This window comes from Salmo salar, chromosome ssa06, assembly GCF_905237065.1.
Source record: "Salmo salar chromosome ssa06, Ssal_v3.1, whole genome shotgun sequence".
NCBI classification, from domain to species: Eukaryota; Metazoa; Chordata; class Actinopteri; order Salmoniformes; family Salmonidae; genus Salmo; species Salmo salar.
Genome location: NC_059447.1, coordinates 42894067 through 43037843, shown reverse-complemented (window position 1 = coordinate 43037843; position 143777 = coordinate 42894067). Strand labels below are relative to the sequence as shown.

General features: G+C 44.8%; 5 protein-coding genes, 1 long non-coding RNA gene and 3 other non-coding genes across 20 annotated transcripts in view; 6 read left to right on the top strand and 3 right to left on the bottom strand.

The window, feature by feature from the left end:
• Positions 1 to 6565, top strand: part of kpnb1 (karyopherin (importin) beta 1) — a 19995-nt gene extending 13430 nt beyond the window's left edge. For both annotated transcript variants that reach the window (XM_014204519.2, XM_014204518.2), the window contains exons 13-22: positions 122 to 269; positions 587 to 658; positions 1083 to 1227; positions 2161 to 2243; positions 2579 to 2686; positions 3005 to 3148; positions 3521 to 3626; positions 4118 to 4232; positions 4490 to 4651; positions 5034 to 6565. In XM_014204519.2, the coding sequence (XP_014059994.1) occupies positions 122 to 269; positions 587 to 658; positions 1083 to 1227; positions 2161 to 2243; positions 2579 to 2686; positions 3005 to 3148; positions 3521 to 3626; positions 4118 to 4232; positions 4490 to 4651; position 5034 (1084 nt within the window). In that variant the 3' untranslated portion in view covers positions 5035 to 6565. The remainder of the gene's footprint in view (positions 1 to 121; positions 270 to 586; positions 659 to 1082; positions 1228 to 2160; positions 2244 to 2578; positions 2687 to 3004; positions 3149 to 3520; positions 3627 to 4117; positions 4233 to 4489; positions 4652 to 5033) is intronic.
• On the top strand, positions 2320 to 2463 carry LOC123743631 (small nucleolar RNA SNORA79). Its single transcript, XR_006770487.1, has one exon. It is a non-coding gene; the product is annotated as a small nucleolar RNA SNORA79 (small nucleolar RNA).
• LOC123743630 (small nucleolar RNA SNORA79) lies at positions 3206 to 3349 on the top strand. The gene has a single exon (XR_006770486.1). It is a non-coding gene; the product is annotated as a small nucleolar RNA SNORA79 (small nucleolar RNA).
• On the top strand, positions 3788 to 3931 carry LOC123743629 (small nucleolar RNA SNORA79). The gene has a single exon (XR_006770485.1). It is a non-coding gene; the product is annotated as a small nucleolar RNA SNORA79 (small nucleolar RNA).
• A 2019-nt stretch (positions 6566 to 8584) lies between the features above and the next one.
• LOC106607510 (suppressor of cytokine signaling 7) lies at positions 8585 to 22693 on the top strand. Of its 4 annotated transcripts, none has more exons than XM_014204521.2 (9): positions 8585 to 10402; positions 13352 to 13416; positions 13638 to 13742; positions 16738 to 16883; positions 19707 to 19875; positions 20733 to 20861; positions 21168 to 21303; positions 21647 to 21799; positions 21985 to 22693. In XM_014204521.2, exons 1-8 carry the CDS (start codon positions 8850 to 8852, stop codon positions 21774 to 21776), a joined length of 2433 nt encoding a protein of 810 aa, XP_014059996.2. In that variant the 5' UTR covers positions 8585 to 8849; the 3' UTR covers positions 21777 to 21799; positions 21985 to 22693. The 4 variants fall into 4 exon arrangements, with proteins under 4 accessions (XP_014059996.2, XP_014059995.2, XP_014059997.2 ...); XM_014204520.2 differs by having other exon boundaries at positions 13352 to 13422; XM_014204522.2 differs by lacking the exon at positions 13638 to 13742 and having other exon boundaries at positions 8586 to 10402; positions 13352 to 13422.
• A 4346-nt stretch (positions 22694 to 27039) lies between these two features.
• LOC106607513 (sterile alpha motif domain-containing protein 14) lies at positions 27040 to 64229 on the top strand. Of its 2 annotated transcripts, none has more exons than XM_014204536.2 (10): positions 27040 to 27308; positions 33201 to 33253; positions 45280 to 45437; positions 47813 to 48146; positions 48464 to 48557; positions 48678 to 48746; positions 48895 to 49051; positions 52670 to 52798; positions 55182 to 55337; positions 62492 to 64229. In XM_014204536.2, exons 2-10 carry the CDS (start codon positions 33214 to 33216, stop codon positions 62654 to 62656), a joined length of 1302 nt encoding a protein of 433 aa, XP_014060011.1. In that variant the 5' UTR covers positions 27040 to 27308; positions 33201 to 33213; the 3' UTR covers positions 62657 to 64229. The 2 variants fall into 2 exon arrangements, with proteins under 2 accessions (XP_014060011.1, XP_014060009.1); XM_014204534.2 differs by having other exon boundaries at positions 48458 to 48557.
• On the bottom strand, positions 50140 to 53378 carry LOC106607514 (uncharacterized). The gene is made up of 2 exons (XR_001329217.2): positions 52945 to 53378; positions 50140 to 50390 (listed from the first exon to the last, which is right to left on the bottom strand). It is a non-coding gene; the product is annotated as an uncharacterized lncRNA (long non-coding RNA).
• A 225-nt stretch (positions 64230 to 64454) lies between the features above and the next one.
• On the bottom strand, positions 64455 to 92760 carry LOC106607511 (MAGUK p55 subfamily member 3). 4 transcript variants are annotated; one of them, XM_014204526.2, is made up of 20 exons: positions 92598 to 92760; positions 85056 to 85113; positions 84705 to 84823; positions 82241 to 82318; positions 81587 to 81667; positions 80448 to 80585; positions 80091 to 80172; positions 77958 to 78043; positions 77688 to 77762; positions 74632 to 74828; positions 73751 to 73815; positions 72255 to 72275; positions 70495 to 70536; positions 69172 to 69237; positions 67929 to 68090; positions 67486 to 67566; positions 67257 to 67350; positions 67060 to 67168; positions 66578 to 66706; positions 64455 to 66339 (listed from the first exon to the last, which is right to left on the bottom strand). In XM_014204526.2, the coding sequence occupies exons 2-20, from the start codon at positions 85090 to 85092 to the stop codon at positions 66160 to 66162; spliced, it is 1842 nt and encodes a 613-aa protein (XP_014060001.1). In that variant the 5' UTR covers positions 85093 to 85113; positions 92598 to 92760; the 3' UTR covers positions 64455 to 66159. The 4 variants fall into 4 exon arrangements, with proteins under 4 accessions (XP_014060001.1, XP_014060004.1, XP_014060007.1 ...); XM_014204529.2 differs by lacking the exon at positions 69172 to 69237; XM_014204532.2 differs by lacking the exons at positions 69172 to 69237; positions 70495 to 70536 and having other exon boundaries at positions 92598 to 92759.
• A 17113-nt stretch (positions 92761 to 109873) lies between these two features.
• LOC106607515 (mucin-2) lies at positions 109874 to 139165 on the bottom strand. 4 transcript variants are annotated; one of them, XM_045720617.1, is made up of 14 exons: positions 138898 to 139165; positions 123773 to 124339; positions 119108 to 123652; positions 118662 to 118904; positions 118431 to 118537; positions 118278 to 118336; positions 117885 to 118030; positions 117376 to 117513; positions 113805 to 113847; positions 113551 to 113588; positions 113339 to 113426; positions 112433 to 112637; positions 111985 to 112017; positions 109874 to 111431 (listed from the first exon to the last, which is right to left on the bottom strand). In XM_045720617.1, the coding sequence occupies exons 1-14, from the start codon at positions 138947 to 138949 to the stop codon at positions 111300 to 111302; spliced, it is 6396 nt and encodes a 2131-aa protein (XP_045576573.1). In that variant the 5' UTR covers positions 138950 to 139165; the 3' UTR covers positions 109874 to 111299. The 4 variants fall into 4 exon arrangements, with proteins under 4 accessions (XP_045576573.1, XP_045576574.1, XP_045576575.1 ...); XM_045720618.1 differs by having other exon boundaries at positions 123773 to 124321; positions 138898 to 139098; XM_045720619.1 differs by lacking the exon at positions 111985 to 112017.
• Positions 139166 to 143777: the final 4612 nt, after the last annotated feature.

Below are 143777 nucleotides of genomic sequence, written 5' to 3'. Positions count from 1 at the left end.
ATTATTTGCTAAGAATTGCACACCTTTCTGTATAATATAAAATGCAAGTAATTTTGTTTTCCTGCTGCATAGTAATGATTTGAAGTGAAATAAATCAATATTCTCCCTCTTTGTTCATCAGGCCGGACGGTCACCAGAACAACTTGCGCAGCGCGGCCTACGAGGCCCTGATGGAGATTGTGAAGAACAGCGCCAAGGACTGCTACCCAGCCGTGCAGAAGACCACCCTGGTCATCATGGAGCGCCTGCAGCAGGTCCTGCAGATGGAGGTGGGTCCCAACAGAGAGGAGGGATGGGAGAGAGCGATGGATTGGGGGCTGGGGCAAAAAAGGGGGTAACCTTTTTGGTCTGTGATGAGAAATCATGTACTCACTACTCTGAAAAGCTCTGATGTTTACTTAAGGATTTATCTGAGACCTACTTTCAATTATTAGACATTTTGCTTGGAGTCTTTTCTGTATTGAATAAACTCCCATTGAAGGAACTGTTGATTTCATGTGCTCTCTCTCTCTCTCTCTCTCTCTCTCTCTCTCTCTCTCTCTCTCTCTCTCTCTCTCTCTCTCTCTCTCTCTCTCTCTGTCCTCAGTCTCACATCCAGAGCACATCGGACAGAATTCAGTTCAACGACCTCCAGTCTCTACTGTGTGCCACCCTGCAGGTGAGACGAGCTGACTTTATTCAGTTTGACCCTCAAACTATTTCAACCTCCCCAAACTAGAGGTAGAAGAAGAATACCTAGGGGGTTCCATGAATATATTTAGCTGTCTTGAGTATTTTTAAAGCCTTAGGAAAAAAAGTGATACACATTTTTAGTACCTGTCTGATCTGTGACGAGAGATCGTGTACTGAATACCCTGACGACACTAATAGGAAGAATCTGAGATCTGCACAGACATGATCTAAAATGTACTAGGAAAGGAGAAGGCTTTATGAGGAAAGGTACCGTAGACGGCCACCCAGCAAGGAAACAACTTCTGGGTTGGAGTTCTCCTCTTTCCCGCTTCTCCTTACAGTAGCTAAACAACGTTCAAGTTAGCCTGTGCTATGTTAGGTTAACCCTTTCCCTCCCCACTTCTCTATAGAATGTGCTGAGGAAGGTGCAGCACCAGGACGCGTTGCAGATCTCAGACGTGGTGATGGCCTCCCTGCTCAGAATGTTCCAGAACACCGCCGGCTCCGGGGGCGTACAGGAGGATGCACTCATGGCCGTCTCAACCTTGGTGGAAGGTGAGCCATTTAAAACGGTCACACTGTGGTAGATGGGTACATTTTTAAAGTGTTTTTAAAATAAAATAAAAAATGTTTTAGATAGGTCACACACAGGGTTTTCTACTCACACCCTCCACCCACTTTAGTAGGATGAATTATGTTTATGTGAATCCAAGCGGTTAAACCTCGTATCTGGTCTGTGATGAGAAATCTTGTACTCAAAACCCTGATGTCTCAGATAAATCCAATTAAACCTGTTTCCAGCCGCTTGGTTAATGTGAAACTGATTTCCACGCTTCTTACAGTATGTAAATGGTGTGTTGCATGTCCAGTGTCACATGCCTCACTGAGCATTTTTACATGCACACCAAAAATTCAGTGTTATGGCAATGGGCAGAGTATGGCATTAGTCATGTAAACATGTTACTCTGCTTATCTTAATTGCTGTAAGGTCACAATCAAAGTAAACATAAGCCAATTAAAACAGCTCTGAAAACCAGGTATCTTTCGAAAGATTAGGATGTATATAAACGGCTTAATCGGTGTTCCAGCGGCGTATTCGATCGGTGCATGTGCTAGCACCAGCAATTCAAGCCTCCATCTTATGCGCGAGTGAAGTGAGTTTGGGCCAACTGAAAGTATGAATCTTAGAAACAGTTTTCACATACAAACTTTATATGTCTGAACTCAATCAAATAGGCTTCCCAAAAATGACATGGTCGCAATGGTCATTTTGATTGAAGAATTTCTGCATTTATCAAAGTGCCAACCAGGTAGACTGATTTTAGATATGTCCATATAAACAGGATTATTAGTGGAAATTGTTGTTTTTGCAAAGCATGTAAACATTTAAATCGAATTGTCATATTTAATTTTGACTATTCACAATAATTGTGTGCATGTAACCATATTCAATGTTGTTCTGTGATGTCTTCTATGTTTCTTCCTCAGTTTTGGGTGCTGACTTTCAGAAATACATGGATGCCTTTAAACCCTTCCTGGGAATTGGACTGAAGAATTATGCAGAATATCAAGTGGGTTCTGTGATTTCTCAAGGATTATAATCATATTAATCTCGTGAAGTAAAAAAACAAGATTTCTCCCTTCCACTGACACCTGTTCCTCTCGCTGCTCTGAGCTGTGGCAGCTGGGATTTTAGGTGGTCACAGAGTAAAGCAGGGTCTATTTCACCCAGTGTTCATGAGGTAGCAGGGCTGCCATTATCTACACTGGACTTTGCGGGACCCCACACTTGAAATGCACTGATTTAGTAGCTAAGTATCTTCTAGTAATGCTTGCTGTGAGAGTCAACACTCAATTATTTGACCTAGCTACACTACTCGCCCTCCCTCCCTCCCTCCCTTGTCAGGTCTGTCTGGCCGCGGTGGGCCTGGTGTGTGACCTGTGCCGAGCCCTGATGTCCAACATCCTGCCTTACTGCGACGAGATCATGCAGCTCCTGCTGGAGAACCTGGGGGTGAGTTGTACTTTACTTTCTGCCATCTGTGTTGGTAATGACATGGCTACCATTATCAATACTGGAATGTGCAGGACCATACATTTTGAGTCTTATTGCAGATTTACAGCCTCTGTTTTGTTGATCGGTTACTGTGTAGAAGCGTGTAAATGCCTTCGCGTCAAGCTGACCGTAGACACCAACAACAACAAAAAATTATCGGGAAGAAAGGGGTTATGATTCCAGCTGTCTTTGTTCATATGGGTTAGGTTAAGTCTTGTAGATACTCATGCAGTTTTTCATCAGTACTGACTAAAGGCGTGTGTGTCGCCCCTGCAGAATGAGAATGTGCACCGGTCAGTGAAGCCCCAGATCCTGTCAGCATTTGGAGACATTGCCCTGGCCATCGGAGGGGAGTTCAAGAAGTACCTGGAGATCGTCCTGGACACGCTGCAGCAGGCGTCGCAGGCACAAGTCGACAAGGTAGAACAGATGGACACGCACTGTACCACATTGGCATCCCCATTTTTCGTTTGACCCTGACGCCTGTTCCTCTCGCTGCTCTGAGCTGTGGCAGCTGGGATTTTAGGTGGTCACAGAGTAACATAGGGTCTCTTTCACCCAGTGTTCATGAGGTAGCAGGGCTGCCATTGTCTACACTGGACTTTGCGGGACCCCACAAGTTTCTTCCCTGAGCATTTGTGTTGAACCTTGTTAAGCTTGCCTCTTCCGGAGTTTGTTAGGGATATTAGTATTATAGTGGTCAATAGATAACAATGACAGTTGCCCTCCTCGACGCTGTGTGTCCTCCGTCCCTCTAACCTGCTGTGTGTGTTGGTTCCTTCCCCCTGGCAGACGGACTATGACATGGTGGACTATCTGAACGAGCTGCGAGAAGGCTGCCTGGAGGCCTACACTGGCATCATCCAGGGCCTGAAGGGAGACCAGGAGAACGTGCACCGTGAGTCCGCCATCCTCCCACTGTCATAACTAATCTACAGATTTTGTGGCTCTAGTATTTTGCTGTTTTGCCGACTATGTTATTGATATTGTGTCTTGAGATGCCAAATGTACGATTTTCCTGCACTAGTGTTTACAGTAGAGACTGAGGAGTTCTTCCACTGACGCCTGTTCCTCTCGCTGCTCTGAGCTGTGGCAGCTGGGATTTTAGGTGGTCACAGAGTAACATAGGGTCTCTTTCACCCAGTGTTCATGAGGTAGCAGGGCTGCCATTGTCTACACTGGACTTTGCGGGACCCAGCACTTGCACATTGTGGCACACTGAGAAGTCAGAAAATCGGCAAATGCCACTTCCTAACACGCATCCTTAATCACCTCTTCGTCAGAATTATGGCAACTTTGAGTGAATACTGGGCATCTGTCACCTCTTGTCTTAATTCTCATGATTGCGCTGAACATTGTCTTCATTGCATCGTTCTGTCCTACCTGTAGCTGACGTGATGCTGGTGCAGCCCAGAGTGGAGTTCATCCTGTCCTTCATCCATCACATCGCTGAAGACGAGGACCACTCTGACGGCGTGGTGGCAAACGCCGCTGGACTTATAGGGTAAGGCAACTAGGATCATCTCAGTGGTAGTGACGCTTGCTTTGTGGATCACAATAATACTGAAGATGCTTTTGGGATGACATAGCATAAAAATGTTAGGGGCAGCTTGGGCTAAGATGCATGGAGGAGGGCAGGTGATCTCAAGGCATGAAAGACACTTCATAATGAATTCTGATTTTGCTTAGTTAACCCTTTCCCTCCCCTGTGACGTAAAATGTACTGCATGTGGTCCGACTCTCCCTCTTTCCTCTCCTCAGAGACCTGTGCACGGCCTTTGGGAAGGACGTGATGAAGCTGGTGGAGCTGCGGCCCCTCATCAACGACCTGCTGACGGAGGGTCGGAGGTCCAAGACCACCAAGACCAAGACGCTGGCCACATGGGCCACCAAGGAGCTGCGCAAGCTCAAGAGCCAGGCCTGGTGAGTTACTGACTGAACGTCACCCCTACAGCACCTCTAGGGCGTCACAAAACCGCAAGGGAATAGCTAGGGATAAAAAATAAAACGGTGTACAGTTTGAAAGTTAATGTTGCATTGGGAGATACTTATTCAGGAAGTGCTAGTCTTGTCCATTTTTTTTTTATTTCATTATGGCGATGGCGTGAAATTGTAACCATTAGTGATTTCATGAAAGAGCATTTATAGAGCGTGTGACTTGGTGACCAATTCTGATATCTATAAAGTCACCAGAATTTCACTGGAGCAGCCTAATTTGAGGGATCACTCTGTGCATGGAGCACATGAACACAGGACTTTGGCTCCTTCAGCTAATAAGCTTTTCTTCCTCTTTTCCCCTCTACAGATTTCATGCTGGTTGGGGATAAGATGGACAACAATGAAAACGCCCCACTGGAATTTCTTCTGTCTTTTGCGTCGTGTCCGAGTTAAAGCAGAAGTGAAGCGTGCGCTGAGATGAGTGTCTGAGAATGTGTGAGTGAGAGCGAGAGTGAGCGAGGATCGACGTCACACCACCTTCTGAGTACAATTCCAGCAGTTGCCGGCAGACCAGCAGCGCCCCACCCCTGAACCCCCACCACCACTTCCTTAGCCCCCCCCCCCCCGCCACCCTCTTCTTCTTCGGCCACCTGTGGACTGATTCTGACTTGACAAGGACTCCACACAAAAACGTGGATCGCTGTAGCCGGCTAGTTCTAGAACTCTTCTGAAAAAAACGAATATTAGTCTACAACAGGATCACCAGAGCAGAGAAATAAAACTGCCAAAATGTGGTTTCTTTTGAGGGAAAATACAAACAAAACATGATACGAATGAACGCGACTATTTTGCTCTTTGACCGATCTGTGGAAGACTTACTTTTTCCCTTGTCATTTTTTTTGGGGGTTCCTTCAAGCACTATATGGTTGTGGACTTGGTCAATTTTACGCAAACGTGAACTGAACCGGAATCTTAAAAATACAAACTTTTGGGGTGTTAGAAATGCGCCTAAAGGATCACTGCTGGAGTTGAAGGAAGATGAAACGAGGGGGACGAGCAGGCGGTCTCCACCCCCCTCGTCTCCTACTTCTAGCCCTCTCTGATATCCCCCAGCCTGCCCCTGCACGGAGCCCCCACAGCGATGCAGGGGTGGAGCTAGCTGACCAGCCTGGATGATGAAGTGTGTGTCTGTGAGGGAAGGGATTCACTGTCTCTACCCCCCCCCCCCCCCCGGTTATTTCAAATAAATAATAAAGCTTGATGCAAATTCAGTAAGATATATTTCTGATGCTGTTTGGGAGAGGGCAGTGGGGGCTCGGTAGATTACTTACTGGCAGCACTTGAGTGAATTGGCAAGAAGGTGTTTATTTCCTGCAAGAGAATCACTGACAAATGCTCACCGTTTCATTTTTTTTTATTTTAATGGCATCAGTTGTTTCTCTTCATCTTCAGTGTGGGCTTCTAGATAAACAGACCCTTTCTTGCCAGCCCTGTTAACAAGAATTGGTGAGGATTTATGCGTTGAGTGCACCAGGATCAATCAAGGCTAGGGGAACACTTCCAAAATAACTACATTTGACATGTAACACTTTGACATCTTCTTAGTGTTAAGATGAGCAAGGAGTAGAAAACGAGTGCCAAATTTAGACTACTCGTCATAGGGTAAAATACAACAAGCAAACACACACTTGCCTACAGCATGTAGTTCAGAAAGAAATCTATTGAACTACATGAACTAGTGAATTGGGCTTGTTTCAGTTCCCATTTGTTGGTTTCTCGCTGCACTTAGTTGGAAAAGGGTCACTCACCAAGCTGTTAAAATGAGAATCGACTACGTTTGTACAAGGTTATATTTTTCCATTGCTATGAAAAGAAACAATAAAATGATATCAAACATTCCCCAAGCAGTTCTGCTACTTTGGTCTGTATTTTCTTTTGTTTCTTGCAAATGTTTGTAATGCACTGTGATGACTTCAGTTTCCATGGCAACACTAGGTTGGTCGAGAGATCCCCAGAAACTTCCAGAAAATGTATCTTTCTATATTGGCATAATCAATCGGGTTCAATTTAACTTGTCTTCACTGTTTTGTACTGTTTACGTTCTCCAATGCATAAGTGTTGGATATGAGGCGTTTTCCATTTTGATTTGAGATTGGATATTTTTTGCAGTGACTTTGGTCCTCACACCACTTTGGATTGTGTAACATTGTCCTCATGGGCTTGGCTATTTACACCATGTCATGTGTTGAAATGATATTAAGAATTGCAACTTGAATATAGAATTGTGAACATTAAGACAACCTGCTTTTTTTTTTCTTAATTTCCAACCTAGTAAACTAATAAAAATCTATATTGTACTTAATACTGTAACCTTTCGATGTTCTTCTGTAAATGGCTGTCACTTGTGCCTGCTGACCCTTATACCCTTGCATTGAGTGTGCGTGTGTAGAATAATGATCTATCTTGCTTAAAAGGAAAGTCAGCGAACCATAATTACTCTTGTCCCTCCAGAAATGAATGTGACAGGTTGATCAATTTTTCAAGTGCCAGTCATGCACAATTTTGGCATTTTATTCACCATATAGTGCACTACTTCTGAGTCCAATTTGTCAGTCGCTCTGGATAAGAGCGTCTGCTAAATGACGTAAATGTAAATGCAGGGACCATAGACAAAGTACATTTGATCTGAGCAGAATTTAGAATTGCTGCTATGTTAGAAGTTGATCCAAACCACAGATGTGTGTTATTACCTGATGTCCAATCCTAAGGATAATGGGAAAGAAACATGGAAGTGCAGTACACTGTCAACTACCATATACAATATATTATCAGGTATCGGGTCACCTCTAGTGCACAGCTGCCTGAACTGCAAGTGTTGGTTTTATTTCCCCACAACTCAATTTAAATGTTGAAACGGTACAGTGCTGTCTCATAAACCTGCCATGCTGATTTAGACAGAAATGTGACTCCTTATAAATGGGTGAAATGCAGGCTCATTGTGAAGGCTACATTTGCTAAGAGAGATACAATGCATCTAAATAGCACATAGTGAAATAAACTGGGTGGTTAATTTACACTTGACCATGAAGAGAGGGATGACACCTGGGATGAGCAGAGCAGCATCTGATGACGTTGTACAGTCACCTAAAAGGCCCGAGGACCACGGTCACAAAGAGCACACAACTAAGTAAAAATTCGATGAAAGTGATAAAATTCCATCTTGAAGTAGTGCTTTATTCCAAAGGGGAGAGAGAGAGAGAGAGAGCAGGCAAGCGTTTTACGGAAGTGGAAGAGCGAGGAGGAGGGTGGGTTTTATGTGACTGAACCAGAATCTAGGGGCTTTGGGGGTCCTTTCTACTTCAGGAAGCGTTCAGGGGCATGGGCAGAGACATATATTATCTATTATATGGACCAGATACTCATGTGGCCGTTCTAAAAAAAAAAAAGGAATGCCCTCAAAAATGGAAGGCAGAGGAGGCAAGCTCAGGTGGGACCATTCTAGCCAACGAGAGGGGAGATACGCGTGTGAACAACAGGCACAACTCATAGAAAGTGTTTTTTTTCCTTCTCAAAGTTGCCGGGATGTCACGTATCCTACTTATATCAGTACTCTCGTTAACAACCGAAGCATTAAGAAACGTATATTCGAACAAATATGCCTCACGTGGCAAATAAGCCATTACATTTTTGGTTGACCAAATTCGATACTTATTGACCTCCATCCAAAAACCCCTCGCTTGGTGAGCAAAACAAATAAACCGCCACCTGCTGGAGAATACATATTTTGGCCCCAGTCATCCCTCGCTTCGAGGCATAAATGGGCCGAAAATCTGTATTTTCCAGCAGGTGGCGGTTTTTCGTTTTTGTATGGGTATGGACCTCCTTTATTACCAGAAGAAGTAGATTATTGATGTCGCCTCTGCGCAGACGCCCATTACATCCATGTTGTCTCCGAAGAGGGAATCGGCGTCAGCAATACTGACGGAACGATTTAGATGTGTTTTTGTTTATTAGCATACATTTATTTTTAAAAAAAATCCCACGAGGAATATGGAACTTCAAATGGCTGTCGTTAGGTAGAATGATGTGTTTGCAGTCAGCAACCGTGCTATTTATTTTTCTTAATGTTATGTAAGAACAGAGTCGGTACGCGGCGCCTCTTGTACGGAATTGAGGCGTAATAATGAATAACGCGCAAGATATGTCTCCTGATTTTGTCTTGATGCGCTTGGTTTCTGCGGCTGAATATGACCGATTGGACGATGAGAATTTGACGTTGGGCGGTGGAGTGGTTTCCGGATTCGGGAAAGCTGTCTTGGGTAATCATGGCAACAATATCAACAATGGGTTTGAATTTGATCCGAACAACCCCACAGCAGGCCCGGCGATTCCGAGCAATCCCTCCCCGCACTATAGTTCACAGGTCGAGAGCCGGACGGGAGCCCTTGACAGCGGCTTGATGCTGACTCGACCCTCAGCTTCTGATGCGCCTCAACCACCAGACTTCGCCGTGGCTCACCGCTTCGATTTCCCTCATGGCGCGGGCAGAGGGTCGCGGGCTCAGCTCATGGTGTTTCAGAACCTCCTTAGGACAAGCGACGGTGTTTTTGAATGCGGCCTCCAGCAACCACCTGGCTTCCAGGTAAGTGAGGTTGATAAACAGGAAGCCAGTTCTGTCTGTGTCATGATGACCAGTGACAACAACATGGATGTGCAACACCAGAGGCTTCAGTGGCACCCCATTATGAAGCTGTCCAAGGTGGTCACAGATGCTGGAGAGGGAGATGGGCTCTGCCACCGGCACCGCCTGGTCACTGATGCCATGGACTGGCCTCCGCTCCTGGACAAGTCCCCCCGCTTCGACATCCTGGACCCCAGGAAGACCTGTTCAACAGGGGACACGAACTACCACCACCTGGACGATACGGTGCTCAACCTGGCCCGGAGGCTGGGGGAGCTGGGCCAGGCCTCAGAGATGCTGCTGAAGGAGAGGGGAGAGATGACTCGCTGTTCCTGTCAGAGCATCCTGGTTTCGGCAACTGGGGGCATGGGCCCCGGAGAGGACCCTAGTGAAACCAGTGACGCCCTCCTTGTGCTGGAGGGCCTGGACTCGGAGGAAGTGGGGGAGCTAGGGATGGGCGGGGAGGATTTTAAAGGTGGTGTCCCCGGGCAGGAGGGCGAGACGGACACGGGGCAGGACGGGCGGGGGGCTTTCTCCAGCGGTTCCCTCACGGGACTAATGAGGCAGGTACACAGGCTGGCCGGGGAGGCCCGTACCTGTGACCCCCAGGTGTGTCCCTCCCCGTTGGATTCCCTGGGCTCTGCTGCAGCCTTAACATCTTCGTCCCTGTCTCTGGCCTCTAACACCACAGGCCAGCAGGCGGTGGAAGCCTCCGCCACCCTACCTGGCACCTTACCCTCACAGGACCCTCCCAGCCAAACCTCCCAGTCCCAGCACCAAAGCAGGGCCACAACGCCGGAGTTAGGGGTGATGTTGCGAGCCGCCTCACCCTTGGTAGTAGAGGGGGCAGCAGGGGGCGAGAAGACGACCAGAGGGAAGTCTAGGAAAGGCTCTCTGAAGATCCGTCTGAGCAAACTATTCCGGACCAAGAGCAGCAGCGGCTCCAGTCACCTACTGGACAAGAGGCCCTCGCTGGCCTCCTCCACCTCCTCCGGGGGCAGCCAGATGGATGTGTGGGGCTCCGGATCCACCAGCACAGACCAGGACACAGGGAGGTGAGGTTAAGGAGAGGGAAGGGGACAGCCCTGGGTCTCTGACTGGGTCTTAAATAGTGTTGGTCTAGCTGGGGGGACTGGGAGAGGAGAGGGTGGTGAAGCTGAGGGTACGCGACAGCTCTGCGGTCTCGGCTAGTGTTGGTCTAGTACAGTTATCATTATAAGCTATTAGTGGCTTTACAGGGGATTATTGTATTGCTGGAGGCACTAAAACAATGTGGGCGTAGTAGAGTTATTATTATGGAAGTTAAGCTGTTAGTAGCCGAATGAAGGATGGTTATAGTGCCACAGGCACTAAAGGTAGACTAGTGGTTAGTGGAACTGCAGTCAATTTTCCCAGTGAGAGACAAACATTTACATATATAATATAGCTTTTAGCTCACCTTGTCAACAAAATCACATGTTACTCTTTTTCAGCTGTTTTATGATTAGCGCTGAAAACAGTACAAGAAAGGTGATTTAACTTATCATGTTCTTAAAGGAACATGCTGGAACTTGGGTCTATTGAGTAGTAGACCAAATGCTATAGTACAGTAACGTTTGAGAGGGTGATGACTCCAAATACTTTTGACTTTGATTACTAACTTAATCTCCCTTCTTATCCATGATGGCTTTGTCATGTTCTGAACTCCAATTCAGTGAAGATTCAAAATGTCAGCCAATGTTGTTCACACCTGCTATTATGTAGCCTTGACAGAATGCTCCATAGTTACTGAGATATTCTGGCATCCAAAATACAGTGCATGTTGCATTTCACCTCCTGGTATTATTTGGCATACCTCGGCACCATCCTGGTTCTACGCTGTGTGTGCTGAAGCCAACTTTTCTACCGTTGTCAAGCCAAGGCCATACAATCTGGCGTCATGACAATGAACAAACACAGAGACAAAGTTGGCTCAAAGCACAAGCAGACAGGAGCAGCAGGCAAAGGCTACCTCGCCACTTTGTCGTTTTATGCAACCTAGGCTGTCCACTCCATTTGGTTATCAACAGAAGCCTCTGGGGGAATCTTATGGGCTTGCCATACTAATGCCTTGTTTTCATCCTCATGCTGTTGGATGCCTTTGTTTGTGTCAGAGGGATAGTGGTAAGATTAGGCCTAATGTATCAATGTCAGAGAGTGGCCCATGTTGCCTTATAGGCTTTCGTTTTGGCAGGAATCCACCACAGTATAACTGTGCCTATTTGGTTGCCAGTTGCCACCGTAGACATGTGGTTCCCTCCATTTGCCATGTAGATTTGGCCTAAGAAATCTGTCGTGAATACAGTATGTTGTACCTGTACCTTTTTGAAAGCGAAGCAAGCAGCTGGCCGTAGCAAGGACATGAACGTAGTATAGCAGTATATCCTTTTTTCATTTTGTAGATGCCCTCAGTGCATTGTTTTTGCTTTATGTTGTTAAAAGTCAGGGGAAACAGTTGGAGCTCGATTTAATGAGGTCAGCCCGCGGATGTTGGACCAACTGCCAGTACAGTGTGTGCGTTCATTCAACATGTCCTTTGAGAAATGTTCATGTCAGGAATTTTCAGGGTGTATAAGGGATAGGCTACATTAAAAAGGCTAAAACCCCCAAACCTAGTTCTTCTGAAATGCATACACTAGCACTTCCCTCTTTTAATAGCCCTGCTAATAGTAGTATCTCATTTCTGTCATGTTTTTATCTTATTATAAAAAAAAAGAAATTAACTGTCGGGACAGCTGGCATCTTATTTGACCCTTCAAATGCTCACTGGCTCACTGGCTGACTTGCTGTAGTCAAATCTAGGTCAGGTTCACGGTTCATGATCTAACCCAGCCAGTCATCATCATGTCTGTCTGTCTGAGCACTGCTCCCCTTAGTTCCTATATGTTTCCTTTGATTCAGAACGCACAAACCTGAGATGTGTCGTTACTGAACATGACGGGAAATCAGTGTTCTACTCCAGGCAGTTTATTCTTTCCCTGCTCTCGGCGAACATGGCTCCTCTTTTAAGCGAGGGGAAAGGGTGTGGGAAGGGAGGTAGGAAGGAGTTTGTAGGTGGAGTGGGGGGCTGAATATCAGCTGCTGTTTACCCCGCTGTGCATCAGGCTTAGCTCAAGCGGCATGCTGGGTATTCCCCACTAGCACTGTCTCACACACACACACACACACACACACACACACACACACACACACACACACACACACACACACACACACACACACACAAAAGCAGGCCCCCGCTGCACAGAGCAAAGGAATCTGGCAGCCAGCAATGCACAGCTATCACCCAGCCAGGCCTTCCAGAAGCTTTCCAAAAAATTCCCTAATGTGAAAGACTGGAGTGGTGCTTTGTTTTCGGGGGAAGAGTTAAGCTAAGGGGGCCTATCCAAACAAGAAGTTACACCACAGAAATGCTCCAATCAACGAAGGATCATGTAATCAGAGGAGCTCTTTGTGCTTCTTCATATCAGTTTAATAGCATAAATCTTAAGCGTATCTTCTTGCTTCAGAAAATAGGCTATATATTTATTATTATTATTATTATTATTATTATTATTATTATTTTTAATCGAACAAGTCTGTTGGAATAGACAACACCCTCAAGACCCTCTATGATAATTTTGCATCGCTGGCTGCTGACTTCACAGGGTCAATGTAAGCTGATTCGAGGGCAGTCTGTTAGATCATGGCTGGTCAGGTCCTCTAGCCAGAGGTAAGCGTATGACCCACTACATCCCAGAGGGGTGGGTGGCAGAGATGGATCTCAGTCCTTGGTGTTGAGGCACAGTGTACCCTTGAGAAATAGGCCACTGGTTTTTCCTGTACCAGCTATAGTAGCTCATACAGTTGAAGGGTTGAAAAGTCATGAGGCTGAGAGAAATGGTTCAAAGTGAATGGTGTGGGATTGAAGTGTAGCTGATAATACTGGTTCTTAGGACTATATAAGGGCTTCTCTTATGTTTGACCCTCTCTCCGTCTCTCCACAGCAAACTCCAGCACTCCAGGCCCCAAAGTGCCTTCTCTCCGGTGGCCTTCGGTCCTGCCTTCACCGGTAATTGTGTGTACTTGAGTGTTTGTGCGCTTCTATTTCTGAATGTGGCGTTTTAGCTTTATGTCGACGTATATGGGTCGGTAATGGGTGCTTGTGCTCGGGAGAGTGTGCGACTCACATACGCATGTTCACTTATGTGCCGTATAGGATCTCTTGCTCTTTTTTTTTTCCCCCTCCCCCTCTCCTTTTCTCATTTTCTGTCCCTGGATCTCTCCCTCCAGGTGAGACTGTGTCCCTGGTAGACGTGGATATTTCTCGTAGAGGGGTGAACTCTCTGCAACCCCCGACACCTCCACCTCCGCCCAGACGAAGCCTCAGTCTGCTGGGTACTTTCCTCTCTTTCTTGCTTACGTTTCCTTGGTGTTTCTTCTGTCACGTCACCCTCTTCTCCAAATGCTCCCCTGCTGCTGGGCTGCCCCCTTTCACTTTCTTTTTCTGGGTCCCTTTCTCCTTTTCCACAAAAACATTGATGCAAATACAAAAGTACATTGAGGATTTGTGTAAGGGCCAGACGTTTAAAAAAAAAAATATATATATATCTTGGCGGGTTAGAAAAGGTGGATGGGAGTTAAGCATGGTTAGTTTCTCCAATCTCAATAGCTGTAGTTGCTGCCTCAATGTTTTCTAGTTGGCATGTGTGTAACGGTTCACTGTGTAAACCAATTTCAGAAACTCAATAGTTATATACGTGTTAGGACAGACACTAACACATTTATGGTTCGGTGCCACTTGGGTTTCAGTACAACAATGATTCATTGGTTTTCTGTGACTTCAAATGCATTAGTCCGTGTGACTTACGGTACAGGATCAGAATTGCAGGACGGAATTTGATTTGGTTGAAGAAGCTCTGTCTCTCTGTCTCTCTGTCTGTCTGTCTGTTACTCCTAGCTTTCCGGTCTGCATTGCAACTGAGTCATCTCTCTGTTCCTCTTTCTGTTGGCTGTGTTGGCCTCAGATGAGGTGTGGGTTTCTTTCTTTAGACCGTGTTCTAGTAGGCTAGCGCTAATTAGCATTAGTAGTGTGGTCGATGCCAAGGCCGAGACCGTCATCAGGCTGAAGATACACACAAGTCGCGATGCAGTCAGGATCAGACAACGGTATGGAGAGCACTTGCGTTGCTGAGGTGCAGGTCGTTTTTGTATGACTAAAGATCCCACATTTCCCTATTAGCCTACTTCATACCTATTCCTCTAGCTACTAAAGCCATTCTGGTTCCTCTGACCTGGGCATCCAGCCACACCTTCCTCGACACACGACAATCATTAAGGGCTTAACATCCAGGTTGTGATAGAGGTTTTGTCCATTTTAATGTAGGATGACTATACTGGAGGACAAATGAGACTAAGGGAATGGGGTTACAGATGGGTATTTGCTCGATGCCTTGCTATGCCAACTTCTGTCCAGCTTGGTGATCGACCACTGCTTTCTTCATATGCTCAGCCTGGTGTCATTGTCGCTCTGTGGCCTGATTGTAACATCACTGTGTGTCGGGATCCCACTTCTGACACCAGCAGTACCCAGTTTGGACGTGAGACAAACGGTGACTATCCATTCTTGTGGTTCTTTTGAGGCAAAATGTTAGCTCTGTAATGTTTCCACCAACAGTCCTTTGTCTTATAGTGTGACATTCAGCCATCAGTATGATCAACTTAAAAGGAAGCCAGAGGAAGCCCACATTGTCATTTGATCTTTGTAAAGTTCAGGGTGGTGGTGGGCAGCAGCTCGGGCCTTTCCTAGAGAGTGGCGTGGGGGGCCTCCATGCAGTCGCTGTCCCCTGCGGCCCCTTCATCCCTCCCATGCCTTCATCCAGCATAGCCTCAGCCTCAATGGTAAGAGCTAAGCCGGGGCAAGACAGGTCAAGGGGGCTTACCAGTGGGGCACAGAGAGAGACTCATAAAGACATAGGCTGGAGAACTGAAAAATCTTAGGAAATGTTTTAGAAGGGTACACGGTCCATTTTACTGTGACATATCTAACTCATTTCAGTTGGACGGCTGTTAAATCAACTCGATAGATGGTGGCCAGTTTTCTCAAGTAATGAAGGGGTTAAAAATGAGTTGCATTGATTCACCAGCAGTTCATTTGAACTTCTATTGTTTGAGACCCAACAACAGTAGGAGAAGAGAGCCAATACAACTTGCTAATGGGATCAATTTATCATAGGTAATTTACTATGACACCAAGGTTGACATTTGAATGTCCCCTCTTCTGTTTTTAACGTTGTTATAAAGTATGTGGTAATTGCATTGGTGCAAAGCCAGTATTGTTTCTGGACACTTTTAATGAGTTTGGTAAACAGATATTCTGCTGCGGTAGGGTTAATGTTTGGGCTATTATTGCTTTCCCTAACATGGTTTCTTCTTCCGCCTCCTGTAACCATTTGCATATGCACATACTAGCGTTGTTATTTTGTAATCTACTGAGCAACGTTATATAGTCAGAAATTATACTGTGCAGTTAGAGCTGACGCGTTTCCGTATTCTTTGCAATTCCGTGTTCTGACACAGAATCATATATCCTTCTACATTGATATCCGAACATTGTGAAACATTGCAACCTCCTGAATAAGCCCCTGCAGGTTTACCAGACCATTTCTCTTGCTTTAATAGGGTCGGCTCAAAGAAAGGCCTCGTTAAAGTGGCGTGATCAGAGGCAGCAGGGAAGGAAAAGTAACATGGGGATCCCTAATGAAGAACAAGATTTAGGAAGAGGCAGATAATGCTACTCATTATCATTTCAGGAAAAGGATAGCGTTGATCACCATCTCTGGAAAATGGCGAAATTATAGTTTAATCGGAGATGTCACTTTGTGCACACGGGACGTATGATTGTGCCCAGTTAAGCCTGGTCGATTTGCATGATGTTAAAACGTGTCTGGTTGAATGATTTGGTGATTATATTCAGACAGACTGGTGAGATTATCAGAGACCGAGGCCGATGAAGTGACTGTATCCATTTGATGGCTGTCTGTACCCGAAATAGACATTAACTTATAGGCTACTCCAGTACATGCATGGTACAGACGTATTTGTTATATTATCACAGATGTGTCATTACACACAATATTTTAACCTAAATCGGTGGCTCCGATTTTTATTTATTTTTTAGGTCACATAGTCAGGACAATGACGCGCAAGTGCTTTCCCTGAGGTACACACTTGCTCATGCTTCTTTTAAGCAGGGTGAATTTATGGCTAACTTGGCAACAACTTCTGGAAATACCATGCGTTTCTAATGCCGATTTTACAGAATGTTCTCGTAGCCACAATTGCGAGTGAATGATGAACCCTGGATCTGAGTGTGTGGCGCCCTGTGTTTCAGATACGTTCCTGCGGGGCCTCCCCCGGCCCATTCCGCTGCCTGGCGGCGGCCAGAACCCGTCTCGGGTGGACCAGCGCCCCATGCTGTGCCCACTGAGCCGCCCCGATGCCAGCAGCTTTGCCAGCAGCCTCCGAGAACTGGAAAAAGTAGGACATGTCACGTGTACATGAGCACATTGACATTCTTACAGACACGGTGCTAGATTCAGACATAGTCAATGGTCCCTTAAGCTGCGTGCGTGCACGGGCGCGCAGCTCCCCCGGGACTGCCGCACATAAGAAATATCAGCCTGCGCAGAGAAGCACGAGATTGAACTTGAATTGCCAATATTTGCCACTTTCCATTCAACATACCGAAACAAACTATGCAAGAGATTTTCTTGTAGGCAGAACGCACCGGAGTAGGATTCTATTGCATTAACAGGCACGACTCAGCCTGTACTCTGCAGACCAGTGCGGCAAAACCAATCAGAGCTGCAGTATCCTAATGTGTTAATAGAACATTGCCATATATGGATCTGTGTCATTCACATTGAACGGGACTGTGTTTACAGCATGAGTGGTCGCGAGTAGATGCACTTGTTTTGAGATCAAAGCAAGAGCTGCATGTAACCACGTGTGCACATTTGTTCATATTATTTGATAGTGAGTTATTAGCCCAGTTATAGTTAATTTCTAGTCAACAATGGGGGAGTGGTTGCTTTCTACAAGAACACAAAACGTGAATTTCTAGTCATCTTTGAAAAGCGAGTCAGGTAAAGAGTCTTAAAGCGGCAGTGTTGTATTTTGAGACAGGCTTGAATAAGCCAAGTGGGCAAAGGGTAGCATCATTTGTCTGATTCTCTAATAATGGGATGGGAGTAATAATGAACTTTATTTTGTGAAGTGGTCTCTTGCATCAAACAACTCATTTTCAGTCACCTTGTCTGAAGGACAAGTGGATAAATGGGTTAATGCCAAGCCCTGCATTTTTTCCCCCCAAAAGTCTCACGGAATGAAGGCCTACATTGAACGCCACACATTGGCTACTACTGTAGGCTGCTGTTTCCATGTTAAAATCTAAAGGGATGCATTTTCTCCATTGTTTTTATGGAAGGCCACTCTGATAGGCCTACCTTATGATCAAATAGCCACAGTAGGCTTCTTGGCCACAGGTATAACTCTATCTTAAAATGGTTACAGCCTCAGTGTTCACAATAAACGCGGGCCAGAAGTTGCACAGAATTTTCACATTCAAGTTTGCGCTCAGCAGACCTAAAAATGTGTACGTGCCGAAAAAAAATAAGAGGTAACATTGGACACGGTGCTAGGTTCGGACACGGTGCTAGGTTCGGACACGGTGCTAGGTTCGGACACGGTGCTAGGATATCAAATGTATTTATAAAGCCCTTTTTACATCAGCAGAAACCAAGCCTAAAACCCTGAACAGCAAGCAATGCAGGTGTAGAAGCACGGAAAAGCTAGGAAAAACTCCCTAGAAAGGCAGGAACTTAGGAAGAAACCTGGAGAGGAACCAGGTTCTGAGGGGTGGCCAGTCCTCTTCTGGCTGTGCCGGGTGAAGATTATAAGAATACATGGCCATTAAGGCCAGATCGTTCTTCAAGATGTTCAAACGTTCATAGATGACCAGCAGGGTCAAATAATAATCACAGTGGTTGTAGAGGGTGCAACAGGTCAGCACCTCAGAAGTAAATGTCAATTGGCTTTTCATAGCTGAGCATTCAGAGGTTGAGACAGCAGATGTGGTAGAGGAGGGGGGGGGGTTGAAAACAGCAGGTCTGGGGCAAGGTAGCATGTCCGGTGAACAGGTCAGGGTTCTATAGCCGCAGGCAGAACAGTTGTTGGAAGTGGAGCAACAGCACGACAAGGTAGCACGTCTGGTGAACAGGTCAGGGTTCCATAGCCACAGGCAAAACGGCAGAAACTGGATCAGCAACACGACCAGGTGGACTGGGGACAGCCAGGAGTCATTAGGCCAAGTACTCCTGAGGCAAGGTCCTAGGGCAAGGTCCTCTGAGAGAATTAGAGAGAGATGGGAGTATTAGAGGGAGAGAGAGAGATGGGAGAATTAGAGGGAGCATACTTAAATTCACACCGGACACCAGATAAGACAGGAGAAATACACCAGAAGGACAGACTGACCCTGGCCCCCGGCACAGACTACTGCAGGCTGAGACGGGGGGCCGGGGACACTGTGGCCCCGTCTGACGATATCCCCGCACAGGGTCAACCAGGCAGGATATAACCCCACCCACTTTGCCAAAGTACAGCCCCCACACCACTAGAGGGATATCAACAGACCACCAATTTACTACCCTGAAACAAGAGTATAGACAATAGAGCTAGGCTCCGACACATTGCTTGGCTCCTACACAGAGTGTTCGTAAATTCACTCTGAAGTGCCAGAGTGCGCTCTGGGCGTTTGTAAATTCAGAGCGTTGTCAGATTCTCCGTTCGTAAATTCAGAACGTTCAGAGCGCACACTGGACTCCCTGGCCGAGGAGTAGGGTTGATCCGAGAGTTCTGACCTCACAACGGCAGTCAAGCACTAGCCTGCTAGCTACTTCCAGACACAAATGAGAGAACACTTCATTCTGACCAGTTTACTCACCCTAGCAGAGCTGGTTAGGCTGTTTTCATGTTATCCAGTGCGTTGGTGACTGATGCTGACAACAATTTAATTACGCTTTTTTTGCCGACGTTTACTGGCACCGGCCATATTCAACGGGTGTTGGGCGTTTTGTAAATTCATCAGTTATTCTGTGCTCTGGCGAGAGTGCTCTGAAATCGGAGTAGATAGCCAGAGTGAATTTACAAACGTGCCCAGAACTAGGTTCAGTTAGACAAGACTAAGATGATGACAAACGCATCCCAGAACACAGGCAAATACTTCTAACACCACCTGTCTTTCGATGGGCGTTGCGTGCATGTATATTTGATGTGAATTTGTCTGCATCTGTGTGATCATAGTGTGGCTGGTACTGGGGTCCTATGAACTGGGAGGATGCAGAGATGAAGCTGAAGGCCAAGCCAGATGGAGCGTTCCTGGTGAGGGACAGCTCTGACCCCCGGTACATCCTCAGCCTCAGCTTCCGCTCCCAGGGAGTCACACACCACACACGCATGGAGCACTACAGAGGTGAGTTACACACACACACACACAAGCAGGCATGCACATACACACACGCTACATGTACTCTACGGTAGGGCTGTTCCGATCTGGCTGTACTCTTAATGGTATCCGGAAATTGAGTTGATAGTCGAATCGGATGATACTCGTGATCAGAGAACGTGGAAGTGTTTAATATGCCTAAATAGATGTTGGCAAAATGCCCATCTCCCTGCACGTTTATAGACCAAACTAGCTTCAGATGAGGAGCAGCGCGCGGCGGGATGTCTGGCTGGACCAACGTACTGCCCGCCCTTCTCTTTACAGACAGGCAAACTAATCAGTTGAGTTACTTAGACCACGTAGCACCTAGCACTTTATTAAAAGATCCACGATGGCATGCCAAAAAGTTTTTTTCTTCCATTCACTGATAATTTAAAAAAAATCGCAATCGTATCATAACAATTGCACATATCTGTTACGATCCTGTTCTGTCAGACTACTCTCACGCCCCTACTCTACATGCACTCTCATGCAGCACTTTTTACTAAAGATGTAAGCCATGTACGCACATATTTTAGATGGCTTCATGTTGTCTTCATTTTGGATGGCTTCATGTTGTCTTCATTTTGGATGGTTTCACGTCGTGTCTTGCCATTGGATGGTTTCACGTCGTGTCTTGCCATTGGATGGTTTCACGTCGTGTCTTGCCATTGGATGGTTTCACGTCGTGTCTTGCCATTGGATGGTTTCACATCGTGTCTTGCCATTGGATGGTTTCACGTCGTGTCTTGCCATTGGATGGTTTCACGTCGTGTCTTGCCATTGTGCTAAATATTGTCTTTAGGGTGTCTTATTGATTGGTATTTTTCTCTCTTTGTTCACAGGAACCTTCAGCCTCTGGTGTCACCCAAAGTTTGAGGACCGCTGTCATTCTGTGGTGGAGTTTATCGAACGGGCCATCATGCACTCCAAGAACGGAAAATTCCTCTACTTCCTGCGTTCACGGGTCCCAGGTAAGAACCTACCAATCAGAGTGGGACACATCTAAATGACAGCTCTGTCACTGTATATGGGTCTGAATCATAGGTTACATACAGCACCATTTAAAGTTGCTATTACTAACACCTATTTAGCACTGGGTTGTCATAATTAATTAGGGCATAGGTTTGTTTTGACTTTACTATATTCTTGCAATTAGTGTTGTATTTGTATATGGTGGAGAATGTAGTTCACTATCTAGGGTAGAATTTTGTATGCTTATGATGTGTGTTCCTGCCAATGATGTACATTAATGTGTATGACTATGGTTCCTCCTCCAGGCCTCCCCCCGACCCCGGTCCAGCTGCTGTACCCAGTGTCCCGCTTCAGCAGTGTCAAGTCCCTGCAGCACCTCTGTCGCTTCTGCATTCGCCAGCTGGTCCGCATAGACCACATCCAGGAGCTCCCCCTGCCCACGTACGTAGAAACACAACACATAGATCTGCCCACATTATAGAAACAACACATAGACCACATTCAAGAGCTCCGGCTGCACATGTACATGCACTGCCCTGCCTGTATAGACAAGTGGCCCATGATATAGTGCCCTCTAGTGTACAAAATAAGTGAAACATCCGAAGGCTGACAAGATGCATATTGGGATTTGTGTGCAATGGTGGGAGTGTTTAAGATATTGACATAATGGAAGATTTTGATAGTGTGTATTGGGATGGTTATATTTTCTATCCATTAGTACACACAGGCAGATAGTTTTGTATTGGAAGGGCTTGTATAAAATGTATCCCGTCTCTTCCTGTAGGCCTCTCATAGTCTACCTGCGAAAGTTCTACTACTACGATCCTGAGGAGGAGATGTACATGTCAATCAAGGAGATGGGGCGGGACACGACCACCCAACTGGCGACTGGCCAGCCGGAGTCGCAAACGTAGCATTTGGAAGATCATTGGATCAAGTGAGTGATGGACACTTGGGCCATCAATTGAGCAGTGTTGTGAAATACGTTTATACTGAAATACCCTATTCGGTACATTATACAATTGACTTTTCCATATATTTACTATGAAAACATTGTGGTGTGCATTGTTTAGTGAGGCCACTAGTCAGTGTATATAATGTCCTTATCCTTTGATGTTGCAGGTTTTTTTATACATGGGAGCAGCTTACCTGAAGACTGATGGTGACTGTGCTTGGGGACAGTCTCACTCAAACCCTCTTGTGCCAGACTGTGTTGAACTGGAAGAGCTGACTGACTACTTGCCATTGTGCTAACTACAGTAAGCCCCCCCCCAGCTAAAACTGGACGTCACTGCAACGTTGAAACGAGCGCACCCTTGAGCTGGAGGCTAAGACGATAGGTTGAGAGTCGAAGTATATGGAACCAAATCAGTTTTGGAAAACGATGCACTTGTCCTTTTTTTGTACATCTGCTCTGAAAAGGTCTGGGAAAAGGGACAGCTCGTTGTTTGGACCAGAGTATAAAAAGTTGTCTATTGTATGTCAGCCAAGGCAGAGAAACTGTACCCACCTTTCTGATCTGATGCATTCTCAACTACAGAGAAATATAATTTTTCCTCTTAAAATATTTGGTTGCCACTGGTTTGATCGGCCCCTTTTTTGAATTGACTGCCTGAGGTGTGTGTGTCTGCGTGCCTGTATGTGTGTGTAAATACTGTGTGTTGGCGTTAACTCTGGTTATCCACCAACAGCTATTTGGTGGCGTAACATCACTGGAGGATATCGTGGTTGGCTCTCAACTCTGGAATCCAACTGGAATTCTCTTGCTATACTGTCATTGAGCAAATGCGTTACCAGAACAAATAATAATAAAACTTGATGGAATTTAAAACATGAGAAAAGCTCCTTACTTTATGTCTATGGCCGAGATTCAATCCAAGGCGACCAACAGAAAAGGCACATTGTTGGCTGTTCAGTGTGTTGCTCTATAATGTTCTTTGGATTGAGTATTGACCTGTCTGTCTGTGATTGTCTCTCCAACCAAACACACCCTACCACAGAACTACGTTTTTCTTCTTCACTACAGTCATGTTGGTAAGTAGACACTAGTTGGCGCCAGAACCCTGAGGAGGACCAAATTATACCATCCTGCAGTCTACACTCCCAGCTCCACCCCACACACCCCCACAGTAGCTAACAATATTAGGGTAGTTGCAGCATCTCATTTACATCTCATCAAGATCTCCTCCATGTCTAGGCCTACAAGAACCTTCGGTAAGACTGGTTGGAAACAATGGCATGTGAAGAGGTATACAAACCATATCCGTACGTTCTATATGATAAACCTTTACAACATATTGAGATATACCTGGTATAAGTTAGAGGTAGCCAACCTTTTATTTTCTAGATATTTTCAAGGTTATATTTTGGTGGTTGGTCTCCGTGTGTGTGTGCGCGCGTGTAGGCACAATATGCATGTGTGTATGTGCTCTTTTGCTCCCCCATGTCCCTCTGATAAACGTTGATTCTCTGGCAATATCACCGCAGGGGAACAGTATGCTGATGTGTAAATTGACAAAGCAGTGAGGGTGTGCATGTATTTATTGTTGGTGTATGTGTGCACTGAATTCGTCAATGTATCTACCTGGTGGAGTGTGTACTCATACAGTATGCATGTCCTTTATTTAGGCTAATGTGTGAGATGCAGCACATAAATAGAAGACTTGACTAAAATAATAGTTGATGGTTCGGGTGTGTGCAATGACTTTGTGTGAGGACATTTGTTAATGCAACAAGGCCCGAGCTGCGAAATGAGAAAGAGGGGCCAGAATTTGAATAGAGCTTTATGAGAGATCAGCAGCACCAGTGGAGGCTGCTGAGGGGACGATGGCTCATAATAATGGCTGGAATGGAGTCAACGGAATGGTAGGAAGCACATTTGATACCATTCCATTAACTCCATTCCAGCCATTATTATCAGCCATCCTCCCCTCAGCAGCCTCCACTGATGCACACAGCTAAGTGCTAGACAGCGAGGCGGATATTAACGGCCCAGGAAATGCCTGTAGGATAGATAGGACTGTTGAAAATGGATGTTTTAAAGATTCACAACACATCATGCTACTGTGAGAAAACATCTGACTACCATCGAGAAACAAGCATTGGTCAAAAGATCATGTGCATGTATCAATGTACTTAGTTCTTGTATAATGGCCTTGGGCGTACGAATATCTGCTGATGGTCATGTGGATGCAGTGTTGATGCATGTCTAAAGACGATTGAACTTTCTATGTTTAGCTAAACTATGCAACCAAGTGAGGGCAGCAGAGTCATATGTGCAGTCGTGGCCAAAAGTTTTGAGAATGACACAAATATTAATTTTCACAAAGATTGCTGCATCAGTGTGATATTTAGATATTTTTGTCAGATGTAACTATGGAATACTGAAGGCTTTTATTGACAATTACATGAAGTTGACGCAAAAAGTCAATATTTGCAGTGTTGACCCTTCTTTTTCAAGACCTCTGCAATCCGCCCTGGCATGCTGTCAATTAACTTCTGGGCCATATCCTGACTGATGGCAGCCCATTCTTGCATAATCAATGCTTGGAGTTTGTCAGAATTTGTGGGTTTTTGTTTGTCCACCCGCCTCTTGAGGATTGACTACAAGTTCTCAATGGAATTAAGGTCTGGGGAGTTTCCTGGCCATGGACCCAAAATATCGATGTTTTGTTCCCCGAGCCACTTAGTTATCACTTTTGCCTTATGGCAAGGTGCTCCATCATGTTGGAAAAGGCATTGTTTGTCACCAAACTGTTCCTGGATGGTTGGGAGAAGTTGCCCTCGGAGGATGTGTTGGTACCATTCTTTATTCATGGCTGTGTTCTTAGGCAAAATTGTGAGTGAGCCCACTCCCTTGGCTGAGAAGCAACCCCACACATGAATGGTCTCAGGATGCTTTACTGTTGGCATGACACAGGACTGATGGTAGCGCTCACCTTGTCTTCTCTGGACAAGATTTTTTCCGGATGCCCAAACAATCGGAAAGGGAAGAAATCAGAGAAAATGACTTTACGCCAGTCCTCAGCAGTCCAATCCCTGTACCTTTTGCACAATATCAGTCTGTCCCTGATGTTTTTCCTGGAGATAAGTGGCTTCTTTGCTGCCCTTCTTGACACCAGGCCATCCTCCAAAAGTCTTCGCCTCACTGTGCATGCAGATGCACTCACACCTGCTTGCTGCCATTCCTGAGCAAGCTCTGTACTGGTGGTGCCCCGATCCCGCAGATGAATCAACTTTAGGAGACGGTCCTGGTGCTTGCTGGACTTTCTTGGGAGCCCTGAAGCCGCCTTCACAACAATTGAACCGCTCTCCTTGAAGTTCTTGATGATCCGATAAATGGTTGATTTAGGTGCAATCTTACTGGCAGCAATATCCTTGCCCGTGAAGCCATTTTTGTGCAAAGCAATGATGACGGTATGTGTTTCCTTGCAGGTAACCATGGTTGACAGAGGAAGAACAATGATTCCAGGCACCACCCTCCTTTTGAAGCTTCCAGTCTGTTATTCAAACTCAATCAGCATGACAGAGTGATCTCCAGCCTTGTCCTCGTCAACACTCACACCTGTGTTAACGAGAGAATCACTGACATGTCAGCTGGTCCTTTTGTGGCAGCGCTGAAATGCAGTGGAAATGTTTTTGGGGATTCAGTTCATTTGCATGGCAAAGAGGGACTTTGCAATTAATTGCAGTTCATCTGAGCACTCTTCATAACATTCTGGAGTATATGCAAATTGCCATCATACAAACTGAGGCAGCAGACTTTTGGCCACGACTGTGGAGATACTTGCTAACATCAGACATTACATGAAGCAGGGGTAGGCAACTACATTCAGGTGCAGGCCGGTTTTTTTTCGGACTGGATATAGGTGGGTCCGGAATATATTTATAATAATTTGTACACTGCAAATTGACCACAACTTAGCCCAAAAAGAGATTGTATTTGAAAAGAAAAATAATTTCATACCTTGATTACGTTGAGAAACCATCACATATGCCCCTTTTTTATTAATGGGAATACTTCTTTATATGAATTCCTGGGCCCAGATTCACAAAACACTTCTTACGCAAAAACTTAAGAAGCTGCTCAAGAAAAGAAAAAAAAGACATTCATATTCCTCAACAATATCTTACGATTTAATGATTTTCTTATGAAGTCCTCAAATATCTTCTTATGAATTTAGCTCGCTATCTAGCTAGCAATGGCAATCATGTTAGCATATTTCCTACTGAGATTACTGTTCTAAATGTTCTTGGGTTTAAAATAATCAAACTGAAACTTTCAGATGAAGTTCGTGAGGGAATTGAACATGTTCAATTGCTTTCATAAGTTTATTATTTCACTGCCCTGAGTTTAAGACAAGGGTTTAGCTATCTTGGAGTTAAGAACAAATCCCCAAACTTTATTTTTAGGATTTTATTTCTTCTTAACTTTTTGCTTAAGGAGAAACATAAGAAATAGTGCAAGAACATTTCCAGTAACCTTTTTGAGGAATAGGAACTTTGCTTAACTTTCTTCATAAGTCTATAGTTAAGGAAAAAATGTCAGTTAAGAAGAATCTGGGCCCTGGTCTTCTGGAGAAAAAAATGCTTGTTGCCGAACCCTGCCATAATGTATCTCACCAGAGCTCCACCTTAATGGCCAGGTGCAACTGACATCTCTATTGGAGGACCGTAACAGATGCACCTGTCTTGAGAAGTGCATCTCCTTTATCCTCCCTCCATCCCCTTTTAATCCTCCTCCTCCTTTTCAGTGTCTCCCCAGGCAAACGAGAGACATCTCCTTGTGTGGCCTGATAATAAGCTGAGTGGAGTGCTGCTGATGGACACCCCCCTCCTTCCTTCCCTCCCCCTCCTCCATCACTTCTTCCTCCTCCCCTCAGGCTCTTACCACCCCCCCCCCCCACACACACACACATACACCAGGGCTGAATCACCAGGACCTGCTTCAGAGCGATGCCGTCTCCATCATACCAGACAGCTGTGCTTGAGTGTGTGCCTACCTCAGCCTGCCTCTTTCTCTTTCTCTCTTGATTTTTCTCCTGTCCCTCTCTCTCTCTTTACCCCATCTCTCTCTCTTTCCTTTCTCTCTACCTTAGACACTCTCATCCACTCCCGCTTCTCTCTCTTCCTCTCTCTTTCACCCCTCCCTCCCTCCCTCTCTCACTCTCCCCTCTCTCGCTCTCTCTCACCCACCCTCCTCCCTCTCTCGCTCGGCTGTCCTTGATGGTGCTCTGTGGAGGAGCAGAGCACTGTAGTGCTGGGTTGTGCAGGAGGAAGCAGGCAGCCAGCCTTTGCCCAGTGGATACATACTGTTCTGTCTCTTCCAACGCTGCTGCCGTTACCCGGGATACGCAGTCGGCCTGCCGTGCTGCCAGGGGAGTCGAGGGCTGATGTCAGTCTGCCATGTCGGCTGAGTGCCAACCTAAGGGGAACGCGTTTTAAAGGTGAGCTGCACTGCCTTTACCGCCCGGACTGTTTACCTTGTTGTCTCGATTTAGATCTTGTTTTCTAGTCTTTCCCTCTCTCCGCCCTTCTCTGCTCTCATCTCTGTTTCTGCCTATCTCTTATCATCTCTGTTCTCCTCTCTTGTCCTCTCTCCATCTCTCGCTCCTCTCTCTCTCCCTCCCTCTGAGCCTGCCAGCCCTATCCTCTGACAATGCTTTTTGTTGTTGGAAACAAACCCCCTCTTTTGGGAACAAGCTGTGCTTGCTTTGGGATGTGTTTGTCTCGTTTGGTGCGGTCATTTACGCCAAGCTATCCTCACCCTGGCTGAATAGAGCGCTTATTAGATATTCAGCTGCATTGACCCATGTAGTTCTGTCTGGGTTGTTGTCAGGCTATTAAAGCTACTGTTCACTGTTTTCCTTCACTCCCCTCGTTTGATTTCTCCTGAGGTATATACCCTCCTGAAGTCTGTTGCAACATTTAGCAATCCTCTGAAAGTGAGATATTTTTTACTCTAAAATGTAGGAGATTAATGTGTTCTATGAATTTATTTTTCTTCTGGGTATCTGAATCTTTCTAAATATCTGCCTCTCCATCTCTCTTTCCCTCTCCCCTCTCCTCCTTTTCTTTCTCTCTTTCTCCATCTCTCCATCGTCCTCGTCCTTCTCTCTCTCTCTCGCCGCCACGTGAGTGTCCGTCTTCCCCCAGGGTTGTTTGTGTTGTTCCTAACAAGTGAACACACAGATGGGACACGGCGTGTTCACACAGCCTAACGAGCAAGCCCCCTCTCATCATGTCCAGTGATAAAATATTGCAACTCATGGGGAAAGACACACCCCGTAGGACTGTGTCATTGCAGTCTGAAATGTCTTCCTTTCCTAGTTTCCTTTCCTTCATGGGCACTGACCTGTGAGGACTCAATTGGTTAGAGAAATATAATGGAGTTATATCCTATTGTCTCACTTTTCTGTTATCATAGAAAGGTTACAAGGAAGTGTAGCAATGTAAACATAGGGAGCCAGCTTGGACTCAACACAAGGTAGTGGTGTAGTAGTTGTGGACAGTGTATAATGGTACATGAAGTTGTCTAGGACTGAGCTTTTGTAATAGGCCACGTTCCTCCAACTGTCTGGCCCCATGGCCATCACTCAACCCCTAAACCTGTCTCTGTCTGCAGGAAGTGATTAGGCCATATTTCCTGCCCCTCCCTTCATCCATCATCCCTACCTTCTCTGACGCCGTTGACTCCTCCTCAAGTGGGTAACTGGTTGTACGGCTTCATCAAACCTCTGAGAAGCTGGCTGTTATCATTATCGTTATAACACATAGTGTTAAAGTGTGTGTGTGTGTTCGTAAGGCCATTATCCTTGATATCTTCTGTCTTGTGATTTCTTTATCATCAAGATTTAGTGTGTGTGTGTGTGTGTTCGCACGTAAGAACCCCGTTTGTCATATATATTGAGACCAGTCCCTGGACGCAGACACAGTATATTGCCTCCACACTCATTCTCTCCTCTCCCTAGTTTTATGTCCCTGTAAGTGATCCATGGTGGGACGCTCAGTCTTGGGACCAGGGTATGAACGCGTGCTGTGTGTGCTGAGTGTGTGAGAGCATGTATCTCGATATCTGTGTATGTGGCAATCTATGTCCTGTCCACACCTCATGCATGTTTTAAGGAACCATGTTCTGGCAAAGAGGCCACCCTATAGATTTGTTGGAATAGGGGTCATGAGAGGGAAGTGGGGGGGTTGGGTTTAGGTGTGCGCTGTCTAAATTGCATCCCTCAGAATCGACTGTTAGCCCCCACTCCTTTTCCACATACCATCAGAGTGGGCCAATGTCTGCCCAGCGAGACTCAATTCTGCTGCTAATACGATGAGATTCCCTCAGACATCCCGCCAGGGAGGGAAGGCAATGACATTATTTTTCCCAAACAAACCACGCGACGTGAATAGTGAGATCCAAAATCGCATATTTAAGCAGATTGCATATGAAGTATATTTCACCTTTAAAGGTGGACTTCAGGATTTTGGCAAATAAGCATTTATTTCCTTCCCTGGAGTCAGATGAACTTGTGAAGACATTTTTTACGTCTCTGTGTGCAGTTTCTATTCCTTTAAACCATCAGTACAGCACATCCTACTGTTCAATCATCTGTTGTCTGTACTGCTACGGCTCACTAGCTTGTTGCTTTATGGCGGATGATGCTCTGCTCATCACTGTCTTTCTCCTCATCTCAGTCATCTGCTGCACTACACTACAGACAGGAAGTTTTCTCTCTCTCTGTGTGTGTGTGTGTTTATGTGACTGTTGTATCTGCCACACACACAGCTCTATCTCAGGGCGTTTCCTCTACGTGATGTACTGCAATACCCAGCACTGTCAGGAATCTCTGTTTGGTCCCTCTCCGCTCCCCGTCTCCACAACAAGAGGACAGATTGATACACTAACTTTGGTGCACAGCTCTTACTAGAAGAGGGTATCGAATGGATGACTCATACAATAAAAAGCTCTTAGGGTGTACAGTACCAGTCAAAAGTTTGGACACACCTACTCATTGCATGGTTTTTCTTTATTTTACTATTTTTTACATTGTAGAATAATAGTGAAGACATCAAAAGTATGAAATAACACATATGGAATCATGTAGTAACCAAAAAAGTGTTCAACAAATCAAAATACATTTTATATTTGAGATTCTTCAATGTAGCCACACTTTACCTTGATGACACCTTTGCACACTCTTGGCATTCTCTCAACCAGCTTCACCTACAATGCTTTTCCAGCAGTCTTGGAGTTCCCAAATATTCTGAGCACTGGTTGGCTGCTTTTCCTTTACTCTGCGGTCCAACTCTTCCCAAACCGTCTCAATTGGGTTGAGGTCGGGTGCAGCACTCCATCACTCTCCTTCTTACAAATAGCCCTTACACAGCCTGGAGGTGCATTGGGTCATTGTCCTGCTGAAAAACAAATGATAGTCCCACTAAGCGCAAACCAGATGGGATGACATTTCGCTGCAGAATGTTGTGGTAGCCATGCTGGTTAAGTGTACCTTGAATTGTAAATAAATCACTGACACCCCACACCATCACAACTCCTCCTCCATGCTTCACGGTGGAAACCACACATGCAAAGATCATCCGTTCACCTACTCTGTGACTCACAAAGACACGGGGGTTGGAACCAATAATCTCACATTTGGACTCATCAGACCAAGGACAGATTTCTCCAGGTCTAATGACCATTGCTCATGTTTCTTGGCCCAAGCAAGTCCTTTAGTAGTGGTTTCTTTGCAGCAATTCGACCATGAAGGCCTGATTCACACAATCTCCTCTGAACAGTTGATGTTGAGATGTGTTTGCTACTTGAACTCTGTGAAGCATTTATTTGGGCTGCATTTTCTGAGGCTGGTAACTCTAATGAACTTATTCTCTGCAGCAGAGTTAACCCTCTGTCTTCCTTTCCTGTGCACTTGAAGAAACTTTAAAAGTTCTTGATATTTTCCAGGTAGACTGACCTTCATGTCTTAAAGTAATGATGGACTGTCATTTCATTTTGATTATTCTAGCCGTTCTTGCCATAATATGGACTTGGTCTTTTACCAAGTAGGGCTATCTTCTATATACAACCCCTACCTTGTCACAACCCAACTGACTGGCTCAAACTCATGAAGAAGGAAAGAAATTCCACAAATGAACTTTAAACAAGGCACACCTGTTGATTGAAATGCATTCCAGGTGACTACCTCATGAAGCTGGTTGAGAGAATGCAAAGCTGTCATCAAGGCAAAGAGTGGCTACTTTGAACAATCTCAAATATAAAATATTTTTCATGGTGTTGATGTCTTCACTATTATTCTACAATGTAGAAAATAGTAAAACTAAAGAAAAACCCTTGAATGAGTAGGTGTCCAAACCTTTGACTGGTAAATTATTCCTTCATTAAGCTAACATTGATGTTTTCATCCCACTTTTGTACATGTTTTTCTTGCCCTTTTTGTCTGTTTATTGATGTCCGTCTTTTCAAATACAGGACTTATCTTAGCATTCCATATGTTTTCTGTCTCTTACCGGGACTCACATCTACATGCATGCACAGCGAGCATTCACCCCCCTCCCACACACACATATTCCTGTGTTGCACTAACCATGCTGCTGTGTCCTGCCAGGGCTACAGGGCCACGGGCAGTAGGCAGCAGATGGCCTCTCTCTCATGGGCCCCCTGCCCACTCACCTCCCCTCTTCCCCTCTGGGCTGGTGCAGTCAGCACACTGTTAGTGGCTTCTCCATCTACAAACCAGGGGAGATTTAGGCTGAGTCCCATTTCTATCAAATGGTCTCCTTTCCTCATCTCCTTCCTCTCTGATGATCATTGATTTAAATGACTGGCTGTCCATTACTATTAAATGGTCACCGTTTCTAGCCATTTTGACCATGGCTCTAAGACTGCATAGGTGGAACCAAGGGGTTGCTTGGCTTTCATGTGGCAAATGATAGGAGCATGGAGCTATTTGGTGTCACGTATTCAATGAGTAACTGAATGTCTAAAAACTGAGGGTGCATCATTCATGATGAAGCTGCACTTTTGGATAATACTTTCTTTGTCTGAAGTTGTGCAGAATTGTTTAATGCGAAGAGTGAAGTGTCTTGAGGCAGTTAATCACAGATGTGATGTTTGTTGCAAACTCTAATGCAGTAAGTGTATTATTGGCTGGATTAACCCCCAGGCCAGTTCTGGTAGAAGTGGATTTTGAAGAGAAAAACAAAAGCCCAGCTATGTTTTTAAAGAAAATAATCGGCCACTGTTCTCACAGACTGCAACAAACTACTCTGTCCAATGCTTACAACTGTTACTGTAGCTATATAATGACCAGTACTGTGTTCTCCAAGCATCCATAACAGCACAGAGCTACCATCCATTAGAGTTTTCTGATAAGGTAGAATAGATCTAAAGGATACTGTCCAGAGTATCGATTGGAGTTCACAGATAAGATAGGGGGGTTAACGGGCACAAGATTGGGTGATTTGCAGGACAACCCAAGCTAGCTTGGGGCAACTTTAATCATCTTCATTTGCAACAATCTTACCACAACCTTATGTATCTTCATTTGATCCTGAATGTTCTATTCGTTTTGTTTGTGGAGTTAAGTCTAAGATATATTTTACATTTGATCCACTAAAATATCTATACTTTATCCTACAGTGTAACACCCTCCATTTGAGATGTAATGCATGAACCCCTTTCCAGCCCAAATACACACATCATCCATCTTTATCATGCAGCCATTTCTTTAGGAAGGTGTGGAATCCCCTGTGTGTGTTTTTGCTCTCCTCTCATCTCTCCATCCCTCCATTCTCTCTTCTTTAGCCGCATGTTTAATTACCTGGCTAGCAGGGAAATGGGTCAGCAGTGTGATGATCAGCTGAGCACTCGCGATCAATCACCCTGATGACTATGCTCCCGGGCAGACGTGCCCATTAGCGCATGAGTGTGTTTTTATGTGCGTGTGAGTGAGTAGAAATGGGGGGGGGTTTGCTGCTCATTTTCTGGTAAATTCCTAATGTGATTTCCTTGAGGGTTCTTCCAGGGAGAAACAACCACAGGGCTAAGCGTTGTAGCAGACAGACGAGACGAGGAGGCTTGTTAGATGATGGGGTGGTGAAAGCTAAGCTAAGGGCTGCAGGCCGACTAAACTTGTCGATATACATAAATGCATCGACTCATTGCGCTCTGTCTCTCTCTCTCTCTCTGCACTGTAGTCTTATGTTTTTGTTTCCACAGTACCAAATCTCGAATTCTATCCCCCTCGCCCTCTCCGTTTCTCTCGCTCTCTCTCTCCTCTCTCTTTCTCTACCCCCTCTCTCTTTCTCTACCCCCTCTCTCTTCACAGTACCCATTGCGCCATGTCTGCCACACAGCTGGAGGAGACAGAAAATGTTTTTGGTGAGTGTTTCTCTCTCTCTGAGTGTGTGTGTGTTTGTGTCTCGCACATTTAATGAGCGTTGTACATGTGACACACGAACGAAGTGTGTGTGTGTGTGTGTGTGTGTGTGTGTGTGTGTGTGTGTGTGTGTGTGTGTGTGTGTGTGTGTGTGTGTGTGTGTGTGTGTGTGTGTGTGTGTGTGTGTATCAAAGAAAGATACACAATATGAGGCACACAGACATGGTGTGTGTGTCTGACCTAAGCTGTGTGTTCTGTGCGCTGGTCCTATAACTTTCTGAATACTGTGGGTCAGGGAAATCTGTGGAACATGAGGGGGTCTGTTCTTGTAATGATACGTGGGAAGGCCTATGCTATGAAATCTCATGACTGCCCTTCTCAGCCAAAAGGGCGGTCTAGTCAGGCTACACATGCACGCAGACGTACACACAAACACTCCATGTCCTATTTTAAGAAAATCAATTCCTAAAGAGGCTATGACTCAGACTTCTACATCACAGCACCTTTTGTATATAACGTTGTAACCAGCAGTGACCAAGCTACCTCTCAGTCAGAGTCCTATAAATACTCCCTATTCCCCTTCGGAACAGCTCCCAGGTCACCTCTCTCTTCCTGAATAAGACACCCCAGCACTAATTTGGAACATCACCCTTTGTGTGGACTCAGCCGTTTTGGGTCTCGGCGGTGTCGGGTCCAATTCCCCAATGTGCCAACTAGTGCATACCTGCCCTCCTCTACCCCTCTGACACTGTCTTATTGGCCCAGACGCCCCAAATGAGCTCAACTCCTCTGAAAACCAGAAATTGCAACGGTATTATGGATTCACTTGGCTAACATTGAAACGTGCATCTACCTGCCTGTCATTCGCTGCCTCGGATGTGAGATATATTAGGAGTGTGTTTGCATTTATGTGTGTGTGTCTCCACAGCACGTCTTTCAGATATTGTCAATAAATTTGACAAAACAAAACAGCCAGTGGATTAGCCTGACAGTCTCGAAATGTTGGCAGTGGGCAACACTAATACATGTTTTTGAACTGACCATATCTTGTTTGCTTCGCCAGCTCTCTGCCGTTTTCTTAATATACTGTACACCCCCACCCCCGCTTTCCTCTAGTGATGCGCCTGTGACATTGACCTTCATACCTCTCCAGAAAGGCCCACAGGGAAATATAGAGTCGGGGGTAGTGCGCTCTGTATACCTATAATGGGGGTGGCTTGTAGTATATCTTTCTCCCACCTACTCTATGTACTGTATGGTCTGTGTAGAATCCAATAAGGGGTGGGACGATGGCTTATGGGGGATGAGAGGGGGATGTGGCTTGGTTTGGTCAATATTTAATGGTGCCTTTTAGCACAGAGACGAGGTCTAATAAGAGCAGGGGGATAATGTGCACCGCAGGGGGTAACAGAATGGTAACACAATAGAGAGGTGATTCTGGGCCTCTCAGTTCACCATTCTCCTTCACCCCATTTTACTCCTACTTGTAGTCTCGTATAATGTTGTGAACAGGAGGGTTGATATACTGGAGCCAAGAAATGTTGTCTTTTAAATGTGAGGGATTCATCCTGTAAAATAGCTTGTTGCGGTTGTTGTCTGTTGTCTTTGGGGTTGCTGTGCTTGGTCTCCCTTGACTCGCTCAGTGGAAACGTGGTAGAGAACGTAGGCGGGGGAGAGCAGAACAGTTTCCCTCTGCGGCAGTTCGGCCTGTCTGCCTTCATTACTGGCTGTGTACATCCTAATACTGAACCATGAGGCCAGCCAATACACAGCTCATCCAATGAACCACAAAGACAATGTCATACTGAACTAGCAGTCACACTGCTATCGTAGCACACAGCCCATAACACACTGAACCCAACCTAACGCCATACAGTTTCAATCTTATAGGCTGAGAATTCATATCCACTCAAACCTTGCACTGATGTTCTTTATGTTGTTTAAGGCTTCAGTTATACTGAACCAAACCTTGCTTCCGGATACAAAGCATGTATCATATAGTAAACCAACCTTTACATTACCACTCAGGGAGCTAAACGAAACATGTACAACCCAAAACAGAGCCTGTATCACACTCCAACCTAGCTCCGTTCCAACAGAGATAGAAAAGGACCTGTTTTAGGGCTGAATCAGGGGCCTGTAGAATGGATTATTATCAGTGTTTGGTTGGCCTGCATCCCACAGGGAACTCACTCTGCTGTTGCTATAGCCGTAGCATTGATTGCTAGCTTTATCTCAACCCCCACCACCTAACCAGCTTGAGGAACCAGCACCAATCCGAAACGGCAAAGCACTCAATTCCATTCACCCCCAGATTGCGTAAAATTGAATTTAATGAACCTTACACTCTACCACACTGAGTTGGAGTGTTGTGGTTTTGGACTCGATAGCCCAAGCTAGACCCAGTGGTGTCTTTCTAGACAAATTAGCTTTGAGTGCTGCTTGAGTTTTAGCATGCTGTGCAAGGACGTTACCACTCGACTACACTACTAGAGCAATTCACTTCTGTGCTCAATTCTATTTCAGGAGAGATGTGTGACATGCAGGAGTTGGAACCATTTTTTTCCCCCCTTATCGTTCATAACAGAACTGTAACAATGTGCGCTGAGAGTCGGGAAGCAAGTTCAAGGAGTGAGTGTTTTTAATAAAAGAAACGGAACATAATACAAAACAAGAACCTAGAACAACGCACAGACATGAAACAGAAACAATGACGCCTGGGGAAGGAACCAAAGTGAGTGACATATGTAGGGAAGGTAATCAGGGAAGTGATGGAGTCCAGGTATCTGACGACATGCAGGTGTGTGTAACGATGGTGACAGGTGTGCACCATAACGAGCAGCCTGGTGACCTAGACTGGAGAGGGAGCACACGTGACAGTACCCCCTCCCCGACGCGCGGCTCCAGCCGCAGGACGCCGTCCAAAATGACGATCCCGGGGAACAGGAGTGGACCGGTCACCTCTGCAGAGGCGCAGGAAACCCGTCAATCCGGCTGAGATGCAGGAGCATGGCGACCTAGAGTGCCGGAGAGAGAGCATAACTGACGGTACCCCCTCCCCGGTGCGTTCGGCTCCAGCCGCAGGACACCAACCCATGGGACGATCCCGGGGATCAGGAGCAGACCGGTCACCCCCGCTGATGCGCGGGAACCTGTCGCCGGCTGGGATGCGGGAACCTGATAGACTGGCTGAGGCAGGGGAGCCTGGTGATCCGGTTGAGGCATGAGAGCCTGATGAGCCAGTGGAAGCAGGGAAGCAGGGGCTCTAATACCTCCGGCTGAGGCATTAGAGCCTGTAGCGGCTCCCGGACCCAACGTCATTCCCACCTAACCACAAAAAAAACACTCCCTGATGCTTCCCTTAGGTGAGGCGTCATTCTGTAACAAAGTGCGCTGAGAGTCGGGAAGCAAGTTCAGGGAGTGAGTGTTTTAATAAAAGAAACGGAACATAATACAAAACAAGAACCTCGAACAACGCACAGACATGAAACAATGACGCCTGGGGAAGGAACCAAAGGGAGTGACATACAGGGAAGGTAATCAAGGAAGTGCTGGAGTCCAGGTGTCTGACGATGCGCAGGTGCGAGTAACGATGGTGACAGGTGTGTGCCATAATGAGCATCCTGGTAACCTAGAGGCCGGACACGTGACTAGAACCAGTATGTATTTTTTTCAGTTCCATAGTTCCGACCAGCAAAATAAAGTGCTGAACTTGTTTGAACCCCAAAAAAGTACCCGCTAATAATCAGAATTATACCACTGGAGGAGCGGCTTCTACAAAGGAACTTTGAATGTCTTTGAACTTCAGAGAGTTGGTTTAATGTTGTACCAAAGCTAACTAGCTAGCTTGTGTGTGCAGAGCGACACCAGAATTAAAATAAGACATTTGTAGTGAAAAAAAATCTCTCTTCCTAATTTCTGAATCACACAGTAGTAGGCTAGCAGGCAGGCAGACACTAGAATAAGAGTGAGGAGTTTTGAATAGCAGCTTTGTTGCGTTGTTTTTTGTGCGAATGGATGCCCGGAATGTAAAATAATGTTATTAACCAGTTCCCATGCTTTTAAAATAACGGTTCTGTTCCATTACAACCCCTGGTGATATGTACTTTACTGTAAGCTGTTTATAATTTGGACCGAATACAATAAATCTGTAAGATAGCAGATGGCTATTGTTGCGTCGTGTTTTCTGAAGTGAAGGCGGTTCCCTTTCATCGACTGTGAGGTGCATGAAAAGGTATTGGAGACAGGTCTCCTTCATCTCTGAGCATGTAGCTCATAACATGCACAGAGCGGGCAAAAGGCCAGTTTGGGGTTCAACCTTCCTAGTCAGTAGGCTGATGATAGAACTATGGATGGAAAATGTCACTCTGCCTGCAATTGACCACTGCTGGATCACTGAGCAGCACGAAGACTGATTTAGAGTGCACCCCAAATTGCACCTTATTCCCTAGGGCCCATAAAGCTCAAGTCAAAAGTAGTGCAAATGTAGGGATCAGGCTGCCATTTGGGACGCAACCACTGAATGTAGCCATGGTGAGTCATATAGACATATATACTTTCATTTTCAAATTCATTCTCTCATGTTAAGACAATGTCGTAAGCTAGGACAGAGAGAGCGACGTCCATATTTGCCCGACCACAGTCAAGTCCATCTGTACTGAGTCCAGTGGAAGTGCTGCAATATTTTGGAATTCATTGTGCTTTTCTTAGATGAGAATAGATCTCTGGTAATTTAGTGTGATCTGCCCTTTTACTCACTGTTCAGTAGGTGACATGCCAATGACAATATTTATTTGATTTGATTTATTTCACCTTTATTTAACCAGGTAGGCAAGTTGAGAACAAGTTCTCATTTACAATTGCGACCTGGGCAAGATAAAGCAAGCAGTTTGACACATACAACAACACAGAATTACACATGGAGTAAAACAAACATACAGTCAATAATATAGTAGAAAAATAAATCTATATACAAAGTGAGCAAATGAGGTGAGATAAGGGATGTAAAGGCAAAAAAGGCCATGGTGGCGAAGTAAATACAATATAGCAAGTAAAACACTGGAATGGTAGATTTGTAGTGGAAGAAAGTGCAAAGTAGAAATAATGGGGTGCAAAGGAGCAAAATAAATAAATACAGTAGGGGAACAGGTAGTTGTTTGGGCTAAATTATAGATGGGCTATGTACAGGTGGAGAAATCTGTGAGCTGCTCTGAAAGCTGGTGCTTAAAGCTAGTGAGGGAGATAAGTGTTTCCAGTTTTAGAGATTTTTGTAGTTCGTTCCAGTCATTGGCAGCAGAGAACTGGAAGGAGAGACGGCCAAAGGAGGAATTGGCTTTGGGGGTGACCAGCGAGATATACCTGCTGGAGTGCGTGCTACAGGTGGGTGCTGCTATGGTGACCAGCGAGCTAAGGGGAACTTTACCTAGCAGGGTCTTGTAGATGACCTGGAGCCAGTGGGTTTGGCGATGAGTATGAAGTGAGGGCCAGCCAACGAGAGCGTACAGGTCGCAGTGGTGGGTAGTATATGGGGCTTTGGTGACAAAACGGATGGCACTGTGATAGACTGCATGCAATTGATTGAGTAGGGTATTGGAGGCTATTTTGTAAATGACATCGCCGAAGTCGAGGATCGGTAGGATGGTCAGTTTCACGAGGGTATGTTTGGCAGCATGAGTGAAAGATGCTTTGTTGCGAAATAGGAAGCCAATTCTAGATTTAACTTTGGATTCGAGATGTTTGATATGAGTCTGGAAGGAGAGTTTACAGTCAAACCAGACACCTAGGTATTTGTAGTTGTCCACATATTCTAAGTCAGAACCGTCCAGAGTAGTGAGGCTGGACGGGCGGGCAGGTGCGGGCAGCGATCGGTTGAAGAGCATGCATTTAGTTTTACTTGTATTTAAGAGCAGTTGGAGGCCACGGAAGGAGAGCTGTATGGCATTGAAGCTCGTCTGGAGCGTTGTTAACACAGTGTCCAAAGAAGGGCCAGAAGTATACAGAATGGTGTCGTCTGCGTAGAGGTGGATCAGAGACTCACCAACAGCAAGAGCGACATCATTGATGTATACAGAGAAAAGAGTCGGCCCAAGAATTTAACCCTGTGGCACCCCCATAGAGACTGCCAGAGGCCCGGACAACAGGCCCTCCGATTTGACACACTGAACTCTATCAGAGAAGTAGTTGGTGAACCAGGCGAGGCAATTATTTGAGAAACCAAGGCTGTTGAGTCTGCCGATGAGGATGTGGTGATTGACAGTCGAAAGCCTTGGCCAGGTCAATGAATACGGCTGCACAGTATTGTTTCTTATCGGTGGCGGTTAAGATATCGTTTAGGACCTTGAGCGTGGCTGTGGTGCACCCATGACCAGCTCTGAAACCAGATTGCATTGCGGAGAAGGTGCGGTGGGATTCGAAATGGTCGGTAATCTGTTTGTTGACTTGGCTTTCGAAGACTTTAGAGAGGCAGGGTAGGATAGATATAGGTCTGTAGCAGTTTGGGTCAAGTGTCCCCCCCTTTTGAAGATGGGGATGACCGCAGCTGCTTTCCAATCTTTGGGAATCTCAGATGACACGAGAGGTTGAACAGGCTAGTAACAGGGGTTGCAACAATTTCGGCAGATCATTTTAGAAAGAAAGGGTCCAGATTGTCTAGCCCGGCTGATTTGTAGGGGTCCAGATTTTGCAGCTCTTTCAGAACATCAGCTGACTGAATTTGGGAGAAGGAGAAATGGGGAAGGTTTGGGTGAGTTGCTGTGGGGGGTGCAGTGCTGTTGACCGGGGTAGGGGTAGCTAGGTGGAAAGCATGGCCAGCCGTAGAAAAATGCCTATTGAAATTCTCAATTATAGTGGATTTATCAGAGGTGACAGAGTTTCCTATCCTCAGTGCAGTGGGCAGCTGGGAGGCGGTGCTCTTATTCTCCAAGGACTTTACAGTGTCCCATAACTTTTTTGAGTTTGTGTTGCAGGAAGCAAATTTATTCTTGAAAAAGCTAGCCTTGGCTTTTCTAACTGTGTATATTGGTTTCTAACTTCCCTGAAAAGTTGCATATCACGGGGGCTGTTCGATGCTAATGCAGAACGCCACAGGATGTTTTTCACTTGGTTAAGGGAGGTCAGGTCTGGAGAGAACCAAGGGCTATATCTGTTCCTGGTTCTAAATTTCTTGAATGGGGCATGCTTATTTACGATGGTTAGGAAGGCATTTAAAAAAAATAACCAGGCATCCTCTACTGAAGGGATGAGGTCAATATCCTTCCAGGATACCCGGGCCAGGTCGATTAGAAAGGCCTGCTCGCTGAAGTGTTTCAGGGAGCGTTTGACAGTGATGAGTGTATAACAATTTGTCATTGCCAATGCTATGAGTCGTGCATAATCCGATGCCGCATAAGGTTTACATGAAGAGTCATTCTTGATGTTTGTTAGGTGCAATGACCATTAACTGTAATGCTGTTTTAAATTGTTTGTCTGCATTCAATGAAAAACAGTAGGAGTCGTCTGCACCACAATTCAGTTCAGGGAAACCTTCCCTCACACTGACTCAGAATATTATAAAAAAAACTGTTCTAAAACAATGTATTTAAATGGGTTGTAGATAAATCGGTCACATTTGTGTTGCTAAGGAGATTAAATAGATTTTTTGTATATATACTTCCTTGAACCTCGTGTCCGAGTGTGTTCATCAACACTCCCTTCCTTATCATTATCCCTGTGTCTCTGAACCCCACTGAGTGCCTGCATGGACAGTGTGCTGCCTTGGCATTTCTACATGACTAAAGACCAATTACATTAAAGTGAGCACTCAGCCACGGGAGAGAGGGAATAGGATATGCACATCAAGAAATATGAGTCGAACTTCAGATTTCCTCTTAATTCTCACACAAATCACAAAGACTTGAGTCATATTTTCTCTCTCTGATTTATCTCGCTTATTTTTTTTTTTCCTGAGTTGTATTACTTTTTGTGTCGGTGGTGGGATCCTTTGAAAATAGGTTCTCAGCTATTTAGCCTAATATTGTCCAGGACAAGATAATAATTACTATATACTACTATATACTATATATATACTATATATTTCAAAAATCTGTCCCAAACCTGAATGGCTGCAGTGAGCATCAGAGAAGACAACTTCAATGATATTGTGTTGTTCATAGCTGATGAAAGGTCTCACCACTTTCTTCTGTTGTATCTTATTTTTAGTCTGTCTTGGCTGACTGGCTGGTGTTAGATCCTCTGGTATAGGAGCAGTCAGTGCTGTTCTGTACAGTACAGTACAGTTTGATGAGATCTGAGCGTCAGCATGGGGAGAGAGGGGTATCAGATGAATCCTGTTAGTTGGCACTTTCACTGCAGCGTGGCCGGCAATGAATCATCACTGGCCTCCATTCTGAAACAAAAACAGTAACAAGAGCACTTAGCTGTTGACTCACTCACATCTGGCCCCTCTGTGTCTCTCCATCACTGTACTGATGCACCTGTTCCTGAAGAGGGAGATGGGAAGAATAAAAAAACACTAATACAATTTAATTACATATGTTTAAAAAAATGAATATATATATATATATATCATTTTTTTCCCCTTTTTTTTCTCACAAGTAATACATCAATTGAATTCTGTCAGGGGCTTTGACTTTCATACATGTTTGATTAGGTTATTGTAATACATGAATCCTTACCACAGTGTCAATGCTTCCCAAGTAAAAAGCTAATGTTTAGTAGAGGGTTAGAGGCACTGTGTTTGTGGATCGATACAGTGCCTTCAGAAAGTATTCAACTCCCTTGACTTATTCCACATTTTGTTGTGTTACAGCTTGAATTTAAAAAAACTCACACATCTACACACAATACCAAATAATAAAGTGAAAACATGCTTTTAGAAATCTTTGCAAATTTATTGAACATGAAATCCAGAAATATCTCATTATGGGTATGCTTGATGCAGCCACCACCATGCTTGAAAATATGAAGAGTGGTGTTGGATTTGCCCCAAACATAATGCTTTGTATTCAGGACATAATGTTAGTTTCTTTGCCACATTTTTTTGTGCATGTTTTGGAATATTTTTATTATGTACAGGCTTCCTTCTATCCACTTTGTCAATTAGGTTAATATTGTGGAGTAACTGCAATGTTGTTGATCCATCCTCAGTTTTCTCCTATCACAACCATTAAACTCTCTAACTGTTTAAAACCTGTTGAGGACAGGCGTTCCGCTAGCGGACATCCAATGGAACAGCAGGGTGCGAAATACAAAACATCAAACATCTAATAATTTAAATTTCTATTTTACACCATTTTAAAGATACACTTCTCCTTAATGTAACCACATTTTCCGATTTCAAAAAGGCTTTACAGCGAAAGCAAAATATTAGATTACGTTAGGAGAGTACATAGACAAAAATAACCACACAGCCATTTTCCAAGCAAGGAGATGTGTCACAAAAAACCCAAATACAGCTAAATGAAGCACTAACCTTTGACGATCTTCATCAGATGACACTCCTAGGACATCATGTTACACAATACATGTATGTTTTGTTCGATAAAGTTCATATTTATATCCAAAAACAGCATTTTACATTGGCACGTGATGTTCAGAAAATGTATTCCCACCAAAACTTCCGGTGAATGAGCACATCAATTTACAAAAATACTCATCATAAACGTTGACAAAATACATAACAATTATTTAAAGAATTATAGATGCACTACTCCTTGATGCAACCGGAGTGTCAGATTTTGAAATAGCTTTACGGAGAAAGCAAATTTTTCAATATTTGGGGTACATAGCTCGCCATCAAAGCAAGCTATACAGACACCCGCCAAGTTCTGGGGTCAACTAAACTCAGAATTAGTATTATGAATATTCTCTTACCTTTGCTGATTTTCGTCACAATGCACTCCCAGGAATGCTACTTCCACAAGAAATGTTATTTTTGTTATAAATAATCCATATTGATGTCCAAATACCTCCGTTTTGTTCGTGCGTTCAGATCACTATCCAAAGGCATAATGCGCTAGCGTAATTCGAGACACAAAAAGTCAAAATGTTCCATTACCGTTCGTAGAAACATGTCAAACGTTGTTTACAATCAATCTTTAGGGTATTTTTAACGTAAAAATGCGATAATATTCCAACCGGACAATAGCGTATTCATTCCCTGTTGTGGCTCAGTTGGTAGAGCATGGTGTGTGCAATGCCAGCATGGTGTGTGCAACGCCAGGGTTGTGGGTTCGATTCCCACGGGGGGCCAGTACAAAAAAAATGCATGAAAATGAAATGTATGCATTCACTACTGTAAGTCGCTCTGGATAAGAGCGTCTGCTAAAATGACAAAAATGTAAATGTAAAATTCCAGGAGAAAAAGAAGGAACGGCGCACTCGCGGGCTCGCGCATCACCAAGCCCTTTGTCCTCAGGCAGTCCACTCATTGACTGAGCTACTATTCTCTGCCCAGTAACAGGAGAAGGATGAAAAAACTTTCTGAAGGTTGTTGACAGCCAATGGAAGCCTTACGAAGTGCAACGTGACCCCCACAGACACTGTAGTTTCGATAGGGATTCAAAAGAACTACAGTTCTCAGATTTCCCACTTCCTGGTTGGATTTTTCTCAGGTTTTTGCCTGCCATATGAGTTCTGATATACTCACAGACATCATTGAAACAGTTTTAGAAACTTCAGAGTGTTTTCTATCCAAATCTACTAATAATATGCAAATTCTAGTTTCTGGGCCCGAGTAGTAGGCAGTTTAATTTGGGTACGTTTTTCATCCGGCCGTGAAAATACTGCCCCCTATACCTTAACAGGTCCGTTACCATTGGCCTCATGGTGAAATCTCTGAATGGTTTCCTTCCTTTCAGTCAACTGAGTTAGGAAGGTCGCCTGTATCTTTCTAGTGACTGGGTGTATTGCTACACCATCCAAAGTGTAATGAATAACTTCACCATGCTCAAAGGGATATTCAATGTTGCTTTTTTTACCCATCTATCGATAGGTGCCCTTCATTGCGAGCTGTCTGAAAATCTCCCTGGTCTTTGTGGTTGAGTCTGTGTTTGAAATTCACTGCTCGACTGAGGGGTCTTACAGATAATTGTATGAGTCGGGTACAGAGATGAGCTAGTCATTCCAAAATCATGTTAAGCACTATTATTGCACACAGAGTGAACAACATTTTACTCCAGAAGTTATTTAGGCTTGCCATAACAAAGGGGTTGAATACTTATTGACTCATACATTTCAGCTTATTATTTTTAATTAAATTGTCAACATTTCTAAAAACATAATTCCCTCTTGACATTATGGGGTATTGTGTGTAGGCGGGTGACACAAAATGTAAACAATATTAAATTCAGGCTGTAACATAAGAAAATGTGGAAAAAGTCAAGGGGTATGAATACTTTCTGAAGACAAGTATTCAGGTAGGTCAATGTTCATCCCCCACAATCCTCTGCTGACTCAGTCACAGGAGAATGCCCAATGTGATTAAATAGATTCATTGTCATGTATTTGGGGGCTGGATGAATGGAGTGAAGCATGGAAGGATGAGGGGAGGGGTGGGAGAGATAATTGATGGAAACGCTGAAGGGCTCTCAGATTGGGGTCAAGAGGTTGAAGGCAAAATAATCGTTCCTCTGGGTTCACCACAGATAGAGGATGTTTGAGCAGGAGGAGGATCAGAAACACATTTCACCTGATCAGTTAAACTCCTCAGTGTGACATGCAATGGTGGTATGGTGGTTGTAATCTCATCTTGAACCTTCTCGTAACACAGAAAGTAGAGGATTTCTTTTTACATGCATGGGTTTAGCTTTTGCCCAGTAGTTTGTCTTTCTAGGTCCCAGGTGAAAGGAATATGTTAAAATAGCTGTAGTCTAACGTTTAGGTCTGGGCTTTCCTTGTAACACATTTTGCATGGATCTGTAAAAAGCACTTCTGAAATCTGTCTCCAGTACTTATTTGAGCTTTTCTCTGTGAATTTCCCTCAGAACCAAATGATCTGACTATCGTAATTTTCTCTGTGTTCTACCTTCAGACCTGAACGAGGCCATCCCAGAGACAGAGCTGCTGGACAACAGCATACAGAAGGGGCGTGCCCAGCTGTCCGTCAAAGCCAGGAGGCACCGCCCCTCTCGCTCTCGCTTCCGAGACAGCGTCAGCTCCACAGAGGGAGATGACAGTCTGGAGAGGAAGGTGAGTGACAGGCATGAGAGCCAATCAATCGATGACATGGACTCTCAAAGGGACAGGCACACCCACAAGACACATTCCTTTGTAGTCTGATGATGACCTTATAGCATGTGATAACAAAAGGCAAGGGCCTCGCTTCCAGACAAACTAAACACCTTCTTTGCCCGCTTTGAGGATAATACAGCGCCACCGTCACGGCCCGCTAACAAGGACTGCGCCTCAACCCCCGAAGTGGAGATGTTGTTTCCTACCTTCACCACCTGGGTCTCAACCCCGCCCTGTGCATTTGGGTCCTGGACTTTCTGACCGGCCGTCCCCAGGTGGTGAAGGTAGGAAACAACATCTCCGCTTCGCTGACCCTCACGCTTGGGCCCCACAAGGGTGCGCGCTCAGCCCCCTCCTGTACTCCCTGTTCACCCATGACTGCGTGGCCATGCGCGCCTCCAACTCAATCATCAAGTTTGCAGACGACACAACAGTAGTGGGCTTGATTACCAACAACGACGAGACAGTCTACATGGAGGAGGTGAGGGCACTTGGAGTGTGGTGTCAGGAAAACAACCTCTCACTCAACGTCAACAAAACAAAGGAGATGATCGTGGACTTCAGGAAACAGCAGAGGGAGCACCCCTCCCTATCCACATCGAAGGGACAGTAGTGGAGAAGGTAGAAAGTTTCAAGTTCCTCGGAGTACACATCACAGACAAACTGAAATGGTCCACCCACACAGACAGTGTGGTCAAGAAGGCGCAACAGCGCCTATTCAACCTCAGGAGGCTGAAGAAATATGGCTTGCCACGTAAAACCCTCACAAACTTTTACAGATGCAAAATCGAGAGCATCCTGTCAGGCTGTATCAGCAACTGCACCTCCCTCAACCACAAGGCTCTCCAGAGGGTGGTGCGGTCTGCACAACGTATCACCGGGGGCAAACTACCTGCCCTCCAAGACACCTACAGCACCCGATGCCAAAAAGATCATCAAGGACAACAACCACACGAGTCACTGCCTGTTCACCCCTCTACCATCCAGAAGGCGAGGTCAGTACAGGTGCATCAAAGCTGGGACCGAGAGACTGAAAAACAGCTTCTATCTCAAGGCCATCAGACTGCTAAACAGCAATCACTAACTCAGAGAGGCTGCTGCCTACATAGACTCAAATCACTGGCCACTTTAATAAATGTATCACTAGTCACTTTAATAATGTTAACATATCTTACATTACTCATCTCATATGTGTATATACTGTACCTTATACCATGTATTGCACCTTGCCTATGCCACTCGGCCATCACTCATCCGTATATTTATATGTACATATTCTTATTCCATCCCTTTAGATTTGTGTGTATTAGGTAGTTGTTGGGAATTGTTAGATTACTTGTTAGATATTAATGCATTGCTGGAACTAGAAGCACAAGCATTTCGCTACACTCGCATTAACATCTGCTAACCATGTGTATGTGACCAATAGAATTTGATTTGATTTGTATAGATATCTTTGTATAGACAGCACCAAGGGAGACTTTAGTTATTTATTAAGCATTTTGTGTGGTCACTATACCATAATACTGCACACATGTAGCTAAGTAACATAGCAACTAGCGCTCTATAACTAACAGCACTGTGCATGCCTATACACGTGAGTAGATCCTGATTGGTTGATAAACAAAACTTGACTCAATCAGGCATTGAATCATGTTTCACTGCTTCATTATGGTTGAATTCTTTAGATTCAAACCCATTTAGTTGTAGATGGTAAAAGACCGTGCAACCCTCTATATGAATTCCGTTTCTTAGTCCTAGAACTCAGTTCAGATGATATGGAGATTATCAGAAGAGAGAATGTAATGTCTCCATGGCCTAGGCTATTTTGGAGGGCATTGGAGAGTGTGTCTCGCTCTCTTCATATCTGTTGTTTGGTCATTTTTTTGACTATTTTCTCTCACTAGAGTTGGGGTCAATTCAAATTGCATTCCAGCCCAATCAGGCATTTCATTGGACTGGCACTCAATTTGAAAAGTACCTTACTACAGTTATGAGCATTTTCCCATTCAAATTTCATGTCCAATTATTCCTTACTATACAGGATATGGAATGGAATTGACCCAAACTCATATGTCCCTAATTGTGTTCATGAGTGGGTGCGTGCATGTATTTATATATATGTAAGCGCATGCTTGTGTGCATGTGTGTGTGTGTGTGTGTGTGTGTGTGTGTGTGTGTGTGTGTGTGTGTGTGTGTGTGTGTGTGTGTGTGTGTCTGGGTGGGTGTGTGCGCGCGCGCGTGTGTGTGTGTCTGGGTGGGTGTGCTTATTGTTTGTCTCAGTCAGTTCCCATATAAACATGTTGTGGTGTTTCTGAATCTTTGTGCCATAGTGTCTGGACAGCCCATTGCACTCCGTCCGTTCCCCCCTCCACTCCACCCTGCGAGGAGGCTCCTCCCCTTCGCCTGATTCGCTCCTCTCCTCGTCCTCCCCTTGTCCCACCTTACGGAGCCCCGTCTTCTCCTTCGACACCTCCTCCTTACGGCGCTCCCCGGAGGAGGGCGGGACCGGGTCACTAGCCCCTCGGGGGCGGTACCGCCAGCTGACAAATGCCACGTCTCAGGAGGCCCTGGTGACCACGCCCAACAGCTCTCCCTCCAAATCTTGTCCCAGTTCGGACTGCTCGCCTGTTTACATTCGACGGGCACGACGCCCAGACAGTGAGGGTAAGAGAGGCAGCCATTCGCGTTGGGCAAGAAAATCCTCATCCTAGTTATTACAGTCCAAATCCCCACACTAAGAATGAAATGCTCTGTGATATTAACTATGGTATATTAAGCCTAAAGAGGCAAAGCACACACACACACATAGCAATTAAGTGGATTATTGGCTAAGCCATAAATGTATTGATACACAACCACCATTACTGCCATACCATTAAGGCCACACCAACATGTTGGTAATGGTGAGTTAATGTATCAAAAAATGCTTTGTCTAATCATTAATGTGCCAATTGCCAGTTTTCATTATTTCTCAGTGTTAGTTTCAGAAAACAGTCGAGACACAAGCCCGGCCGACCCCGGCAACAACAGCCTTATCTTCGACAAGAAGACCAAGAGGAGGTTCTTGGACCTGGGGTAAGTGCTCAATATTGAGACATTTAAACTGTTTACATTGTAAACACATTGTAAATTGGTCAGTTTCAAAACTGGTGCTTTCTGTTGATTTTAACCCACTGTTTTGTTGTTCTTCTGAAGGGTCACATTGAGACGCTCCTATGTGAGAGTCAGAAAAGACAAGTCAAACAGACTGTCAATGGGAAGCCGGTGAGTCCATGTGAAGCCATTTTGGCTCTGTCCTTCTGTTTCAATACAGGAGGCAAAATGTTGGCTCTATTAGACCTAGTTAGCACATGAGAGGCATAATTTTGTCTCTTTCAGTTAGCATATTGAATATCTCTCTTTCACTGCACAGGGAGTCATCCGAGAGCCCATCCAGGTCCTCTGGCTCGTTCGTGCCTTTCTCCTGGTTCACTGACAGCGCCAGGGGCTCTGTGTCCTCCGGGGCAACCCCTCCCTGCTCCCCCAAACTGGTCTCACAGGACTGCAGCCCCCGCAAGTCCAACTCTCAGGTAACTCACATCCACAATAAGATATAGACACATCCAGATACCATATTTAGGTCAGACTGCGCTATTGTGTTACTACTACCATTGTCCACTTTGTGTTTTTATCATTATCAGAGGCCTCATGTGTTTATGTTAGCATTAGCATATAGGCTAGTCTTCATTTCATGTCTGTCATTGAGATTTCTGCCACGTCTGACAACGTCACGAAAATGATGCGCGCGCTTCAAATGGACAGAAGGCCGTGTGTTATGGTTCTGGATGGCCAGATAGTTAGCAACAATCACAAGAAACTGTCATGTGGTGAATCGTAAGTGGCTCGTTTCAGCTCGTTTAAACTTGTTCTTGATACCATGTCTTGTTTTGAGATGTTTTGACTGTCACCTCTATGCTAATATGGGGAAAAAAATGCTAGATAGCTAGCTAACCAACAACTGTAATGATGTATTTGAGAGATAAGTGCTCATTGTGTAACTGTAATTATGTTTTCAAGAAACATTGGAGCCAAAATATAGTTTACATGTTGTCAACAATCTAGGCCAACACCTGTTTTTCCCCATACTGTAGTTGTGCATGCATCGGTTTTGTTGCTAATCAACCAACCCGTCTATACATTCCACAGTTTAAATAACCGAGAAAAGGATGCTGCTGTTACCTTTGGAGATATGCCAAATGCTTTTAACAAATCTTTTCAAATGAATTGCCAAGAAAGTGAAAACTTTCTCCCACTGGGTCTGAGCTTCAAATGCACATCAAATGAAAACAGTCAACAGATGAGAGAAGCAGACACCAGAGATATAACACTGCTATAAACAGTCTTGCGTAGATGCGACTTGCATCGTCAAGTTCGTCATCCTTCATAAGCCTCTCTCCCTCTCTCTCCCTCTTCTACTCCCTCCATCTCTCTCCCACCCTCACTATCCATCCATCTCTCTCTCTCATGCATGCGCGCACACACACACACACACACACACACATATATATATATATATATCAATTTTATATATATATCTGAAGATCTGAAGAGGCCCATAGTGTGACAGCTCCTGTGGAGAGTCTGAGGGGATTGAAACCCAATTAGGAAACAAGGCGAGTTTTCCTCTGAGTCCAAGAGGGTGCTGCTATTCGACATTTATTGACAAGCATGGCTACATTTACACAGAGGGGAAATCGATGGCCTTTTGTGCGGCACAATGTCACATACTCGTGTCAAATCGACAGATGACTTCAGGAGTTAAAACAAGAACATAGCTTCGATGCAAGAGTCTTCAGTTGATAGATCCGATTGACCACGTTGAGGAATTTTGGTGTTGTCTTCCTCTTACATGGTTTGGTGCATGCGCATCTATTGGATGGAAAACATAGCTTAATATACAGAAGAAAGAGGCTGAGGCACAGGGTTATAGTGGTTGTCCGTTCAACACCCAGGAAGGCAGACATATGCCTCCCACTTACTTTGCACCAGCTAATTAAAGCCTCTGCCAAAGGCCTACGTATTTCTAAGGGAAATGGATTATATTTCAGAAGCTTGTGGGCCAATGGCTGTTTAGCTAAGAGGCACAGAAAGGACTGGTAGGAAATATACAGGCGTCCGATCACACCGTTGATGTAACAAAACAAGGTGTGTGTTTCGTATTAAAGTTTTTTTTTTTTATTTCACTGTCAAATGTATAGTTAAGAGCATGCCTGGCTCTTTGAGCTTCATAGCTTTTCTGCTTATGTGCACAATTTGCTTTTATAAATCAAAGGTGTTTATAAGCCGTTGTCAGCACAACAAATATGATATTTTACATATTGAGGTATAGCTCTTCCACAGATGATGACATTCTTTCTGCTAATATGTTCGTGTGTAGCCTGTCCATATCCTTGCCATGAAAACATATAACCAGTAGGTACAAGCACAGGACACCTAACAATACATATATTTGTTGTTGGATGGCTCTCTTTGCACACATTTGCATTTGTATGCAGAAATCCCATGATACAATCGATGCTGTTGATTTACTCACCTTGGAGACTTGACCGCTGCGATGATTTTAGCTAACCACAACGACAATGTCAAGACAACTAGATTTACCGTTTAACAAAAGTAGGAAAGTAGCAGAACATATTTCCACTTAGTGGCTAATAAATGTTCTAATGCCCATGTTTACATATGCTTTAAAACATATTTTAACTTTTGAAATAACCAATGGCAGTTCGGTGACTTCATGAATATAGCCCTCTATGGGAGAAAACACCCATCCCACCCCTCTCAGCTTCACTTGGTTTGATCCATTCTGAGTCAAAACCCTCCCAATTAATGGGGCAGGGGGAGTGTTTATACTCTCTAACACCTGCACCATGACACATCTAAAAGCCCCAGTAGCAACATGTTGGGATCATGGGCCCGTCCCAAATAGCACCTTTATTTCCCATAAAGTGCAATACTTTTGACTACGGGTCAAAAGTTGTGAACTTTATAGGGACTAGAGTGCCATTTAGAACAGAGCTCCATGGGGTTTAATAGTGAGGAGTAGCTATGCAAAGCATCCCAGATGCACTTAGTCACCAGCATAGAGGCTGGGGCCCTTCGCTCTGCATCGCAATTAAAGCTGCAGCTTCCCTTTGACAGCAGAGAAGGCCAATACATTTCTACCACTGTGTGCCTGTCTAGCTGGGATAATAGCTCTAGTATGGGTCCCAAATGGCAACCTATTCCCTACATAGTCCACTGCTTTTGAACAGAGCCCTATGGGCCCTGGTCAAAAGTCAGTGGTATAAAGTACTTAAGTAAAAATACTTGAAAGTACTACTTAAGTAGTTTTTGGGGTATCTGTACTGACTCACTAAACACAAATGCATTGTTTGTGAATGATGTTCTGAGTGTGTGTTGGAGTGTGCCCCTGGCTAACCATAAATAAAATAAAAATGATTTACAGTTACATTTACTTTTGATACTTAAGTATTTTTAAAACCAAATACTTTTACACTTTTGCTCAAGTAGTATTTTACTGGGTGACTTTCACTTTTACTTGAATCATTTTCTAATAAGGTGTCTTTATTTTTTCTCAAGTATGACAATTGGGTACTTTTTCACCACTGTCAAAAGTAGTGCACTATATTGCCATTTGGGACGTAGCCCTAATAAGCCTGGTGTCTGGAGAGCAGGCAGATACCCATGACTTTGCCTTCCTCCTCTGCACTGGAGATTTGGACCTCTGAACTGTGGCTCTCAAGGGGACTGTCAAGGGCCGTTATAGGGCTGTGTGTCTGTGCGACTTTTTTTTGCATGTGTGTGTGCATTTATATGTGTTTGGAGGGGCATCATTTGAGAGGGCAATTAATCAAAAATATGTTTCTGTATTTTTTTTAAAGTGTTACTGCTGTGACCAAACATTTTATCTTTCTAAGCTTAAACTGTTTGAAAGTAAGGTTTATGAACAATGCATTAATATCCTTCTAATGTCAGATGTAATTGATCTTGAACTGGACAATCAATCGATCCAGTACTGTTTGACCACAGTGGTCACACTCAATGAAAATATCACTGTGCACTTGTACTTAATCCCAATGTGTCAAAGAATACTGGAAACAATGCGGAGAAAACGGTATTCATGGTTGGATAATTTCTCTCCTCTCCAGGAGTCTGCCCTGAGTGATGAGTTCTCTCCGCCACCCCGTAGTCCCCCCCACGCCTCCAGTGGGACCACAGCCGACTCGTCCTCCCGCTCCTCACAACGCTACCAGACCCTCTCCCAGTCTTCAGACGAGGTAAAGGGCTTCCTAATGCAGCGGTGGTGGTAGTGGGCATTCTCGGCCTAGGACTAAATGGATCTAAACTCGATTTCAGTTCTCAAATCTCTAATAGCGTACCAACAAAACTCTGAATTATTCTCTAGTAAAATGTGTACCATTACCTGAAATAACCCCAACTGGACATCCTGTAGTTATGTCTTCTTGGTTACCGGTGGCAACTAGCTTACACTATACTATAGCACACACTGCATTCAATTTGAAATTCCAAGCAGTTCACTTAAATCCATAACAGTAGAAGTGTAGAGTGTGTGGTCCTGGTGTTTTCAAAGCCTGAAGCTGTGTTCAAATACCCATACTAACATATTGTATACTACATACTTAATGAGTATATACTACATACTATAAGTTCATTTTAGTATACTGTAAACGAACAGTATGCTTTCAGTTGAGCATACTCGCTCTTCGCATGTATACCGGAAGTTGATGCTGTTGCTATGCAACCTCTTGCTAGCTAGATAGCATAACAATTTACTAGTTAGACATTATGACTTCGGGTGTGTTCTTAAATTCAGAGCGTTGTCAGATTGTCCGTTTTGTAAATTCTGAGCGTTTCGCTCTCGGAGCGCACACTGGACGCTCGGGCTGAGGAGTAGGGTTGATTTGAGAATTCTGACCTTACAATGGCAGTCAAGCACCCCAGCTAACATTAGCTAGCTTGCTAGCTACTTGCAGACACAAATGAGACCACTCTGACCAATTTACTCACCTTAGCAGAGCTGGTTAGGCAGTTTTCATGTTACCCAGAGCGTTGGTGACTGTAACTATTGCTGGCAACAATTTAATTACGCTTTTTTGCCGACATTTACTGACACTGGCCATATTCAACAGGTGTTGAGCCTCGTAAATTCATTATTCTGCGCTCTGGAACTCTTAGACAAGAGTGCTCTGAAATCGGAGCAGATACCCAGAGCAAATTTACGAAAGCACCCGAATGTCCATGGAGCAATCAAGTCAATAAACGTTGGGTAGTTAGCCTATAGTTAATATACTGGCAAGTTTGATGTATAAGTAGCCGACTAACGTTACTGCTGTAATGATACGCTATGTGAATTGTAAGGACAGCGTAGCTAACAAATTGTCAGCCAATCTAACGTGTAAGGTAACTTATTTGAAAAGTCATTACTTATTACATTGCTCAACATTTTCTTAACATTTGTCATAATTAGTTAAAGCAATGAATATGTATCCGCTCCCGTTGTACTTTGACTGCAATTGACTGCAATTTTTTTCGACTGCAATTTCTTTCAAATTTGGAAACTATGTGAAGCCACGCCCATTTCATGAAGAATTGTATTATGGGCCCTAAAGTTCGGAAATAGTGTCCTCTGCTTGTATACTTCATATTGTGGTGAATTTAGTACGACATCCGGGAACTTTTGGCATGCTAACGAAATGCATACTATGACCAATAAGCATACTATATACTCAATTCAAGTCACAAATAGTGCGGTTAGTGTGAGTATTTGAACACACCTCGAGTATGGCGAGTGCTCTGCGACTTCAAAAACACTCCCTGGCCAGATGCTGTCAGACACGGCTGCACAGTGATTAGGGAATCAATTTCCTCCGGTAAACTAGCTCTCTCTCCCACCACATCTGATTTAGCTCAGCATGTTGGATGGGATATTGGGTTTTCAGAGGGGCTTATGACTCTCTCCCTCTCATCTCCTTAAGCTGCCATTACAGAAGGATGCAGGATGCACGTCAGACCTGGGTACAGATAGTATTTGTTTTCTTTCGAGTACTTTAATTGCACTTGATTGTGTGGCGCATGTCTGGCGCAAAGGAACCAATGGAATAGTCTCAAAAGTGCGAAACTTGCCCGTCTGGCTCTCAGCCGGCTCCATCCTCTTCTATCACCCTGAGTTAATTTTAGCAGCCCTTCACTTGTTCCTGTGCTTCACCGCCGGCGGAGAGACACTCTGAGAACACCTCAGTGCCTGGCAGACAGAGATAGCCAACCTGACAGGACCATGCTAGCCACCAGGCTTCCAACACCACCAGACCAGGGGTTAGATCAGTTAAACAGTGTTGTTTGTGTGCGCACGTGCGTACATGTGTGTGACGCAAGGGGGTCTAGACTATAGAGGCAGCTTTGTGATTGTCACTGCAACCTAAAGAGCCATATCAGTGGGTGTAATAAGGCAGAACGTTAGCTCTGTCACTGCACTGAGGAGAGGGGTAAGGCTACATTGTTTTGTGCTATTCATGACCACCAGCGGGCAGATGAACATGCTCTTCAGACTGCTACCTCAAAAAAAGCTATTTTTCCTATTAGGGAGCTGAAACAATGCAATTGTACGGAATAACTGAATATCTTGGGCAACCTTACTTTCAGCCTGTTGACGAGCCACTGTGCCTAGTGTCGTCATGGAGCACCCAGCAGGTGTGCCAGTGGCTGAAGGGGTTGAACATGGAGCAGTACATCTCAGAGTTCACTGCCAGGGACATCGACGGGGAGCAGCTCCTCCTGATGGATGGCACCAAGCTCAAGGTGAGAATGGTTCAGGGAAGGAGACGAGGGAGAGGAGGAGAGGAGTGGGGAGGGTAGAAGGAAGGGGACTAAATTCAAGGAGGAGAGGCAAGGAGGGGGAGCAGAGGAGATGAGGGTAAATGGATGGAGAGGGTCAGAGAATGGAGAGGCGAGGAAGAAGGGCAGATGGAGGAGAGGAAGGATGGCAGATGGATGGAGAAAATGGTAGTGGAGGAGAGGAAAAAAGAGGAAGGGCATATGGGTATGAGTGGGCTGACGAGAACAGATGGTGAAAGGGGAGAAGCGGAAGAGCGGTGACGACGAGATTAGAGGATAAGGTATAGGAGAGGGATGAGAGGAGGTGAGTGCATATAGGATCAAAGTAAAACAGAGTATCTCTGACTCTAATTGATCCAGTCAAAAACAAACATGTTAACACCCACCTACAACAACTTACAGATGGTCTCTTTAAGTATGATCTCACTGCCCTCTGCTGGTGAGTGACCACTTCCATGCCACCTGTGAACTACACTGAACAAACATATAAACCCAACATGCAACAATTTCAAAGATTTGACTGAGTTACAGTTCATATAAGGAAATCCGTCAATTGAAATAAATTCATTAGGCCCCGATCTCTATGGATTTCACATGACTGAATACAGATATGCATCTGTTGGTCACAGGTACCTTAACAAAGGTAACGACGTGGACCAGAAAAACAGTCAGTATCTGGTGTGACCACCATTTACCTCGTGTAGCTTGACACTTAGACACATAGTTGATCAGGCTGTTGATTGTGGCCTTTGGGATGTGTGTCCGACTTCTCTTCAATGGTTGTGCAAAGCTGCTGGATATTGGCGGGAACTGAAGCATGCTGTCGCACACGTTGATCTGGAGCATCCCAAACATGCTCAATGGGTGACATGTCTGGTGAGTATGCAGGCCATGGAAGAACTCCAGAAATTATCAGCTTGCAGGAATTGTTTACAGATCCTTGCGATATGGGGCAGTCATCATGCTGAAACATGAGGTGATGGCGGTGGATGAATGGCATGACAATGGGCCTCAGGATGTCGTCACTGTATCTCTGTGCATTCAAATTACCATCTATAAAATGCAATTGTGTTCGTTGTCCGTAGCTTATGCCTGCCCGTTCGTACTATAACCCCACCGCCACCATGGGGCAGTCTGTTCACAACATTGACATCCGCAAACTACTCGCCCACACGGCGCCACATACACTGTCGGCCATCTGCTCGGTACAGTCTAAACTGGTATTAATTCGTGAGGAGCACACTTCTCCAGCGTGCCAGTGGCCATCATAGGTGAGCATTTGCCCACTGAAGTCAGTTAGGATGCCGAACTGCGGTCAGGTCAAGACCCTGGTGAGGACGAAGAGCACGCACATGAGCTTCCCTGAGACGGTTTCTGACAGTTTGTGTAGAAATTCTTTGGTTGTGCAAACACACAGTTTCATCAGCTGTCCAAGTGGCTGGTCTCAGAGGATCCCGCAGGTGAAGAAGCCGGATGTGGAGGTCCTGGGCTGGCTTGGTTACACGTGATCTGCAGTTGTGAGGCTGGTTGGATTTACTGCCAAATTCTCTAAAACAACATGGCTTATAGTAGAGAAATTAACATGCAATAGCTCTGGTAGACATTCCTGCAGTCAGCATGCCAATTGCACACACCATCAAAATTTGAGACATCTGTAGCATTGTGTTATGTGACAAAACTGCTCATTTTAGAGTGGCCTTTTATTTCTCCTAGCACAAGGTGCACCTGTGTAATTATGCTGTTTAATCAGCTTCTTGGTATGCCACACCTGTCAGGTGGATGGTTTATCTTGCCAAAGCAGAAATGCTCACTAACAGGGATGTCAACAAATTTGTGCACAACATTTGAGAAAATAAGCTGAAGATTTCTGGGATCTTTCATTTCAGCTCATGAAACATGTTTAGTGTATGTACTAGGCCTAACTCCCAAACTACATGTCAAGGGTTGTGTGTCTGTTTCTCTGTCTGTTTACATTAATTGGGAGTTGAAGCCTAAGGCAAATCTCTGTGTGTACATATATTTATATTATATTCACACCACTGGAGGCTACTGAGGGGAGGACGGCTCATAATAATGTCTAGAATGGAGCAAATGGAATGGCGTCAAATACATGGAAACCATGTGTTTGATGTATTTGATGCATTTCATCTACTCCGGCTCCAGCCATTACCACAAGCCCGTCCTCCCCATTTCAGGTGCCACCAACCTCCTGTGGCACACTTTCACACTCTTTCACACTCTTTCACACTCTTTCACACTCTTTCACACTCTTTCACACTCTTCACATATGCTGTGCTACTCTGTTTATTATCTATCCTGATTGCCTAGCCACTTTTACCCCTACCTACATGCACCGGTGGAAAAAGTACCCAATTGTCATACTTGAGTATAAGTATAGATACCTTAATAGAAAGTTACTCAAGTGAAAGTCACCCAGTAAAATACTACTTGAGTAAAAGTATAAAAGTATTTGGTTTTAAAAATACTTAAGTATCAAAAGATAAAGTATAAATCATTTAAAATTCCTTATATTAATCAAAACAAAATGTATTTGTCACATGCACCGAATAAAACTGGTGCAGATCTTACCGTGAAATGCTTACTTACAAACCCTTAAAACCAACAATGCAGTTAAGAAAAATAAGGTTAAGAAAATATTTACTCAATAAACTAAAGTAACACAATAAAATAACAATAACGAGGCTGTGTGAATATATAGGGGGTACAGTCAATGTGCTGGGGAACAGGTTAGTCGAGGTAATTGAGGTAATATGTAGGTAAGGGTAAAGGGGCAAAGCAGACAGCACCATTTTCTTGTTTTAATATGTATGGATAGCCAGTGGCACACTCTAACACTCAGACATTATTTACAAAAGATGCATTTGTGTTTTTGTCAGTCTGCCAGAGGCAGTAGGGATGACCACGTGTTATCTTGTTGAGTTCATGAATTTGACCATATCCCTGTCCTGCTAAGCATTCACAATGTAACAAGTACTCTAGGTTGTCAGGGAAAATGTATGGAGTAAAAAGTACAATATTTTCTTTAGGAATGTAGTAAAGTAAAAGTAGTCAAAAATATAAATGGTAAAGTACAGATCAGATACCCCAAAAAACTACTTAAGTACTTTACACCAAAGCCTACAATTAACAAACTCAGCAAAAAAAGAAACGTCCCTTTTTCAGGACCCTGTTTTTCAAAGATAATTCGTAAAAATCCAAATAACTTCACAGATCTTCATTGTAAAGGGTTTAACACTGTTTCCCATGCTTGTTCAATGAACCATAAACAATTAATGAGCATGCAGCTGCGGAACGGTCGTTAAGACACTAACAGCTTACAGATGGTAGGCAATTAAGGTCACAATTATGAAAACTTAGGACAATAAAGAGGCCTTTCTACTGACTCTGAAGAACACCAAAAGAAAGATGCCCAGGGTCCCTGCTCATCTGCTTCAACGTGCCTTAGGCATGCTGCAAGGAGGCATGAGGACTGCAGATGTGGCCATACAGAGACACCTAAGACAGTGCTACAGGGAGACAGGACGGCCACTGATCATCCTCGCAGCGGCAGACCACGTGAAACACCTGCACAGGATCGGTACATCCGAACATCACACCTGCGGGACAGGTACAGGATGGCAACAACAACTGCCCGAGTTACACCAGGAACGCAGAATCCCTCCATCAGTGCTCAGACTGTCCCCAATAGGCTGAGAGAGGCTGGACTGAGGACTTGTAGGCCTGTTGTAAGGCAGGTCCTCACCAGACATCACCGGCAACAACGTTGCCTATGGGCACAAACCCACCATCGCTGGACCAGACAGGACTGGCAAAAAGTGGTCTTCACTGACGAGTCGCGGTTTTGTCTCACCAGGGGTGATGGTTGGATTTGCGTTTATCGTCCAAGGAATGAGCGATACACCGAGGCCTGTACTCTGGAGCGGGATCGATTTGAAGGTGGAGGGTCTGTCATGGTCTGGGGCGGTGTGTCACAGCATCATCGGACTGAGCTTGTTGTCATTGCAGGCAATCTCAACGCTGTGCGTTACAGGGAAGACATCCTCCTCCCTCATGTGGTACCCTTCTTGCAGGCTCATCCTGACATGACCCTCCAGCATGACAATGCCACCAGCCATACTGCTCGTTCTGTGCATGATGTCCTGCAAGACAGGAATGTCAGTGTTCTGCCATGGCCAGCGAAGAGCCAGGATCTCAATCCCATTGAGCATGTCTGGGACCTGTTGGATCAGAGGGTGAGGGCTAGGGCCATTCCCCCCAGAAATGTCTGGGAACTTGCAGGTGCCTTGGTGGAAGAGTAGGGTAACATCTCACAGCATGAACTCGCAAATCTGGTGCAGTCCATGAGGAGGAGATGCACTGCAGTACTTAATTTTGACCCCCCCACCCCCCCTTTGTTCAGGGACATATTATTCAATTTCTGTTAGTCACACGTCTGTGGAACTTGTTCACTTTGTCTGTTGAATCTTATGTTCATACAAATATTTACACATGTTAAGTTTGCTGAAAATGAACACAGTTGACAGTGAGAGGATGTTTCTTTTTTTTTGCTAAGTTTACATACCTCAATTACCTCAACTACCTCCTACCTAATTACCAGAGCATACCACCCTGCATCCCACTGCTGGCTTGCTTCTGAAGTTGAGCAAGGTTGGTCTTGGGTGGTCCCTGGATGGGAGACCAGATGCTGCTGGCAATGGTGTTGGATGGCCAGTAGGAGGCACCCTTTCATCTGGTCATATATATACAGTGGGGGAAAAAAGTATTTAGTCAGCCACCAATTGTGCAAGTTCTCCCAGTTAAAAAGATGAGAGAGGCCTGTAATTTTCATCATAGGTACACGTCAGCTATGACAGACAAAATGAGAAAAAAAATCCAGAAAATCACATTGTAGGATTTTTTTATGAATTTATTTGCAAATTATGGTGGAAAATAAGTATTTGGTCACCTACAAACAAGCAAGATTTCTGTCTCTCACAGACCTGTAACTTCTTCTTTAAGAGGCTCCTCTGTCCTCCACTCGTTACCTGTATTAATGGCACCTGTTTGAACTTGTTATCAGTATAAAAGACACCTGTCCACAACCTCAAACAGTCACACTCCAAACTCCACTATGGCCAAGACCAAAGAGCTGTCAAAGGACACCAGAAACAAAATTGTAGACCTGCACCAGGCTGGGAAGACTGAATCTGCAATAGGTAAGCAGCTTGGTTTGAAGAAATCAACTGTGGGAGCAATTATTAGGAAATGGAAGACATACAAAACCACTGATAATCTCCCTCGATCTGGGGCTCCACGCAAGATCTCACCCTGTGGGGTCAAAATTATCACAAGAACGGTGAGCAAAAATCCCAGAACCACACAGGGGGACCTAGTGAATGACCTGCAGAGAGCTGGGACCAAAGTAACAAAGCCTACCATCAGTAACACACTACGCCGCCAGGGACTCAAATCCTGCAGTGCCAGACGTGTCCCCCTGCTTAAGTCAGTACATGTCCAGGCCCGTCTGAAGTTTGCTAGAGAGCATTTAGATGATCCAGAAGAGGATTGGGAGAATGTCATATGGTCAGATGAAACCAAAATAGAACCTTTTGTTAAAAATCAACTCGTCGTGTTTGGAGGACAAAGAATGCTGAGTTGCATCCAAAGAACACCATACCTACTGTGAAGCATGGGGGTGGAAACATCATGCTTTGTGGCTGTTTTTCTGCAAAGGGACCAGGACGACTGATCCGTGTAAAGGAAAGAATGAATGGGGCCATGTATCGTGAGATTTTGAGTGAAAACCTCCTTCCATCAGCAAGGGCATTGAAGATGAAACATGGCTGGGTCTTTCAGCATGACAATGATCCCAAACACACCACCCGGGCAACGAAGGGTTGGCTTCGTATGAAGCATTTCAAGGTCCTGGAGTGGCCTAGCCAGTCTCCAGATCTCAACCCCATAGAAAATCTTTGGAGGGAGTTGAAAGTCAGTGTTGCCCAGCGACAGCCCCAAAACATCACTGCTCTAGAGGAGATCTGCATAGCGGAATGGGCCAAAATACCAGCAACAGTGTGTGAAAACCTTGTGAAGACTTACAGAAAACGTTTGACCTGTGTCATTGCCAACAAAGGGTATATAACAAAGTATTGAGATAGACTTTTGTTATTGACCAAATACTTATTTTCCACCATAATTTGCAAATAAATTCATTAAAAATCCTACAATGTGATTTTCAGGATTTTTTTTCTCATTTTGTCTGTCATCGTTGAAGTGTACATATGATGAAAATTACAGGCCTCTCTCATCTTTTTAAGTGGGAGAACTTGCACAATTGGTGGCTGACTAAATACTTTTTTTCCCCACTGTATATATATATGGTCCCATGTGGCTCAGTTGGTGGAGCATGGTGTTTGCAATGCCAGGGTTGTGGGTTCGATTCCCACGGGGGACCAGTACGGAAAATAAAATGTATGAAATGTATGCAATTCACTACTGTAAGTCGCTCTGGATAAGAGCGTCTGCTAAATGACTAAAATGTAAAAAAAAAAAAATATATATATATATCCCAATGCCCCAGGGCAGACATTGCCCTGTGTACTGTAGGGTGCTGTCTTTTGAATGGGACGTTAAAGGGCTGTCCTTTAACCACGGTGTTAACCACGGTGTTCTGGCTAAATTCCCAATCTGGCCCTCTTACCATCACGGTCAACTAATCATACCCAGTTTACAGTTGGCTATTCCCCAGGTTGTTGTTGTAAATGAGAATGTGTTCTCAGTCAACTTACCTGGTAAAATAAAGGTTAAATAAATACATCTGCACATTGTCTTGGTACCAGTGCACCTTGTATAGCCTCATTATTTTATTGTGAACTATTATATAGGGTGACCATACGTCCTCTTTTTCCCGGACATGTCCTCTTTTTTGAAAACTAAAATATGGTCACCCTATATTATAACTAACTACATTTTTTTTATTTAACAAAATGTTCTTCCTTTTTAACTCTGCATTGTTGGTTAAGGGCTTGTAAGTAAGCATTTCACGGTAAAGTCTACACCTGTTTTATTCGGCGCATGTGACAAAACCAATTTGATGTTTTATTATATTTTATTCTCAGGGTTTGGGTGTGAACAGTTCGACGGACCGCAGTGCACTGAAAAGGCGGATCAAAGACATTCACACAGCAGCGGAAAAGGAGCGCAAGGCCCTGGACAAACTGGAACGCCAGAAAGAGAAACAGCGCAAAAAGGAACAGGAACTACGCAAGCTAAACACAAGCTAGACATAACCACCAGGTGGCGCTAAATTACCACAGAAATACTCCTGACTAGAAACTGGTGCTGGTGCACCATCTCCAACTTTCCCATTATCATGATAGCATTGATGCTAAGTGGAGTTTTGTGCAAAACGTTGGAATTTGCACATAGACTTTTGTACTGTACCTCCGGTTTGGATGTGAGGCTTTGAACCCTGTGATGGGCGGGACAGTGTGTTGTCTATCACTGACACATGATCAATAACAGAATGAAAGCTCCATTATCATCTTGTCAAACGTCTTTATTTAAAACCAAGAACGGAACCCAAAGTGGGCATGTGAGAGGTGGGTCGCGAGTTATGAGAATACATCTACAATCTCACACTATTTATTCTTAATTTGGGTAGTTGGGGGACAATTTGGGTCACGGCAGGACTGTCAATTTCTAATTTGGGTCCAGAGGTGAAAAAGCTTAAGAACCCCTGTTTGAGACCAATCAATCAGTGGTTGACGCAACATGATAGGTCCCGCCCATATTGGGGTTCAGATGTCTCATTCTTCCTGGCTATGACAAATGTGTTGTTCTTTGTCAATCAGTAAAGTTATCCACCCTTGTGGAAAATGACTAATATTTTGTTACTCGAAATGAATATGTGTTATATGTGACTTCTACACACATTCAATACATTGACAAAGTCATACTTTTCCCAGTACTCGCATACTAGCAAATTACACACTATCAAAACCTAACCCATGGTCTGAGTTATTATAGAAATAATACAATTACAGAAATTAGCATTTATTTATTTTACAAAGAATATAATCACAGAATTTAGATATTTCTTTTTTTTTTATCTCATAACCGCAAGCCAGTAACACCCAACCACATTCATATTGTAGTATGCATCAATACTCTGTAAGCCACTGTCAGTGGACAGGAGTTAAACTTGAAGTAACATGAAGATTTGTCCAGGACATTGTCAAGATAAGATGCTGATGAGACAGATGTGATTTTTGAGCATATTTATAAATACTGTATGTTTGTGGTGTACGTGCATGTTTGTGACGTACGATATACTGTCTGTTTATGTGTGTGTAAGTGTGCATATGTGCTATCTGAGGTAATTTCTTTGGTAATGACTGTATGGGGATGGGACTGGCTCTCCTGAAAGGAGTCTTCTGAGGTGGACACTTTAGAATTCTGGGTGTTGTCAATCTTCTGTCTCTACTCCCACGTTGCACCAATCGTCATCTTAGACGTTTTGAATCCTGCTGGAACAAGACAAGAAAGACGCATCGATCCTCTTAGGAGGATTCAGGGCCCTGTATACTATCCAAACATACTATCCAAACATATTATCCAATCCGTATTCCCATTTTGCCCAGTTTTCATACTGAGTTCTTGGACTGGTTTGTGGTCAGAAGAATCAGTGTCATGGACATTAGCTCCAGGTTTTACACATACATGGTCCTCAGGACTCGTTTCTTGATTTCCGTCCTCCCATGATGCGGTTGCTTCATTTATGATCAACTCCTGTGTCAAATGGAAATATGTATTAAATCTGTTTTAAAATGCAGAATGCATGTCAGCACTCCCAAACTTCTGCTGCTTCTGGTCTCTCATCTATGGTCTCAGTTCAACATCCTGATTCACACTCGGTTCGTACAACTGATATGCAACGCATCTGATACATCGGGGGTGTGGTTAGAACCCTAACCCAACTCAAAATAACAATTTAGTCCAACTCAAAATAATAGGTTTATCCAATTCAAAATTGGTAGGATTTGACTATAACAAAACATACAAAGTAGCACTTGGTCCATCTGGTTTTACAATGGCACTTTATACATGTCACGTTACAAAGTCAACATTCTGGATTTCTTGGTTTACATAGCACAGTAAAAGATCAAGAACACATTGCATGTTAAAAAGAGAACAGGATGAGAAAGGAGGATCTGGAAGCTCCCGTTGATTAGTTTATCAGTTCTCCACAATGAAACAAGACTTGAAGTCCATACCCACACCCACACACAAAGAGAGAGAGAATACAGAGCTTTGATGCCTCTAGTAAAAGATCACCAGTAGGTCAGAACGACAGAGCCAATATACAGACAGAACAGGTGGAGTTTCAAACGTTTCTGATTGCTCTAGTCAAGTAACAGTTTGACTAGCGTGAGTCATTGGTTTTTCTTGTGTATTACCTTGTAACCTTGAAATGGCTTTTAACATTGTCTCTGTAAACGCCAAGATGACGTCAAAGAAACACGTCACATCTGTGTGCATTTATAATGACGGCTTGAACCCACAGTCACACTTGGAGGTGTCCATATCCCGCTAATCCCAGTGTCCTCGCCTGTAGATAAAAACTCACAAAGAACAATTTAACAAGGACCCTGATTATCAAGATGGACCATAGAACACCCCCCTCCTCAAAACCCTATTACCCACACTGCACCTGCGTCTTAAACGTGACTGATGTCAGCTATACAAAGTGCATTCCTATGTACACAAAAAGGAGCATAGCATGTTTTAGTGCACTTGTGTGTATGTGTACATGACATCCACACATCCAGAGTCCCAGAACTGAAGTAATTCACACTGAGGATTAGACACTTAGGGTCAAAGTTCAACAGGTTGCATTGAAGTGCTACGAGATCGTTCGTTGGCACGGTAGGATTTGCATGTAGAATATTTACATCTGCGATTTAAATAATTAAGTTGTACGCGTCCTTAAAACGCGTCCAAATCATAAAATAATTGATAAAATAAAGCATTATAAAATAATATATTTATTTTTGTATCATTACATCTATCCTACTGTACTATTGACAGAGTGTGTTGGTTAATAGTACTATGTATGCATTTCTACTCATTCTCCAGGTATAATGGAAGCAGGTGGATTGGCTTTTGGATAACATTTCAACAACATAACAATGGCTAGGCCTCACTCAGAATGCATTGTATCAACGAGCAACGGAAATAGGTGAGGAAACCTTACAAAACAGTCATGTTGTCTTTGTGAAGTAATTGTGTAGGATTTCCTGTAGGACTCCTGTACGAGTTTTTTGACTAAGTCGCTTTGGATAAAAGCGCGTGTTAAATGACATATATTATTATATTAAGGGGCACCTCAAGTACTAGACACTGCGGGCCAAAGGAAGCTACAGATGGCATTCCACATGGATCCACAATAAAGATGTCTGTATGTTTGTCTGTCTGTCTGTCTGACTGACTGACATAAATAAAAAAAAACGACTTGAATAAATATATGAAAAACATGAATTTGAACAATGGATTGTTGGAAATGTTCCAAAGGGTTTTGCCGCATGCCCTTCTCCCCTAGTGCCAGTGTGTGGCTGGCCTAGCATCAGATATCGGGGCAGTATCTTCCACACCCTACAGGCTGGCCCATGGAGCCAAGGGGTCCATGTGATCAGAAAAGGGATGGGGTAGGGTAGGGGTCCTGCTGGAGGAAGGGCTGGGGGGCTGTGATCCCCCCTCTGGAGGGTGGTGGTTGGGGAGAGGGGGGTTAGGTCCGCACCCAGCAGAGGGGCACCCAGAAGGTCTCACGCTCCAGCCGCTCCAGAATGCCTCGGAGTTCTGTGCAGGCGCTGGCTGAGTCCTCCTTGATTAGGACCCGGTCGACCAGGTGGCCGTACTGCTGGTCCATCTGCTGGGCTGACTGACGCATTTCCAGCAGGTCCTCATCCTGACCGGTATGGACGGACGGACGGACAAACAGACATGAAAATGAGGAAGCATAAGAGTGAGGAAGGCTATAAAGGTGATATCAGATTAAGGAGAGGAGAAATTAGGAAAGGAGAAAGCATGCCATGCAAAATAAAAGATTGAGTAACAGAAACAAAGGCGAAATAACTCATTGATACATTCATATGAGCACATTTCAGACTCAGCTCACTATAATAAAAAGAGACAGTAGGTCTCACCGTCACTCGCCCATGATCTCCCCCTGCTGGTGAGGTGGCAGCACTACGACGGCGTCTGCTCTCCGGGACACGCGGCTTGACGAAGATGACATAGGGCTTGAACTCAGATGTCCGCAGTGTCTTCAGAGCCTAAGGGGCCAGGACACAGTCAGATGCAATTTCACACTCACAGTCTGATACAATATCACACAGTCTGCTTTGGTTGTCACACAGAGTACACAGGGTTTAGAGAACAGATACTATCAGAGAAATGTCGTCTTGAGATGTCAGAGATGCTACGGATAACTGTGACACAAGCGAATATGGCAGCCAGCCTGACTGAAACAGAAAGTACTCTCACCAAGAGACCACAGGAGAAACGTCAGGGGCCGTCATAGAATAGGCTGTGACACAGACTGCATGTGATAGCCGTGGTTATATTGTACAGTGCATTATGACAGAATGGGATATGCTTCACTGCAGAGGATGTGCCTTGGCCCTACCTCTGGCTGCACATCCACTAGGCACATCTTGTTCTTGGCCTGTACAGAGCGGATAGCCTCTATACTGGTACCATACTGGTTCTCCTTGTACTCCCCATGCTCTATGAACCTGGACACACAGGACACAACTAAGCACGAAACAGACAAAACAAAGCAGAGTACTATAGATCAGCCATATAGTATCAAAGAGAACTCACTTGTTGCTCAGAGCGTCTGTGTCAAACGCCTGTTTGGTGACAAAGTGGTACTCCACCCCCTCTTTCTCATGAGGCTTCTTGGGCCTAGTGGTATCTGGAGACACAAGTGATAGGAGAAATCGAGAAAGCTGGGATTGTTTTACTGGTGTAGCAGTTCTTTACTAGGGTGTTAGAGGGTGTCGCCGTCAGTGTAGAAAGAAAAGGGTGAGGTTTAGAAGGTGTAACTCACGTGGTACGGCCACAGCATAGCGATGTGGGTTCTCTGCTATCACCTTCTGTTTCAGCTCATTGATACGAGCTCCAAGGGAGCCTTTGTGTGAGTGAGAGAGAGAGAATGAGAGACAAAGAAAGAAAGAAAGAAAGAAAGAGATAGCAGAGAGAGGGAGTGACACAGAGTTATTTAAACAGAACTATCAGGGACAAATAATCAGTATTTGCTGAAGAAAATCTGCATCAACATCAAGTTAAGTCCACTGATTAGTTACTGGGCGTGCCATTTGTTGTGCACTGCTAAAGTGAAAGAGAATATGTGCTGCGAGATCGGGCTGGTTCTCACAAGATGACCACACAACTGGAGGAAGTTGCTGTTTGTAGTATTGGCCACTAGAAGGCAGTATCATCAAAGTAGAATGACTCCACACTGCCATGGTCATCCTGAAGCTGTTGTCTTACCTATCAGAACCACCAGGCGGGGCCTCTCGTTGGGCCGGTGCTGGTAGCGAGTCACCTCCTCGTAGGTGGCAAAGTCTGGGTCGGTGGGGTCGGAGGTGGCCCCTCCTCCGAGGGATCCTGACCGGTCCTTTCGGCTCAGACGGAAACTCCTCCTCAGACCCGCTACGCAGGACAGGCAGGTTGGGAGGAGCAGGGAGAGCAAAGTGAGGCAGGGAGGCACAGGGTCAAAAGGTCAGATATGATCATCAAGTGATTTGATACACTGTCTAACACATGCTCTTTCTACATAATTAACTGTATTCTCGGAGGCATTTTAGATAGCGCCTGTCGTTGTTCTCACTTGGCAATTAGTGTTGTTGACAAACATTTTAAATGCACAATACCAGTGTCCCGTCATATCAGGACATCATGCAAATCAAACCCCAACGTAACCCTAACATTATTATTACTTGTTGGTTATCAAATAACAAAGAAAGTGCAACCCTTGATCATCATGCATTAAAACCCCAGTGAACCGTGTGACCATGAAAATACGAGTGGTAAGCTGTGATCCGTCATTAATCAGTGAGTGACACTACAGGTTTGACAGCCTGTCCCGTGCTTATCTCTAAGGTAAATGGGCTGCCAGCGGCATTGCGAGATATTGACTGAATCTGCTCATTTACAAGCGTGTGTCCAACAAATATCAATCACATGCAGCTAATATCTGACAAGGGGGTTGACAGCTCCACTTTGACAGTGAGAAATAAGCTCTGGGACTGAGAGTGAAGCAAACACTCTTCTGCTATCAATATCAAACTCATGCCTCTCCTTTCTCTTTTTAAAGGAGACTTGGCTTCACTCAACGAACAACTAATAATGCTACAGTAAAGCTATGGAAGGACAATGGTCTGGTTTGTAACACATGTAAGAGTATACAGTTCAACGGAGACATGCTGCTTGGCAGAGAGCTACAGGAGTAGACCAGGAGGGATAGAGCAGCCTGACTCTGGAGACCACAGTGTAGTGGGAGTGACGCGCACACACACACACACACGCACACGCACGCACGCACACACGCACGCACACACACACACACACACACACGCACGCACGCACACACGCACGCACACGCACACGCACACGCACATGCACGCACACACGCACGCAGACCTGCACACACAGTCTCTCCAGGCCCAAGGGTGCCCATCCCCCCTGCCTGCGGACAGTGGGAATACCTGAGGGAACAAGCCGGTAACAGTACCTGAATAAAATTCCCAGGAAAACACCTGGCCACAGGAGGGCGCCACTGCTTTACACTTAGGAGAGACTATAACTGGCATTAGAGCATCATACAACCCAGCCTCGCGCCTCAGTCTCCACACAGGGTGAAACAAGCAGCAAAACGTGCCTGGTTGGTTGAGTGTGCAATGCGTCCAACGCAGCAGGGCCCTCGTGGGGGTGAGGGTAGGAGGGGTGCATCAGCCATAGCAGCAGAGGCAGAGGCAAGAGGGGAGTCTCAGGGGGATCCAAACACTGCTTTAGTTTGGGGCAAGGCAAGGGTACTGAGTTTAATCTCCATATATAAGGAGTAACCTGATTGGTTGATGTCAGTATTCTGTGTCATTACGAAGATAAACAAACATGATTACATTGATTACTGCCACCCAAAATGAGGTGTAGAATAATACAGTTGGTCTTATTGCCATGGGAGGGCAGTGTTTGACTGTCAGCTGTGTTCAGATCACTCCGTGTGCTCTGCTTTCCATTCCAACAGTTTCTGGGGTATGGGGTAAGGGGAGGTGCCTCAAGGTCATGTAGGGGTGAAGGAGGCGAGGGGAGGACAGTGGAAGGAGGGGAGGCCAGTGGGAGGGTAGCAGGGGGCTGAGGATTACGGGAAAAGCGTTATACTGTCGTGCCAATGCAATTTCAGTCTGGATGCAAACTATATTTACCAAGGTCGGTAGCTTGAGGGTTAAATCCAATTGATAACACTCATTAGCAAGTAGTAACATTTTTGAATGCTCTGAAATGACTGCTAATCTGGTGTCTGGGGAACTGATAATGAGCCTAAGACTTGTTAATACTCTGACAGAGACGCATAGCAGCCATGTCTCAATATCTACTGGAGATAAAACTGTTTCTAGTCCGGTACTCGCTCTCTATCACACCCACTTCAGCACTCTTCTCATTACACTAATTATGTAACGAGACCGATTTGTTAACGACACCTGAAGGAATGAGAAACTAAACTCCCCTCTTTCATATTAAGCTGGAAGATCTGGTGCTGGAACGCACACTCTCTCCTTCAATACTAGTCTCCCCTATCAAATGAACTGGGATCAGTTCCGTCTCCTCTTAGCATTGTCTCTCCCCACCACCTCTCTCTCCACCTCTCTTCTCCATCACTTCCCACACAGACACCCCAACTCCAGCCAGTCTCACCCTCAGGACATCCATACATTCCCCGACCCAAAGCGGCATTTCAGTTAGCCAGCAGCACACAGCAAGGTCCTGGAGGACACATACACATCAGACAGCGAAAGAGGTAAAGGTGGCAGAAGGAGGAAGACGTGCAGGCTCTCACCTATGTACTGTCCATTGAAATAGACCTCACAATCACAGTCCTCTGTAGGGAGGCAAGCAGGGAGAAGAGGGGGGCGGGGGTGAACGGAGGGTAAGTAACCTCGAGGAAGGATCAGAGGGGTGGGGAGGGGGGGGTACAGAGGGGAGGGGGGGGGGCTGCGGGCCCCGAAGCAGGACAGGCAGGGTCAGGCAGGTGGGCGGCGGGCAGAGGGGTGGGCGCAGAGTAGGTCACTAAGCCAGCAGGTCAGGACAGGGAGGTTTCAGCAGGACCTCAGCCGGAGCCCGCAGCCACTGTGGCAGCCATGATGGGGGAGGTTTGACAGACACCACACAGACACACCGACCACTTCTGGAGGCAGTCGACTGGAAAAGGGAACTGGGTCTCCCTGGTCCACACACATGGCTTTGTGAAATGGACACAAAGCTATGGTAGCTAGCATACAAAAACCTTTGCAATTTACAACTCCAGAACTGCTGAATTCAATATTTAACTAAGCAAAAATATCTGATGTCTCTGAAACTCTGGATATGCAACAAAAGTGCTGACAATGGTAGATTCACAACTCAGAGATACTGATTAGAAAATAGCTGACAGAGAAAAATGGGGCAAGTAGAAAAGATGACAGCAGAGAAGGGAGAGGGAGAACGAGAAATCCTCTGCAAGGAGAAGAACAGGTAGCCAAGACACAGTAGAGGAGTGAGGAGAAGAAGAGGATAGCAAACTGCAGTAGACAGAAGAAGATGAATTACAGAGGAGAAGGAGAAAAGAGAGAACAAAAGGATAGAAGCTGATGATGATGATGGAGAGGGTGGGTCATTGCTATCTTTAAGTGATTGGCTGTGCTTTCCAGTCTGCAGGACTGCCTTAGCATTACACACATACAATAAGGTACTGGCTCTCAAAGTATGGGCTCTTTAAGCATTGCCATAATATGCTTTACGTAATGTTCTTATAAGGTAGGGTAGGTGCTGGTCCACGACTTAAACAGTGAATACCTTACGAAGGTTGGGGCGCACACCAGAACTTTTTGAGTTAAGATGCTTAAAATAATCTTGAAAAGTATGATTTTTTGGAGTGTGTCCAGTCCGTTATTAGAACGCACGCACGTACTCACACACACACTGCAATCGCAGTGAATCTCTATTCTGGTCTCGTAGGCTGCCTATAGTGGGGGAGGATTTAAGCTGGAAGCAGAGCAGTACAGGACCCATGGGGTCTCATCCACCCCCGCAGCTCGCACACACACACACACACACACACACACACACACACACACACACACACACACACACACACACACACACACACACACACACACACACACACACACACACACACACACCGAAAGAGAGACGGCTGAGAGCTTTGATGCCTCTAATAATATACCTTCTAGTAGGAGCCTGCAAGCAGACAGTAACTGTCCTCCCATAGTCATACCAAGGAGTTTCAAAACACGGAACTCAAATTGTCAAATGGAAGTCATGAGAAATATAAGTAATAGAACATAAACTGTCACCACATGTCCATGTATCTGATTATGCCTAATTGTGGATGGTTACTAGTATTCTCTGCAAGTCCATGTGCAGTAATGTCCTGTCTAATTACTGACAGTGGCATTAAAACTAGTGGCACACTGCCCTCATTCCCTGATCATGGTTATGTGTGAGTGAGGGAGAGAGACAAAGAGAGAGAGAAAGAGAGAAAGAGAGAAAGAGAGAAGAGAGAGAAGATTGCAGACATCTCTGTTCCAGTATACCCACCTTTGTCACATCCCTGGTCATCTGAGGTAAGCAGTGAGGGAAAGGAGGATGATGAGAAATCTTTGACAAACAGTTACACAAAATCCCCAACGGGCAACGGGATATTGGTGTTATCTCCTCTCTCCATTCTCTAAAATATACTTTTCTAGCAGGTGAGCCGTTGGAGAATGAGAGAAAAACGTGTGTGAGAGAGAGAGGCGGGAATTATAGATTTTAAAATGCACAAACTGTCTCATTCTCAGTCATCGAGGGGTCGAGCTCTGACCCACATTAAAAAGGCAACCTCAGGAGCTTCACTAGTAGCAAGGAAATTAATCAGGGAGAGAGAGAGAGAGAAAGAGAGAGAGAAAGGGAGAGAAAAGAGAGAGGGGTAGAGAGACAGGTAGAGAGAGAATGGTAGAGAGAGGGAGAGGGAGAGAGAGAGCGAGAGAGAAGATAGAGAAAAGAGAGAGCTAGGGGTAGACAGGTAGAGAGAGAATGGTAGAGAGAGAGAGAGAGAGAAAGAGAGAGAGAGAGAGACAGAGACAGAGAGAGAAGAGAGAGTCCATACAGACATGGGCCTCCATGGTATAGCCGGCTAGATGACATATTGCTAAGCTCTTGTTGTCTCCCTGGGGCTCAGACTTAATCGGATCGCCTGTGGATTATGGACCACGAAGCGCCACCGCTCTCATTAAACACTCACCTGGCCACTTCTATTCAGACATACCCAATACTATTACCCCATAACATAGAGCAGGAGAGAGACAGAGTGGACAAAATGGACATTGTTACACACTCATCCTGTTAATTGGTTCTAGTCTGTTGTAGTCTCTCTCACTATAGACATACACTTTGTGCTCACCGGCCAGATGGACCAGACATGAAAGATTAATTCATATCTTTGTGATCCCTCCCTCTCTTCTCCCCCCTCCCAAAGCCGTCTCTCACTCTTTTTTCTATTTGTCCCCCCCCCCCCCCCTCTCGTCCCTTTTCAAAACACATCCTCATGACAGCAGAGAATAAACAGTCAATACTAAGACTCCCGAGGACACCAATTACCAGCAAAAAAGGGGAAATAAACGTCAACATAAACACATCTATCTGGTGGAGAAATCTACATCTGATAAAAAACGAACATGAACCATCACTGACAAAGACGTTATACTTCAAAGGATATGCTTGAGCTTCAGTTTGATGTAGGGTACAACAGCGAACATGTGTCTGTATATCTGTAGACTCTTAGATAAAAAGGGTTCCAAAAGAGTTATTTGGCTGTCCCTATAGGATAACCCTTTTTGGTTCCAGGTAGAACCCTTTTTGGTTCCAGGTAGAACCCTTTTGGGTTCCATGTAGAACCCTCTGTAGAAATGGTTCTTCATGGAACCCAAAAGGGTTTTACCCGGAAACAAAAGGGTTCTACTTGCAACCATAAAAGGTTCTTCAAAGGGTTATCCTATGGGAACAGCCGAAGAACCCTTTAAGGTTATTGATAGCACCTTTTTGTGGAAACTTACAGGTAGGATTTTTAGGGGACTTAGGGTTCGGAAGAGTGCCCGTTTTTATCCGGTAAGCCAGCCGTCTGAGAAAATGTACAGAGGAGGACAGAAAGAGAGAAGAAATAATAGGGGGGGGGAGAGAGACCAGGACAGTGTCAGAGAGATAAACATAGATAGGAGGAAAAGAGGCAGCGAAGGAGGGAGGCAAAGAGATTGAAAAAGAAGATTAGACCATGAGAGAGATATAACACATACTGACCCCTGCCTCAAATGTGTTATCAGTGAAAGGAGCAAAGCTAGTATGAGAGATTAAACCCATGGCTTGGCTGAGGTTCCCCTCTCTGTATTTCAGCCACCATGATTAATCCAACACAGTGTGAGTGTTTGAGTGTGTGTGTCCGCAATCAGGCTGCAGCCGCCGGTATCACTCCACCCCTGCTTAGCTAAGATGAATACAGAGTGGGCAGTGGGTTGGGGCTTGGGCGTGTTTATACCCCCAATGCAGAGCACCCCCACACGTTTACATATTCATCCTATTGAGGGATTATGACACTGACATAATGGAGTGTTCCCATTCCAGCCTATATTTAGATCCATGTGTTAAGATCCAAGCGGCTCTGATACCTGATTTAAAAACACATTTGACCCCTGAAAGTGGAGCACATGAATATGGAACAGATAGAGACAGCTCTATGACGATATCTGCACTGTTCTGAAAACAATTCAGTCCACATACTGCACATAATATAAGAGTCCTACAGTATATGCATAAGAGGCATAATGTGACATGGTACAGTACAACCACTAGGCTTGATCTGATCATTTTCATATTGTACTTAGACTCTTCTCTGAGCTATGAGCTAACACCTGTCCATGGACCTCTCTGCCTATAGTCTCACCTCTCCTGGAAGAGTTTGGAGGGGATGAGTCCAGCCCGGAGGTTGCTGTCGCCCACCCGTTTGGCCTGCCACCAGGTGGGGTCGTCCTGGGTTACAACCTGCAGGATGTCACCTCGCTTGAAGGGAAGTCCCGCCTCCTGACAGGGCGTGGCCTTGTCATCAGCAGGGATGTAGTCAAACAGGGCCCTCATGTAGACCTGAGAGACCACACACACACAACTGTTATTAAACTATCTCAGAAATACATAAGGTATGTATAGAAAATAATTGACAGATCACCTCAAACTAGAGAGAGGGAAAGTGATGCTTTTGTAAATAGATTTCAGAGTCTATCTGTGTATGTTTCTGTGTGTGTGCATGAACAACATGTGCATACAACATACACTATATATCAGAGGTGTGGACTCGAGTCAGAAATACGATGACTTGCAACTCGACCTGACTTGATACCCTCCCCAAGCCCAAATATTAAAAATGATGCTATTAAAAAAAGTGTGCAACGCGTCAACTCTTCATTTAACGGATTACAGTTTGAATCGGACAGCAGCCAATCAAATTGTGCGTGGCAGTGCAGAGGAACGTCGGCGGGGGAATTCAGATGGAGCCCTTGGAATGAGGATACCCAAAATTATTATTTTCGGATTTAAAGACGACGCTGTATCAACAAAAAATGAATTGCAACTTGCAAAACATGCGGGAAGAAAGTTAGACGGAGGCTCAACAATTTCCAACTTTGTTCGACATTTGAAGCTGCACAAAGAACGGTAAGTCGTGGCTAATATAGCCGACAGCTACCCATCACACGAGGTTGTGTGTAACTTGTTTCATGGGTTTCTTTTTGCTGGCTTGTGATGTCTGGAGCCTGTATTGTTACGTGCGCTCCTCACTGCTTGCCTAGATTAGACTTGCAGATCGACTCGCCACCACGCTGTTTGGAGCTGGAAAAGATCAAATGAGCACATTTGTGGCAGAGTGCCTCCTAGAATGGCTGTGTACTCTTCCTAACCTGCCGATTACGGCGAGTGCTTGAACCTCTGATTGTGTTTATGCTTCACGCAAATCCCACCATCCCCCTCTATGCTGTCCTCCGCAGTTTTGAGCTTTCTCCATTGATAATGAAGAACGGCGTGTTATTTCATCTGAGGCACCGCATTCAGACACCGTTTTCCAGATAGAAATGCAATATATAGATCTGTACTCGATTCGCTATTCTACACGGCAAAGGCTGTTGTAGGTGATGTATTTCTATGCAACCACCCCACACGACCCGACCCAGCCTACCACACTACCCGCTGTCACAGAGAGAGAGAGAGAGGGGGGGTCTTTCTCATGGCTACCCATGTATTTCCATGGAAATATAACGTTTATTTGGAAAGTAATAAATGTATTGATATTTTTTAAAAGCATTCATGATTTGCGTAAATGTAATATACTAACTATTACTCTTGTTAAAAATATGAAGTGGTATTACATTTGGTGAAGAGCACATTGACTTGTTTAGGACTCGAAACTCAAAGTTTAGGACTTGATACTTGACGATCTTGACTTGAGACTTGGCTCGGACTTGCCTGTCTTGACTTGAGTGCTAAGACTTGAGACTTACTTGTGACTTGTAAAACAATGACTTGGTCCCACCTCTGCTATATATACAAAAGTATGTGGACACTCCTTGAAATTAGTGGATTTGGCTATTTCAGCCACACCCATTTCTGACAGGTGTATAAAATCAAGCACAAAGCCATGCAATCTCTATAGACAAACATTGGTAGTAGAGTGACCTTACTGAAGTGTGACTTTCAATGTGACTTTCACATTGTGACTTTCGATGTGGCATCGTCATAGGATGCCACCTTTCCAACAAGTCAGTTCGTCAAATTTCTGCCCTGCTAGAGCTGTCCCGGCCAACTGTAAGTGCTGTTATTTTAAAGTGGAAACGTCTAGGAGCAACAACGGCTCAGCCGTGAAGTGGTAAGCCACACAAGCTCACAGAATGGGACCGCCGAGTGCTGAAGTGCGTAGCGTGTAAAAATTGTCTGTCCTCGGTTGCAACACTCACTACTGAGTTCCAAACTGCCTCTGGAAGCGATGTTAGCACAAAAACTATTTGTCGGGAGCGTCATGAAATGGGTTTCCATGGCCAAGCAGCCGCACACAAGCCTAAGATCACCAAGCGCAATGCCAAGCGACGGCTGGAGTGGTGTAAAGCTTGCCGCCATTGGACTCTGGAGCAGTGGAAACGCGTTCTCTGGAGTGATGAACCGCGCTTCACCATCTGGCAGTCCGATGGACGAATCTGGGTTTGGTGGATGCCAGGAGAACGGTATATGCCCCAATGCATAGTGCCAACTGTAAAGTTTGGTGGAGGAGGAATAATGGGCTATTTTTCATGGTTCGGGCTAGGCCCCTTAGTTCCAGTTTAGGGAAATCTTAACGCTACAGCATTCAATGACATTCTAGACGATTCTGTTCTTCCAATTTTGTGGCAACAGTTTGGGGAAGGCCCTTTCCTGTTTCAGCATGACAATGCCCCATGCAAAAAGCAAGGTCCATACAGAAATGGTTTGTCAAGATTGGTGTGGAAGAGCCTGGCATGCACAGAGCCCTGACCTCAACCTCATCAAACACCTTTAGGATGAATTAGAACTCAGACTGCAAGCCAGGCCCAATCGCCCAAAATCAGTGCCCGACCTCACTATTGCTCTTGTGGCTGAATGGATGCAAGTCCCTGCAGCAATGTTCCAACATCTAGTGGACAGCCTTCCCAGAAGAGTGGAGATTGTTATAGCGGCAAAGGGGGGGACCAACTCCATATTAATGCCCATGATTTTGAAATGAGATGTGTCCTTTTGGTCATGTAGTGTGTCTGAAACATGTCTCGAATTACACCTACACATCTCAGTGCATGTTGGCACAAACTGTTTTAATTCATCTGCCATCGACTCTCCTGCTGTATGTGTGAGCCTGAACCCAGGTTGTATTCTGAACCTTCCTCCATTCCAGAGCAGCTGTTTTGTGTTTGTCTGTACTGAGCGTGCCCAGACCGTTGTGTTCCTCACCTTGCTCTCCTTCAGACGGTCCTCCTCCTTAACGGCTGGGATTATCTTCAGGGTGATGGAGCCCTGAGACTGGGACTGAACGACAACACACAGAGAGGAGCTGGATGTTAGCGTCACAGAAATACAATTTGAACACCATTTCAACTCCTGCATCTTCCCAACAGAGTTGATACTGCATGTATTGCCAACAGAAATCAAAGGAAAACAGTGCTGTTGGAGCTAGTGGTCTAAAATAATAGGAAGACATAAAGTATTCTACTCTAGTCTCACCAGAAGCTGACTGATCTCATCAGGTCTCTTGTGAATGATGGAGATGCCGTTGACCTCTCGTAGCTCGTCTCCTACGTGGACCAGTCCTGAATGGAGGGGAGGAGGTGGTGAGGGGAGACAACAGGCGAGCTGTAGTAGAGATCTATGACTGTGTTCCAAATGGCACCCTATTCCCTAAATGGCACCCTATTCCCTATATAGTGCATTCCTTTTGACCAGGGCCTATAGAATCTGGTCCAAAGTAGTGGACTGTATAGGGATTAGGGTGCCATTTGTGTTGCACACCATATCATGTATCGAGGAGATCTTGCACAGCACTGTATCAGTAGCAGGTGTACTATATCAATCATACCACTATTAACTGGGATGAGATATGGACAATAGGGCTTGGGAGTGGTGGTATCACTCTCCTCAGTCATGATCTACTGCAGTCACAACAGTGAAACCTGACAAAGAGGGATGAGCGATAGGATCAATTCATATCATTACTGCAGAGGGAGAAAGGGAGAATGGGAGAGGGGGAGAGAAGGAGGGAGGGCAGAGAGGGAGAAGGGGAGAGAGGGAGAAGGGGAGGGAGGGCAGCGATGGAGAGAGGAAGAGAAGGAGGGAGGGAGAAGGGAAGGGAGGGCAGAGAGGGAGACAGGGAGGGAGGGCAGAGAGAGAAGGGGAGGGAGGGCAGAAAGGGAGACGGAGAAAGAGAGAGAGGGAGGGAGGGCAGAGAGGGAGACAGGGAGGGAGGGCAGAAAGGGAGAGAGGGAGAGAAGGAGGGAGGGCAGAGAGAGAGAAGGGGAGGGAGGGCAGAAAGGGAGACGGAGAAAGAGAGAGAGGGAGGGAGGGCAGAGAGGGAGACAGGGAGGGAGGGCAGAGAGAGAAGGGGAGGGAGGGCAGAAAGGGAGACGGAGAAAGAGAGAGAGGGAGGGAGGGCAGAGAGGGAGACAGGGAGGGAGGGCAGAAAGGGAGAGAGGGAGAGAAGGAGGGAGGGCAGAGAGAGAGAAGGGGAGGGAGGGCAGAGAGGGAGACAGGGAGAGAGGGAGGGAGGGCAGAGAGGGAGACAGGGGGAGGGAGGGCAGAAAGGGTGAGGGAGAAAGGGAGGGAGGGCAGAGAGGGAGACAGGGAGAGAGGGAGGGAGGGCAGAGAGGGAGACAGGGAGAGGGGGAGGGAGGGCAGAAAGGGAGAGGGAAGGAGGGCAGAGAGGGAGACAGGGAGAGAATGAGGGAGGGCAGAGAGGTAGAGAAGGAGGGAGGGCAGAGAGGGAGAAAGGGAGGGAGGGCAGAAAGGGGGAAAGAGAGCGAGGGAGGGAGGGCAGAAAGGGAGAAAGAGAGCGAGGGAGGGAGGGCAGAAAGGGAGAAAGAGAGCGAGGGAGGGAGGGCAGAAAGGGAGAAAGAGAGAGAGGGAGGGCAGAGAGGGAGAGAGGGATGCTATGAGGAAACAGACAGGCACATAAGCACATAATGTACAGTACAGAGAAACAGACAGATGTTAATGCCCCTTTTTCTATTGACCCCCCACACACACACACACACACACACACACACTAAACTCACACTAAACACACACCAAACATTAAAGACACGCACGTCTGCAGATGGTATTTCCATGGCAACAGCAGCGGACAGCTCGTTGGAGAGAGTGTGTAATGTGTGATATATGATTGGCTCTCAGGGGAAAGACAGAACACAGCTTCAAACAGCCTGATATCGACGGAGATCCTCGTCTGTCTGTCTACCATTGTCTCTCTCTCTCTCGCTATGCTGCTGCTTTAATCTCTGCAACATCTCGGAATCATTAGTGGAGGATTCTCCCAGCTGCCGTTTCTATACAGGATGTTACCATTAAATGTATGTCCACTGACATACTTTAGGCTACAGTATACTGCTGCCTAGAAGGCCATTTATATCCAGACTTCTGATTATTTGTCTAAGTTACATCGTCTCTGGTTAGCCTTGCTTTCAGACATATTATGTCTGGCAATATTATCTGAGCAGTCCATAGATCTCATTTGACAGACCAACAAAAACGTACTGTCTTGTCTGTGCAAGTTCCAGAGGAAGGGGATGATGAATCAGGATGTGTCAGACAGTATGGGTTAAGACCAGACACAGAGAGGGTACAGGATGGGACTGAATCACTCACCACTCCGGTCTGCAGCCCCGCCCCTCATGATGCGGGCCACGATCACAGACCCTGTGGTCTCATCCCGTCTGATGGTGGCCCCCTGGGAACAGAGAGAGATGGACGTTTACTCCTCCCGGGATTGTATCCTCATTCTTCCCATCTATTCTTTCTGTTCCTTCCTCTTTTCTTGTATTCTTTTGTTTTCTTCACAATCAATCAATCAATCAATCAATCAATCAATCAATCAATCAATCAATCAATCAACACAGCCCCAGTCCCACTTCCCCCTTCCCTATATCTCCTCATCCCCTCATCCTCCCATCCTCTACAATTGTATCTCTTCTCTCTGTCATCCTCTCTGTTACAATGACTCACCAGCGGTTCCTTGTTCTTGACCAGTCTGACAATCTTCACTGACTCCTCCTCCAGCTCGTCCTCGAAGTCGTCAGGCAACGGTGGCAACACGGGGTCAAAGTTCTTCTGGGCAACCATGTCATGAACTGACAAAACTGCCTGATGGGAGATGACAGAGAGAGAACGATTAATGTTAGAATTGCAGAACTGCATTCTGAGCTGTGGTGTAAAGTACTTAAGTAAAAAATATTTTAAAGTACTACTTAAGTCATTTTTTGGGCTATCTGTACTTGACTTTACTACATTCATAAAGAAAATGATGTACTTTTTACTCCATACATTTTCCGGAAAATGTTCACACACTTATCAAGAGAACATCCCTGGTCATCACTACTGCATCTGATCTAGGGGACTGTCACGTATATTCCCTCTCTGGCCTCTGGGTCACCAGACTGTTGATTATTACACTCACCAGCACTTATTGACACTCACCTGGACTCCATCACCTCCTTGATTACCTGCCCTATTTATGTCACTCCCTTTGGTTCTTGTCCCCAGGCGTTATTGTTTCTGTACCTGTTTCTTGTTTTGTTCATGTTTGTTTATTTATTAAATGTATTCACTCCCTGAACTTGCTTCCCGACTCTCAGCGTACATCGTTACAGGGACTCACTAAACGCATGCTTTGTTTGTAAATTATGTCCGAGTTGGAGCGTGACCCTGGCTATCCATAAATAAAATGTAAAAAAATGAAAATGTGGCCTTCTGCTTTGCTTAATATAAGGAATTTGAAATGATTTATACTTGTACTTTTACTTTTGATACTTAAGTACATTTGAGCAATTAGATTTCCTTTTGATACTTAAGTATATTTAAAACCAAATACTTTTAGACTTATACTCAAGTAGTATTTTACTGGGTGACTTTCACTTTTACTTGAGTCATTTTCTATTAAGGTATCTTTACTTTTACTCAAGTATGACAATTGGGTACTTTTTCCACCACTGATTCTGAGTATACCAAACATTAGGAACACTTTTGTATACTTAGTGTACATAGAGATTGACATAGATTGAGCGATCCAATACAAATAGATGCATGAATAGCCACCCCACCTTCCATAACCAGGTCTCTCTGTGTGTATTGGGTGTTTTGTTTACCTTGAGATGGGGGGACGTCAACAGCTGTAGGAGTTCCTTCTCCTCAACACTCATTGGTCCACTCTGCAGCTCCTCTGCCACCTGCCGCCAATCACAAGAGAGCTGTCAGTCAGACCATGACCTCTGACCTGGTATAAACCTGTGTGTCCAACAGTGTGGGCTTGGGATATAACTGAAAAATGGAGCAGATATATACTGAAAGTGTAGCAGACTGTTAGTAGTAATAGTCTGGAATAGAATCCACAAATATAGATATATATATACTGTAGAGTTGCACGGCTGTTGCCTAAAGCAGCAATAAACAGAGTGTGCTTGCACACACAAATATACACACAGGAGAATAAGCAGCCAGGAGCTGCGGCTCAGCACTTTTCCACTTAACTGGCGTGAGGAGAGAGAGAGGAGAAGCAGGATGTGGAGAGGGTCTCATTAGTGTTTAGATGAATCAGCAATTTCAGACCACAACACATTACCGTACTGTAACCCTATAAATCTCCATACCTTACTACCTGCATCTACCGCTCCTCTGTCTCCGCAAACACACTGAGACTGACTCTACTGGACGAGTGCTTCACACTTTGGCAGTGTGTGTGGTGTGTGTGTGTTCCTTGTTTGTGTGTGTGTGTCTGTGTGCGTGTGCGTTGTTGAACTTACATCCTCAGCCAAAGAGGCGGCGCTGTGGAGGACAGGTGTAGGACTCTGGCGCTCGTACTGTCTCAGCTTCTCGTGGATCTGCAACACGCAGCCAATCACAGGAGAGGTCAGGGAGGTCAAACACACACACGCACACATACACAAATTAAACAACATAAGTGTACCATAACTTCCATTAACATTGGCAACATTGCCACCCAGCAGGGGCGCAACTTTGACTGGGGATGGTGGGGACATGCCTCGCCCACATTCTGAATTTGTATTTTGGTCCCCCCCCCCAGTTTTATCATTGGAACGTGATACAAACGAGGCAACGATGTGCTTCAGGACCATGTGGACACCTCCGAGCAGTCAGGTAGGCTGTTTGGAGTGTTTATCCAACTGGATAAAATAAATATATATATACAGTACCAGTCAAAAGTTTGGACACACCTACTCATTCAAGGGTTTTTCTTTATTTTTACTATTTTCTACATTGTAGAATAATAGTGAAGACATCAAAACCATGAAATTACACATATGGAATCATGTAGTAACCAAAAAAGTGTTAAACAAATCAAAATATATTTTATATTTGAGATTCTTCAGAGTAGCCACCCTTCGCCTTGATAATAGCTTTGCACACTCTTGGCATTCTCTCAACAAACTTCATGAGCTGCTGCTCCAGTTTCAACTGTTCTGCCTGCGGCTATGGAACCCTGACCTGTTCACCGGACATGATCCCTTGTCCCAGACCTGTTGTTTTCAACTCTCTAGAGACAGCAGGAGCGGTAGAGATACTCTGAGTGATCGGCTATGAAAAGCCAACATTTACTCCTGAGGTGCTGACCTGTTGCACCCTCTACAACCACTGTGATTATTATTATTTGACCCTGCTGGTCATCTATGAACATTTGAACATCTTTGCCATGTTCTGTTATAATCTCCACCCGGCACAGCCAGAAGAGGACTGGCCACACCTCATTGCCCGGTTCCTCTCTAGGTTTCTTCCTAGGTTCCGGCCTTTTTAGGGAGTTTTTCCTAGCCACCGTGCTTCTACACCTGCATTGCTTGCTGTTTGGGGTTTTAGGCTGGGTTTCTGTACAGCACTTTGTGACATCAGCTGATGTAAGAAGGGCTTTATAAATACATTTGATTGATTGATTGATAGTCACCTGTAATACATTTAAATGAACATTTCTTTCCTTCTTAATGCGTATGAACAAATCAGTTGTGTTGTGATAAGCTAGGGGTGGTACAGTATACAGAAGATAGCCCTATTTGGTAAAAGACCAAGTCCATTGTATGGCAAGAACAGCTCAAATAAGCAAAGAGAAACGACAGTCCATCATTACTTTAAGACATGAAGGTCAGTCAATGCAGAAAATGTCAAGAACATTGAAAGTTTCTTCAAGTGCAGTTGCAAAAACCATCAAGCGCTATGATGAAACTGGCTCTCCTGAGTTACCTCTGCTGCAGAGGATAAGTTCATTGGAGTTACTAGCCTCAGATATTGCAGGCCAAATAAATGCTTCACAGAGTTCAAGTAACAGACACATCTCAACATCAACTGTTCAGAGGAGACTGTGTGAATCAGGGCTTCATGGTCGAATTGCTGCAAAGAAACCACTACTAAAGGACACCAATAAGAAGAAGAGACTTGCTTGGGCCAAGAAACACGAGCAATGGACATTAGACCAGAGGAAATGTGTCCTTTGCTCTGGAGTCCAAATTGGAGATTTTTGGTTCCAACCTCCGTGTATTTGTAAGACGCGGTGTAGGTAAATTGATGATCCCTGCATGTGTGGTTCCCACCATGAAGCATGGAGGAGGAGGTGTGAGGGTGTGGGGGAGCTTTTCTGGTGACACTGTCTGTGATTTATTTAGAATTCAAGGCACATTTAACCAGACGGCTACCACAGCATTCTGCAGCGATATGCCATCCCATCTGGTTTGCACTTAGTTTTTTTTTCAACAGGACAATGACCCAAAACACACCTACAGGCTGTGTAAGGGCTATTTGACCAAGAGCGAGAGTGATGGAGTGCTGCATCAGATGACCCGGCCTCCACAATCACCGACATCAACCCAATTGAGATAGTTTTGGATGAGTTGGACCGCAGAGTGAAGGAAAAGCAGCCAACAATTGCTCAGCATATGTGAGAACTCCTTCAAGACTGTTGGAAAAGCATTCCTCATGAAGCTGGTTGAGAGAATGCGAAGAGTGTGCAAAGCTGTCATCAAGGGAAAGTGTTTAACACGTGTTGGGTTTCTACATGATTCCATATGTGTTATTTCATAGTTTTGATGTATTCACTATTATTCTACAATGTAGAAAATAGTAAAAAATTAAGAAAAACTCTTGAATGAGTAGGTGTGTCCAAACTTTTGACTGGTACTGTCATTTAGCAGACGCTTATATATATAATATGAGTTATGTCCCCCCCACTTCTAAAACAAAGATGCTACCAAGTCTTATGTGTACCTTCATGAGGTAGCCCAGGCTCTTCTCACTGAAGACGTTTTTGAGGAAGACCATGTCCTCCTTGTGGTTGGCATCAGGACGCAGCTGGGATGTCAGAAGGGCCAGAGTCTCGTGCAGGCCTGTGGAGGAGGAGAGGAGGGAGGGTGAAGGAACTGGGATCCATTTTTGTTTACATCCTCAGATCGGACTGAGTAATGTAATAAATAATAATAGATACCATTTAGCAGACGCTTTTATCCAAAGAAATTTTTGGTCAAAACCCACTACCCTGGCCAACTGAGCTACATAGTAAGCCTGGGATTCGATTTTGATGCGTAAAGTTTACAGCATGTGTGGTGTATTTAATCTTACCTGTGCCTGCTGAGAGGACCGGCATGGCTTCTTTCATGGGTCAGCAAAAAGGTGAGGCCTGGCAGAGAGAAGGAGAGAAAATGGATGAATATGAAAAATATACTCCCTTTAGTTCTCTTCATCTCATACACACTGTGTTATTCCTAAAGAGAATGTCACTGGGTGAAAACTGTTTAAGGGCTTTGCAGACAGTTTTAGGTGATCTTAAAAGTACTGCATACTCTAATGATGTGTGTACCTCCGTGTGTGTGTGTTTGTGTGTGTGTGTGTTTGTGTGTGTGGAACAGATGTGCTGGGATCTGGAGAGCGGTAGACTCTTAATGATGCCAGTACATCCTCTATAGACAGGTTCTAGCCTGCGTCTTAGACTTCCTGTGCAGTAAACAGCCAACGCCTCACCTCAGTGTGTATGTGTGTGTGTTAACAAGATAGAGACGTAAAGTAGCGTGATACATTCTCAAAGCCGGGCACCATTCATCACATTGACTGCTAGCACGTGTCCACCGTGCTGTGGGCTCCAGGGCATGGCAAAGGAAGCTTTGTGTGTGTGTGTGTGTGTGTGTGTGTGTGTGTGTGTGTGTGTGTGTGTGTGTGTGTGTGTGTGTGTGTGTGTGTGTGTGTGTGTGTGTGTGTGTGTGTGTGTGTGTGTGTGTGCGTGTGTGTGTGCGTGTGTGTGAGAGTGTGTGTGAGAGTGTGTGTGTGAGAGTGTGTGTGTGTGTCTGCTGAATCTGTCCTTTCTGCTTCGTCTGTCCACTAACACCAACAACACAACCACATCCATTACACTGTCAGCTGTGGGAGAATCATGACGATATACCCCTTTAAACAGCTATTCCTTCACTGTCAGACTAACAATGAATGCCCATAAAGCTCCCTGGTCTGTTGGCAAGGAGAATTACGGCATGTCCTGGATGAAGCAAAATGCTTATAAAAACGAAATATACCCCTCAAAATATAACAAATACTGCACATACTGTAACTGGAACACTCTCCCAAAACAGATGTTATATTGTGTTTACTTCTAAAGTACACTCTTAGAGAAAAAGGTGCTAAGTAGAACCATCTAGTTCTCTCTAGAACCCTTCATGTAGGGTTCTTTATAGAACGCCCTGTATATGGTTCTACCTAGAACCTTCTATGAAGGGATCTACCAATAACCATTTTATCATCTAAAGGTTCTTCCTAGAACCCTCCATGAAGGGTTCTACCGAGAACCCTTTTATCTTTGGAGGGTTCTTACTAGAACCCTCTATGAAAGGAGCTTTAAATCGGCAAACAGTGATTGTGCCCATAGAAATAGATGTGGCACACGAGCATGGAGGGCGCGGGATGTTCCCAATGCTGGAAGGGGGGCCTGAGTGAAAAAGTTTGGGAACTCCTGCCCTAATATAGTGGTGTTAAGAATCTCCTGGTTTACAGGCTACATCAGTCCTGCAAGTAACATTATGCTGGCTTGCAAAGTGATGTTTAATTCCTATTGGAATCCAGCCAGAGTTAAGATATCCAACAAGTGGAATTTGAAATCACCCGCAACCTCTATTCAGAATGACTGCCATAGTAGAAAAGATTAAATACTGAGACTACCTCAATCATCTAAACTGGAAACACCATCTCAGTAACTGGTGCAATAAGTCCAACTAACAGATTGAATTAGTTTAGAAAAATGTATGCTCTTTATCTTTGTGTAGCATAAAATGTATCAATCAATCAATGCACATGCAAACACACAGACATTAAAACAAACAATTCTGAAATTCACCCTGCAATAGAGCATGCTGGGAAAAGTAGAACCCTTCTTGCTTTCCAAAAAATCCTCAAAGGACCCTTTCTTCCAAAAACGTGCCTTAGGATGTTAAAGGTTCTTGTTAGAACCCTTGTCTTCCAAAAGGGGTTCTTCATATCAAAACAGTTCTTGGTAGAACCCTATCCCTTTGCAAAGAACCCTTTTTGAACCTTTTAAAAAAAAGTGTACAGACATACAAAAAAACACTGATTCCAATACAGCATCAGCATATTTCTCCCAGCTCCTCCAGCCCTCTCTCTTCCCCCTCTCCTCCTGGGGTAACCCAGGCATACGGTACAATAACGTACGGTAAGGCCGAGTAATATTACACCAGGCCTACGGATCAATCCCCATCTTCACTCCTCTTTATGCACTCCATCTTTTACCCTGCCTTCACATCACAGACAGCCACCCAGTATACACCCTCCCTGACTACTGTGTCCCAAACGGCACCCTATTCTCTATATAGTCCACTACTTTTGACCACAGCCCTATGGGCCCCGGTTGAAAGTAGTGCACTATTGGAATAGAGTGCCATTTGGAACGCATATCTAGACTGTGGGCGGCATAGTGTCACTGTACTGTAGACGATATTCAGCCACTGTTGCCAGCAAGGCCAGTGTTAACACTGATGCCACCACTACAGCCACAGCTGATTCAATACTATTGAAATGCTATTGAAATTCAGCTAACAGTTTTACAGGCTTGATTAAACAACAATAGCCACTTCTGCAAGTGCATCTTACGCATCTGAATTACCCCCATTACACCCATCAAAACACAGACACGCACACACACACAGGCTCAGAAACAATGAAAACAGAGGCAGATCCACTCACAGGTCGCACTCACACTCGCAGATGTCAGGCAGGCACTTCAAACAGTGAGGCCACAAAGGAGCTGACTTGTTCAAGCTAAACACAGAATCCTCAGCGTCAACTCAGCCAACCAGCTAGACAGACAGAGAGATAGAGAGAGACATTTTAAATGAGATTTGAAATGTCTTTATTCCTTTGGAACTTTTGTGTAATGTTTACTGTTCATTTTTTTATTGTTTATTTCACTCTTGTTTATGATCTGTTTCAATTGCTTTGCCAATGTAAACATATGTTTCCCATGCCAATAAAGCCCCTTAAATTGAATTGAGAGAGAGAGGGGGTGAGAGAGAGGGAGAGGGGGCGAGAGAGAGAGAGAGAGAGAACACAAGTAACTGTAATAGATGGAGCTGGAGGGGAAGAGGGGAAAGGAGGAGGTAGGCGGCAGAGAAAGTAGATGGAGAGATGGATGGAGGTGTTTGTCACTCACCTACGAGGGTGTTGATGCTAAACTTCCATGTCAAACCAAAATAAAACAAAGTATAGTGTTGGATAACAACGCATTGCCCTGTTCTCTCTTTCATGCAAAAGACTGACACATCCATGGCCCACTTTCACATCTCTGTTGGCAGAAACAGAGCTTCCACTTGTGGAAACGGTTATACAGCATAATATATGTGCTATATAAAAGTTGTTTGATGTATTTGATGTTTTATAAGGACAAGCTGCATTCAGCTCTGCATGTACAATAATTAGTGAGGTGGCGAGTTCTTCATGTACGGTTTAAGCAGGTACAACAATAGCTCTTTACAGGTCCAGTGTTGTGACCTAGAGTGTATTCTCCTAGTGTGCTTCAGATCCTTCCTCACCGTGCTGCTGCGATGCTACATAATTACAGCAGGCTTACCTCCTACTGAGACAGCGACCAGCTCATGAATTATGAACAGACAGAATGAAACAGTGAGAGAGGGATGGAGAGATGAAAGAATGAGGAGGAAAGGAGGGAGGGAGGATGGATGCCTCTTTCTTGTTTAGTACCTACTGTGAGAATAGAAACTTCTATTCCCAAGTGCCAAACCACAAAGGGTAGCCATTTTTCACTAAGAAGCTGAAGACAAAAAGAAGAAACATGAACACAATTCTTTCTTGGAGATACACCAGAATGACAGTTGGTAACAATCTAACTGAAGCAGTAGGCCCTATACTCTCTTGAAAAAGTCCAGCAGGAGAGCATTCTTAGAAATATGACAGTTGGCAGCTGTCTTGCTGATGAAGCATACATATGAAATAAGGCCCGAGGAGGTGTGGTATATGGCCAATATACCACGGCTAAGGGCTGTCTTAAGCACGACGCAACGCGGAGTGTCTGGACACAGCCCTTAGCCGTGGTATATTGGCCATATACCACAAACCCCCGAGGTGCCTCATTGCTATTATAAACTGGTTACCAACGTAATTAGAGCAGTAAAAATACATGTTTTGTCCTAACCTTGGTATACGGTCTGATATACCACGGCTGTCAGTCAATCAGCATTCAGGGCTCTATCCACCCAGTTCATAATCTAGGACAACTCGTGACAAAACCCAGCATGAGAGCTACAACATCATCATTCACTTACATGCGTTATACGTGCCTATTACCTACGATGGGTATGTATCCTTTTAAAAGTTCCCCTCCTCCCTCTAACCGCTCCTTTGAACAGCAGAGTCAGTGGATGGGGACCAGAAATAGAGAGATCAAATTTTAATGTCTCATTTTCTTATGTGCAGAGACTAGAGGTTTATAAAGACAGGGCGTGAATGCCTAATAAATCTAAGCACAAAGACAGCCGAGAGAATTGGAGCTGCAGAGAGAAGAGAGGAAGGACAGGCTCACAGTGCCTCAACACACTTATCATACTCTCAAATGAACATGTAAAAAACCGCGCAGTCACAAAGACACCCAAAAATATGAAGTTAGAAAAAGAAAGGGCCTCTAAGACATGCACAGAGAAAGACACCCGAGGACAGGACAGGGAAACACGCACAAACAGAGAGACACGCACACACACAGCGCTTCGCAGGCCCACATGGTGCCTTAGCAAGGTAGCAGAAGCATCAGTACCTTAGGTCGTAACCAGGTGATAATGAGGGTGTTGATTAGAGGCCTGGGTTGAGGCCTGGGTAGAGGCCTGGGTAAAGGCCTGGGTAGAGGCCTGGGTAGAGGCCTGGGTATACCTGACAACCCACAGGAGGCTGCTGAGGGGAGGACGGCTCATAATAATGGCTGGATTATAGTGAATGGAATAGTACCATGAGTTCGACACCATTCCATTTATTCCTTTCCAGCCATTACTATGAACCCGTCCTCCCCAATTAAGGTGCCACCAACCTCCTGTGCTGACAGCAAGGTTGTAACCTTGGCCTGGGTAGACCACAGCCTCAGCCTCTCTCTTGAAACAGCAGGGGTCTCCTAGTCTGACAGGCACCATACTGTCTGACAGGCACCATGCTGTCTGACAGGCACCATACTGTTTGACAGGCACCATATTGTGTGACAGGCACCGTACTGTGTGACAGGCACCATACAGTATGACAGGCACCATGCTGTCTGACAGGCACCATACTGTGTGACAGGCACCATACTGTCTGACAGGCACCATGCTGTCTGACAGGCACCATACTGTTTGACAGGCACCATATTGTGTGACAGGCACCGTACTGTGTGACAGGCACCATACAGTATGACAGGCACCATGCTGTCTGACAGGCACCATACTGTGTGACAGGCACCATACTGTCTGACAGGCACCATGCTGTCTGACAGGCACCATACTGTTTGACAGGCACCATACTGTGTGACAGGCACCGTACTGTGTGACAGGCACCATACAGTATGACAGGCACCATACTGCTCTACAAACCCATCGCCGCAGGCAACAAGATACAGGGGTCATAGGCTTCTTCACCTGCATTGCTTGCTGTTTGGGGTTTTAGGCTGGCTTTCCGTACAGCACTTTGTGACATCGGCTGATGTAAAAAGGGCTTTATAAATACATTTGATTGATTGATAGGCTAGAGTATGCCCCGGAAGAAACATCAGCAGGACGTTGTCATCATCTTCATAATTTCAACCACCAACCACACGAAAGACGTCAATCCATACTATAGCATAGATTATAATGACTCCATACTGGACAGGAGCAGTGTTAGCAGAGGACATATTAGTAGGGGACCATCCTAGGTGAATATGGATGTATGACGTCTTTACAGCACCGAGAGGAGCTTGGTCCCCCACTGCACATAACTGCACACAACATCATGTTGTCTCTCTGTCTCTCTGCTACCAACAGACCCAGCACCATTTGTTCCTTCTCTATCACAACTGCACCCATAGGAGCCCCTCAGGCAGGCTACTACAGTACAGCCACCGTATGCTACCTGCCTACCAGGCCCTTTTTTTAGAGTGTTACGTACTCCTCAACGAATGCTGTCGTTGTCGTTCTAGCGTTGTCACGGCAAACGACAGCGATTTCTGAGAGCACAGACTTCCTGGCTGGGCTGATGATGTTGGGTGAGAATCCAGCACGAGGAGAGACTCAGAGGGCTGCTCCAGTGGGCATACTGTATGTGGTCTAAACGCTCAGTGATCTACGGTCGTAGGGTGCGTCCCAAATGACGAAACAAATCTGTTTTAACAGATTACCATTTGGAGAAGGACGCGTTCACGGTTTGGGTCAACACTGTCTGTCCCACTTTTAGGGTCAAATGCTTCCGTTCTGAGCCTGCGGGTTTATATTATGCATATGGTGGGAATTGACATTTACAAAGCAGGCACCGAACGTTATGTTGCAGGCACCGAATGTTAGGTTGCAGGCACCAAATGTAATGTTGCAGGCACCAAATGCTGTAGAGAGTGGCCTGATGCCAATACCAAATAGCTTCTAACTAAGTATGACAGCACATCAACATTCTACACAACAGTCAGTGAGTGGGTGATGACACGAGGTCCCCCCCCCCCCCTGCACCCACGTACCCACGTACCCCTGCCACCACACTGACTAAGTGATGAACAGTTTCTCACTGACAGCCCTGATCAATAATGAGGCAGACTGTGTCTTGTCTAAAACCTCTGCTCTACGATACTGGCTACTGTCTGCACAAACACTCAACTAATCCACTGCTACGAAACAGCACTGACAGCAGCGCTTACCATACTTGGGCAAGGTCCAAATGTGTCTTTCACACGCAACACACGTTACCCCCACTACTAGCCCCTCAATCTTCCTCTAACCAACATGTATTTACAGCAGCTGGGACGTGAACCTTGGCAAACAGCCAAAACCCTGTCTCTTTTGTACACACACACACACACACACACACACACACACACACACACACACACACACACACACACACACACACACACACACACACACACACACACACACACACACACACACACACACACACACACACAGAGGTGACAACATCAGGAATCTCATGTTGAGAACACACAGGAGAAGTAGCAGTGTGGTCAAAGGTGTCCAAATACCATTCATCATGTGTAATATGGAGGAAAACCTTCAGTGTTGACATTTCACATCCTTCTTGCTGCATGGTGTCAGTCAAACACACCCCGTCCCTCTCCTCTCCTCTAATAGCCAGGCAGGCTCACTTGCTTTTCCCTCTCTTCCTCTCCCTCCCTCCCTCTCTCCCATTCCCACTTCCTCTGTCTGCGTAGCATCCTCTGCCTGATGCGCCCTCTCTCCCTCTTCCTCCCTCCTTCTGTCATCCTCCTCTCTCTCTGCAGTGCTACGATGCTCTGTGTTCCTCACGTCGCCGGCCGGCCGGCCGAGAAGGAACACAGAGTATCTTCCTCTAGCTGACGCTTCACAGACAGACTAGAAACACAAAATATCAGGAGCCGACATGACAGTAACGTACACACAGACATTTCCGTACCGTTCTCTCTGTCTCTCTGTCCTTCTCTCTCTGTATGCGTCTCTCCTTCCTCACTGCAGCCACACTGTTTCTCTCACTCCGATTCCTCCTCCGGCTTCTGCGCTCACAAACCTGCTGCTACAGAATGTCCGCCTCCTCCCCTCTCTCTCTCTTCTCTCTCTCAACTCTCCCCTCCCCTCACGGTCCTCCCTCCCCTCCCCTCCCCTTCCACCAGCTCTCTCACTCTACCCCTCTCTCTCTTTCTCTCTCTCTCTCTCTCTCTCTCTCTCTCTCTCTCTCTCTCTCTCTCTCTCTCTCTCTCTACCCCCCTCTCTCATTCTCTCTGTCTACAGCATCAGACTGCTTTGGAGCTGTATTGGAGCTGACAGCTGGGATCTTTATATTGCTATCTGTTATGACATATACAGGGCATACTGTATATGGTCAGTACCCTCCAGAACAGAGTATCTATTCTCCTCCATTAGACCTCTCTCCCTCTATTTTCTCAATCCCTCTCTCCTATCCTCTCCCTTCTGCCCTCCTGGTTAATTGCCTTCACCCGGCTGTCTTCGATACTCGGCGCATTCTCTCTCTCATTCACAATCAGTCTCGAGGATGAAAAAGAGACAGAGAGAGAGAGTGCTGTCCCCTCCCCCTCTCCTCCTATGTCGGTGCTGTGGCTGCTGGCTGGCTGAGGCTATGGACGATGGCTAGCTAGCGGCTGCTTCTCCTTTGTCCGCTAACGTGCAGCTCTCTCACAGAAACACACAGCGTCTGAATAAGGGGTTCCCCCCTGTATTCTCATGGTAATAAGTGTTGTCTGTGTCATGTGAGGATTTCTCCCAGGGTCCTCGGGGTAACAAGTGAGCAGCACAGAGAAACACACCCACACACACACAAAGACAGTCATAATTCTCAAATAAAGAAACACATTCTCACATATTTTATTTAACCAGGCAAGTCAGTGAAGAACAAATTCTTATTTACAATGACGGCCAAACCCAGACGACACTGGGCCAATTGTGCACTATGGGACTCCAAATCACAGCCGGATGTGACACAGCCTGCATTTTAACCAGAGACTGTAGTGACACCTCTTGCACTGAGATGCAGTGCTTTAGACCGCTGCGCCACTCGGGAGCCCAAACAAACAACATAAACACACCTACACACATCAATAAAGGATAAAGATGTGACAGACAGCCATTCCTCTGTCTTAGTGTGTTCTCTGTACGTTATGACTTTGTGCACTGACACTGGCGCAAGCACCCACCCACACACACACCCCCACACCCACAGACACACGCTGTTGCTGTCGTGACCTGGAATATGTGTGTATATCAGCATCATGATACCCCTGGCCTCTGAGAGGTCACATGGTATGAGGGGTGTCCTCCTTCCTGCCAACAGACTTCGTTAATTACAGCAGAGGTCGTTATGGGTCTCTGGTCTATCTGATTCACAGGCATCTGTTAACCTCATCCTGTCTGGGGAGAAAGGATGGAGCAATGGAGGGATTTGGGGAGTGTGTGTGTGTGTGTGGGGGGGTGTCAATAGAAAAAGGAGCATTACCATCTGTCTGTTTTTCTGTACTGTACATTATGTGCTTGTCTGTTTCTTCACAGCATCCCTCTCCCCCGCTCTCCTTTTCTCAGCCGGCCCTCCATTTCACATATAGGTCACAGAGACTTGGTCTGCAATAAACATGTGACACACTGATATCTCAGTCTACAAAGACAACTTAGGTAGTATTAGTCTGTCTCTCTCCCTATCTTGTGTTGTTTCTATGATTCATATCATTCAGGAAGGAAGGATTCAATGTCTCATATGGACTGGACCACCTGTCACCACATACAGTGCATTTGGAAGTATTCAGACCCACTTCTTTCCCCCCAGATTTTGTTATGTTACAGCCTTATCTAAAACGGATTAAATACAAATCTTCATCAATCTGCATTCAGTACACCATAACGACAACGTGAAAACATTTCTTTGTTGTTGCAAATGTAAAATAAAAAGCAAGGTAAGTATTCATACCCTTTGCTATGAGACTTGAAGTTGAGCTCAGTTGCATCCTGTTTCCGTTGATCATCCTTGAGATGTTTCTACAACTTGATTGGGGTCCACCTGTGGTAAATTCAATGGATTGGACATGATTTGGAAAGGCACACACCTGTCTATATAAGGTCCCACAGTTGTCAGTGCTTGTCAGAGCAACAACCAAGCATTTAGGTTGAAGGAATTGTCTGTCCGTAGAGCTCCGTGACAAGATTGCGTCGAGGATCAGATCTGGGGAAGGGTATCAAAACATTTCTGCAGCATTGAAGGTCCCCAAGAACACAGTGGCCTCCATCAATCTTACAGTTTTTGACGATTGCTTACACACTGAAAGTGAATGCTTAGACAAAAGCATCAAAACTTCAACTTTTGTAACCATGCCTTAAACAAAGGCACCACAAGTACAAACACATTTTCTGCTTTGCACTTTGTTTGCAATTCTGCAACACAGCTGCAAAACACTACACACTGTTTCTTACATTAGAAACTTCGTTCAAGAATTAAATCTCTTGCAATCATCGGGAAAACATACCTGAAGTTGGTAACACCCACACAAACACATGAAAACACTTCTACAGTAATTGAACACCAATTAGTCTGAGCCTCAGCACTACAAATAGACCTCAGGTAAGATCGCCTCTTTTGTGAGAACTTTGCAAACATGGAGGCAGTGAGAGCGAGAGGAAGAGGAAGAGAAAGAGGAGTGGGAGGAGGACGAGGACAAGAACAAAGAAGGGGACCAGGCAATAGACGGAGACATATTTCCGACGACATTAGGGCCACTTTGGTGGACCATGTCATAAATCATGGCCTGACGATGAGGGAGGCTGGGCAGAGAGTCCAGCCCAACCTGAGTCGCTACACGGTAGAATCCATAATACGGACATTTAGATCGGAGAACAGGTATGTCTTCAACTTTCTACACTAGACTGTACCTATGGAATTGTTGCACATCATTCTGCATCACAGTACAATACAATGTAGTCCTACAATATTAGGTCTATGCTCCTCAGTGAACAAAAAAATAGGTATAGTACTATGAAGTTTTGATGTAACTGTGTACAGTATGACAGCCTGCAGCTTGTAGTTTTGACTGAATGTGTCTGACCCAACCCACCCCCCACCCCCATAGACATTGTAGTCCTGTGTTTTGAGTTACACCATATTCACGGTACAATGTATGCATTTTCTGTTACAGAGTCCCAGACTTTGATGCAGCTGCACAGCCTCATGAGTTCATTTTCATTGATGAAGCTGGAATCAATCTGGCTAAAACCAGGCGTCGGGGCCGAAATGTTACAGGACAAAGAGCCGTTGTGAATGTCCCTGGGCAGCGCGGGGGAAATATCACCTTGTGTGCCGCCATTAGTCTGCAAGGAGTTCTCCATCACTATGCCCCCCTAGGTCCCTACAATACTGCACACATAATCATATTTCTGGATGCACTACATAAGCAGTTGTACAGGACGGACCAGAGCAGCCCAGGTTTGTTGTCATCTGGGATAATGTTAGTTTCCACCCGACTGCTCTGGTCAGGGACTGGTTCACCAACCACAATAACTTCACAGTTGTAAACTCGCCCCCTTACACTACATTTCTAAATCTGATTGAGGAATTACTTTTGGCTTGGCGTTGGAAAGTGTATGACCGCCAACCACATGACCGCCTGCCTCTTCTGCAAGCAATGGAAGAGGCATGCGGAGACATTGAGGTGGGGTCAGTCCAGGGTTGGATACAAGGCGATATTTTCCCCATTGCCTAGCCAGGGATGACATTGCTTGTGATGTGGTAATGTGGCCAGACCCTAACAGAAGGCGGGATCCATAAACCATCCACCCCATCCCTTACAATCCCTTACAATACTTTTTGTTTACCACTGCGCTGTAATTTTACAGTAATTATTTTTGTTTCTGTGAGTTTACAGTAACATCTTGTATTGATTACTGTACTGTAATTCTACTTTTCTTTGTGTTTTTTGTTGTTGTTGTTGTAAAAACCTGATATGGAAAAAAAATAAGCTGTATATATTTTTTTCTGAAGCCTTTCTATTTTTTATGTTCATTGAAATGTGAGTAGAAGTACTGTACCGGAACAATATTTCACAGAAGCCTGTATGAGAAAATGAAAAAGGTATACAAAGTACTAAAGACAGCAGTGTTTTGTATAAAGTACATCATTGTGTTGTTGCTGCTTTGAAAGAGTTAATCAAATGGTGCATGTGTGTATCATTTTGTTAGCAAAAGGCTTAATTTTGACATAGAAGTGAGATGTTTATCTCCAAGTGTTGTGTCTTTGTTTTGACACAATGAGCCAAATTCTGCAACAAGTGTGTAAGCATTCGCAAAAAACTGTAAATGGAAGAAGTTTGGAAACACCAAGACTCTTCCTAGAGTTGGCGGCCTGGCCAAACTGAGCAATTGGGGGAGGAGGGCCTTGGTCAGGGAGGTGACCAAGAACCTGATAGTCACTCTGACATAGCTCCAGAGTTCCTCTGTGGAGATGGGAGAACCTTCCAGAAGGACAACCATCTCTGCTGCATTCCACCAATCAGACCTTTATGGTAGAGTGGCCAGACGGAAGCTACTCCTCAGTAAAAGGCACATGACAGCCCACTTGGAGTTCGCCAAAAGGCACCAAAAGCACTCTCAGACCATGAGAAACAAGATTTTCTGATCTGATGAAATCAAGATTGAACTCTTTGACCTGAATGCCATGCATCACATCTGGAGGAAACCTGGCACCATACGGTGAAGCATGGTGGTGGCAGCATCCTGCTGTGGGGATGTTTTTCAGCGGCAGGGACTGGGAGACTAGTCAGGATTGAGGGAAAGATGAATGGAGCAAAGTACAGACAGATCCTTGATGAAAACCTGCTCCAGAACGCGCAGGACCTCAGACTGGGGAGAAGGTTCACCTTCCAACAGGACAACAACCCTAAGCAGGGGCGCCGCCAGGGATTTTGGGCCCCATGAAACAATATCACATTGGGCTCAACCACCACAGGCCACACCAACCCTGCGTAATTGCTGTAACCACACACCTCCAGAACCCAATCGACCCATTCAAAGCTTTAAAAAACTCTACCTTTGCAGGCTTGCAACTCTCTTGTAATCCAATATTTGAGCTGTGAAAATATAACACTGTGCAGACATACATGCAACATTCTGCATACAGTGTAATTCACTATTTGATGCAAGACTGATACCCCCTATAAGAAATGTGCTGAAGGCCATCTTTTACAGTCTAAATGTAATTTTAATGGTAAAATTCTTAAATGGAAAAATCTCTTAACATTAATGAATAACTTAAAATGAATATAACTTAAATATCCATTAACCTCTTCGATTAAAATAAATTAACATTATCATCTATAGAATGATATAACAAACAAAATAATAAAATCAGTAGCAGATTTTTGAACTAAGTATACATACCAATTAGAAAATAAGCAGCTGGAAAAGTGGAAATGGAAAACAATGGAAAATGGAAATTAAAAGGCCTGATGGTGGCGCTAGAGGAAAGGTCAAGTGGCCACCAAATCAATAGGTTTCTTCCACTTGGGGTCTTGATTGTGCACAACAAATTCTATGGCAATCCAGCCACTACTTTGAGATATATCTTGTTCTCAGCCTGTGGGCATCATGTGTGTAGTGATCCAATATCCATAGCTATGCCATTTAACACTGGCCCTTGCTCAGCCTTACTCAACAAGAGCCCTGAGCCGAGCCTTCTTGCTAGCAAAGTCGCTGATCAGCTTGTTTTTCAACATCCTCACTTTGTCTGTCTCTTTCTGTGCACCTTCTCTCATTTTCTCCATCCTCATCATCTGCATTGTTACTGTCTTTCACCTCTTCCTCCACTTCCACACTCCTCCCTGACAAAACTGTATCACATGAAGATGGTCCTGGCTCTGTAATGTACATGACGCATATGATAATATGTCCTATAATATAATGCACATTTTTAGTTACTACCATTTTTTTTACTTAAATTATCTGCATGCACCATTGAAAAAATGTAACAGCACTGAATCCTGAAGAATATTGACACAAATTACCTGCAGTTGTGTATTACCACCACTAGATGTCAGTAAATTACAATATTTCAGTCTGCATCAAAGCCATGGAAACATACTTTGGCCATATGTCTTTAAGGTATTATTTTAACATTGGCTGTCACTTATACAGACTGAGTCACTCAATGCTTCAAACTATCCAGCATCCAATACAAAAAAAATACAAAAAAAAATAATTACAGTGTTTGAATTCTTATCATTGAAAAGGATTTAATCACTTTTGGTTTTTTCATAATAATAAAAAAAGGAATTCCCACGGACCCCCTGCAATTATGGCAACTGACATGTCATTCATCACAATGCTGCTCACCTCCTTCTTCAGTTGGGAGTAGGGCTGGTTCAGGGGTATGGGGATGGGGAGACAGGGCTGGTTCAGGGGTATGGGGATGGGGAGACAGGGCTGGTTCAGGGGTATGGGGATGGGGAGACAGGGAGGCTGAGCCTGAAGCTGCAACTGTTGGGCCTGGCACCAGGCAGGGGCAGGGACAACTGATTTAGTAAGAATAGCTTGCTAAACGTTTGCCTGCATTGATGAAATGTCGGCTGAAAGAGGAGCGAAATGTAAACACAATTTTCTGTGAAGATATTAAGTAACTAATGTTATGGGAGCAAAAGTAGCCTATTTCACTATGGACTAAGCTAACAGGTTAATTTCCACCACTCACGGACTACACCCACCTTCCTTTGTGAAAAATAGGGTGAAATACTGTCATCTTTTCTTTTTTCTCTCCTGTCTTTCTTTTCTTTCTTTTTGTTTTTGGAAGCCAGATGTTTTTTTAGGCACCTTGTTTGGGGACAGGACCGAACCATTTAATGTAAATAGGGTGGGTTGGGGGGGGGGGGGTTGTGCAAAACAGAGGCTCTCAGGATGTTTACTTTTTGCCAAAAACAAGAAAAGAAAAAGAAACCGTTAGTTTTATTAGTACATTGTATATAAAAATATTATATTAACAATATTTTATGATACTTCCCCCCCATACGGCACCCCTGACCCTAAGCACACAGCTAAGACAATGCAAGAGTGGCTTCGGAACACGTCTCTGAATGTCCTTGAGTGGCCTATCCAGAGCCCGGACTTGAACCTGATTGAACATCTCTGGAGAGACCTGAAAATAGCTGTGCAGCGACGCTCCCCATCCAACCTGACAGAGCTTGAGAGGATCTGCAGAGAAGAATGGGAGAAACTCCCCAAGTACAGGTGCGCTAAGCTTGTAGCATCATACCCAAGAAGACTCAACGCTGTAATCGCTGCCAAAGGTGCTTCAACAAAGTACTGAGTAAAGGGTCTGAATACTTACAGTGGGGGGGGGGAAAGTATTTGATCCCCTGCTGATTTTGTACGTTTGCCCATCTACAAAGAAATTATCAGTCTATAATTTTAATGGTAGGTTTATTTGAACAGTGAGAGGCAGAATAACAACAAAAAAATCCAGAAAAACGCATGTAAAAAATGTTATAAAATGATTTGCATTTTAATGGGGGAAATAAGTATTTGACCCCTCTGCAAAACATGACTTAGTACTTGGTGGCAAAACCCTTGTTGGCAAACACAGAGGTCAGACGTTTCTTGTAGTTGGCCACCAGGTTTTCACACATCTCAGGAGGGATTTTGTCCCACTCCTCTTTGCAGATCCTCTCCAAGTCATTAAGGTTTCGAGGCTGACGTTTAGCAACTCGAACCTTCAGCTCCCTCCACAGATTTTCTATGGGATTAAGGTCTGGAGACTGGCTAGGCCACTCCAGGACCTTAATGTGCTTCTTCTTGAGCCACTCCTTTGTTGCCTTGGCTGAGTGTTTTGGATCATTGTCATGCTGGAATACCTATCCACGGCCCATTTTCAATGCCCTGGCTGAGGGAAGGATGTTCTCACCCAAGATTTGACGGTACATGGCACCGTCCATCGTCCCTTTGATGCGGTGAAGTTGTCCTGTCCCCTTAGCAGAAAAACACCCCCAAAGCATAATGTTTCCACCTCCATGTTTGACGGTGGAGATGGTGTTCTTGGGGTCATAGGCAACATTCCTCCTCCTCCAAACACGGCGAGTTGAGTTGATGCCAAAGAGCTCCCTTTTGGTCTCATCTGACCACAACACTTTCACCAGTTGTCCTCTGAATCATTCAGATGTTCATTGGCAAACTTCAGACGGGCATGTGTATGTATTCTTGAGCAGGGGAACCTTGCGGGCGCTGCAGGATTTCAGTCCTTCACGGCGTAGTGTGTTACCAATTGTTTTCTTGGTGACTATGATCCCAGCTGCCTTGAGATCATTGACAAGATCCTCCCGTGTAGTTCTGGGCTGATTCCTCACCGTTCTCATGATCATTGCAACCCCACGAGGTGAGATCTTGCATGGAGCCCCAGGCCAAGGGAGATTGACAGTTCTTTTGTGTTTCTTCCATTTGCGAATAATCGTACCAAATGTTGTCACCTTCTCACCAAGCTGCTTGGCGATGGACTTGTAGCCCATTACAGCCTTGTGTAGGTCTACAATCTTGTCCCTGACATCCTTGGAGAGCTCTTTGGTCTTGGCCATGGTGGAGAGTTTGGAATCTGATTGATTGTTTCTGTGGACAGGTGTCTTTTTCACAGGTAACAAGCTGCGGTTAGGAGCACTCCCTGTAAGAGTGTGCTCCTAATCTCAGCTCGTTACCTGTATAAAAGACACCTAGGAGCCAGAAATCTTTCTGATTGAGAGGGGGTCAAATACTTATTTCCCTCATTAAAATGCAAATCATTTTATAACATTTTTGACATGCGTTTTTCTGGATATTTTTGTTGTTATTCTGTCTCTCACTGTTCAAATAAACCTACTATTAAAATTATAGACTGATCATTTCTTTGTAAGTGGGCAAACATACAAAATCAGCAGGGGATCAAATACTTTTTCCCCCCACTGTAAATAAATGTAATATGTCCGTAATTTTTTTTAATACATTTTCAAACATTTCTAAAAACCTGTTTTTGCTTTGTCATTATGTGGTATTGTGTGTAGATTGATGAGGGGGAAAAAACTATTTAATACATTTTAGAATAAAGCTGTAATGTAACAAAATGTGGAAAAACTCAAGGGGTCTGAATATTTTCAGAATGCACTGTGTATTGTACAGCCTATCAGAATCTAACACAATATCCACAGCCAGCAGACTCAATCCAATAAGTACATTACATAATGGATTACAACAATTACATAGAAATGATCAGACATGACATCTATTAACAACAGCTCCTGATAATAACCTTTTGAGTGGAGCCACATCGTGATCTAACCTCTGGATCAGGTCGTGAGGGAGTCGTGACACATCCTAGCCTAAAACAGAACCCCACACTGGGCATGAGTCACTTCCTTACCCGCCCCCCTCTCTCCAAGGACTGGATGACTTACAGGCTCAGACAGATAAACAAACAGCCGATAAATAAATAAATGACGAGGCACACAGACTGTGCCACTGCCAAGCATCAACTTCTGTCAAGAGTTGTACTTGATTCAGTACTGATTTAAGAGGAAACGTAGGCCTTCCTCTGTTATGGAAGACGTCTGTCCTTTATAGGCACTCAATGAATGGCCCTTTTCTTGTATTACACTTAGTCTAGATAAAATATGATCTCATGAAAATTGATTACTATTGATGTTATTATTGGATTTTCCAGTGGTTGTAAAGGGATTGGGGTTATATTATTTGATATATAAAAATAGGAAAGGATTAAAGGAGAAATCACAGCGCCGACTGTGCTGAAATGTCCTGATATTAACTGCCCTCATATTTATTGCTCTCACTCTCATTCTCTCTCTCTCTCTCTCTCTCTCTCTCTCTCTCTCTCTCTCTCTCTCATATAAATCAGATTGCTGTCGTTTAGTTGGTCTGGAGGCTCAATGCACTTTTAGCCTAATGCCATTCGGCGCCAGGTTCTCACTGTTTTCCTCCCTGCAGCAGCCAGGAGTGTTCGATATGATTGCCTATCTCCTCCCTCCCTACCACTCCCTGCATTAGTTCCTGGCAGACAGCCTTCTCAAGGCCATAGCTCTCAACTCAGGCCCCTCCATCTCCACTTCTCTGTCCAGGCTGCTGCAGATAACAGCTAGGAGAATGATCCGATACGACTAATAACAGTGGCACATGTTCAAGTTTGAAGCTATCAGACATCAGACAGATACGTCACTTTGCCGGAGATACTGCACGTAGACAAGAAAATAGGATGAACTCATGGCACCGCAAATTAGGTCAATTTTCTGTAGAACTGATACAGTATTTAAACAACAAACCGCAGGTAAGGCATAGAATTCATTTCATCCACTCCCGCTTTCTCCTTTACACTACATTTGAAATGCTTAGCTTTTTTTTAATTAAAAGTCAATATTGCAGAGCACAAAAAGGGCAACAAGGACCTCCGGATATGAGGAGTGAGAAAATAAACAGATGCCTGACGGATGGATAAACGAATGGCTGTATGATTGGGTGGACAAATGACTGAAGAAGTGAAAGGAAAGGTATAATTCTATCAGTGAGGTGGACCATGCAACGTTTTGGCAGCTGCCACCCGGGATGCAAGGTTTCTGGGAAAATATTGAATTGTGTTTAAAGCTGCGGTTCTGCAGAAGTAGGATACATTCATTTAAGTAAATTACAGTCTGCCTGTCTGCACCAAACAGAGAGGAGTGGGAGGAAGGAGGAGAGAAGAGGGAGGGAGTAGGGAGAGAGGAGACAGTGGATGGGATCCTAACCTTTAACAGCTATAAAATAGTTGACCAGGCCAGGTGGCTCCAGCTCCCTTTGTAGTACCAGTCTTCCCTTTCATATAAATGTACTAGATTGTATTATTATCATCATCTGTCATGCACTGTTACATTTTAAGTCATAGTGATAGTAAACAATGACATCCACCATCTGCCAGTGTTACACCTCTTCTACTCCCATACAGCAGCCCTTCGACATCTGCTCTCCATGCAGCTGTTTGTGGTGCCTCTACTACCTCTATCAATATATAGTTGTTCCTATTCCATCCTATCTCAACATTTCAACACTCAAATCTCCTCTGGTAGCAGTTGACATTTACATTTACATTTACATTTAAGTCATTTAGCAGACGCTCTTATCCAGAGCGACTTACAAAATGGTGCATTCACCTTATGATATCCAGTGGAACAACCACTTTACAATAGTGCATCTAAATCTTTTAAGGGGGGGGTTAGAAGGATTACTTTATCCTATCCTAGGTATTCCTTAAAGAGGTGGGGTTTCAGGTGTCTCCGGAAGGTGGTGATTGACTCCGCTGTCCTGGCGTTGTGAGGGGAGCTTGTTCCACCATTGGGGTGCCAGAGCAGCGAACAGTTTTGACTGGGCTGAGCGGGAACTGTGCTTCCTCAGAGGTAGGGGGGCCAGCAGGCCAGTGGTGGATGAACGCAGTGCCCTTGTTTGGGTGTAGGGCCTGATCAGAGCCTGAAGGTATGGAGGTGCCGTTCCCTTCACAGCTCCGTAGGCAATCACCATGGTTTTGTAGCGGATGCGAGCTTCAACTGGAAGCCAGTGGAGAGAGCGGAGGAGCGGGGTGACGTGAGAGAACTTGGGAAGGTTGAACACCAGACGGGCTGCGGCGTTCTGGATGAGTTGTAGGGGTTTAATGGCACAGGCAGGGAGCCCAGCCAACAGCGAGTTGCAGTAATCCAGACGGGAGATGACAAGTGCCTGGATTAGGACCTGCGCCGCTTCCTGTGTGAGGCAGGGTCGTACTCTGCGAATGTTGTAGAGCATGAACCTACAGGATCGGGTCACCGCCTTGATGTTAGTGGAGAACGACAGGGTGTTGTCCAGGATCACGCCAAGGTTCTTAGCACTCTGGGAGGAGGACACAAGGGAGTTGTCAACCGTGATGGCGAGATCATGGAACGGGCAGTCCTTCCCCGGGAGGAAGAGCAGCTCCGTCTTGCCGAGGTTCAGCTTGAGCTGGTGATCCGTCATCCACACTGATATGTCTGACAGACATGCAGAGATGCGATTCGCCGCCTGGTTATCAGAAGGGGGAAAGGAGAAGTTTAATTGTGTGTCGTCTGCATAGCAATGATAGGAGAGACCATGTGAGGATATGACAGAGCCAAGTGACTTGGTGTATAGCGAGAATAGGAGAGGGCCTAGAACAGAGCCCTGGGGGACACCAGTGGTGAGAGCGCATGGTGCGGAGACAGATTCTCGCCACGCCACCTGGTAGGAGCGACCTGTCAGGTAGGACGCAATCCAAGCGTGGGCCGCGCCGGAGATGCCCAACTCGGAGAGGGTGGAGAGGAGGATCTGATGGTTCACAGTATCAAAGGCAGCAGATAGGTCTAGAAGGATGAGAGCAGAGGAGAGAGAGTTAGCTTTAGCAGTGCGGAGAGCCTCCGTGACACAGAGAAGAGCAGTCTCAGTTGAATGCCCAGTCTTGAAACCTGACTGATTAGGATCAAGAAGGTCATTCTGAGAGAGATAGCAGGAGAGCTGGCCAAGGACGGCACGTTCAAGAGTTTTGGAGAGAAAAGAAAGAAGGGATACTGGTCTGTAGTTGTTGACATCGGAGGGATCGAGTGTAGGTTGTAGGACATAAGGCTGTAACGTAACAAAATGTGGAAAAGGTCAAGGGGTCTGAATAATTTCCAAAGGCACTGTACACTGAGTGTTCACAAGGTGAATCCAGGTGAAAGCTATGATCCCTTTTCGATGTCACCTGTTAAATCCACGTCAAGCAGTGTAGATGAAGTGGAGGAGACAGGTTAAAGAAAGATTTTTAAGCCTTGAGAAAATTGAGACATGGATTGAATATGTTTGCCATTTAGAAGGTGAATGGGCAAGACAAAATATTAAAGTGCCTTTGAATGGGGTATTGTAGTAGGTGCCAGGCGCACCGGTTTGTGTCTAGAACTGCAACTCTGCTGGGGTTTTCACACTCAACAGTTTCCCGTGTGTATCAAGAATGGTCCACCACCCAAAGAACATTGGGCCAACTTGACACAAATGTGGAAAGCATTGGAATCAACATGGGCCAGCATCCCTGTGGAACGCTTTCGACACCTTGTGGAGTTGAAGCTGTTCTGAGGGCAAAAGAGGGTGCAAATCAATATTAGGAAGGTGTTCCTAATGTTTTGTGCACTCAGTTTTGGAAGGGCTAAAGTGACTAGGCAACAGGAGAGATAATAAAAAGTAACAACAGCGTATGTGATGAGTCAAAAGGGTTAGGACAGAAAGTGTATTGCAGATAGTTTGGGTAGCTATCGGTTAACTATTTAACTAGCTTTTTAGCTATTTAGCAGTTTTATGGCTTGGGGGTAAAAGCTGTTCAGGGTCCTGTTGGTTCCAAACTTGTCTACAACTTGCCTATGACTTGGGTGGTTGGAGTCTTAAACAATTTTTAGGGCCTTCCTTTGACACCACCTGGTATAGAGGTGCTGCTATAGGGTTTTGAATGTAGTCCCTGTCCCCCTGATAGTGGTGTGATAATCTGTGTCCCTGGGACAGTGGTGGTGTGATAAATGTTCAAACCACAGCTCTATCTCACCGTGTGAGTCTGACTGAATGAGACAGACTGGATCTCTGGGTAATTTATCTCTTTATCGGTTCAACACATGAAGAGGAAGCTGTAGAAGGCCTTTCAAAAGGAGCAGGGGAAGTTCCTCGAGATGACGCCCTGGCTCTGGTTGCTCGAGGCTCGATAGTTGTTGGATTGCGTCCCCATTCCCACAGCTCCGGCGGGTCAAATGACTGGGATGTGTAGCGCACGGACACTAATTCAACTGGATGTGCCTATGGGCTGGGATGGGCTGATGTAGGCTAAATAGCATGAGGCATCTTCCATGTACAGTGCCTCAGAAAGTATTCATACCCCTTGACTTATTCCATATTTTGTTGTGTTATAGCCTGAGTAAAAAAAATTAGCTCACCCTTTAATGACAAAGTGAAAACATGTTTTTCAAAATCTTTTCAAAATGTATTGAAAATGAAATACAGAAAAATCGCATTTACAGAAGTATTCACACCCCTGAGTCAATACATGTTAGAATCAATTTTGGCAGCGATTACAGCTGTGAATCTTTCTGGGTAGGTCTCTAAGAGCTTTGCACACCTGGATTATACAATATTTGACCATTATTCTATTCTTCAAGCTCTGCAAAGTTGGTTGTTGATCATTGTTAGGCAGCCATTTTCATGTCTTGTCATAGATTTTCAAGCCTATTTACTAAAACTGTAACTAGGCCACTCAGGAACATTCAATGTCGTGTTGGTAAGCAACTCCAGTGTATATTTGGCCTTGTGTTTAAGGTTATTGTCCTGCTGAAAGGTGAATTTGTCTCCCAGTGTCTGTTGTAAAGCAGACTGAAACAGGTTTTCCTCTAGGATTTTGCTTGTGCTTAGCTCTAATCCGATAATTTTTTATCATAAAAAACTCCCTTGTTCTTTCCGATGACAAGCATATCCATAACATGATGCAGCCACCACCATGCTTAAAAATATGAAGAGTGGTACTCAGTAATGTGTTGTGTTGGATTTGCTCTAAACATAACGCTTTGTATTCACGACATAAAGTTAATTTCTTTGCCACCTTTTTTGCAGTTTTACTTTTTGCAAACAGGATGCATGTTTTGGACTATTTTGTATTCTGTACAGGCTTCCTTCTTTTCACTCTGTCATTTAGGTTAGTATTGTGGCGTAACTACAATGTTGTTGATCCATCCTCAGTTTTCTCCTATCACAACCATTAAACTATTTAACTGTTTTAACTGTCACCATTAGCCTCGTGATGAAATCCCTGAGTGGTTTCCTTCCTTCCCTGAGTTAGGAAGGACGCTTGTATCTTTGTAGTGACTGAGTGTATTGATACACCTTCCAAAGTATAATTAATAACTTCACCATGCTCAAGGAGATATTCAATGTTTGCTTTTATTATTTTTACCCATCTGCCAATAGGTGGCCTTCTTTGCGAGGCATTGGAAAACCTCCCTGTTCTTTGTGGTTGAATCTGTGTTTGAAATTCCCTGCTCGACTGAAGGACCTTGTATGTGTGGGGTACAGAGATGAGGTAGTTACTGTATTCAAAAACACTTTAAACACTATTATTGCACAGAGTGAGTCCATGCAACTTATTACGTGACTTGTTAAGCAAAATGTTTACTCCTGAACTTATTTAAGCTTGCCATTGTAAAGGGATTGAATACTTATTGACTCAAGGCATTTCAGCTTTTCATTTTTTATTAATTTGTAAAAAAAAAAAGCTTGCAATGCCAGCATGGTGTGTGCAACGCCAGGGTTGTGGGTTCGATTCCCACGGGGGGCCAGTCCAAAAAAAATGAAAAAATTGCATGAAATGAAATGTATGTATTCACTACTGTAAGTCGCTCTGGATAAGAGCGTCTGCTAAATGACTAAAATGTCAAATATAATTACATTTTTACATTATGGGGTATTGTGCATAGGCCAGCGACACAAAATCTAAATGTTATCCATTTTAAATTCAGGCTGGAAAAAGTCAACGGGTGTGAAAACTTTCAGAAGGTACTGTGCTTTCTCCTATAGGGCCTACTCACGAGAGCTGTGTCTGCAGGATTTGTGTGGGTGTAGTTACAGTCAGAAGGGTGTTAAAACCTAAAACGAATGGCAATAGGGATGGACGTTAAGCTGCAGAACAGAATGATTAACACATGCACACACTGATACACACACACACACACACACACAAACACACACATGCACGTACACACAAACTGAGATTTATATGCCAGCCCCTGATTTCAGCCCCCTCGGTGTGTGTGTGGGTTTCTGGGTGTGCTTTGGTGTCCCACTAGCCAAGATTAATACCTCTCAAAGCCAGCATTACCAGCACCAGTTTGAATCCCTGTTTGCCTTTAAGAGCATATGAGAATCCGACTCCTAAGTCCTAACGCTACAATATCATTCTGCTTGCCAAATATTCACAGGCATTCCTCTTCCAACAGCAGGCCTCTAGAGAGGTTAGGCCAGGGCAGCAGGCCATCCTGGGTGACAATGGCTGTGTCCCAAATGGCACCCTATTACCTACGGGCCCTGGTCAGAAATAGTGCACCGTGAAGGGAATATGGTGCCTTTTGGGACACAGCCTAGGTAGTACTGCCGGTGTAATAAAGGGGTGCTAGTTGAAACGCTGTGAGAATAACAATAACATGAATGGCTATGTGTAGGGAAGGATCTCCTTCACACTGCGGTTGGTGTGGCGACCCAGTCAGGTTTTTATAGACTGGTGTAAAATGCATTATGTAGCCACTGCTGCGGCACTGCTGCGGCTGATGCAGACTGCAGATTGAAGTCATGTTGAAATTCAGTCCAAATGTATTCCTGAAAAAGCGCATAAACAAAACTGCCAAATGAATTTATAGGTAGCGTCTGTTAGTTGGAACCTGAAGCTCACCACAGCAGATGTTGTTTTCACTGTACTTCCTAATTTCCGTGTGAAGAAATGCAAACCATTCTGAACGAACAGAAGGTAGAAAATCCGAGAAGCATTAATATCAGTGCAGGTAGTTGCTCTGCTCACGTTGATCCTTAAAAGGGTTATCCGTCCTCCGTCCCTCTCCCTTCTCTCTATATTCCGAATCTGGATCGAGGTGAGTTGTCTCACACCAAATAAGTACAGTATCTGATAGCTTTGCTATGAAATCTCCATGAAAGCACATCTGGCATCTGCAGTGTACTCTTCCTAAACAAGGTCAGAGCAGAGCCTCTACCCTCTGATGAATTTAGTGGAGATTTATTTGGACCAGCAGGTTGGGCCAATTCCAACTCTGTCCATATGGGCTAAATCCAAATCCACTCCACCTCCCTCTGCTACACACTGTGTTACCGTGGATTACCAGCACTAACATAGAGCTCTGTTCTTCCGTCTATGAAATGAGTTAAATTGGAGGCTGACATCACAGGATTTCCTAATTCCTCAGACTTGATTAAAGTGTAGTAGGCATGGCTCCACGGGCTCTGCACTGCGACTGACTGACCCTGTCCTCCTCTCGACAATGTGTGTCATGTTGTGTCATGTTGGTTGTCTAGCGAAGTTGTTGGGATCAGAGCAAAAAGACGAATTTCCTTCGTAACCTGTGGACTATACATAGATACATCCACTAATGTTTATTAACAACATTTTTATGCATGATAACATAAGGCAAAGTCATGTTGTGTGTTTGAATGTATGTATTTTCATCACACTTACATCATTCTCTGCAGTAAGACGTTACATTTACAAAAGTTGTATATACATTTAGAAAATTGTGCACAAGACACACATACTCACAAATACACACAGATACATATGAGACTTCCATAAACATCATATTTTTTGCGGAAGTGTGTAGACATGGTAATTGGCACATCTGAGAACAAGCTTTGTCGAGAGTTTGTTTTGCATAATTTCCCTATTCTTCAAAAAGACCAATCAAAACAGGCACGTTTGCAGATGCAGGCAGCTTCAGCAGGGAACGTACCAATAACAGAGGATGTAGGCCTACTCAGCTCCAGGCCAGACTAATAGACTGTAGAGTAGGCCTACTCAGCTCCAGGCCAGACTAATAGACTGTAGAATAGGTCTACTCAGCTCCAGGCCAGACTAATAGACTGTAGAGTAGGTCTACTCAGCTCCAGGCCAGACTAATAGACTGTAGAGTAGGCCTACTCAACTCCAGGCCAGACTAATAGACTGTAGAGTAGGTCTACTCAGCTCCAGGCCAGACTAATAGACTGTAGAGTAGGTCTATCAGCTCTAGGCCAGACTAATACAAAATCTCCCTTTACTGTATAAACCCCTGAACTAGGGATCCAGCTCCTTCAGCCATTCACACACACAGCTCTCCTCATGAAAACACAATCAATCCTAAAGTAAAAATACAAAAATACATTTGCTCTCACTGAGAATGTGTCTATGATTCCCCCCCCCCCCCCCACCCAAACAAATCACATGTAGTGAAACGCAAATACATAATTTAGTGCAATTGGCAATAGATGAATCACTTTGAAATACTATGTTGATTGTGAGAGCGTAGACACTACAATGCAGAATGACCAATCTTCAATAAAATAGATCAGTAATCTCTTCAATAAGACATTGACATCCAGGTAACTAAATGTACCAGGATACTGTAGAAAAAAAGAGCATGAAAAGCTTGACCCTGAACAATGGAGACAACTACTGGCTATGACAAGCTATATTCAGCTAACTCTTCATTCAATAAGGCTGCGTTTAAGGTAGTCCAATTCTGACCTTTTTTTCCCCCAACTTGTTGGTCTTTTGACCAACCACATCAAATCTTTTCACACCAGATAGTTTTCAAAAGAGAAAAAATATATGATTTGGGCTGCCAGTCTTAACGCAGCCTAATGGACACAAATAAAACTTCATTTTATATATATTTTTTTACAAATCTTGTTCAGAATCCTCTCTTTGTATTGCAGAACAGGATAAAGACTATGATCAGATGAACGGAACGTTTCAAAAGTAAACCAGGAATTTATAGTGAACCAAAGAAGGCAAAAATGATCCTAGATCAGCATTTCTGCTCAGAGACACTTTGTGAGTACGGGCCAATGTCTCCAGACGTCACTGAGGTTCTCATACGGGTCTCCTCTCATCTGCAGGTTTGAAGTAAGGGTTCTCGTGGCCCTGCACCAGGTAGGAGTAGCGAGACTGGTTCTTCCCCTTGAACGTGTTCATGCTGTCTGAGGTCAGGTCATACGACCCGGTCTGAAACATTGACAGGCGGGAATGTCAGAGATCGCGCTAGACACGCACGCACGCACGCACGCACAGACACATATGCACAGACACATATGCACAGACACATATGCACAGACACACACACACACACACACACACACACACACACACACACACACACACACACACACACACACACACACACACACACACACACACACACACTATGCACACACGCAGACACACACACAGATACATGCAGATAACACACACAAAAGCACAAATCAAACAGCAACATACATGAAATTAAGATGACAAAACTGACCATTCATGAACGCTTGTGTTCCCGGTTATTTTTTGAACTATTGAAACCCAATACGAGTTATTTTCCTCCTAAAACAAGTGGATCACATAAGGTATAGGAAGCTACTTGACTGTTCCATCAAGCGTTCATGAAGTTTCGGTCTTTCCCATCACCAGCTCAAAGGACAGGGTAGGTTTAGTAAAATCGTCAGCAGAGGTTATAGGCTTGATTATTAAGGAGAGGGAAAGCAAAGCATTACTAGACTTAGAACCTTACCTTCTTCCCCCGTTTAGGCAGGATGTGGAATCCCTAAAGCAACACACCGGGAGTCAGGCAAGGAAGGGAGATAGCACATACATGCTAACTAACTAGCAAACATCAACACTAGCAAACGCTACACTCTCTACCATGACAGCTACAGTCATAGCACAAAAAGCAAATAAAATATTACGTACGATTTTGCCGCGTAATATAGGAGTTAAATAACAAGTAGCAACACAGCATTTAAGGAGACAAAACCTCAAATCATATTAAATATGTTACACAAGACAGAGAAGATCTTTGAGTTAGCGGATTAGGTTTCCAGAGGACAACAGCAGGGAGAGAAAAGCAGACAGGACAATTACAATTTGGGGCAATGTACAAGCAGGAGGTTTATCTCGTCTCCATATGGTCTAGAATCCATTAGGCCAGAAGAACACAGGCTTAATCACAAGTGACTCACCGCTCCGTTGGTGTGGGGCTTCATGTCAACCAGGGTGTGTGTGCTGCCCCCCTCGGTCATCTCCATGGGGGTTGAGTCCCAGTTGGTGCTGGCCCGGGGGATCGGGGTGATGCCCTGGGTGGTGGACCAGGGGCCCCGGAAGTCCTCCACAGGGTACGGGCTGCTGAACTCTGCTGAAGATTTCTTCACCGACTGCGACCGGTACCTCCGAGACACACAGATAGGACAATGTAAATGCACAGCCCTTATCGGTAAGTCTCTTTGATGATACATTGTGGTGAGACGCCAATATTTTGTAGGGTGGGTGTAGAGCCAGGGGTGCAGCTAACACTTGACAGAGTAATGGTTAGAGGAGGGTGGTAGGCCTCTGATGAGGGGCAGTGTGAATGGAGGTTAGGGCTTGGCAGGAGAGGAGAGAAGGGAGAGGAGAGAAGGTAGAGGAGAGGAGTGAGAGGACGGAGAGGAGAGAAGGGAGAGGAGAGGAGGGAGAGGATGGAGAGGAGGGAGAGGGTGGAGAGGAGAGAATGGAGAGGACAGAGCGGAGAGAAGCGAGAGGAGGGGGGAGGGAGAGGACGGAGAGGAGAGGAGGGAGAGGACGGAGAGGAGGGAGAGGACGGAGAGGGGAGAAGGTAGAGGACAGAGAGGAGAGAAGGGAAAGGACAGAAAGGAGAGAAGGGAGAGGAGAGGAGGGATAGGAGAGGAGGGAGAGGAGGGAGAGGATAGAGAGGAGAGAACGGAGAGGAGAGGAGAGGAGAGGAGGGGACGGAGAGGGGAGAAGGGAGAGGACAGACAGGAGAGAAGGGAGAGGAGGGAGAGGAGAGAAGGGAGAAGAGAGGAGGGAGAAGAGAGATGGGACAGGAGAGGAGGGGAGAGGAGAGAAGGGAGAGGAGGGTGTTATATTCTTACCAGCAGAAGTATGCAAGCAGGGCCAGCAGCATGATGAGGAGGACTCCCCCCAGTACACAGGCGATGACTACCACTGCCAACAGAGCCGCTACACAGAGAGAGATACACACATGAACACACTTCAGATAACAAGGAAATACAAACACCACACTGACTTTTATCACATCTCTGGACCCATTTGGTTCAGTAAGAGGAACTTTAGTCCAACTTACAGTCAGCGCAGTTGAATCCAGCGTAGCCAAACGTGCATCTGGAATAGAACAATAATAGCAAACATGATACATATTTCATATCATCTGAATACAATATATTGTTTTAGGTGACAGTAGTTCCTGGTGCAATTACACAGTCAGGGCACAAGGGGGCGCTAGTTACTTGCAGCTATCTAAGATGCTTTAATGCATTCTCAACAGGGGAACTCTGCCTGTCTCAACCAAACAAAAAGAGATTCAATTAAAATACTCACGGCACACATGTGTCTCCCTCTGCCCTTTGACCACTGGGACAGGCTATGGAGAAAGAGGAAATAGGTGAGAGACAGCCATAGAATTACATATACAACCATGTGACTTATGGGATCTCTATGGAGACAGTGATGTCACAGTTTCACAGAGAGGAACTAACATGAGAACACTGTGATCTTAACACCCACTCTGTGTACTGTAGCTCCGCTATCACAGGAGAGAACAGGTGAATAACAATAACCAACATAATAAACACGTGCTCTTAGAGAAGTTGATATATGTTGTAACATCAGTACGTACAATTTTAGATTTGAGGAACAGGCTACACAATATGTGTAGTTTAACATGGGGCTGTGGGGAGCAGGGTCATCTATGTTTAGTAGTTCTCCCCAACCCATAACTTCCCTGCTGGACAAAACTAACCCAGCCCCTGGCTCGGCAGATAGCCACCATGATTCTTCAACTGGTTTCCAGGGTAACACCCCCTTTGCAGACGAATACATTAAAGAGAGAGTGCCATGGGTCAGAGCGGAGAAACGTCTACACAGCACTTGACCCTCTCTCTTTCTCTCTCAATTCAATTTCAGTTTTAATTTTCAATTTAAGGGCTGTCTGTAAACAATCTGTAAGTCGCTCTGGATAAGAGCGTCTGCTAAATGACGTAAATGTAAATGTTTATTGGCATGGGAAACATATGTTAACATTGCCAAAGCAAGTGAACTAGATAATAAACAAAAGTGAAATAAACAATACAAATTTACTGTAAACATTACACTCACAAAAGTTCCAAAATAGTAAAGACATTACAAATGTCATATTATGTGCAAATAGTTAAAGTGCAAAAGGGAAAATAAATAAATATAAATATGGGTAGTACACTGCTCAAAAAAATTAAGGGAACACTTAAACAACACATCCTAGATCTGAATAAAAGAAATAATCTTATTAAATACTTTTTTCTTTACATAGTTGAATGTGCTGACAACAAAATCACACAAAAATAATCAATGGAAATCCAATTTATCAACCAATGGAGGTCTGGATTTGGAGTCACGCTCAAAATTAAAGTGGAAAACCACACTACAGGCTGATCCAACTTTGATGTAATGTCCTTAAAACAAGTCAAAATGAGGCTCAGTAGTGTGTGTGGCCTCCACGTGCCTGTATGACCTCCCTACAACGCCTGGGCATGCTCCTGATGAGGTGGAGGATGGTCTCCTGAGGGATCTCCTCCCAGACCTGGACTAAAGCATCCGCCAACTCCTGGACAGTCTGTGGTGCAACGTGGCGTTGGTGGATGGAGCGAGACATGATGTCCCAGATGTGCTCAATTGGATTCAGGTCTGGGGAACGGGCGGGCCAGTCCATAGCATCAATGCCTTCCTCTTGCAGGAACTGTTGACACACTCCAGCCACATGAGGTCTAGCATTGTCTTGCATTAGGAGGAACCCAGGGCCAACCGCACCAGCATATGGCCTCACAAGGGGTCTGAGGATCTCATCTCGGTACCTAATGCCAGTCAGGCTACCTCTGGCGAGCACATGGAGGGCTGTGCGTCCCCCCAAAGAAATGCCACCCCACACCATGACTGACCCACCACCAAACCGGTCATGCTGGAGGATGTTGCAGGCAGCAGAACGTTCTCCACGGCGTCTCCAGACTCTGTCACGTCTGTCACATGTGCTCAGTGTGAACCTGCTTTCATCTGTGAAGAGCACAGGGCGCCAGTGGCGAATTTGCCAATCTTGGTGTTCTCTGGCAAATGCCGAACGTCCTGCACGGTGTTGGGCTGTAAGCACAACCCCCACCTGTGGACGTCGGGCCCTCATACCACCCTCATGGAGTCTGTTTCTGACCGTTTGAGCAGACACATGCACATTTGTGGCCTGCTGGAGGTCATTTTGCAGGGCTCTGGCAGTGCTCCTCCTGCTCCTCCTTGCACAAAGGCGGAGGTAGCGGTCCTGCTGCTGGGTTGTTGCCCTCCTACGGCCTCCTCCACGTCTCCTGATGTACTGGCCTGTCTCCTGGTAGCGCCTCCATGCTCTGGACACTTCGCTGACAGACACAGCAAACCTTCTTGCCACAGCTCGCATTGATGTGCCATCCTGGATGAGCTGCACTACCTGAGCCACTTGTGTGGGTTGTAGACTCCGTCTCATGCTACCACTAGAGTGAAAGCACCGCCAGCATTCAAAAGTGACCAAAACATCAGCCAGGAAGCATAGGAACTGAGAAGTGAACTGTAGAACCACTCCTTTACTGGGGGTGTCTTCCTTATTGCCTATAATTTCCACCTGTTGTCTATTCCATTTGCACAAAAGCATGTGAAATTTAATGTCAATCAGTGTTGCTTCCTAAGTGGACAGTTTGATTTCACAGAAGTGTGATTGACTTGGAGTTACATTGTGTTGTTTAAGTGTTCCCTTAATTTTTTTGAGCAGTATATTTACAATGGTGTTTGTTCTTCACTGGTTGCCCTTTTCTTGTGGCAACAGGTCACAAATCTTGCTGCTGTGATGGCACACTGTTGTATTTCACCCAATAAATATGAGAGTTGATCAAAATTGGGTTTGTTTTCGAATTCATTGTGTATCTGTGTAATGTGTAGGAAATATGTGTCTGTAATATGGTCACACATTTCGCAGGAGGTTAGGAAGTGCAGCTCAGTTTCCACCTCATTTTGTGTGCAGCGTGCACATAGCCTGTCTTCTCTTGAGCCGCCTTTTCTCAATTGCAAGGCTATGCTCACTGAGTCTGTACATAGTCAAAGCTTTCCTTAAGTTTGGGTCAGTCACAGTGGTCAGGTATTGTGCCATGGTGTACTCTTTGTTTATGGCCAAATAGCATTCTAGTTTGCTCTGTTTTTTTATTAATAATTTCCAATGTGTCAAGTAATTATCTTTTTGTTTTCTCATGATTTGGTTGGGTCAAATTGTGTTGCTGTCCTGGGGCTCTGTGGGGTCTGTTTGTGTTTTCTCTCTCTCATTTCAATTCAATTCAATTCAAGGGCTTTATTGGCATGGGAGACATATGTTAACATTGCCAAAGCAAGTGAAGTAGATAATAAACAAAAAGAGAAATAAACAATAAAAATCACTCTTTCTATCTTTCTCTCTCTCTCTCTCTCTCTCTCTCTCTCTCTCTCACACACACACACACACACACCCGCACACGCACACGCACACACACACACACACACACACACACACACACACACACACACACACACACACACACACACACGCACAAGAGTATTTAAATGAACGCAAATGCATGCTTTTGATGCTAACTTTCCCATTTTGTTCACTCTGATGCTAAACCAAGTGCGCTTAACCTTGCTCTGAGTCTGTCTCTGTCTGTTTGTATCTCCTTTAATATTTTCTCTCTATCAAATGGAATGTATTCAGCAGCTCTATTATACAGTAGCTAAGCTGTTATCTCGTGTCTTGTGTAACATTTCAATGCACTCAGTACATACAACCACAAAGACTAATAATACATATAATCACCGAGTCCTATCTTGAATTACCTTTCAATGAGCATAGAACCATTGGAGAAAGGTTTGTACTCACCTGTGCAGCTTTGGTTTGAGTAGAAGCTGTTGATATAGCCAGCCTTACAGGAGCATCTGGTCACTCCATCTTCTTTGTACTCGCACGTAGTAGAGTGGACATCACATGGTTGGGGGGTCTGATCACATAGGTCAGTGGCTGGGAAAAGGATATGGACACAGTCAGGATAGCGACACTATGCGATGGTACTTCATGCTTTATGGGACTTTTTAATGGCTACAAAGAACGAGAATGTCAGTATTTTTTGTCTATCAATCAATCAATCAAATGTATTTATAAAGCCCTTCTTACATCAGCTGATGTCACAAAGTGCTGTACAGAAACCCAGCCTAAAACCCCAAACAGCAAACAATGCAGGTGTAGAAGGACATTCTCCTCTGGTATAATAAAGTAAGTATCTATCAATTATTTTCATTAATAGAAAGTATGGTTCAAGCTCTCAGGTAGTAAGAATCTCCCTGCTGGTCACTCCTTCTACACAGGGGGAAGCAGTAATGCACAGTACCCACCGGTAAATGCAGCTCTTTCCAGTATAGTCCCACAGGTCATATTACAGTCTTGTATGGCTTTATATATAGCGGCATTGGTCGAAGTCTGGGTGGCACTGGAACCTAGTTTAAACACGTTGTTCACGGTCGCTATCACACTGCCTTGCCTGTAGGGTCACAAAAACCATACATAATCACCATTACAAGCCAGCTGATAAAATGCATGGTCAAACCAATGTCCTGGTCGCCACAACAAATCTCACTGGGCACACACTGGTTGAATCAACGTTGTTTCCACGTTATCTCACTGAAAGTACGTTGAACCAACGTGGAAAAGATGTTGAAATTATGTCTGGCACGATGGGCTATATATTGGATAACAACCATTCTCGACAATGTAGCGTAGAATCCTACCTAAGCAGCACAACATCAGTTTGGCTGTATCCAGACTCGTTTTCCAAGGCTCTTCTCAGCTAAAAATAAGATAAGAGAGGATTATTGTCCCACACCGTCGCTCTGAGAGGAGAATACACTGTAACTACTGGGCTTTGTGACTCAAGGACCTACTGCCTCTGAGATCCTGGCTGCTGTTTGCTGAAATATCACTGATGACCGGTTGCTCATTTCAGCCTGAAACGTCTGGTTGAGATGCAGGTCTCCAGAGAACACTTGGGCTGAAAATGAAGGGGAAAAAAGGAGTCAAAAAAGGAGTCATTGTCATCACCATTTATCCCCAACACCCTTATAATCTTCAGCATCATCGTTGTCTTCATCATAACACCAACAACAAGCACTAACCTTGTACACACTGGCCCTCTAAGAGGAAGGTCCCAGACATACACTGGCAGGTGCCATTGAGACAGATGCTATCATACGGACAGGGAGTGGAGGGACACACTATGGAGATGGGTGGAGGCAGGGAGGTGGCAGCAGTGATGGCTGATTCTGGCCGGGTGGTGCTTCCACCGGTAGGGAAGGTCGAGGTGTGGAAAGGAGGAAGTGGGCTCTCACTAGTTTTGCTAGTTGGTTGCCCAGGGGTTTCTGTGGTAAAAAAAAAAAGGAAAGAAGACATAACAAAGATCAAATTAGAAAGTAAGTTTCAACATTGATTAACATCTCACAATGAAGATAATATCTTTGTTTTTAATCAGTTTGCGGCATTATATTTAGTCCTCCTTCAGACATAACACAGATCCAATCATGTTTACAACATATGACACGTACAATTCCATTTCAAAGCATACCTCCTGTAGGTGTGATGGTGGGTGAGGGGGTAGGGGTGGTGGTGGAGGTGTCTACGGGGGCAGCAGTGCTGCTGCCTGGGGTTTGGGTTGAGCCTGGAGAGGGTGGACTGGAGGAAGAGCTGGAGGTGGGAGGCGAAGCTGCAGTGCCAGCTGTGCTTGTAGAATTGGTAGTCCCCTCTGTTCCAGTGGTTTTGTCTGTATGAGGGCTCCCTGTAATGGTAGCGGTGGGGGATGAGGACGTGGAGCCATCGGTCACTGGGAGAGAGGACTCAGGGCCCCTTGTAGTGGCGGCGAGGGGTGTTGAAGACAGGGTACTAGCCTCAGTTACTGGGAGAGTGGTCTGACCCATTGGTGGGATGTTGGACTTTGTGATCCCTGTACCTGTGGTCTCACTGTCTTTGGTACCTGTATCTGTGGTAGCTGTATTGATAGCTATTGTTTCACGTGTGCCTGGTTCTTTGGTACCTGTATCTGTGGTAGCTGTATTGACAGCTGTTGTTTCATGTGTGCCTGCCTCTTTGGTACCTGTATCTGTGGTAGCTGTATTGATAGCTGTTGTTTCATGTGTGCCTGGCTCTTCGGTACCTGTATCTGTGGTATCTGTATTGATAGCTGTTGTGTCATGTGTGCCTGGCTCTTTGGTACCTGTATCTGTGGTAGCTGTATTGATAGCTGTTGTTTCATGTGTGCCTGGCTCTTTGGTACCTGTATCTGTGGTAGCTGTATTGATAGCTGTTGTTTCATGTGTGCCTGCCTCTTTGGTACCTGTATCTGTGGTAGCTGTATTGATAGCTGTTGTTTCATGTGTGCCTGCCTCTTTGGTACCTGTATCTGTGGTATCTGTATTGATAGCTGTTGTTTCATGTGTACCTGCCTCTTGGGTACCTGTATCTGTGGTAGCTGTATTGATAGCTGTTGTTTCATGTGTGCCTGGCTCTTTGGTACCTGTATGTGTGGTATCTGTATTGATGGCTGTTGTTTCATGTGTGCCTGGTTCTTTGGTACCTGTATCTGTGGTAGCTGTATTGACAGCTGTTGTTTCATGTGTGCCTGCCTCTTTGGTACCTGTATCTGTGGTAGCTGTATTGATAGCTGTTGTTTCATGTGTGCCTGGCTCTTTGGTACCTGTATCTGTGGTATCTGTATTGATAACTGTTGTTTCATGTGTGCCTGGCTCTTTGGTACCTGTATCTGTGGTAGCTGTATTGATAGCTGTTGTTTCATGTGTGCCTGCCTCTTTGGTACCTGTATCTGTGGTAGCTGTATTGATAGCTGTTGTTTCATGTGTGCCTGGCTCTTTGGTACCTGTATCTGTGGTAGCTGTATTGATAGCTGTTGTTTCATGTGTGCCTGGCTCTTTGGTACCTGTATCTGTGGTAGATGTATTGATAGCTGTTGTTTCATGTGTGCCTGCCTCTTTGGTACCTGTATCTGTGGTAGCTGTATTGATAGCTGTTGTGTCATGTGTGCCTGGCTCTTTGGTACCTGTATCTGTGGTAGCTGTATTGATAGCTGTTGTTTCATGTGTGCCTGGCTCTTTGGTACCTGTATCTGTGGTAGCTGTATTGATAGCTGTTGTTTCATGTGTGCCTGCCTCTTTGGTACCTGTATCTGTGGTAGCTGTATTGATAGCTGTTGTTTCATGTGTGCCTGCCTCTTTGGTACCTGTATCTGTGGTATCTGTATTGATAGCTGTTGTTTCATGTGTACCTGCCTCTTGGGTACCTGTATCTGTGGTAGCTGTATTGATAGCTGTTGTTTCATGTGTGCCTGGCTCTTTGGTACCTGTATGTGTGGTATCTGTATTGATGGCTGTTGTTTCATGTGTGCCTGGTTCTTTGGTACCTGTATCTGTGGTAGCTGTATTGACAGCTGTTGTTTCATGTGTGCCTGCCTCTTTGGTACCTGTATCTGTGGTAGCTGTATTGATAGCTGTTGTTTCATGTGTGCCTGCCTCTTTGGTACCTGTATCTGTGGTAGCTGTATTGATAGCTGTTGTTTCATGTGTGCCTGCCTCTTTGGTACCTGTATCTGTGGTATCTGTATTGATAGCTGTTGTTTCATGTGTACCTGCCTCTTGGGTACCTGTATCTGTGGTAGCTGTATTGATAGCTGTTGTTTCATGTGTGCCTGGCTCTTTGGTACCTGTATGTGTGGTATCTGTATTGATGGCTGTTGTTTCATGTGTGCCTGGTTCTTTGGTACCTGTATCTGTGGTAGCTGTATTGATAGCTGTTGTTTCATGTGTGCCTGCCTCTTTGGTACCTGTATCTGTGGTAGCTGTATTGATAGCTGTTGTTTCATGTGTGCCTGGCTCTTTGGTACCTGTATCTGTGGTATCTGTATTGATAACTGTTGTTTCATGTGTGCCTGGCTCTTTGGTACCTGTATCTGTGGTAGCTGTATTGATAGCTGTTGTTTCATGTGTGCCTGCCTCTTTGGTACCTGTATCTGTGGTAGCTGTATTGATAGCTGTTGTTTCATGTGTGCCTGGCTCTTTGGTACCTGTATCTGTGGTAGCTGTATTGATAGCTGTTGTTTCATGTGTGCCTGGCTCTTTGGTACCTGTATCTGTGGTAGCTGTATTGATAGCTGTTGTTTCATGTGTGCCTGCCTCTTTGGTACCTGTATCTGTGGTATCTGTATTGATAGCTGTTGTGTCATGTGTGCCTGGCTCTTTGGTACCTGTATCTGTGGTAGCTGTATTGATAGCTGTTGTTTCATGTGTGCCTGGCTCTTTGGTACCTGTATCTGTGGTAGCTGTATTGATAGCTGTTGTTTCATGTGTGCCTGCCTCTTTGGTACCTGTATCTGTGGTAGCTGTATTGATAGCTGTTGTTTCATGTGTGCCTGCCTCTTTGGTACCTGTATCTGTGGTATCTGTATTGATAGCTGTTGTTTCATGTGTACCTGCCTCTTGGGTACCTGTATCTGTGGTAGCTGTATTGATAGCTGTTGTTTCATGTGTGCCTGGCTCTTTGGTACCTGTATGTGTGGTATCTGTATTGATGGCTGTTGTTTCATGTGTGCCTGGTTCTTTGGTACCTGTATCTGTGGTAGCTGTATTGACAGCTGTTGTTTCATGTGTGCCTGCCTCTTTGGTACCTGTATCTGTGGTAGCTGTATTGATAGCTGTTGTTTCATGTGTGCCTGGCTCTTTGGTACCTGTATCTGTGGTATCTGTATTGATAACTGTTGTTTCATGTGTGCCTGGCTCTTTGGTACCTCTATCTGTGGTAGCTGTATTGATAGCTGTTGTTTCATGTGTGCCTGCCTCTTTGGTACCTGTATCTGTGGTAGCTGTATTGATAGCTGTTGTTTCATGTGTGCCTGGCTCTTTGGTACCTGTATCTGTGGTAGCTGTATTGATAGCTGTTGTTTCATGTGTGCCTGGCTCTTTGGTACCTGTATCTGTGGTAGCTGTATTGATAGCTGTTGTTTCATGTGTGCCTGCCTCTTTGGTACCTGTATCTGTGGTAGCTGTATTGATAGCTGTTGTTTCATGTGTGCCTGCCTCTTTGGTACCTGTATCTGTGGTATCTGTATTGATAGCTGTTGTTTCATGTGTGCCTGCCTCTTTGGTACCTGTATCTGTGGTAGCTGTATTGATAGCTGTTGTTTCATGTGTAGCTGTCTCTTTGGTACCTGTATCTGTGGTAGCTGTATTGATAGCTGTTGTTTCATGTGTGCCTGGCTCTTTGGTACCTGTATCTGTGGTAGCTGTATTGATAGCTGTTGTTTCATGTGTGCCTGGCTCTTTGGTACCTGTATCTGTGGTATCTGTATTGATGGCTGTTGTTTCATGTGTACCTGCCTCTTTGGTACCTGTATCTGTGGTATCTGTATTGATAGCTGTTGTTTCATGTGTGCCTGCCTCTTTGGTACCTGTATCTGTGGTAGCTGTATTGATAGCTGTTGTTTCATGTGTGCCTGCCTCTTTGGTACCTGTATCTGTGGTATCTGTATTCATAGCTGTTGTTTCATGTGTGCCTGGCTCTTTGGTACCTGTATCTGTGGTAGCTGTATTGATAGCTGTTGTTTCATGTGTGCCTGCCTCTTTGGTACCTGTATCTGTGGTAGCTGTATTGATAGCTGTTGTTTCATGTGTGCCTGGCTCTTTGGTACCTGTATCTGTGGTATCTGTATTGATGGCTGTTGTTTCATGTGTACCTGCCTCTTTGGTACCTGTATCTGTGGTATCTGTATTGATGGCTGTTGTTTCATGTGTGCCTGCCTCTTTGGTACCTGTATCTGTGGTATCTGTATTGATGGCTGTTGTTTCATGTGTGCCTGCCTCTTTGGTACCTGTATCTGTGGTATCTGTAGTGATGGCTGTTGTTTCATGTGTGCTTGCCTCTTTGGTACCTGTATCTGTGGTATCTGTATTGATGGCTGTTGTTTCATGTGTGCCTGCCTCTTTGGTACCTGTATCTGTGGTATCTGTATTGATGGCTGTTGTTTCATGTGTGCCTGCCTCTTTGGTACCTGTATCTGTGGTATCTGTATTGATGGCTGTTGTTTCATGTGTGCCTGCCTCTTTGGTACCTGTATCTGTGGTAGCTGTATTGATAGCTGTTGTTTCATGTGTGCCTGCCTCTTTGGTACCTGTATCTGTGGTATCTGTATTGATGGCTGTTGTTTCATGTGTGCCTGCCTCTTTGGTACTGCTGGTTGGGGTAACGTCTGGAGTTGTGTTTGACTCTGTGGGGACATCAGTTGAGGTACGGCCTGTCTCAGTGGTGACAGAGGAGGTTTCGGTATGTTCCGTGGTAGACGGAGAGACACCTCTGCTAAGGGCAGGTGTGGTGGTGGGTGTTGTCATGCCACTGTCTGTAGACGGACTGTCTTTTTCCGTCGACTCAGGGGAAGTGACAGTGTACGCTGTGGTCTTGTGGGAGGAAGTAATCTCTGTTGTGCTGATCGACGAGATAGTTCTTGTTTCTGTCGCAGTGGTGCCGACTGTTCTCGTAGACTCTGTCGTATCAGAAGTTGAGGTCAGGTCTGTTGTAGTAGAGACCTCTTCAGTTTTAGAGATGGCTGCTGTTGTGGGTGAGGTGCCATCAGTGCTAGGGAGGACAGTTGAAGGGTCCTGGGTGGTGATGGTGGCTCTGTCTGTGGTTGTGGAGCTGGGTTCAGTGGAGACTGGGGTCATGGATGTATCTGTGGGCCCAGGACTGCCATGTGTGTCAGGAGCCGGGATGTTGGACTCTGCCCCTAAAGAAAAAGATAACACTACAAACATACAGTAAGTCATAAGCTGAGCTTCATGTGCCCCATACACACTCTGCAAAACACCCAAAACCTGCAATACTGAAACAGACCTGTTATGTTAAGGTCAAAGGTCAGGGAGTCAAAGACTGTGGTCTCAACCAGAAGTCTGATACCTTGGGCAGTTACTCTTCTGGTGTTCCTGTCCCCCCTATAATCAGGGATGACTTAGATCTAAAACTGATGAGTGAATTTAACTACCAGGTAGAAACAAAAAATCAGAAGTGTTTGGGCCCTCCAGAAAATAAATGGAATAGTCCTGGTTTACAGCATGCGTTCCAATACCACTTGGGCTATCTGCAAAAGAACTGTAATCTAAACACCAAAAGTGTTCAGTGTTTGAGCTTAGTGATGAAAATTCATCGTGGCATTTGCTTAAGCTTTACCTGAGCTCACCATTCCAGTTGTGTCACAAAGACGTACAAAGGTGCATCACGTCATAAGCGTGACAAAACACACAAGTACACATCCCCTTACTGACGTACCTCAAATGCCACTGACTGCATCACGTAATAGGTCAGTGTTGTGTCTAGCCAAGTTTATTACCAGTCTCTTCAAAGAGGACACAGCGTCTTATTTATCTTAGCGTGTTGTGGTGACGCCTGTCCACTGCGCTGTTAAACGCAATCTGCTCTGGTCTCTTTCTTTTTGGAGGAGAACACAGGCATTTTCACAGCAGCTTGAGGGGCAGCACACCCAGCAGGAGGCCGTTGATAGAATACTGCCTCGGCCTGCTTACCCAGAGCCGCGGAGCTGGGACCTCATCTGTATTCGTTGGCTGAATACATTCAACCTCCTTTTCTATTTCCTCCTCCAGCTAGAGAGGGAACACACGTACAACAGGGGCCCAATCCAAATGGCACCCTATTCCCTACATAGTGCAATACTTTTGGCTCTGGTCAATATAGGGTGCCATTTGGGATGCAGTGGTTGCCTAACGCCTTATACAAACCCTGTGTTGCTCCTACCTTACCAGGCAGCAGAGATGCAGGAGGAAGTGGGGGGGAACCCACACACACACACACACACACACACACACACACACACACACACACACACACACACACACACACACACACACACACACACACACACACACACACACACACAGTGGTATGAGGGAGTGGATTAAATAAATACAGAGCTATCTGATAGGATGGATGGTGGACTGAGGGAAAGGCTTTTATGATCACATTTTATTGGTTATGACAATAACAAGGCGTGGTGACCGAAACCAGAAAGCAGCTCCCGAAACTAGACCAGTGTGTGACCAATGCGGCAAAAGACAGACGTAGTTTACACTACTGTATCAATCTGTTAGTAACTCATGTAGATTAAGAATGGAAGAAGATAGCCCCAAGGTTCTTAGTTGATTACCAGGGATGAAACCCAACCAAGACTAATGAGAAAACACAATATTTAATTATCCCATTTTATTCACAGTGCAAGACACAAGAAGTCAACAGTATGTTCCTATAATGACATTCCTGTCAGTTATGCCCATCCCGCTATCTTCATATGATGATATGGTGACATAGCTATGAGTAAGAGTCTTTCCCCTGAATACTGTACATTCTGGGTGTATCACCACAGTGTGTCACAGTACACTTTAATCTCTTGGTAAGCAAATTAAAACATTCTGCCCCTTGGTTAGATTCCTTTGCATAGATTTGCCAGTGGGCCTTGGCGATGCAGACATGCCTGAGAGAATGTGTTGTGTTCAGACCAGCGTCTTAGCAGAAACCTGATAAAATACACAATAATGAAACCTAGCAATGTGGTTGCTAACTAAAACCTGGCAACCTAATCTATGGTCCATTGTATTGGAAAACAACCATACAGATTCCAAACATAAGACATCTCCCTGGCAACCTGAACAAAGAGCAGGCCTAGCATAGATCATCCAGTGTGATCCTGGACAAGGCTGGAACAATGGCTGGAATTGACTACCTATCTAAGATGTATCAATGTCAAGCGCAAACATTTACAGTAATGTAATGTGTAAATGGGTGTTAAAGCAGATGGTGGTGACAGAAAGCAGGCCCTGCCCCACAACACAACTACTGGGAAGTCAAAGCCTAATTTAGCATCTACACACAGTAGGCATTTAGCCCACTACTTCCAGCTATTCTCCATCCAACACACAGACCTTTTCCTCGGTCAGGCCCATTGGTAGCTCTGAGGTGTCGGTTAAACGCCACTTGATTTTGCACCCTCTAAGTCAGCCTTTCTTAATGTAGGGGTTGCGACCCAAAGCGGTCTAATTGCAGGAAATTAGCTCTAAAACGGAAACATTTTTCTCTCTGACCCATTGTAAAATGAGCAGAATTGCATGAAATGTTTTATAAAATTGCTAAATGTCCTCTCCGCCCCATGGCATGATTTGTAGAATTGCAGAAAACTTGCTTTAAAACCGTGACATTTTCTCTACGCCCCATGGCAAAATTTGAAATGACTGAACACTGAATTTCTAATTTGGGATCCCGGCTGAAAAAGTTTAAGAGAGAGGTGAGAACAGGTGAGAACAGTTGATAACTATTGAGAACAGTTGAGAACTATTGAGAACAGTTGAGAACTATTGAAAACAGTTGAGAACTATTGACAACAGTTGAGAACTATTGAGAACAGTTGAGAACTATTGAAAACAGTTGAGAACAGTTGAGAACTATTGAAAACAGTTGAGAACTATTGAGAACAGTTGAGAACTATTGAAAACAGTTGAGAACTATTGACAACAGTTGAGAACTATTGATAACAGCTGAGAACAGTTGAGAACAATTGAGAATAGACTGGATGTCAAATCAACAACAAACCGATATCAAAATGATACTGGATGTAAAATCAACAGACTACTACGCACTATACAATACTTTCTAAAAACACCAATAGTAAATCTAGCCACATCCCCAATACTGCTGCCATGCAAACAGCCATACAACGGACACCATGATATCCAAGGCAACAGAGTGGAAACAGAGGGTAAATTGGTAAGTTAAAGTAATGACAGAGATATCTGATCACTTCTCTCTCAGCACCGCAACATTGACAAAACTGCCACGATGGTGTGTGTTTGTGGTTGTGTGTGCGTGTTTGTGATGACCTTTCCATACTCCCCCCCCTCTCATTCAAATGCTTCTGTCCTGGAAAAGTTGAACCTCTCTTGAAAACAATCACCGACGTGTCATTTTGATCCACATTAGACAGTCTGGCTTGGATCACGGAGTTGGTTCACTATGGATGGAATCATTCTGCTATATTCCAACACACATTTTGTGCATGATGTGGGTATACCATGAGAGTGTGGCCATATTGGAAAACTGAAGATCACTTCCCAGACAGGTCAACATGAACATGAGTAAATATAGCTACTGGGGAGCCTTGACGGCGTCATAAAATACCCCCTGCCTATCTGTCACTGGACTAAGGAGGAAGTTCCGGAACTAAGGCACAATTCCCCAGGCAAGAATATCACGCCTGACACACACTCACACACATGTGCGCCCCCCCCCCCACACACACAGGTTTTCATCAAACACGCACACCGAGGCTATACTGTGTCTTACAGAGTCATCTGAGAATTGTGTCCCTGAGTACAATACTTCCACCACGGCTGATTCAGATTCAGAGTGTTCACAGTAATAGTCACATGTACATGGTTGCTGGTGTGATTGCAGGGTTCAGTGAAAATCTTAGGCTTAGAGCTCCAACATGCAGGACTAAGTGAAATAAAATAATGAAAATGGCAATGAAAAAACACAAAAGAAATAGCATCATATACGTAATGTCACGGAGGCTCTCCGCACTGCTAAAGCTAACTCTCTCTCCTCTGCTCTCATCCTTCTAGACCTATCTGCTGCCTTTGATACTGTGAACCATCAGATCCTCCTCTCCACCCTCTCCGAGTTGGGCATCTCCGGCGCGGCTCACTCTTAGATTGCGTCCTACCTGACAGGTCACTCCTACCAGGTGGCGTGGCGAGAATCCGTCTCCGCACCACGTGCTCTCACCACTGGTGTCCCCCAAGGCTCAGTTCTAGGCCCTCTCCTATTCTCGCTATACACCAAGTCACTTGGCTCTGTCATATCCTCACATGGTCTCTCCTATCATTGCTACGCAGACGACACACAATTAATCTTGTCCTTTCCCCCTTCTGATAACCAGGTGGCGAATCGCATCTCTGCATGTCTGGCAGACATATCAGTGTGGATGACGGATCACCACCTCAAGCTGAACCTCGGCAAGACGGAGCTGCTCTTCCTCCCGGGGAAGGACCGCCCGTTCCATGATCTCGCCATCACGGTTGACAACTCCTTTGTGTCCTCCTCCCAGAGTGCTAAGAGCCTTGGCGTGACCCTGGACAACACCCTGTTGTTCTCCGCTAACATCAAGGCAGTGACCCGATCTTGTAGGTTCATGCTCTACAACATTCGCAGAGTATGACCCTGCCTTACACAGGAAGCGGCGCATGTCCTAATCCAGGCACTTGTCATCTCCCGTCTGGATTACTGCAACTCGCTGTTGGCGGGGCTCCCTGCCTGTGCCATTAAACCCCTACAACTCATCCAGAACGCCGCAGCCTGTCTGGTGTTCAACCTTCCCAAGTTCTCTCACGTCACCCCGCTCCTCCGCACCCTCCACAGGCTTCCAGTTGAAGCTCGCATCTGCTACAAGACCATGGTGCTTGCCTACGGAGCTGTGAGGGGAACGGCACCTCCGTACCTTCAGGCTCTGATCAGGCTCTGATCAGGCCCTATACCCAAACAAGGGCACTGCGTTCATCCACCTCTGGCCTGCTGGCCCCCCTACCTCTGCGGAAGCACAGTTCCCGCTCAGCCCAGTCAAAACTGTTCGCTGCTCTGGCACCCCAATGGTGGAACAAGCTCCCTCACGACGCCAGGACAGCGGAGTCAATCACCACCTTCTGGAGACACCTGAAACCCCACCTCTTTGAGGAATACCTGGGATAGGATAAAGTAATCCTTCTAACCCACCCCCCCACCCTCCCCCCCCCCAAAAAATATATAGATGTACTATTGTAAAGTGGTTGTTCCACTGGATATCATAAGGTGAATGCACCAATTTGTAAGTCGCTCTGGATAAGAGCGTCTGCTAAATGACGTAAATGTAAATGTAAACGTAATGACAGCTGTGGCAGTGATGAATAAATACTTGTCCATTGGTGTGGAGGCAGAGTTACGACTGTTGAGGGGGGTGGAGTGGAACGACCACAGGGGGAGCAGCATGGCCATTGAGGGGACCAAGTGAAATAAAAAACACTAACAATTATAATAAAAAAGTTAATATATACACATTAACAACTGCATCATTGATGAATGTTGTTGGGAGGTGGGCTGATGTTTCCCTGTTTCATGAGCAACATAAAACTAAACTGGTGAGGAATTAAACAACTCGCAGGGGAAGTTTTGTGTTAGGAGCTATAGGAGGACGGCTCATTGTAATAGCTGGAATGGAATAAATGGAACGGTATCAAATACATCAAACATATGGAAACCACGTGTTAGACTCCGTTCCATTCATTCCATTCCAGCCATTACAATGAGCCCATCCTCCTATTGCTCCTCCCACCAGCCTCGTCGGCCTGCTATTTCGTTTAAAGTTCCACGTTCTTTTATTTTTTGACATTCTTAAACATCAGGACCGGCACGTAGTCCAACTACCACTCCTTTGAAACTTTATCTTCACTAACTTATTACCAGGAACTACTGGTAATGTTGTATTGAATAAAGCATATCAAACCAGAAGAGACACTGTACGGGTAGGGTGCAGTACAGTATAGTGTATATTATATATAAGGTATATTGCAGGACAGTCAGAAGCCCTCTTTTAGGTATTAACCTAGTGTGACAGCCAGATAATCTCAGGCAGACACAATGAGATGATGGGGTTAAATCAGACCACACAGGGGTCAAAGGACACCTAGAGGACTTCACCACAGGGGACCACACACTCAGGAAGAGCTAATATTTTTGTAAAGTGTATTGAGACATGTGAAATGCACTGCAAATAAAACTTGACTTATAACATAGAGAAAATGGTTTAGTTTGGATTGGACCAGATTCACATCAAGTCACTGCGACAGTGTATACATTAGTGTCATACAGTGTCACACCCAGGGTCGTACTGCGCATCACACCCACAGTGAACTAAACACCGACAGACTCACAAACAGAATGAACTAAACATGGTCACAGTCTGTAACCCTGCCACACCCCCACCCTCCCCTTCCCACACAGGAAGAAAAGGGAACAGCGTCGAGAGGAGGCTGAGCAATGTGGGAGTGTGTCCGTTGCCAGGAGACATCCGTTACCAGCTGTCAAAGTTCTGATGGCCACACTACAAACCACTGAGGGAGAGAGACAAAGAGACAGAGAGACAGAGAGAAGGGGGAGAGGGAGTGGGGGAGAGAGAAGAGAGAGAAAGAGGGACAGAGAGAGAGAGAGAAAGAGTGAGAAGGAGAAAGAGAGAGAGACTACACGCCGATGACGCTCGTCTGTCACCCAGCGCCACACTTCACAGGCTTTCTTTTCATGTGGCACAATGGTACTCTTGTGAAGTGCCCCTTTATGAACTCAACCGACTGCCAGATAAACAATTACCTTTACCTTGCTACCTGTTGGCCCCCCAACCCCCACAGACTCTACTCTGTAATGTACTTCTTAGCCAATATGTGTCCCAAATTGAGAACAGTCCATGACTAGGGTGGCTGGAGTTTTTTACCATTTTTAGGGCCTTCCTCTGACACCGCCTGATGTAGAGGTCCTGGATGGCAGGAAGCTTGTCCCCAGTGATGTACCAGGCAGTTGCCGTACCAGGCAGTGATGCAACCAGTCAGGATGCTCTTGATGGTGCAGCTGTAGAGCCTTTTGAGGATCTGAGGACCCATGCCAAATCTTTTCAGTCTCCTGAGGGGGAATAGGCTTTGTCGTGCCCTCTTCACAACTTTCTTAGTGTGCTTGGACCATTTTAGTTTGCTGGTGATGTGGAAGCCAAGGAACTTGAAACTCTCAACCTGTTCCACTACAGCCCCATCGATGAGAATGGGGGTGTGCTTGGTCCTCCTTTTCCTGTAGTCCACAATCATCTCCTTTGTCTTGATCACGTTGAGTCATGACGGTTCCTGCATCCAGTACACACTTTCAGTCACTTGGAGTTGCCACGGAAACATGCCCAGTTTACGGGTGGGGGATTAACGAAACGCGTTCCTGAAATAGTTTTTATCACATTTACCAGCACTGTGAGAAACACAGACCTGATTACGGAATGCTCACAGAAAAACGGAGAAAGAAAGAATGAAAGCGAGACAAAGAGAGAAAGAAATATGGGCCATCAGGTTAGTGACTGACCCCACAGAGACTGATAACGGAAGGATTTTCTAATTAGCGGAATCACAGTAATGTGACGTCCCTTCAGAGTTGATTACTGTAGTCTCGTCTGTCTGTCCATGCTGTTCACCGTTTACAAATTCTATACTAATAGGAATAACAGTTACTAGTAGTGCTCACAAATGACACATCAAACACTCTGAAACGATAGGGGGTGTAATAGCATGTATAACATCTCAGTACATAACATAACATGTAAATAACAACATGTACATGGCATAGGACTAGTAATGTAGGACTTCAGTCCACGCTAATTAGAAGTCCCAGGTACATTCCTCAGAGCCGGCTAATGAGGTGGACATTTCTAACATACTGCTTTATGAACTGGTGGAGCAATGCTTGTAGGGGCTCTGTAGGGAATGTTCCCCTTCTTACATCGCACGCACGCCCACGCACACACACACACACACAAACACACACACAAACAAACAGTAGCAGCAAGCAGGTCAATTTCCTTCAGCTTCCCCTGGTGTAGGGAGTCTATCTGCCCTTGGGGCCCTGTCCATTTCTCTGTTACCACGGCTGCCACATCAAAGCTGGGCAGCTGACGCCAGTTCACCAGGGGTGACCCTATGTCATGGAAATGAGGAGGAGCTTTCATTTTCACCTCTTACCGACCAACCACTGCCACATCCCTGTGTCTGCTATTCTCTTTCAATCACTCCCTTTCTCCCCCCCCCCCCACCCCTCTCTCTCTCATTGAAAAGGTGCCTGATCAAGATAATAGTCCTTTCTGAAACCTCTTCTCTCGGATATGGGGATATAAACCTTCTATTGAACCGTCATGTTTCTTCGTCCTTCTGCTTAGTCTGGCGTTTGTAAAGCAACTTTGGGTCCTTGAAAAGCGCTATATAAATACCATGCACTATTATTAAGGTTGCTGATGCCGCTGCACTGTCTCTGTGACAAAGATTCCTCACATAGTAATAAATGCTGCTTGGGGGACAGATTCCTAATTAGTCTAATCAAGCTGAACATGTCCATGGTCAATGGTAGGAATGAGAATGGTCCTATCGCACTACATTTATCCACTATCATGATGATGAAGTCTACTGTGCATAGTTGCTCATGGGAAAGTTGCTTGTGACGACGTATACCGCATCTTACACTCAAATTTACAGGACAATAGCCATGTGCATTGTCATAACTGGGTAAGGCAGGTAGCCTGGCGGGTAGGAGCGCTGGGCCAGTAACCGAAAGGTTGAAGGATTGAATCCGAACCCAGGCTGACAAGGTAAAAATCTGTCGTTCTGCCCCTGAGCAAGGCAGTTAACCCACTGTTCCCCGGGTGCCAAAGATGTGGATGTCGATTATGGCAGCCCCCCGCACCTCTCTGATTCAGAGGGGTTGGGTTAAATGCGGAAGACACATTTCAGTTGAATGAATTCAGTTGTACAACTGACTAGGTATGCCCTTTCTCTAAAGGTCTTGTATTATTTGTCTGTGAGATTACATCTATGGAATCAACAGGTTTCCTAATTCCCGAAAGATAATTCCACGCTGTTCTCAAATCAAAGTTAATTTGTCGCGTACACAGATTAACAGATGCTAAAGCAGGTGCAGCTAAATGCTTTTGTTTCTAGGTCCAACAGTGCAGTAAATGTCTAACAGTACAATACTAATACAGAATTATAAACTGGGTGGTTAAAACCCTGAATGCTGATTGGCTGACAGCAGCGGTATATCAGACCGTATACCACGGGTATGACAAAACATTTACTGCTCTGATTACATTGGTAACCAGTTTATAATTGCAATAAGGCACCTCGGGGGGTTGTGATATATGGCCAATATAACACGGCTAAGGGCTGTGTCCAGGCTCTCCGCGATGCGTCGTGCCTATGAACAGCCCTTAGCCGTGGTATACTGGCCATATACCACACCTCCTCTGGCCTTATTGCTTAACCCCCCCCCAAAAAAGAAGAAACAAGAGATTAAGAAATATCAGAACGAGCAATGTCAGAGTCTGGGATATACACGGGTTACGGGACGAGCAGAGGCTTGACTTTTGTTTCAGACAGGGCGTGTTTGAGATTTTTCAATTTGTCACACAATGCCTGGAGGAGAAGTAGAAATGTCCTGTTTGGCTAGATGGTAGCTGTACTGGCCATGATTACTGTATGCATATAATCTGTCAAATGTTATTTTGTTTTGCAGTGTCCTGTAAGTCTATGTGGGCTGGGCACCGGTAGGTGTATGACACTTAAATAAAGCATATCATATCAAATATGTGGTGTGTATAGACAGTACGGACAATATATAAGTAGGACCAAGATATGTACAGCAGTAGTTATATAGGAATAGCTATGTCGAGAATACTATAGGTAGTAATCAATGAGTAATCATTGAGTACAATTATTCAGAGATCAAATTGAAATCTATAAATAAAGTGACACTCCATTCCCATTCTTCATGCTCATTAAACATATAAATAGATGAATAATAATCAGCAATAATTGAGCTATGCACATATTGACGTCAAAGTGTCCCTTCCCCCTAGGCTTGGTCTGGTTCACGTATGCATACAAAGCAGAGAGGAACTCATCTGGTCTCCAGCTCGTACTCTTCCTGTGCCTCGCCTGTCTGGGGTAGGGCCTACACACACACACACACACACACACACACACACACACACACACACACACACACACACACTCACACACACACACACACACACACACATCACTCACACACACACCACTCACACACACATCACTCACACACACATCACTCACACACACACACATCACTCACACACACATCACTCACACACACACACACATCACTCACACACACACACACATCACTCACAGACACAAAGACACACACACTGACAGAAGAAAGGCAGTAACACAGCTAGAGGGTCTTGTCTTGTATTTGTCAACACCGGGCACCACAGCAGGACTCATCACTATGGGTGGCATGGAAGGACACACAGAGCACAGTACTACTTTCTATATTAGGGAAAGATCAGAAGTTTTAAGTTGCAGTCCTTGTTTATTCTCTTGTCTTTTTCTTCATCGTTACCTCAGTTGATTTATTTACATGCTTTTCCCCCTTGGTCTCTCTCTCTCAGGGACCTCTCTACCTTCAGCTTGACCCGTGCCTTGCCCTAGTTGTAAGACTTAAGGGGAGGTGAGTTGTGTGTGTCTACGTCCCCCTCCCTATATCCTATATCAGCCCAGAGGGCTCGTCCAGCCTTGACTATCTGTAGGTAACATATGGTTCCCTAGAGCAGCTAGCGCTCCTCTCTCACTGGGCCTCTGCTCTGAGCACATATCATATCCTATTAAAGCTCGGCCAGCACATGCTTTCCAATTACAGAGTGAGATTTACAGCCCCGGAGAGCAGCCCTAATCTAACTCAGCGAGAGGGAGGAAAGAGGACGGGAGAGAGGTGACAAGATGAAAGACAAGATGAAAGAAAAAAGAAGAAGAAGCAAGAGTGTCTATGAAAAGGGGAGGGCAGGCAGCAAGAGAGAGAGAGAGATCATGGGTAAAGTCTGAGCGGTATAGTGAGGAGAAAGGAGAAGTCTCAGACAGTCTCCACTGAAAATGCTCTATGCATTAGCAATATAAGAGGAGGGGGAGGGGGGACATTGTTGGACAATGATGTAATACGGTACTTTAAATGATCATTTACAACCCGATGGTGATTCGACTTTCTGGAACTGGCCTAGGATCAGTTTGCACTTTGACACACAGAGAGAGACACTAACAAACCCATGTCACACTCACCGTACCCCTTTACTCTGACCTCGGCATAGTGATCACTCGTTGATATCTGGGCTTCATCACACTTAAAAGGGAGGACTGATGAATGTGTGTGTGTGTGTGTCTGAGAGTGTGTGTGTGTGTGTGTGTGTGTGTGTGTGTGTGTGTGTGTGTGTGTGTGTGTGTGTGTGTGTGTGTGTGTGTGTGTGTGTGTGTGTGTGTGTGTCCTCGCTCTGTCCACCCCATCCATTACCTCCTGTAAAGACCCTGCATGCTCTGCACATATAATATCATGACTAACCACCAAACTATGAAGCTGCTGACATGAATAATGTATGTGGTCAGAGAGGAAAGAGACAGGGTTAAGAAGGGGAGGAGAAGAGACACTGAACATGCTCTTTTTTTTCCCTCTTTGAGAGGTTTCTTATCGGGGGCACACACACACGCTGGACGATGGCGTCCATGGCGCCAGACTCAGGGGAAGAGGTGATCGACCCTCAGGAGGTCCTTCATCTGTTTCTTTTTACTGCTGCCTGCATGCCGCACACACACACATACACTCAGTCATGCTTCTTGTACAAGCCTTCTTCAGTTCAGAGACTAGCTCTCTCCCTGAGTTACAGAGTCCTTAAACACATGACAAGTGATTGAACTATAAAAACAGCCTGCAGGGACCAGGGGACCAACAAGGACCGAGCCACATGACAGTGGCTCCTCTCAGGCCTCTGATGGTAACCTTTGACCTTAAATATGGCCTTCCCTATAGGGCAGGGATAGGCAACTTTGATGAAGGTGAGGGCCACAAAAAAAATCGGAATTCATCATGAGGTCCTAGCCTTTTGGGGGCCCTAAGCGGTTTTACCATGGGGTGCAGAGAAGATTTCGTAATGTATAACTCATTTCATGCAATTGTACTCATTTTGCAAAGGGACGGTGATTTTTTTTTTTACAGTTTTACAGCTTATTTCCTGCAATTGTACACATTTTCCAATAGGGTGGAGAGAAATGTTTGCCGTCTTTTAATATGATATCTGAATGAGAGTGACTAACAAAATCAATGGGGGCCCCCTGGTTGGTAATTCGACCATGATACTTAAAGTTTAGATAGCTGGATGCTAGACTAACTTACCAATCTAAAAAATGTTAGCTGACATTGGCTATTTAAGTGATTGTCAGTGACAAACATAACATAAGAGAAAACCGGCTGATGCACAACCAAATTTCGAAATTGCACTTTGTGTATTCTACTATTTTAACTCGCAGCAGTAAGTTGAGATCCCGACTCAGTTCCTAAACATTTTTTAAATAATTTATCCGTGGGCCAACAAAAGGGGGCACGCGGGCCGCCAGTTGCCCATCCCTGCTATTGTTGGCAACGTGATGAAGCAAACCCAGAGCAGCCCTAATTAAGAGACTGTGACCAATAGAATCAACTTCCATATAGGGCAGCAGGGCTAAGCAGCAGCATGGCTGAGTCTATAGGCTCATTAAGATTCCACAGTAAACTTCACCAGTGTTGCAGGCTGAAAGAGTATAGAAGAGAGATTCTCTGAATGGTTAAGATGTGTGTCGCAGGGAATTTTTACTATATCCCCCATCCCTGAATCACATCCAGTCAGAGAGCATTAGAACCAATGACTCAGTCTTCAGTAAGTCTTAGCCTCTATTTGGAGATTTTGGGGGAATCTCCTGCTAAGAGTCCAAGATAGCCACTAGTTTTTAAGTATTAGTACTGTATATATGAAAAGATATCTATCAGAGCCTTCTTAAGTAATGGTTTCCTACCTTACATAATAATGGATTCAATAAAACACTTACACTACATATACAAAAGTATGTGGACACCCCTTCAAATTAGTTGATTCGGCTATTTCAGCCACACCCATTGCTGACAGGTGTATAAAATTGAGCACACAGACATGCAATCGCCATAGACAAACATTGGCATTAGAATGGTCTTACTGAAGAGCTCAGTGACTTCCAACGTGGCACTGTCATAGGATGCCACCTTTCCAACAAGTAGGTTCGTCAAATTTCTGCCCTGCTAAAGGTGGCCCGGTCAACTGTAAGTATTTTTATTGTGAAGTGGAAACGTCTAGGAGCAACAACGGCTCAGCCGCGAAGTAGTAGGCCACACAAGCTGACAGAATGGGACCGCCGAGTGCTGAAGTGCGTAGCGCGTAACAATTGTCTGTCCTCGGTTGCAACACTCACTAGCGAGTTCCAAACTGCCTCTGGAAGCAACGTCAGCACAAAAACTGTTCGTCGGGAGCTTCATGAAATGGGTTTCCATGGCCAAGCAGCCGCACGCACACAAGCCTAAGATCACAATGCACAATGCCAATTGTCGGCTGATGTGGTGTAAAACTCGCCGCCATTGGACTCAGTGGAAACGCGTTCTCTGGAGTGATGAATCACACGTCCCCATCTGGCATTCCGTTGGACGAATCGGGGTTTGGAGGATGCCAGGAGAATGCTTCCTGTCCCAATGCATAGTGCTAACCTAAAGTTTGGTGGAAGAGGAATAATGGTCTGGGGCTGTTTTTCATGGTTCGGGCTAGGTCCCTTAGTTCCAGTTTAGGGAAATCTTAAAGCTACAGGATACAATGACATTCTAGACGATTCTGTGCTTCCAACTTTGTGGCAACAGTTTGGGGAAGGCCCTTTCCTGTTTCAGCATGACAATGCCCCCGTGGACAACGTGAGGTCCATACAGGAATGGTTTGTCGAGATCGGTATGGAATAACTTGACTGGCCTGCACAGAGCCCTGACCTCAACCCCATCGAACACCTTTGGGTTGGGACTGGGAGTCAGGCCTAGTCACCCAACATCAGTGCCCGACCTCACTAATGCTCTTGTGGCTGAATGGAAGCAAGTCCCTGCAGCAATGTTCCAACATCTAGTGGAAAGCCTTCCCTAAAGAGTGGCGGCTGTTATAGCAGCAAAGGGGGGACCAACTCCATATTAATGCCCATGATTTTGGAATGAGATGTTCGACGAGCAGGTGTCCACATACTTTTGGTAATGTAGTGTATTTGAAAATGTAACTTAAGTGACTCTAGGGTAGGCTAGTGATGGGAAATATAGCCTAGTTTGAGTCTATACACTGCATTGCTATCCACCTGGCAGCTTTAATGTTATTACCTCGTTATTCCAGTGACATTGCAAACTTATGGGAGCAAAAATATAAACATAGCCTATTGCAATGGATAGGCAAAAATGGTTAACGTTCAGAGATTGATTTAAATACCCTACAGAACTCCGGATTTTCCATGTATACCCTACACGAAATGGCACCTGCTTTGAGAAGTGTATTTGGAACAATATTCCACAGAATGGTCCATGCGTACAAGAGGGTTTCAACAACAAGACATTATTATCCTAAAACATTTAAATGAAGCTTACCTGTGACAACAATCCATAGGAGGATGAAAAGCTGATGAGAAAATAATATCATGTTCAGTCTGTGTAACGTTTCGTCCGAGTTCAGATAATCAAGAGCAACAAGAACAGCGGTGAAGTAACGGTCCTACTGGAGACGCAATAACTAACTCCCTTCGTTTGTCCGTGTCTAACACAGGTGGTCTCTCTTTGAGCCCGTTTAGAGGTCTCAGCCGTATTAAATGCTTAGTCCCTCCTCATGGGGCGGGCTCTGCTGCCTCCCTCCAACAAGCTCGGTCACTGACAGTCCTGAGTGTCTGCTCGCCACAACCGGGAAAGTAGATAAGATGAGTGCGCCCAAGACCGAGGCCTGTGGTATTTTTGGCATTGTCTGGCATTGGCGGTTATTTTATGTGCTTTTATATTACAGTATTTTAACTATTCAACCAACACTCACTTTTGGACATTGTTTGCAAGTAAAACTTCTCTGATGACAAATTAAGTATAAAAACGTTTTATAAGACCTGCACTAATGTCCCCATCTGAAGGAAACGTTTTGATAAGTTGAAGCCTGCTACATTTTTCATAGAGGACTTGTTTATACAAATGGGCAATTAAGCTCTAATAAATACACATTTGCGAGTCTTTATGAGCTATAACCTACTGTAGGATAATGTTCCCGTTGGGGGGATTTTATGGCTGCATCTGATCAGATAGCATGTCCATCACAACACGTGGCATTTGTTTGCATCTGGCAATATCAACCCAATGTATCAATATTTATATGGTTCCTGGACCGTGGCATTTATAACTTTATGCATTCAAATATATGTGAATGGTCCGTTTAGGCAAAATGTAGAGGCATTGTAATTGCCTATTGAATAGACAAAGGCAAATGATGGACACTACACAAAAGGTGCTATCTAGAACCTAAAAGTGTTCTTCGGCTGTCCCCATAAGAGGACTCATTTGAATAATTATTTTTGGTGCCAGGTAGAACCCTTATGGTTCCAGGTAGAACCCTTTTGAGTTCCATGTAGAACCCTTTCCACAGAGGGTTCTACATGGAACACAAACGGGTTCTACCTGAAATCAAAAAGGGTTCTCCAATGGGGACAGCTGAAGAACCGTTTTGGAACGCTTTTTCTCTGAGTGTACCTAACCTTTTCTATAATTTAATCAAATTAGCCCGAGCTGTTCTTGCTCTGCAGGTTTTATTGATCTGAAGATGTCAGACATTTGACAGCACAAAAGCTGTCTCAAAGGGTAACATATTCATTAATACGCACGTATTTGATCGCAACACTAAACTTTCAGTTGCATCAAGTGCTTGCCTCTTATCGTCAGATATTTGAGGAGTGCCAAGGATAACACACATCACACCTGTTTGCTAGCCTATGCAGTCTCCCCACTAGATATTAACGACAACCAGAGACATCTTGCTTAATTTATGAAAGTCACTCCGTGATAGCTATATCTGTCTGACAATGCCATTTTAATCGTTCCTTAGAGTTATGTGATTATTACAGGTGAATTAATTGGATTCAATTTAATTGAATTGTATGGATTTTATTGTTTGCGGCGGTGTTAGACAAAATAATCTCCAATCCATTCCCTAATCTTCAATCAAAATCACCAATTGGGCCATTTATGTGCAGGCCTAGGCTAGCCTGCATAAAAATCATATCCAGTCGACCAGTTTTTAAAAACCTCTCAAATTCAACATAAAGCTAGTGTTGTGTCTTATAAGGGGATGCACCCTGGTCTCATAGACTGGACGTCAGCGGGGTTTATGTGGCTTAGGCTTTACAGTGATTCAAATCGTGGGCACCATCCGAGAGAGAACAAGAGACATCGGCATGGCATGCCGTGGTGCACTTGACTGGCAGGCCTTGGGGTAATTACACATGCTTAGATATTCAAACAGATAAAGCAATATTGTGCAACACTCTTCAGTGTTTCCCATACAGTCAGTGACGGCCAATATTATCACCGCACGCATGTAAAGCAGCAATGAGATTCAGTCCCTTGGGTGACCTGGCAGAGGTCATGGTTGGTATGAGTACAAAATTGCTAGACTCATGGCATCTCTTTGGGGTTCTCTCAGTTGCCATCAGTTTTCAGTTGTCTTCTCATCAGACTGTTGCATAATGGTGTTTTCTCTCCAATTGATAGCCTACAGGACTTGTTCTCGGATGTATGTTCCACTTCTATTTTCATTGGTGGTCTTATGCAAGCATTTGTCCAGTCATAAGTTTTATATTCTTTGTGATGAGTCAGCCTGGTCTCATAGACTAGAAGTAACATATTAAACATAAATACGAAATACAGAAATTAGTATGATATGTTACATTTGGTATGGTTACATAAGACAGAAGGTTACTTAAAGTGGAACTGACAGCATTTGAACCACTTTGCAGATATGACACAAACAACAAAATTATGACAATTTTGTCATATCAGTCAAAAATATAAAATTCCCAGTTTATGCTTCAAAACCAACTTGATAAGAGGTTTTAAAAATAGATTATATTTGACTCAAAATTCCATGACGTATAGTAAGGCATTGTTGACAGAATAGATAGATGGATGCAGTTCAATGCATGATTAATATAATTCACCATTACATTTCTTGGTAATCCCAAAAATATTACTCTCAGGTTGTAAGTCACAGCTGGCCTGGTACATTGCTTGCTGCCGCCACCCATTCAGTTTAAATGACTCAATATTTTGAACAAAAACAGACGATCACAAGTCAGTCACAATGTGGCTAAAAGGCTAGCGCACGTGTCAAACACAAGGCCTGCGTGCTGAATAGGGCACACAAGCGAGTATAAATGAGTCAACAGTTGAGTCAACTGCTTTATGAAATTACAGCCTGAATTCAACTTCGATTGCGCTGTTTTCGTGTGGCCCGTTTACAATGTGCAGTGGAGGGAAAGTGTATAGACACATGCCAAATTCCTAGCTACTAGGCTACTAAAATGTTGCAGTCTTGCTTCAGTTTTTAAAGCTTGACAATGAATAACCTAAAACAAAACCTGCAACAAAACACCATGCTAAGGAGAAACATGTAGGGCTATTAGAGCAACGTTTGGGCAGTAGCATACGCTGGCTAATCAGCTACAGTACATTTTGAATGCACCATACAGCAATGATGCGTTCAACTGCACCGGTGATCCATGTAGTGCAAAACAATGAAAGGGTCACACCATATTATGCACATCTGCAAGCATAGCAGCAAGGCTGGACACATATTATTTATCTCTTCTTTTGTTTTATTATGTTAAAATGCTATAGACAACATCTTAAGTGGACATTATAAAGGGCCATATTTTTTCTAATAAAACCATGGTCAGTGTGGGTCGCAGTGGCACGAAAAAAAATGACCTGCGAATTCGTTTTTTTTTCTTCAATATGGCCCTTGCGCTGATTGAGTTTCACACACCTAGGCTAGCGTATCTATTTAACACAGAGTCTAACGTTAGCTATCTAGCTAACTGCTGGGAGGATATCATGTCATCGAAATAGTGCGTGAGTAACCAACTGTTTCCCCTCTTATCGTTTTTCGGTGGCAACAGCTAGAGATGCAGGTGTCATTCGGTTAGCTAGCAAGAAATGTGAATAACTTTTCCAGCTAACTAGCTATGCTGAACTTGAATGACTGTTATCCACAGTTAGCACATATCTTAGTTGTCAATCAAATGTATTTGTCATCGATCAAATGGGCTGGTAGGCAGGCAAGTTCCCATTCAGTTGTCAAAACGTGGGTTGAGACGAGCATGCATTGGCAGGCAAGCTGTAGAAGGACAAGCAGGCTACTATTCCCCATAGTTTATTAGTGCAATTTTGACTGCCAACTAGCTGAAAAAGTTTGAGAGGGTTTATCTAATGTTCCCTTGTTAGATTTGTAGCTCATCTCGCTCTAGCTAGCATTAGTTGTTGATCTTGTTGTTGTTGATGTGCATACGCAACTGAGGGAGAGAGCCTACCTTTTTTTATGGTTGTTTGATCAATACAATTGTGAAGTTCCAAAATGTAAGAGGACTCCCATGGTATTTACATATTCACAGAAATCCATTCAGGGGTATTTTGTGTCTTTTGGGGAATGTGTTTTAATGATCTAACGTTGTGCTACTGCTACTGCCTGTAAACACAGTTCAAAGATAATGAGGACAGGCCTGTGTGGCAGTAGAACACAGGCCCACCATAGCTCTGACTGGCTATGGCGCACCGGTCTGCGTAGACTCCAGTCCTGGACAAGACAATGTTTTTATTAGATTTTATTTACTGCAGTAAATATTCATTGTCCAAACGCATGGCCTCTTTCCCACAGTATTTCTATAGAATTCACAAATGCCTTACTATAGGTCTTTCCCAAACATTCTATGAATTTATGAAAATGTGAAAATTATCAAATCTAATGTTATTGGTCACATACACATGGTTAGCAGATGTTATTGTGAGTGTAGCGAAATGCTTGTGCTTCTAGTTCCTACAGTGCAGCAATATCAACAAGTAATCTAACAATTCCACAACAACTACCTAATACACACAAATTTAAGTAAAGGGATGGAATAAGAATATGTACACTACCGTTCAAAAGCTTGGGGTCACTTAGAAATGTCCTTGTTTTTGAAAGAAAAGCAATTTTTTTGGTCCATTAAAATAACATCAAATTGATCATAAATACAGTGTAGATATTGTTGATGTTGTAAATGACTATTGTAGCTGGAAATGGCACATGTTTTATGTAATATCTACATAGGCGTACAGAGGTACCATTATCAGCAACCATCGCACCTCTGTTCCAATGGCACATTGTGTTAGCTAATCCAAGTTTATCATTTTAAAAGGCTAATTGATCATTAGAAAACCCTTTTTGCAATTATGTTAGCACAGCT

Coding starts and splice junctions, on each gene's coding strand:
- LOC106607510 (XM_014204520.2), top strand. CDS start 8,850: ATGAATAACGCGCAAGATATGTCTCCTGATTTTGTCTTGATGCGCTTG. Junction 16,884..19,706: donor GCCTCCGAGAACTGGAAAAA/GTAGGACATGTC, acceptor GTGTGATCATAG/TGTGGCTGGTACTGGGGTCC. Junction 19,876..20,732: donor ACGCATGGAGCACTACAGAG/GTGAGTTACACA, acceptor CTTTGTTCACAG/GAACCTTCAGCCTCTGGTGT.
- LOC106607513 (XM_014204534.2), top strand. CDS start 33,214: ATGTCTGCCACACAGCTGGAGGAGACAGAAAATGTTTTTG. Junction 45,438..47,812: donor ATGACAGTCTGGAGAGGAAG/GTGAGTGACAGG, acceptor TTTGTGCCATAG/TGTCTGGACAGCCCATTGCA. Junction 48,147..48,457: donor ACGACGCCCAGACAGTGAGG/GTAAGAGAGGCA, acceptor ATTATTTCTCAG/TGTTAGTTTCAGAAAACAGT.
- LOC106607511 (XM_014204526.2), bottom strand. CDS start 85,092: ATGAAAGAAGCCATGCCGGTCCTCTCAGCAGGCACAG. Junction 74,829..77,687: donor ACCGTCTGAAGGAGAGCAAG/GTGAGGAACACA, acceptor GTGGTCTCTCAG/GTCTACATGAGGGCCCTGTT. Junction 73,816..74,631: donor TCCAAACTCTTCCAGGAGAG/GTGAGACTATAG, acceptor ACATTTTCTCAG/ACGGCTGGCTTACCGGATAA.
- LOC106607515 (XM_045720617.1), bottom strand. CDS start 138,949: ATGATATTATTTTCTCATCAGCTTTTCATCCTCCTATGGATTGTTGTC. Junction 118,538..118,661: donor AGAGGGCCAGTGTGTACAAG/GTTAGTGCTTGT, acceptor CTTCATTTTCAG/CCCAAGTGTTCTCTGGAGAC. Junction 118,031..118,277: donor ACTGATGTTGTGCTGCTTAG/GTAGGATTCTAC, acceptor GTGACCCTACAG/GCAAGGCAGTGTGATAGCGA.